Source organism: Cupressus sempervirens, chromosome 4 (genome assembly GCF_028749045.1).
Source record: "Cupressus sempervirens isolate cs-2001-9-10 chromosome 4, ASM2874904v1, whole genome shotgun sequence".
NCBI lineage: Eukaryota > Viridiplantae > Streptophyta > Pinopsida > Cupressales > Cupressaceae > Cupressus > Cupressus sempervirens.
The window spans coordinates 373,613,278-373,757,456 of NC_143121.1; the positions used below are offsets into that span (position 1 = coordinate 373,613,278).

At 33.8% G+C, this 144,179-nt stretch overlaps 1 protein-coding gene across 2 annotated transcripts; it reads left to right on the forward strand.

Annotated features, from left to right (window-relative positions):
- Window positions 1-2,345: 2,345 nt before the first annotated feature.
- Window positions 2,346-110,927, forward strand: LOC149561630 (glutamate--glyoxylate aminotransferase 2-like). 2 transcript variants are annotated; one of them, XM_089825212.1, is made up of 14 exons: window positions 2,346-2,672; window positions 5,666-5,847; window positions 16,144-16,209; window positions 17,841-17,958; window positions 18,614-18,695; window positions 64,022-64,109; window positions 96,420-96,578; window positions 97,259-97,432; window positions 97,540-97,671; window positions 99,997-100,062; window positions 100,308-100,372; window positions 110,189-110,280; window positions 110,377-110,533; window positions 110,653-110,927. In XM_089825212.1, the coding sequence occupies exons 2-14, from the start codon at window positions 5,731-5,733 to the stop codon at window positions 110,759-110,761; spliced, it is 1,425 nt and encodes a 474-aa protein (XP_089681338.1). In that variant the 5' UTR covers window positions 2,346-2,672; window positions 5,666-5,730; the 3' UTR covers window positions 110,762-110,927. The 2 variants fall into 2 exon arrangements, with proteins under 2 accessions (XP_089681338.1, XP_089681337.1); XM_089825211.1 differs by lacking the exon at window positions 2,346-2,672 and adding an exon at window positions 4,899-5,250.
- The last annotated feature ends 33,252 nt before the right edge of the window (window positions 110,928-144,179 follow it).

The window sequence follows — 144,179 nt, forward strand, 5'->3', positions numbered from 1 at the left end:
AAAATAGTAGTTTAAGTGTGAAAAGGAGCTTAAAACTAGAGAGGGGAGAATATAAGAGAGTAGATCATACCTCTACTCATGATTAGGAAAGAAAGAGAAATCAAGGAGGATGTCTTAGATCCTACCCTAAATTCACCTAGGAAAGAGATGGAAATTGAAATAATTGTGTGCAAAGTGAAACTTTACTATGCAAACACACTAAATAGGAGCTAAACAATCACTAAATTGAAGTGCTCCTAATTTAGAATGGTATGTGCTTCATTTTCATTTCCTCCAAAACCTTTTTTTGTTCTATATTAATATATGTTTGATTCCTTATCGATATGGACACTTTTAAATATAACTACCAAAAGAGATCAATTTTTAGGTTGGAGATTGCATTTGAAAATATCTCTAAACTATGGCAAGATTATTTTTCATTGTAAATCACATTTTACTTATAGCCACTTGAAAAACCCACTTTTTCTCAAAAATTAAGAGAAGGTCCTCTTTTTATTAGTGGCTAGAGGAAATGCATCATCATCAATTCATTTGGGTTGATCCTCATTCTTTAGTGTCCCTTAATCATAGTACACCTTCCGTTAAACTGTCACTTTGAATGATGCTTCAAGATCTCCTCCCATCTTTCCTTAAGGTGTGTACTTGACATTTTGTAAATTATTATGGCCCATTTTTCAATAATAGTTGGTTCTACCACTACATCTCTTCCTTGGCTCAAATTTGTACTTAATTCAACCTCATCACTAGGATATTATGCATTTGTTGCTTTCAGGGTTGTCTAACAAATATGGGTAATGGTTCATCTCCTTAGTTCTCATAACATGATTCATTGAAAATTTTAGATCATGTAGATAATAATAGGCTTGTAAGATAAAATTATGTTTCAAATAAAATAAAGTCATAAAAAAAAATATTATTTATATGATCCTATGATCCTATGACTTAAGACATTAATATAAACTTTAAAATATTTTTTTATCTAATAGTAATTTTTATACTATTATTTTTTAATAAAATTAATATCATTATACTAACTAAAATTATACATTAAATAAAAATCTTAATTAATATTTTTATAAATTAAAGCATACATGATAAATAAAATAAAATATACATAAATATATTTTCATTTCTTATAAATACTCTATACCTTAAAAACTCATACATGAATATTGTCCCCTAATTATACCATATCTTAAAAAACCTCCATCTTATTCCATGAACATGCTTGCTAAGAATATACCACATCTTACTATAATGAGTGGACTAGATACCATATTTTTTAAAATCTTCAACCTCTAGTGCTTATTAAAAATATACTTCAATATAATGAATTAAGTGAATATATTCTACAATCTCACTTTACCTATTTAAATCACTTTTTCTCATGTCTCCCAATCCCACTTACTTTACCTATTTAAATCACTTTTTCTCATGCTTCTCAATCCCACTTACAAAGAATATATCCATTTGTTAAAATTTCTCAAAATGTAGTTGAAAATAATATACCACTTCTTGATTTGTCTAGATTTAAAACATAGTTATATATTTATTAGTTTTTTAATTAATTAAATAAATATATTTTATTTTTTATTAAGGAGTTTTTTTTAAAGAATTATATAATAAATAGATCAATAGAATATTGAATTATTGTTATTTTATTATTATTATTAAAGTTATAAATCATATAGATTTGTTTCTTTAAAAAAGATTTAAATTTTTGTATATAGAACTACTTAAATTATGTTTGTTACAAACTACATATTATACAATTAGTAATATCTATTTAATTCTTGTTGAATCTATCCAATTTTATCTATTTTTTCAGATTGTTTGGGCACTCTCCTAGAATTAATTTAACTTGATGTTGAATTCCCTTATTTTCTTATCTATCTTTACTTAAATATGACAAAAGAAAACTTCTATTAAATTAATTTTATAATGACTAATTATAATTATGTGTCACCGTAACCATTAAGATTATGATAAAGCATTTTAATCTTTAAACTTCTCTCCTCCCATTTTCCTTTTGGTCTCTTCTAACTTACTCATATTATATTACAAAATAAAATAAAATTTATAAAATAATACGTCCTCTTTCTCTCTAAATTTTTTTTTTAAAATTAAGAACTGTACTAATACCAAAATATATATTTTAAAAAAATTGTGTAAAATAAACTGGCCACTTTGTGCTTTTCCGTGGGCCCTCTTTTCACCACTAGAATATTAAGGCTTATAATTGCGCAGATACGCCATGGAATAAAGATGGCATATATTCTGCAAGTCCCGAGAAACCCTGAAAATCAGCTCCATTATTAATAAGCTGACTAATTTTTACGTAAGGCACGCTTCAGGCAGCCCCCAAAACAGTTTATTCAGCGAAATGGAGGAGTCGCTGCTGGTTTCTTCTCAAAAACAATCTGCGAGAAGAAGAATCTAGAAGCTGACAACCTAGAACGACTTTGGAGATAAAATCCATTTGCTGTCTGCCATTTCCTGCAAAATAGAAGCCGGATTTTAAGCATTTTCTGTTTTATATTAGCAGGCTGAAGCTTTTTGCACTTTTTCTGCTACAAGGCTGCAGATCATTTCAAAACTGGAGCGTTTCCTGTTTTCTCCTACAAATCTGCGAAACATTTTCGAGACCGAAACTTTAAACTGTTGCAGTTCAGGCAAGGCTTTTTTTAAAACTATTTAGAAATATTTATAAATTTGCAAGCAACTTTTGGCTCAGTCAAGCTGTGTTCTTTGAAAAGGCTCGTCATAGAGAAATCATGGAAAAGTGAAAATTGATTCTTTTAAATGTTTTAAGGATTTTCTATCTGGCGAACCGTCTTCCTCACGGAGAAATATTTCTTCAGAATAGGGGATATACAGATTGAAAGATTTAGATTAAAATCAAATTTTTTTTCGAGTCAGAGCTAAAGCAATCAAATATCACTGAGATATATGCAATTACATTTAAAAGTTCCAATCTCTTATGAGACTAGGAATCCTAGTTAAGCCTGAGACATCCAAAAAGTTTAGATAGATAGAGGTAAATAGATAGTCCAAAGTTTCTATCATAATTAAATCCTTCAATAGGAAAATGAAACAAAACATCAAAGTAGATGATAATAACAAAAGTGTCAACCTTTTCTAAGTTTGTGTGGAAAAGGAGGAAATTGTGTTTTTATATAGAGGCAACATTGTCTTTGGTTCCATAAGACAAATGGAGGAGGATGATAAAAATATAAAAGAATAGAATCTATATATTTTGCATAGAACAATTTATATAAAAGCAGGCTTGGAATTTGACAGTAGCATAAATATTGATTGTCAATTTTTGTTGAATAATCTAATAATTCTTTTAAATTTTAATATTTAATTAATATAATATTATAAGTATAAATAGATAAATATATTTTCTAAATTTATATACTAATATTTTAAATAAATTAAATAAATTTATATAATACGTCTATAATGAATTTTAAAAGTTTATTAATAATTAAAGAAATAAAATAATAGTATTTGTTTATTTTATGCTATTAGAACAATTTACATTAAAAATACTTGAATTTGTTGGAATAAAGAATAAGACAAATAAATTTACTCAATTAAATGATTAATAAATGTGTATTCTGATATTAAACAAGGGGCACAAGCGCCAAAGTTCTTGCCTTCATGATTTTATGGTTGATTGAAGTAGGTTTTGGTTAAAATATAATGTATTTAGTTTAGTAAAATAACAAATAAATAGTAATGACAAATAGAATATTATAGTGGTAAGCTAAATTAAATTACAGAGTATAGTCAGTATATTATTAAATTATATAACTGCAATGATATATATTAATTAAAATAGTAAAAGAATATATAAATAAATATTATAGTATATGGTAAATTAAAATTAGATGACATCGTAAAGAACATTTATGATACCAAAGATATTTATGAACTAATTATATATAAGATATAGATAAAATTATATTATTTAAAAAAAAAAAAGTTAAATTGATTAATTTTAATGATGAAATTGTTTGATATATCTTGTTTAAGCGATAAATTCATCTAATTGAATAAGGTGGAAAATATTCTTAAGCTTAAATCTAATGCATAAAAATAAATAAACATAAATTAATTTAACAATAACATTTATGCTTTAAAAAAACCAAACACACTTATCATAAATAAAATTGATAATATACAAAGCTAAACAATTTGAACTTTATTAAAATTGATACAAAATTAGTATTATGTATTTTAAAGTATAAATTAAAAATATCAATATAATAAAAATTATATATAAAAATAAAAAATAAACAATAAATCTATTAAAAGCATTGGTTTAGATATGTCAAAATAAAAGAAACTAAATTCTAATTTAAACTTATATATAAATTAAAATAAAAATAAATATGAAATTAAACTATATAAAAAATAATTTTTGGAAATTGACAATTTAAAAGAGTTAAAATGTTTATATTTGACTAAAATACCTATACTTGATTAAAATATCTATATTTAATAGCATTCTACAAATTACAAAAATAAACATCAATTAAAAGTGATTGTCTTTTTAAAAAAAAGTTTGTCCACTAGTCACAAATGTGGAAAAGATAAAATTGAAATTAATGCATTCATGAGGTGTTAGGAAAATGATTTTTTTTTAATAAAATTTATCCACTTGTCACGAGAAAAAAAAAGATAAAGTTGCAATTAATGCTTGCATTAATAGAGTTGTTGGAAAAAATAGATGTATTTTTGTTGAAAAAATTAAATTTTTTTATTGCCTTTTTCCATGATGAACCAATAAAGTTTTCAAAAAATTGTATTTTTCAATTTCAAAAAATCATGCAAATTACAAAACCTTCTGCAAACATTACTATATGAATGAAACCTAAAATCTCATTGGTGCAGCTATTAATACAATGGAACTAATAATGACCTCTAGCTTGCGTGTAACCGTTTCAAATTTTATCTTAAACTTTTTAATAATTCGCAAAGCTGTATGTGTAGCTTGCGTGTAACCGTTTCAAATTTTATCTTAAACTTTTTAATAATTCGCAAAGCTGTATGAAAAGATAGGTAACGAAATTAACAACTGTTCATAGCTTGCTAGAATATCGTAGTTGACAACTTCCATTTGCTTACACGGAACTGGGTGAGATCATCTTGAAACTCTGCGATAAGGCATCAATACAGAACTGGCTCAGATTCCTAACGAAAAGATAGAAGACACACGTCACATTATTCGAGTCTACTCGGGTTTGTTAAGCTTGCGTCCATCTCATTTTCCAATTTCACTTCATGAATTCTTTTGTTTTTAATTGTTTAATATGGTTTAAAACATTGGATCATCCCCGCATTAAAAACTGGCATCAAATTCAATTGAATTAAGCATCCTAAATTTAGATGCTTATGACAAAACTATAATAATTTATAAATTGTCTGTAAGTTTCAATGGCGTTTGCTTCACAAATTCCAAGCTTGGATTTGCATGGCCACATCATGACATTGATCTCTTCCAAATCAGTCAATGAAAATTAGAATATGTTTCTCTAAGTGTATATTTAGGTCCCCTCATAAAAGGGAAGAAGCCCGTAAAAACTAACGTTCACTATTTGTGTGTTCAGCCCTCTTATTATGCTCCAGAGTGCTGACTTATATTTAATCTGAACAGACCTGCAGGACAGTACCGCAGATTGATTTCTTAAATAGTTATTTTGGTGCTCGCTAGTATAAAGCATGGCCCCAAAGCCCTTGGACTGTGAAAATATCAATGAGAATGTGAAGAACTGTGCATATGCTGTCAGAGGAGAGCTCTTTCTACGGGCTTCCCAGCTTGAGAGGGAAGGCAAAAAGGTATTTATATTTTTATTTCAAATTATGAACCTTAGAGAAGTGACATATAGCCATTACAAATCAAAATTTCTGGGAAATGACCACTGTACTATTTTTCCAAAGTAAAACTATGTTATGAGGTCCACCTATTCTTACCCTGGATACAGGTTTGATCCGTACAAGATCTAAATTATGGTTTAATGCAGTTTCCGGGCCTGGTGAGGCTGAAAATGTGACTGTGGGTGGGAACCTAAACAGAACCTAGGGTGCCAACATGGAACCCATGATGCTTTTCCTTCTAATTGAAATTTGCTTCTTTTTCCTTTTTTTTAGTAATCTCGAACACATATAGCAGATTGATGTTATTGTAGGTTTTCTCTGGATCCATTATTTACACATATGACGCATTATTAAGCTTATTTTGTTTGTATTGGTGGCCACACTATCTTGGATAAACAAAATTTGCTAGATTTGAGTAATGGTGGATTTTAACTAAACATTAGATGGGTACTTATGTGTCGCAGATTATACCAGCTGAAGTTGTTTTTTGTGTTCAATGATAGATTAAAAAAATGACATATTGAAGCATGCTTTGATTTGTCTAGAAATCTTCTTGCCTGCTTAGGATATTAGCCGAAACATATGTCAAAGCTTAAGCAGTTTAAACATTTGTATTTGAGGTGTGTTGGAACAGAAAATCCATAGAGAACAGAGTTTTCATAGTTTCTAGTTCCCATTTTGCTCGTGAGCGGTAGTAGAACTCATATTAATTGTCCAAATGTTTTCTTTTGTTTGCTTAGAAGATTAAGCAAGAGATCTTAAGGTAAAAGGGATCTTGATTCTTATTAAGAGATTGTTGATATATTGAAACAGCTAAATTCAAAAAGAACCAAGTTTCTTTGTTGTTAGCTTCCCGTGAGCTTACAAGCGATAATAAATTTTATGTTGATTGTCAGAAGTTTTATTGGTATTGTCAGTTTTCTTTTAATGCCTATAGTTTTATTAACTTTCTGGAAGTTGATCTGACTTATTACATTAAAAATATTGAGTATTAATCTTATGTTATCTGATTCTTATGTGCAACAGTGTTGTTTATCTTTTCAAGATATAGTAGTTTATGTCAAGAAGTAATAATCTGCAAAAAAAAGCCCTGATTATACCCGATTAATCCTGAATACTAGAGTAGTCCATTTTTTCTCTGAAAAATCAATTTTAATGACTTTTGCATTTTAAATGAATTTTAATCATATTAAAGTCCCTAAAAACTGACAGAAAACATAAAAAAGTCATTGCTGAAATCTATGGAACCCTACATAAAAACTCACGAAATTGATGAACATGGAAACAATTTGTTATTTTGTCCCATTAGTTTTCATTCCAACCTTTTGAAAACCCTAAACAGAGGATTAGGAGAAGCAATGGCTATTTTCAACCAAATTTAAAAGGGCCTAAATCATCCCAAATTCTGGTGAAAATGTGAAATAGTGCCAAAGCAGCTAATGAATTTGCTCTAAATTATGTTTTCAAAATGACTTGAGCTTTTCACAGGCCTCACCCGATGGATTATGATGCAATCAAATAGATAATTAATATTATACACTACTTTTTTTGAAATTTTAACTATTATCCATTATAAGCAATGAACCCTCATATTTTATAAATTAATAGTATAAAGTAGTTTCAGAATTTAAATTGCTATTGACTATTAATATATATGAATATTTATTTAATAAATTATAAATTAAAAGTAATATAAAATTTTAATGTTTATGTTTATTTTTAATAAATAATTATTATATTCAAATAAAAATATAATTTTAAAATTATAATTGTATATTTTATTTTATCATTGACATTTGTCTTCACCTAAAATAGTAGTTTTCAAAACCAGTGGCTTGTTGATCTTTTTTTTTTTTTTGGATCAATAAGAGGCCGAAGCCAAGATTCATTAGAGTTATGTGTTGTGCTTAGTTATTATTATTTATTAACCTTGAGTAGATTTGAACCCAAGACCTCCCAATTAAGAGGATCACAATTTACCAATGTGTTGTAGACTCTTGCCTAGTGGCTTGTTGATCTTTTACTTCAAGTAAACAAATGCCTTTTTTGTATTAGATATCAGGTAACAAAAAAATTACTGTCAAATCTATTCCAGATTACATCAAAACCAACATGATAAATCAATGTCACATTATATCTAATACAAAAGGGATGATGGAATAGTATAAATTTCCAAGATGTATTTGCAGCAGGAGAATATAATATGATAGAAAAACATAACATGTGTTTATAGGGATTATGGCCTCTAAAACTCCCTGTCCAGGTCTGCCGTTGCCTTTATCCTCCACCCAAGTTGTCCAACCCTTTACACCATCCATCCATCTAAGAACTCTATCCTCTTGAACAAACAGATCATAGGAATGTGTCACTCTGTCATCTACAGGTACAGGTTAATCAACTTCATCCTTAGGTGGTAGGATAACAAGTGGATCCACAATCTCAGTTGTCTCGATTGCACCTTCACCTCTTTGCCACTTTTGCACAAAATCAGTCATAGAATTGTGAAGAGCCACCTCGAATGGTGATCTATCAGCAGTAGTTCCCGTCTGAGTGTGATCATGGGATATCTCCTATCTGCCCAACTTAACTTTACCATTCTTCATCAGGTCCTTGAACTTCTTCTTCTCAAGTCTGATAGTAACAGATGCCTGTAAGTCAATATCATAAAGTATGAGCTTCCTCAGAAACTCGGTAAGGTTTCTAGCCCTGCCAGTAAATGTATGCCATTCCTAAGTTTCCATATAATCCATAGAATCTCAACAAAAATGCTAGAAAAAAAGATGTTACAACTTTTCCGAAGGTCCAAAATATTGCCAAAAACAACCTCAAGGATACTTATATTGCCATTGATAGAGAAGGCAATTTGGTTCTAGATTTTTTAGCGAACATATAGTCGAAGAAAAGATGCCTCAAAGTTTCAGGTATTCTGCAAATTGAGCATGGATTGAAGTCTCCATTAGGATGTTTAAGAAGAAGCTTGTGGAGAATCAATTTCCACAGGAAACATCTTTTCTTAGGCTCCACCAATCTGTACCAGATGTTATCAAATATCTTAGTCCAAGAGGCCGAGTTATATTGTTCAGCCCAACAAGAGTTAGTATGGCTGAAGATATCCTCATTATTGTGGAGGGAAGAGTACCATGTTTTAGCTTTTGTGTTTGGGAGCATGGAGCCATCAATCACTGAAAAGAAATGTATCTATTCTCCAGAGAGAGTTACAAGAGAGTTACAAGCCTCCCTTAAAATGAGATAGTCCTCCATTGAGCATGCATATTTCAGTTTGATATCTTCCCATCTTACTATTTATCCATCTTTTATTATATCCCCAATGTTTTGTGTGTTGAACAACCTTGCAAGAAAGCAAAGGGTTTGCCTTTATTGTCATGTGAAAAGTCTATTACCCGAATCAAATGTCTCACATATTTCCAATTTGAAACAACAGACCCAACCACTTTGATTGGGAAGTGACCAGGAATGAAGTCACACTAGATGCAACCCTTTCCACTAAGAACCCCTGCAAGTTACTGCTACTAATATTATTTCTGATTAGTATTTTCCAAGGTTCCAATCCTTGAAGTGCCTTAAAGATCCACTTGGCTGCAAGAGAGATTCCTTGCATTTTAAGGTCCTTCAGCCCTAGCCACCTCCCAACCATTTCCATTTGATTGAATGCCTCTTTCTACCCCTTTTACAATAGATTGCCTCTTATCTATTTCTGCATGTGGTTATATTGATATTGGCTTAACAATCAAGTAGAAGTGTAGTATATGTTATAGGAGGAAAGATCCTTTTGGAAAACTTGGAATCTCCTTAGCATTGAGAGATATTGTTTATCCCATTTTCCCAACTCGTCAATCTTAGTCATGATCCAAATCCACATCTTCTAAGTCTGGTTGAATGGTAGATGGAATCCCCAAGTAGCTTACTTGATGCTTTGGGCTCCTCCAGTTAAGGTAGGCCAAAATTGTTGAACTAACCAAGCATAATGGACTTGGAGAGGGAAATTTTTCTCACAGATGCTTGACAAAATAGATCTAGTTTGGTAACCAATTTTTACATATTATTCTAAGTTAGCTCCACAACTATAGTTGTATCATCAAAAAATTGCATACTGATCATTTTTGGTCCATTAGGAAGGGTAGGCCCCTTGACCTATGGGGAGAGAGAATCATTTCTCAAGAGATAAAATACAACATCTAATGCTATCACAAATAAAGCAGGGGCAAGGGAGCAGCTCTGCCTAATGGATCTAGACAATATAATGTCATCAGATTTTCATCCATTGAACTCCACTCCGGTGTTGGTATCATTTCTTAGTACCTTCACTATATTTTGAAATTCCATAGGGAAGTGCAAGCTATCTATCATATTAATGATAAATATCCATTCTATTGTAATTTCTATCATAGCCTTTTTCATAATCTATTAGCAACATGCTCACTTCTTGGATAGTATCATTAGCCAAGTTAATGGCTCCGAACATGTCAGGAGGCTCTGCAAGTATTTTTTGCCTTTGAAAAAGTTGGTTTAGGTAGGGTTAATGACTTTTTAGAAGGATTTCTTCTAATCCCTTAGCCAAGGAAGCCCAAGCTATCCATCATCTTAATGACAAGTTTTCATTCTATTCTATCATTGCCTTTTTCATAATCAATTAGCAAAATACTCACTTCTTGGATAGTATCATTAGCCTAGTTCATGGTTTTGAACATGTGAAGAGGCTCTCCAAAATGTATTTTCCTTTCAAAAAGTTGGTATAGGTATGGTTGATGACTTTTGGAAGGATATATTCCAATCTTTTAGCAAGGACTTTAGCCTGAATTTTATAAGAGACATTTCACAAAGTGATAGGTCCCCAATTCATAATCAGGGATCTATCCTAGCTTACCTTTGTGGGAATGATATTTCTAATCTTGTTCTGGACATCCTTTGTTATTGTAACAAAATCCTTAGATGTGAATAGATTGTTGTAAAGCTGCTTAAATTCCATTAAGACATCTTTTAGGTTTGTAAGATTAAGCTCATCCTCCTATAGGCTGTCAATTCCCTATCTAGTTTCCTTCCTCATAGAAGCTGAAAAAAGATTTTTGTGCCTTCGTCACCATCGTTAAGCTAATTCATTTTGGATCTAACTTTGGCTCCTTGGATTTTATTATTTGGATTCCTTCGTTGTTTTTTATTTGCAATGCCTCTTTAGCCTCTAGGTTATCTGAATCCTTCTAAATATAGTCTTCTACCTATTGGTACTGCACCAACATCCCTTGCAAAGTTTGCAACATGGTTTAACAATGTCTTGTGTCTTCTATAAGTCTAGTGGTTGTCTTGAGTATTAATAGGTAAATCTTTTGATGGAACAACTACTACTACTTTATGGTTACCACTTTATGTTAGCTAACCACTTTAGGCATGGTATAAGGATCAATTTCCCCTTTTATTTGAGGCTGTCATTGGGTTTCTCTATTTAGGTAATTCAAAATGATCGGAATGGGAAACATGTGTATCATGAGGGACTTATGGTTCTTATTATGAATCTATTAAAATCCAAAAAGGCTGAAAAACCTAGGGGCAGTCTGAAGGGGTGGAGTATGAAATGGAGGGCAACCTTTTGGAGAAAGGCTATGATAAGGATACTGAGGATGAAGCAGGGGGGAGAACTAGGAGTTTGAAAGGGGTTAGTGAGCGTAGCTCTCAGAAGAAGAAGAGGAAAGTTGAGGTGAGTGACTCTAATCGTGGTGGTGACTTTGTTGAGGAAAAGATGAGAGGCTCCCAGAAGAAGGGGAGTGGTGGAAAGGGATTGGATATTAAGGTTCACAAGGATGAAAGGGTTTTGACCCCATCAGATGATGAAATTCTTGCTCACAGAACTGAGAGGAAGAGAAATCGATGAGGTCTTAGGAGGAGGGGGTTGAGAATTATATGAAGAAGGTGGCACTGGAAAAAGAGGAATTTGGGAATCAAGAGAAAATCTCGGATTTTGACAAGGATGAGGGTGAGGCTGACATTACTAAAGGACCCTTAGGAAGCCCTGGGACCATTATGAACGAAGTTGGAGATTTGAAACAACAAATGCAGTTTATTGCTAAGGAAGTTGAGCAGGTAAGCAAATTGGCCAGAGGGGAGCACACTTTAGGTCAACATATTGACATGCTTTTAGAGGTTATTGGAAATGCTAAAGAGTTTAAAAACCTTATGAAAAAGATTCCACAGATTGAAGCCAAAAACAGGGTGTTGGAGAAGGCTAATAGTGATAATCTAAAGAAGGTGGCAAGCCTGGAGGCCAAGGTGAATAATATGGAAAAGATGATAAAGAAAATGATTGATAATAATAGTAATGCTTTAAAGATTAAGGCAGATAATGTGAGCAATCTCCTGAATAAGCATGAGCAAGATAAAGAACAGGATTCCCCTAGTGTTGCTGAGAACCAGGGACCTAGCAAACGCACTCGGGCTCATTCTAAGAAGAATGAGGAGAAGAACAAGATGGAAGAGGTGAAGGCCACTACGAAGAATATGCACATCTTCGCAGACCAGGCTGCTGACCTACTGAAGACTATGTAGCTGTTCGGGTGTTGGTTTTTTGTTGTTCCTTTGCTGTCTTTTCAGCCCAGTTTTTGGTAGGCCTCCTATTTTCCTGTTTTTCTCTGCTCTTTTTGGAGGCCTTTTATTTAGTGTACTATGCATTTAGACTTAGATGTTAGCTTTATGCTTTTTTCTCTAGACTTTTGGTTACTTTGTAGGTTTCGGGTCCTTTAAAACCTATTTTTACTTAATCAAAACAACTACTACTTGTCATAAGTGGTATTAGAGCTTGGTCACATCTTCAAATCCACACATACCATGATGAGTAGCGCTAGGAGGGGGATAGATGGTAGTGCACTAGCATCCCTTGTAGCATCTAGATCATTGTTTAAGAGTCTCTTGTGTCTTTTGTAAGTCTAGTGATTGTATCTAGTATTAATAGGTTGATCTTTTGGTGTAACGGCAACTTCTATTTGTAACATTGCCCTAAACATCTCGTTATGCAACTTACATGTTTGTTTTGTGGTGTCCTTTACCTTTTTCTTTCCAAATATTTGAAACATAAATCTCCAACTCCTCATGTTTTGTACTCATCTATCAACTATATTGGAGGGTGTACAACTTGAGAGTTGAAATGTCTGATAATGTTAATTGCATATAGCACATCCTATTCTTCTATCAACTTCACATTGAGGGAAAAGACATCATTTTTAGGGTCATGCCCAAGAGAAGATCCTAGTATAGAAATTTTTGCCACTATTGGGTGATGATTTGATAATGTGTAGGGGATAACTTTAATGTGATCACCTCCCTCATCCTTCTTGAAAGGGAAAGTGTTTTTGTTAACATATAACCTATCCAATCTGTAATAAATCCTCTTACTGCCGTGTTGAAAGTTGCATCAAGTGTACTAAATGCATGAGAAATCACGCTTCCTACCAACCAATAGGTCAAATAGATTAAGTTTTTCCATTATCTTATACTAGTAAAAAATTTCATCACCTTTCCACTTAAATTTGTTGTCTCCTTACTTGTATGGGGGTCTTTCCACCATGTTGGAATTACAATCCCACAATCTAGGGAATGTCCAACAAAACATCCACAAGTCTATTCTTTATCTATAATTGTTAGGGGAATAGAGTGAATAGATGCCTATATCCTAATACTTTCTCTTGAGGATCACCCATACTATACTACAAGGAGATAATCCTTGTCTATTTAAAATACCTTTTCATTTAGCCTTGTGAGGAGGACCCACACATGTGAATGGTCCCTCAACCATGCACTACAAGGCTTGCCTCATACCTCTACCAAGGTATTAAACCCCTTTCTTGTTTTATGGATGTATGGTTATGCTAAGTAGTCTGCTTTTCCTTTTTGTTGAGAGAGGTGTTGCTAGGGATCTTGTTTGGAAGTCTTTTTAAAAAGCTCTGATTGAGAAATGGTCTTTGGCTCTAGATGCCAAATTTGTTTGTGCTCTCTTGGTGCCACCAGAGCCGCCTGATCAAAACATAATTGGAGAAGATAAGGGTTCTTTGACCACTTCTTTTATTGTTAAGCCTAATTCTAGTATGTCTTTAGCAATTAATGGAGAGATTGTTAGAATTAAAGAATGTTCTTTTTTTGTGGCCCAAGATATTGCCAAGATCCCCTCTTGATCTTTCTTGAATGATTGATTTCCTAATGTGTGAAACAGTAAACTTTGGTTTTACTTCACTTTTTGCAGCATGCTTCAAAGAGGTTTATTTGTTACCTTTCACAAGAAAGAGAGATGGTTAATTGACAATTTTGGATTGTTGGATTTATGGTCTTCAGGGCCATTGCATAGTTCCTTAAGGCTAACTATGAAGAAATGCTTGCCCTATCCCCACATGCGTAACGATTAAAATTGTACTAGCATTCTTGTGGAACTTGCTATCAAAATATTTGGATTCTTTTGCCAGGTTTATTAGGGTGGAAGAAACAAGCTCTCTTTTACCACATATGGATGCCATAATGTTAGTGGCCCATAACCTTGAGATGGACATCCTAGAGACTCTCAAAATTGAGATGGATAATTGTTCTATCACTTTCCTAATTGATATTTTGGGGGGTTTGAATGCATGCTTCCTTGCACTAAGAAAGATGCAAGTTTTAACCTAAAGGAGTCTAACTCTAATAAGAATATGCATAATGATGCTAGAGAAGCAGAGACAACTCATAATGTCTTTGGCTTGAACAAATATTTTAATTAAAATAAACACTCATATGTACCCCACCCCAAATGATGATTATCATAGGGATGCTATAATTGCTAAACTCAACACTCAAAGAAAACAAATTTTTTTTTTTGTGACAATATTTCTAAGCCTATTGTTGTTGACCTAAATGCTCTGTTCGGCCCATGTTCTCATAGGATCCTTAATGCTCAATAGCTTGCTATTAACAAGATTAGGAGATTATTTGAAACCTGAAATAAATTGGAGAGATAATTAAAAATGGGAGAGATTGCAACTCCACCCTTAAAGAGTTAGACATTCTTGAGATTAGAGACCTTAACAAGACCACTCCATGTCCTTAGTGAATTGCATCCCTAATGAGAGGATGACACCTGTCAATGCCAGGAAGGTGGAGTTATCAGAAGGTGTTGGGACTTCGGGAGAGGTTGACTCTTTCATGAGGACTTGTTTTGCGTATGTTGTTTTGGATGAGGGGGAAGCCCTTAATGCTATCAAGGAAACTTGTGACTCAGATGATTGTCTCTCTAACTACTTGCTCATTGTAATCCCTGCTGCTGTTATCCTGCCTTTTAGACCTCCTTGACTCCATATTGGTGTCATTGACAGTGATCGACCTAAACACATGCCTTTTGTTGAATTCTACCCCATATAACAGACTCACCGATTGCCATTATTGAAATTGAAGCATTGCAATTGTGGATATATGGTTTGATAAGATTTCTTAAATACTGAACTACTGCTACAAAACTCCATGCCTCAATCATAATAAAAGTCTTAGATCATTTCAAAATGGTCTCAACTTTTGATAAATTCCTAGCAGTAGCTAAATTGCTGTCTGATATCGAAGATACTTCATGCACTTAGCTAATATTTGATTTCAGACTTAGACAACTATTTGGTACCTACCTTCTTTAAAAGGCCAATAAATTTTGATCTCAGTTAGTTAATAGACTTCACTAATATTTGATCTCAGATTTAGTTATATGGTGACAGCTGTCTTAAAATGTTAACTGAAGGTTTGCCTATGTAATCAGCAATATGAATATGAATGGAAAAATCTATTTTGGACAATTTATTTTGACCTCAGGTACTTAATAAGCTTGGCTAATATTTGATCTCACACTTGGCAACTATTTGGTGACTGCCCTCTCTAAAAGTTAACTGAATGATTAATGCATATACAATCCACAATATGAATGTAAATGACAATATCTATTTTCAACAATTCATGAGTTAAATTCTATTTTATTTGAAAATGCCCTTAAATTTTAAAATATATAGTTTTTCTCTTTTTCTACAAATTTTATTTTTATTGAAAATCCATTTTTTCTGATTTTTTCCGTTTTTCTTTTGTCAAAAAATCATATGCTTTTTGTTTTTTGATTAATTACCTAAACGATTTTTGCTCCTATGGTTTATTCTGTTAATTATTGGCAGTCATTGAGTGATTGAGGGCAAAAATTTAGATTTCTTGAATTCATTTGTTTTGGTGCTCAGAATTTTGGTCTGATGTTTTTAACAGATCATTTTCACAAATGTTGGCAATCCTCATCAAATGGGTCAAAAGCCATTGACATTCCCACGCCAGGTTCATTCCTCTCATCATTTCCGTTCATAGATGTATGAAGACTATAATTTCACAATGAATCAGTGATATGGTTTCCATTCAGATAGTGAGATTATATTTTATTTTATGATCTTAAATCTTGATTAGAATTTTTCATGGAGGAAATGGTGGACAAGTTTGGACATTTTATGATATATGTAAATTGTAAATCCATAAATTTCATTGAAATCCTCTGACCTCTTCAACTTGAGGTCTCTTCAAAATTTTGTGAATTGATGGGAATTTTGCTGTCCAATTTCTGCGTACATTTTTATCCTCTGAAGTTAGTTATTCTCTGATCATATGATTGGTGCTTGGCTGGCAGATGAATAGTTGAGAGTGATTGGAACCTGCACAAGACAAGATAGTGACTTTTTTCTTCTGATAATTAGTTACATATTTTTTGAAATTTGGTAATTGATAACTAGTAGATCAATGCTGCTTTCATCTTCCCAATGGACAATCTTCTAATATATTTTCCAACTTACCATACTCCATGCAACTGAGAGAGCCATTGATTTCCAGCCAGTTCAAAGAGGATTGATTTTGAACACCATCCCAACACTGACAGTAGCCACATCTAAAAAGAAATTAGTACTCAATAATGAGGAAGCATGCTATTTTCATTGTCAGTAGACTGTCTTTGAAAATATTTTCCAGCTTACCAACTGACAATGCAACTGAGCCACATGGTTAACCAGAGCAGCTCAAGAGAATTAATTTTCAACATTACACCAATATTGACACTATGAATGCTTTCCATCTACACACCAATGATCATAGGTAAGAGTTGATTTTGAACCTGGGAAGTCATTGGTTGGATTATGCACCACATAGCTAAATCTATTGATGCAATAAAAGAGTTGAGTGTCAAGAACCTAAATCTCAGTGTACTGTTAATATTGTTGATCTTCTCAAAACAAAGTTGTTACCATATATTATAAGCTTACATGATGTCTCAGAAACCATCAAGAAAATATTCTAAATTGAGAAACACATCGTAAAGGTTTGCAATGATGCCTATCTAATCCTTCTAATTTAGTTTTATGTTGTTTTCTGAAAATAATGACCCATAGATATGTTTGAGAGGGAATATCAAAAAATGAAGTGCAACAATTTTAGATGCTTTTGCATAGAAAGACATTACAAGAACCCTTCAATACATCAGAATAAAACATGGTGCCAATTCATAGAAAAAAATTGTTGGATACGTGACTTCTAAAGTCAAAGGGCGACAGGTGTGACTTAGAAACTCTGTTGCTCCATCCTGGATAAACAAAAAATTTGTAGCGAACATAAGAATCTCACAACAGTTCAAAACACCGGAGCCTTTCTGTTTGGTATGTCAAAGTGAAGCATGATGTTCTAAATCACAATAAGGAAAGACATTGTTGGATATCTGATTGCAAGAATTAAGTATAGACTAAGGAGAGGAATGGTAAAGAGTGACAATGACAAGAGTCCTATGAAGGACTTGGAGTATTTAACTTGCACTAACCTTAAATAATATAGATAAATGTCATAAAAAGTGCTAATGGAATAATCAGAGGAAATAGAAAAATCTTTGTGCTGAATTACATTTTTTCTGAAACAAAATAATACTTGACCTTCAGGTTTTGGCACTGTGTCAAGCTCCTTTTCTGATGGAGAATGCTCATGTTGGAATTTTGTTCCCAGATGATGCAATCGCAAGAGCCAAGCATTATCTTGCACTGACGTCAGGTGGTGTTGGTAAGTACATTTTTATCATTGTTTTGGTACTCAGTACAACAACTGTTTTTTGTTAGTCTTCTGTTCAATAGATCATCTTGACATGTTTTCAAGCAGGAAGTTTTTATTTAAGGGGCAAGAAATGATCAAAGAACTAAGGTGATAATGTATCAACTTAAGAATAACTTGAAAAATAACATGCCTCTATACTAGTGAACGGAATTGGACATTTAATGTAAATGGAAATGTGCCTATGGTGTGTTGTAGAACATTGAACAGGTTTAATATGTAAATGATCTGGGTCTATCAGTTCAGGAATTTATTTCACATTTTCTCCCTATGATGTGGCTACTACTTCTATTTCAAGTCGTACGTGAATAATGTTAGAATTGTTATGGATAGCTTGCTTTCAAATGCTTTTTTCCTATGCATGTCCCAATCCCATTGGTCAAATTTTTTAATATTGGAGAACAATATTTTTTCATACATTTTTTTGTTGAATTGATAACCACAATGTTGCAGTTCTTTTGAGAAAGATTCCATTTGATACTACGTTGATTTTATAGCTTTCCAAGATTTTCAATTTTAAAGATTCCTTTCAAATTGTGGCAATGAATTTGCGTGAAAATGAGATAGAAGTCTGAGAAGTATTATTATGCTTATTGTGACCAATCAGGTGCCTATACTGATTCAAGGGGTATACCAGGGATACGAAAGGAAGTTGCTCAATTTATTGAAAGCCGTGATGGATATCCAAGGTAAATTCTGAAAAATAAAGTTTTAACTGATAGTATTTCCATCAGGACAGCACATATACGTAGTCAGGATGTATGTAAGTTTATCTATTTTCCCATCCTATCTCCTTAAAGGAGGTGTTAGGGAACCTTAAAAATACTTATAAATAAAGAAATTGTACAAGGACAGTTCCTGAAAACACATATGTGCTGACAGATATGTCATTTTCTGTCCGAATTTAGTATTCAATGAAGTATCACAATGTAAGTGTATCAGTTTACAATAAACAAGTGAATTGTGTTATGCTTTATAACAAAATTGGGAAGAAATAGAAATTATTGCAATTATGATACCCTGTATACTCTCTTTAAATTGATGTGACCAGAGAGTGCACAAAGTTCAAGGTGATGACCACAGTGAGATGTAGAAAGCCCAACAATGTGACAACTACGTCCTTCAAATGATGTTAAGGATTTTTAATAACACTAATAGGTTTCCACTGACATACAAACTGTGAGGTATCTTCTACCTTACTGAATGGGTTCATCCAAAAACTTTAATCCATTGTAATCTATCTCCACCACATATCTCTACCATCAAATGGATATTTGAATTTCCTAAAAACATGAACAATGTAAAACATTTTCTCATCATACATAGAGGAACTTATTTTTGAATCTTCGAGCTTCATGCTCACAATGTTTATAGAGAGTCTCTTTTATGTTAATAGACACCCAAACTCACTGTTAAATTCCTTTACAAATAATTATGTTGCTCTAGAAACTCAATGATCAGAATGCTTTCCAAATTTAATATCATTTTCATAGCTCTATTAGCATTCATTTTTACTAGAGAGCCAACACAAAATAAAATAACTTCAAGATGCTTTCTTATAAGAATAAAGTCCCAAATAAGTTCTAAGGTATTGCAAATAACCAACTTCGACACAAACCTAGGTTTTCTCTTGATTTACTCATTAACAATTGATAATCCGAATTTATAAATGAAGACACTGCATTAAAGCTAGACTCTCAAACTTCTTTATATTGAATGGGTCTAAAAATGTTACAAGATGTTGCAATAACAACAAGAATGTCAATGGTGGTAGAGACTATTCGACACACAATGTTTGACCCCCATTAACAAACTGCAAATCATGTAGACAAGAGTTATGTTACAATAATAATGTGACAGTTCCTGCAGTGATTGCAATAACATTCCAAAACTAACTATTCAAATCTGCAACTACTTGTAGATGATACATACTAGGCATAGCTGCAAAACATGACTTGGAAGCTCATGCACGATCTCCCAGTGAGATCTTTTCTACTAGACCAAATGGATTTCATCCCTTAGCTCATAAATTAAAAGGGGTTTTGTCCTATAGTTTGCTTAAAATCCAATGGATTTCTAAACTTAAGTGCTTAGAGCTATGTTAACTACAATTTTCGTGTGTAGATGATTACATTATGATCTTTCAAATGGATTTCTTCACTCTTGGCAGGTCCTCAATCATTTTCCTTTGACATTATCAACGTCAATGGTTCTTTCATTTTGAGTGTGCAAGGTGGAGAATAGCCCAGAAAAACCATTAAAAAGACACCCAACCTTCAAACATCACAGTAGTGATATGGTCATCTTCATCCTCGAAGGCCTTGTGTACATGTGAATCTACATCCTTTAAGTTTAAAAAATATGTTTGGGCGACATCATTTCTGAAAAGTTGCATGATCAAATTTAGCATTAATTGCACTAACGTTTCATGTTGGGAGATAGGTGAGGTGAAAAATGTAAATAGGCAGGAATGTCATGGTTTAATGGTCGGAGATTCCAAATAACACATGTCATAGATTGTGGACTTGGTAGAAGACATTTTAGAAAGGAAAAGCTTAAACCTTTGATAAGGGGAAAGAGCAGGTTTTGGTGGAAAGGTATGTTATCTTAAACCTCAACAAAATGCTTCCAAAATTTGGAACACAACCTTTCCACTTAGAGTACATGAAACCTAAGAGGTTGGGTTCATCAAATCTAGCTCATCAAAAGAGAAGGGAATTGAGCTTCTACTTTACAAATTTGAATTTAATGGAAAAAAAACATTACAAGATTGATCCACTTTCCAAGCTTTACAAGGCATTTTGAGGTTGTCAGTCCTTTAGGCATTGTGAGTAGACCATATGAGGTTTTCCTCTTGGAGAGTTTTGTGCAAGAAGTCTGCCATTTTAAATATACCATGAATTTTGTTTGTTGAAGATGGCTAAGACAAGACCTTTCAGAAATGCATGAGCAATGGCAGCCATCTCCTCCATCAAGTCAACCAATTTAAAAGGTATTATGTTCCTTAGCAGTTATTAAAAATACCTGCAAATACATATATTACCCATTGCAGTCCTCTATATCAAAGAAAAATGAAGTAGAGGAGGAAATGTATAATGTCCTTTTGGATTCAGAGGCTTGGAACATGAACTCTACAAGAAAGATGCTTGTTTTAAAGAGCAATTGTACAAAAAATCTCAACTCACACAGGAACCTAACATAAATTAATGAGCCTCAGGACCAATTGATATTGACTGAAAAGGAAGGATTGTCACCCACAAAAGTATAAATCATTTTGGGAACATGTTAAAATTGGTACTATTGTCATTGATTCTTCAACAACGATGTGACTGAAAGCATTTTCCCAGGTATGAAACCTGTCTATTGTCTCTGGAGTTTGATCATGCATTAACCTTTATAATTGATTGATATGAATTAGTTATCTGTAATTGTGGCTTGTATAAATTAGTTTGTCAAACTTCTGATTAAGGATGGGGACTGATCACAAGTTAGAGTGAAACATAATGTCTCCTCCCTAATCAATAGTCTTGACTACTCTTTTCAAGGACTATATATATGGGATATAATTGCAAGAGAACAACAATAAGAAACATACAATCAGTCTATATCTGCATCAAATATCAGACACACAAAGGCCTTTAATCCAAAATAAACTCCTTAAATCTGAATTTTAAATTTATGTCTGTGATAGACTGAACTTGCAGAGAAGGACAAAAAAATCAGTATTCAGTAAGTAAGATAACTGCAGTTTTTTATTAAGTTTACCAGTACTTTTACATGGTATCAGAGCCTTGTTAAGAAGATCAGACATAAACTTAAGAAATCTGAATACCTACACTGATAGAAGTTCTGCCACACTTATTCCATTCAAAATGACAAATCCAATCAGGTTTCAACATTGCTTTGAGGGAGCCAACAACTTCATAGCATGGAAATTAAGAATCATGATGATATTGGATGAACACAAAGTAGATTCATATGTGAAAGATAAAAGGTCAGAACCTGCTGATGAGCCTAAAAAATCCCAACAGATTGAAAATAACAAGAAAGCTATGAAATTGATAGTGGATTTTGTAAGAGACCACATAGTGCCTATTTTGGCAAAAGAGACAACTGTGTACCTTATGTAAAAATCTCCAGAGAGCACCTTTAAAGGAGAATTTGTGACTGCGTACCTTATGAGAATGTAGAATTGAGGGATCAACTATCAAACATAGGGCATGAGATAGAAAGAAAAGAATTATCCCTTATAGATATAAGTGGGTTACCAAACTCATGGGAATCATTCAAGCAAGGCATAAGTGCAAGGTCCAAACTCCCAAAGTTAGACCACCTAAGATCTGACTGCTTACAAAAAGAAGCGAGGCAGTTATGAAAAGGAATCAAACAAAAATCCATAAATAAAGACCTTGATGTTCTAAATGCCAAATATCAAAAGAAAGGAAAGAAGAACTTCACGAGGAAGAAAAATTTTAATGGAAAGGGCAAGGAAAGGAGAAATGCTTCACATGGCCAATGTTTTAGATGTGATGAATATGGACATTATGCTTCCAAATGCCTTGACAAACTTGAGAAACAAATATCCTATGCTAAAGTTAGGAAATCAAATAGAAAAGAAGATCATGAGAAGTTTCTATTCTATTTTGCACTATCAAATTATGTATCAAACAAAGTCAATACATGGGTGATTGATAGTGGGTCTTCTAGACACATCACCGGATTCCGAGAACATCTAGATGATATAGTTGAGGAAGAGGTAACCATCAAAGATGACAATGCACATCTTGTAAAAGGAGTGGGGACCTGTAACACCAAATTAAATTCTGGCATAACTATCCAACTAGAAGATGTATTGTTTGTACCAAGAATTAAAAAAAACCTACTATCCATATTTGCCATAGAAGATAATGGATATAGGTGTAAGACATGGATACTTATACAAACTCTGCACTAAGTCAAAATCAACACTCATCCATGAAACCCATGACTCTAATGAAATCTGACATAGAAGATTAGGTCATATACATTTTTGAGCTCTAATATCTATGGAAAATTAGTAATAGGACTTCCCAAACTAAACACAATCTAGAATCAAACATGTAAGGGCTATGCATTAGGGAAGAACACTAAAGGATCTTTCCAAAATAGTCTAAGCAAAACTGAAAATGTATTGGAACTGGTCCATTCAGATTTATGTGGACCCATGTCAACTCCATCAATGGGAGGATCTCTATACTATGTAATTTTTGTGGATGACTTCTCCAGAAAGACCTGGATCTACTTCCTCAGATGCAAAGAGTCAAGAGACATCATTAAGAAGTTCAAAGATTTCAAGGCCCTAATAGAAAACTCATCTGGAGAAAGTTAAAACCCTGAGAACTAATAAAGGGAAAGAATTCACTTCCAAAACCTTAAAAAATTCTATATAAATGTCAGGATTAAGAGGGGGTTTACTATACCCTGTAATCCTCAACAAAATGGGGTAGTTGAGAGGAAAAACAGGACTATTGTGGAAGCAGTGAAACCAATGATGTATGAACAAAATCTTGACACTTTGTTTTGGGTAGAAGTGTCTAGAATATCTGTCTACATACAAAATAGATGTTCTCACTTACATCTTGACAATAAGACACCAGAAGAGGCCTTTACTAGGATAAAACCTGACATTAGACACCTTAGGATATTTGGATGTCTTGCATATATACATGTACCTAAAGAGAAAAGGACAAAATTAGAGCCTTCTAGTAGAAAAGGGATTTTTGTAGGTTACAGTGAAACTTCTAAAGGATGTAGAACTTACTTACTAGATCAAGGACAAGTAGAGCTATGTAGAGATGTCACTTTTGAGGAAGACATTGCATTCAAAAGGTCAAAGGGCTTAGATCAATTAGAAATTCAAGACTCTATTGAGAACATGGAGGAAGATCCTAACTCTGAGACTTAGAGGGAGAAATCAAAAGAAAACCCAAATGAAAACTATACATGGAGGAAGATCCTAACTTAGAGACTCGGAGGGAGCAATCAGAAGAAAACCCAAATGAAAACCATACTAAAATTGAGATTTAGAGGGAGTAAAATCGTAATAAGAGGAAACAACCACTTTGGGCTAGAAAAGTTGTTGAGGAAGCATAAAACTTTGTTTCACCAAAAGGCACTTTCAGAGAGAGTAAGAGGCCAAATATTTTATCAAACTATGTAGCACTAATGAATGAGATTTCAAATTTAGAACCTACTAGTGTAACTCAAGCTCTTAAACACGAAGAATGGAAAGATGCCTTTACAGAAGAGTATAAATCAATTCTAGAAAATGATGTGTAGGATATTTTACCTAGACCTAAAGGGACATCTATTGTTTCCTCTAAATGGCTTTTCAAAATTAAATGTGTTGTAGATGGCAGTATAGAGAAACATAAGGCACGTTTTGTTGCAAGAGGTTTCTCATAGAAGGAGGGAATTGATTATGAGGAGACATTTTGCACCAGTTGCCAGATATAAATTTGTTAGAACAGTTTTAGCCATTGTTGCAACAAAGGGTTTGAAGGTACACCAAATGGATGTAAAGACAACATTTTTGAATGGGACTGTCAAAGAGGAAGTCTATCTAGAACAACTCGATGAATTTGTGATTTATGATGCAACATCCCATGTATGCAAATTGAAGAAAGCCATGTATGGGCTTAAACAGACACCTAGAGCCTGATATAAGAGAACTGACAAATACCATATAGGAATAGGTTTCTGTAAAAATGAAACTGATGTAAAGACGACATTTTTGAATGGAACTATTGAAGAGGAAGTCTATCTAGAACAACCTGATGAATTTGTGATTTATGATGCAACATCCCATGTATGCAAATTGAAGAAAGTCCTGTATTGGCTTGAAGAGACTCCTAGAGACTGATATGAGAGAACTGACAAATACCTTATAGGAATAGGTTTCTATAAAATTGAAGCTGATCTAAATCTCTATTTCAAAGTTATTAAACGTGACATGTTGATATTAATTCTATACCATGATGGCCTGTTGATCACAGGAGAAGTTCACCTAATTGCTCAATGCAAGAAGGAGTTGGCCTCAGAATTTGATATGAAGGATCTAGGTTTACTATACTACTTTCTGAAATTGGAAGTCAAGAAGAAACCTGATGGTATCCTACTCATTCTAGGAAAATATACTGTTGACATTCTAAAAATGTTTAGAATGCCGAATTGTAGGCCTATGTCCACACTGATGGAAACAAACCTACATAAGTTGAAGGAAGCAGCAACTAAATCCAGATTTGCAAATCCTACTCTATATAGACAAATCATTGGATCCCTAATGTACTTGGTTAACACACGACCTGACATTTTCTATGCAGTGAATGTCTTGAGTCAATTTATGTGTGAACCATGTGAAATACACCTTGTTACTATTAAACACATTTTGAGGTACCTACAAGGTACTATTGGATATGGACTCAAATATAAGAATGTTGATCTAGAATTACATGGATAGTTAGATTTAGATTGGGCAGGAAGTGTGATTGATCGTAAGAGCATGTCTAGATGTTTTAGTTTGGGATCAACCATGATCTCTTGGATAAGCAAGAAGCATTCTTCTATAGCACACAAAGTTCTATTGATGTCGAATACATTGTAACCATCTTGGAAGCTAGAGAAACAATATGGCTTCAAAAATTGATCATAGGACTGTTTGGAAAGTCCTTGAAACCTACTACTATTCATTGTGACAATCAAAGTTGCATTAAGCTCTCACTCTTAATCCTATTTTCCAGGATCGATCCAAGCATATAGAAATCCCTTAGCACTACTTGAGGGATATGGTTGAAAGGAAAGCGATTCAGTTGGAATATATTTGTACAAATGATCAAACAACAGATATCCTCACCAAACCTCTTTCTAGAGTTAAGGCGGAGCACCTCAGAAAGAAATTTGGTATGATTGAAATGTAAATTTATTGAGACCTAATTTCAAAATACGTTCTTTTCTACTAATATATTTTTTAAAGACGTTTAATGTGTAAACTCTTTTGTCATATGTGTGACTTAATGATTTTATGGGTCTCACCTATGTATATTACGGAAAGGTGACAATCTTTCTAATAATGTACACTTGTATTTAATATTGTAAGGTGACAACTTGTATGTACAATGTCTATTATCATGCTGACTTGATAGTTAAATCTCTTAGACAAATTGATTGATATCATATTGACTTGATATCCATTGCAAATTAGTTTGTTCTTAATGAGAAAATCCTGGTGAACATTGACATATTGTCTGTGGACATGCCATGACATGCTATGGTAGACATCATGCGATGTGATGTCAATGCACATACCATAAACATGATATACAAGTATCATGCTGAATTGATATATTGTATACTCCTTGATATCACATGCCAGGTGATATCTAAATCCTTTCATACCTAATTTCCTTCCCTAGCTAAGAGGGAATGTTAAAATTGGTAGCATCGGTCAAGACGAGAGAATGTTAAATCTAATGACCTTACTATTGTGGATAATTATTGTGTAGCCGACAGGATGTATGTCATTGGTAAATACTATGTAGCTAATGGGCCCTTCGGGAAGGTTCTTGTTATGTAGCCAATGGCCCTTCGGGAAGAGGGAGTGTTAAAATTGGTAGCATCGGTCAAGACGAGAGAATGTTAAATCTAATGACCTTACTATTGTCGATAATTATTGTGTAGCCGACAGGATGTATGTCATTGGTAAATACTATGTAGCTAATGGGCCCTTCGGGAAGGTTCTTGTTATGTAGCCAACGGCCCTTCGGGAAGGTTCTTAAGAAAGTATATATGCATCATCAAGGATCATTGTAATCATCATCAAAAGCATAATGTAATGTCTTTGGGATATGCGAGTAATAAAAGGAGTATTGCTGTTCTTGTCTATTGTCTATGTGTATTAATATATTTAACCCATACAGTAAACACTTACTAGATTTACCATCATTGATCCTTCAACAACGATATGATTGAAAGCATTTTCCTAGGTATCAAACATGTCTATTATCTTTGGAGTTTGATCATGCATTAACCTTTATAATTGATCGATCTACATTAGTTGTCTCTAATCATGGCTTGTATAAAATAGTTTGTCAAAATTCTGATTAAGGATCAGGACTAATCACAGGTTAGAGTGAAACATCATGTCTCCTCCCTAATCAATACTCATGACTGCTCTTTTCAAGGGTTATATATGAGATACAATTGCAAGAGATAGACAATAGGAAACATACAATCGTTCTATATCTACATCAAATATCAGAGACAAAAAGGCCTTAAATCCAAAATAAACTCCTATAATCTGAATATCAAATTTATGACTGATCGATTGAACTTGCAGAGAAGGACGACAAAATCAGTATTTAGTAAGTAAGAAACTGCAATCTTTATTAGGTTTACCAGTATTTTTACAGAATAAATCAGCAAACTAGAGGAATAAGACTTTTTTGTAAAAATTGGTAAATAAATAATAAAATTTGGATCTGCAAAAAAATGAAAAAATGATAAAAAAAAATAGTCAAGAACCTTTCTTTAAACTAAAGGACATTTCCATATATAGATGATAAAGGACTTAGCATTCATTGCATCATCAATGTGATGCTGATAGAGGTGACACATTGGGGCTTTCTAGGAGGTCACTTCTCCTTTTACTACTCTAGTAGAAGCATGCTTAACCATGGAGTTTCCTCTAAGGTTAAGCCCACTTTCTTGCAACCCCATTTGCAAAACCTTCAGAAAATGTTGTTCTTTACGAACCATTCATTAGAAAGGCCCTTAAGCACATCAGTTAAGAAGTAGAAGATATTTTCCACAACAAGTTCAATTGTGATATTTCTATTAGGATTCATCTGTGTAGTTTTTGAGTGAAACTCATTGAGTCAAGTTTCATTAGTAGTGCAACTACATATTCCCAAGAGGTCACCCATCCTAGTATTACTCTAACTCACGCACACTTAACCAAAGAGTTTCCTCCAAGGTTAAGCCCACTTTTCTTCCAACCCAATTGACAAAACCTTCAGCAAGCATTGTGCCTATTCAACTATTCATCGATAAGGAGGAGATATTTTCCATAACAAGCCAAATTGTGATATTTATATAATTCTATTAGGATTCATCTATGTAGCTTTTGAGTCGAACTCGTTGACCCAAGTTTCATGAGTAGTGGTTCTGTTTGTAACTGCCTATCTCCCATAGTCCTTGTCAACTCTGCAATACTTTAGAAGTTTACAAAAATTTTAAGGCAACTTTCTGAGTTGTATCTTCAACATCACATGTTTATTTCATAGAGAATTAAATTAAAATATTGCAGGTGTTCCCATCAGTGTTTCTTTTAAAGTTTTTTCTAGTTTCTCTTAATTTTTTTTATTGATTAACCATTTCTTTTGGCTAATTAATGTCTTGATAAATCACAAAAGAGGATCAAAAGTTGTTGACCAAAAAATCTCAACTTTTTGGGGATTGAATCACTATTAATGTGCGCTCTTGACCAATCATGTACAATTGTGAAAATTTGTCATTTTTTGCTTCTATGTTATTAATATATATTAATAGTCAATAATAAAAAAAAATTGCAACTACATAATATTAGTTATAAACTTAGGGGTTCATTGCTTCCCCATTATAGGAAATCTATATTAGCACATATTGATTCTAATTTGTAAATTAGTGTATAATATCAATTATACAGTTGATCTCATCAAAATCCATGGGGAAGGGCATTCAAAGAGCTCAGGTTATATTGAAATCTTGATTTAAAAAAAAGTTATTAGTTGACACTGTCTCATACCCACAACCATAGTTCAAAATCTCATTCTCTGCCACTTATCAGTGAGACAAGAAATAAATTTCTCAACAAATATAGAAAGATAAATTGGCAACTTCTTGAGAAAATATTGGAAATTTCAAAAATGAGTTAAATTTAATTAGAAATGCATTTTTTTTTGCAACATTCAATAAGGATATGCATGAAATGAGTCAATAAATGAGTAAACAAACCAAGCAAGCCGATTTAGATATATATAAATGCAATATGTAACAAAATTGTATCATCATGTAAAAGTGTCAATTTGTGGCAGCCATATTTAGAGACTCTGAATATGAAAGAAAACTAGAAATAGCAAATTGTGTTTTTAAACAGATAAGCAAATACAAATGTTAAATACAATATGAAACTAAACTACATCTTCCTCTTCCCCTTCCCACTAAAAAGAAAAATAATTTAGAAAACTTATGAATTTGGAATTGCTTGAAAAATCTCTTTGAATCCACTTGTAACTGATCTACAAGGTTGCCAAAGACTACTCCAAAACCTTTTCGCTCTCCTCCAAACACTCAAAATTAAAAAATAAACAATGAATGGGCAAATTTTTGGGCATCTCAGTTTTACTATGTCACCCAAGAGAAGTCGCTGAGGTATTGTGAGAAGTTTAAGATTTATCATAGAGAAGTGGGCAACTTATTTGTAATGTCCTCATTTTTGTCGGCATCAGAATTTGAGAGATTAGCCTATTATTGAGATCCTCGTAGGCTAATTATTATGAATAGAGGGTCTTCTGTGGCAGTGGCTTGGCTTGGGAGGGTGTAACAACCCATTTTCCGAGGTCTTAATTAACAACTAACATATCAAAGAATTACAGATATTACTTCATTTTCATACGAAGACAGTTAAATTAGTTTCATTCATATGAAAGAGATTGACGGTTAAAATCAGTTAAACAAAATTTATTAAGAACTTAAAACACCATCAATGAATTTACTATAGAAATTAAAATCCACATACCATGGAATTTGAACCAAGAAATAATTGTAGGGATGCTTTTGCAACCAACTAGGTTAGTCCATAAATACCACTATAACAATATCAAATAACAACTACCATCCAATACCGCTATATCAAATTCACATGATGATTACCATTAAATACCACTGTATAAAATTAGGGCATCACATACTACTGAATCAATTACGGCATCGATTACCATTGGATCATTTAGGGCTTCAGATACCACTATATCACTTAGGGCTTCAGTTACCATTGGATCATTTAGGGCATCCGATACCACTGTATCAATTAGGGCTTCAGATACCACTGAATCAATTAGGGCTTCAGATACCACTATATCATATAGGGCTTCAAATACCACTAGATCAATTAGGGCTTCAGATACCACTGTATCATTCCTTTCCTTCTAATTTCTTAACTATGGCAATAACTTAAGATTAGAAGATATGCTCATATTCAATATTCATATAAATGAAAGACTAAAATAACAATCGATAAATCTATCTCTTGCAACTAAGTGTAAAATAACTGTAATGATGATATAACTCAATTAATCTTACCTTAGTTTGCATATACATCATAAAAGTAAAAATACTTGTTTCCGGCAACCAATCGAATGTATAACTTATCTTTGTCTGTTGTACGTCTGACAACTTGGGAAGAGGTGAAACATTGTTAGGGGTTTAACCACCCAACCTCAAACCTTAACTTATCCCCCACACAATCTCTAATGAGAAAGGCCCTCCCTACTCCGAATAGACAGGGATCATATTGTCATTTGCTGAGCATCCTAGTATTTAACCACACCACTTGACTTGACAACAGGAGATTACAATATCATGATCATGCATGAGCTATTAAATGATATTATTCTAGATTTAATGTATCATATCTAAGTTTCATTTAACTCATTGAAAACTCCATCTCACCTCTTCATCCTTTTCCATGGCTATACAGTTGGTGAATCTTAGATGCTTCAATCTCAGAGCAATCGGCTCTGTCTGTTGATCCTCAACTAAATTATAAAAACAAAATATTTTTCAGCGTATCACAATCTATGATTTGAAAAAGATATTCTTAAAGATTGCACAATTTATTATATAATTCTAATCTCCATTGGCATAATGATTTATGTATTCATTTTATGGTTTCTTGGTTTTCATTTGCCATGAACAAGTCTACTTAAAAGAGAATCAATTCTGTAGTATCAAACAAGATATCAACAAGTTATCATCATGATATATACTGTAGTTTACTGCTATGAAATTCGATGTTATTGTACCTTTTATACAAGGAAATCAAATTGGAAAATATTGTTTCTGGGGGTTTGGAACTTCTGAGGAATCTGCTCTATGCATAAATTCTAAAAGGATTCATTTATTAGTAAATCTTATCACAAACTGTGACTTGGAAGAATATATTCTTGAGATCAATAGAAAATATTATTGAATTCTGATTTCCAAACAGAATATTTCGTTCATGTTTTATTGCATTAGAAAGATCTCTCTTAAGAGGTTCTATTCGACTTTATCTATGATGATTCTGATTGTTATGAAAGTTAAAATAAATCAATAATGACTGTCATGGAACATCCAACAAGGTTTATAACTTAACGTGCGTGAAATCTGAAAAGGAAAGAAGTCTTCGAGCCTAGTCGGCTGCTATGGAAATCTATTTTAAAACATTAGAATAACACAATCTGGAATGATTAACATATGACCTGGTATAAATTTGGAACTATCTGAAGTTTGCAAGTCAATTGGTAATCAGCTCCTCTCCAGTTGCTTGTAGATGTCACCACAATGTAAAAAGACTTAAACCCTCAGCAAGAAGACCATTTATGGCTAAGAGAAATAGAATGGCACTGCTATGAATTGGGAAAAGGTTTTAATGTTCTTGCAGATATTTGGCAGACGTGTAGTAGAGTATTAATGGTAAATGGAGCCGCCATAAGTAAGGAAAGAATTGCGATTTAAAAAGAAACAGGAATGAGAGTTCTTGCGTCCTTTTTGTTCCCCAACTCAAGATATAAAAAGGTCTTAAAAGGACTCTTTGGCTTTTGTAACTTAAAGATTACTTGTCAATATAATACGCCAAGTGTTTAATCGATTATAAACAAGGGAAGGATAAAGATGGAAAAAGAGTTGGAAGGTTATAAATTGAATATTGTTATAATTCAAATGTTATTATATCTTGAATATTATTATAATCTTATATTTATATATGTACATGTAAATATATTAATGGGGTGACATCACTTTATTAAATTGTTATAATATAATGGTGCCATTTCATTTTTATATCTATATGTATGTATATAGATATATCAAATATAATAAGGTGAAAGATCATATTAAATCCTTTGATGTACGTTTTATATTTTATCCCAATTATTTATGTTTCTCAAATTATTTATTTAAATAGCTCATACGGGTCCCACAGATGTATCCTGTTTCAAGTGGCTAGATCCTCAATCCATCTGCCTAGTGATGGTGATGCTCTTGTGCCTAATTCTTTTCTGACAATGCTTCCACCCCTTCGACGTGTTTCCTACAAGGAAATTCTCCGTAATTAAATCAAGTTATAAATAATCATAACGGCTAGCTGCCTTTTCAATTCCTTGAATTTGTGATAAATAATCAACTAGCATGTTATCTTCACATGAAATTATAACGACTAACCATTTTATCATTTCACAGGATTATAACCAAATTTAACTGTGAACTGACTTCATGTGAACCTCAACAACTATATTTCAAATTAGGTCAAAAATTGGGATGTAACAGAGTGTCTTATCTTCTCGACAATTCAATAAGCTACTGGCTGGGCTTCGTTTGGGCTTCGTTTGGTGTACTTACTATTTGTGGTAACTGAGGTGTTGATTGAGATGGACCCTTTCTATTTTTGGAAAGTGCTTTTGATCACATGGAGAAATAATAGGTATGACTCCTATTTTAGACGACATATTTAAATGACGAATATTTTGGGAGTTATTATATTTTTAGTGGCCAAATTATTATTAATTATTAAACGGCTTATTATAAAGTTATAACTTAACTTTATAATTTCACTCAAGTTAAGAGTTATCATTAGAAAGTGTCATTTATTAATTAGTTAAGCCAAGTCAAGTGAAAGAATCTAGAAGAAGCTTCTAATTAATGTTGTGTGGTGAAGCTTCTTGAGTGAAGTTACATTTTGGCAACAAAAGGGAATTTGGAGGTTATAAATACAAGCCCATTTGTTGAGAAAAGCATGCTTGAATATTTATTTGCTTTTTTTGCTTTTGTGGCTTTTCTTGAGTTTTGATTTTTGTGACCTTACTGAAGTATAAGGGTCTGAATTCTGAGTTGTTTCATTGGATCTACAGCTGAAATATTGCAAACTTAAATATGAGATTTTGTTTTGAGTTAGCATTGGCAATTGTGCTAAGGTATACAATTGGCCATTTCTCCTATTGTTTTATTGTAGCTAAGGAGAGTTCTGTGTTGAAGAATTTCATTGGCACTGTGAAAAATCATTAAATTTGTACTTGCATTTTCTATTCGAAGGGATTGGCTGATTATTGAAGTCTACAGGCAGTGTTTGGTTAGATAACTTTCAGATTTGTAGAATTGGGAGGCTTTGATTCATTTGGCTATGCTAAGATTAGAATTTGAAGAGATTGTTATTCATCCTGGCATTACATTCCATACTGCGTTTGATGAGGAAGCTGCTTAGTTATTGTATATTCATTTCCATATTTATTCTGTCTACCTGGCATTACATTCCATGCTGCGTTTGATGAGGAAGTTGGTTAGTTATTGTATATTCATTTCCATATTTATTGTGTCTACCTGCAACACTATTGTGTCATGTCCAATGAATGAAATTGTGCTAAGGCATTTAATAAAGTGGGAAGTTGCTCATTAATTGTTTCCTAATATTCTGATATCAATTTCCTGTCAATTTTTGAATGTATCAAATTATTGAAAGAGTGGAGAATCAATTCTCATATTGGTATTATATATAGTTATGTGCATCTCCATCTCCAATTCATATGCTTGAGTTTCGAGTTCACTTGCCAAGTGTTTGACGAATTGTCAAACATTTGAATAATTGATTTATTTTGGAGTTATAACCAGCTAGGGTTATTACATTATTGGTGAGAATTTAAGGTCTTTTCGGCTTGAATGTCTTGCAAGAAAACCATAAGTTTTCTCATTTTGCAAATGTTTTTACGAGAAGCAGAGATATCTTCCACTTCTCAAAGAGATATTAATCTATGCCCCCAACAATTTTAGATGATTGAAGCCATTTCAAATTTTGTTGATGATCATCATCTCTTCTCTTGCTCCTCTAATTAGGGTTTTTCAGAGGTTTAAAAGAAAACTAAATGGGCAAAATGACAAAAAAATTTCGAAGCCAATTCCTCGTTGACTTCAGTTTTGTCCTGGAATCAACCCTTTCCTAAGTGATTTGTTAATTTCGTGATTTTTTTGTAGGTTTTTGAAATGATTTTTTACAATTTTTTTGCCACTATTTAAGGATTTTAATGTGCTTTAAATGTAAAAAAGGTCATTGGAAATCAGGACAACAAGTTCTAAATGAATTGGATTTTTTAGGGAAAAAATCAACAAGCTCTAGGATTTAGGATTAATTAGTTATAATCAGGGCTCTTTGCAGAATTTTGCTTCTACAATTGTAAACAAGTATAGAGCACAATATTTTAATATTATATAAAAATAAAGGGATAAAAATTACACAAGTTAAATCTCTCTATATAGAGAATGAAGAATGAAACTATGTGAAAGGATAAACATGACATGATTGCCTAACGCAAAAAAATTGTGAACTTAAAAAAAGAGGAAAAAAACTTGCCATCAAGGTGGCTTTATTACAAGTGTAAGCCTTAACTTCTAGTAATTAGTAAATATTATTGTAAATATTGACAATTATTAGAGTAAATGCCATTACTACCTACTATCACTTGGAATCTCAACATTTTGGATCATTCTTGTACTTCATCATTGCATGTGGGCCTTCAACTTCATCCATTGTAGCAACCAAAAATATCACAATTGGCCTAAAAAGTTTTTGCATAGAGGCACTAAATAACTCACAAAACCTTTGATAAAAAATTTTCCCATGGTTTTCAACCACTGGAAAAGTTGTCTAAAATCTTCACATAAAAAAAACTTGAGTAATTGGCTGCAATCTGACATTATAGAATCAGTAAGAAACAAATATACTGGACTATATCTATATTTCCCTTTTGAAATAGGATTTAATGATAAAAAATAATAATAAATCTTAAAATGAAAACAGTGAAGTCTAAAAAACGTTCCTAAAAAGCACCTGAAAGTGGAAAGATCAGAAAAGTGCGAAAAATGATCATGTTCAGAAACATTTCTACAAGGGCATGAAGAGACATGAAAAGGAACCCAAAATACAATAGGGTATAAAAATTCACTTAGTATGTGAAAATTCCTTGATCCCATCCCATCAAAGCCTAAAATGGAAAATCATGAAAAATAGGTAAGTGTTGGTCCAAGAAGGTGAAAGCAATGAGGAAATTGGCCAAGTATGGAAGAATTTCCTCTACATGCCTAACATATCCCCAAATGGGAAGGATATAAATCAAATGAGAAGATGTGAGAATTCTTGGAAAATCTTTGTTCCAGTACCAATTGATAATTTTTTTGGAAAATAGCCGTGGAAGAGAACACTAATGCAAGTGTACTAAGTATTGAAATTGGGTTAAGTCTGATTTTTTTTTAGGACCTTCTAAAGTCTAGAATCTCCATTATAATTCTTAGATATCTGAAATTACTCTCAAACATCTTGATAGTATTTATAAAAAGCATAAATTATAAGAAAATTCACTTAAATGATATATTTTATAAGCAAAGAAATTTGAAAAATAACTGTCATGAACAAAATCTTCCACAATTGTGCCCAAGTGACAAATACCTCCATAGTCATGGATTTCTGCCCATACAAAATCCTTCATCGTCAAGAAATTGCATCCTTATAGGAATCGTACCCAATTATCAAAATCCTCCATAGTTAGGGAAATCTGCTATTGCCAAGGAATCACACTCAAGTATTAAAGTCCTCCACTACCAAGGGATTGCACCCAAGTGACAAAGTGCAACCAATAATTCAAGTGGCATGAAAAATAATAAATTTGGCTGACTATGGAAAGGAATTTTTTTTTCAAAAGGAATGCTGAACTTACTATTTTTGAAAGTTTCTTTAAGTCTATTTTTAATAAATTTCACTACATCTAAGATTGGCCTTATTTTGACTTTCCAACTACTATTTTTAGTAGTAATTTTTTTAGAAAGTCTAATTTTGGTAATTTTTTTTGCATCCTAGATTGGCTTTATTTTTCCCTCGAAACAACTTTATATTTTTAGTTTGTCTATCTTTGGTAGGTCTACTTGGCAATGCGTGAGTTCTAGCTGATAAAGAGACAAAAGTGTTAAGTTTTGCCCCAAAAATAGGATAAACAGCAATAAGGAAAAGCAAAACAGGTACAAAAGAGAAGACATTATCTTGGGAAAACCCTTCCATTTGAAGGGGAAAACCCAGCCACACCATGAAAAAATCTCTTTTATTCATAATAAGATATTCAAGTACAAAGCTTCTACTTGATTGCATTACAACACACCAAGAAATCACATAAATTGTTTGAATTGAGACTCTTCATCTTACGCATGAAGGTCTCTTTAAATTTTCAAATACAAAACTCTTCATATTTCCAAATATTCAACACTTCATATTTCCATACACATGCCTCTTCTCATGGTGCATGCCACACATCTGTGTATAATATAATTTCAAATATTATTACAAAAAGTCTTCTTCAGCTGACGATGACCATAACAGTCATAACTAACATAAAAATTAGAGATAAAGATTTCTATTTTTGCTACAATCTTCAACACCTTCTTTTCGAAACAGAGAGATCTTTAGTGAGGTAGTCACACATAGCTACAACCAAAGATAATAAATTCACAAACACATGTTATCTCAACATAACATAATTAACCATAATTAATTCATAAGCACATAAAATTAAAGTCATGGAGTCACACACATGACGTTCACCATGCCTATTCGACGAGGGTGATCCACCATACCTACTCACAAATGGTGGAATGAGGAATTTCACCTCATACTTCTCCTAGAGGAGAATACATTTCCACAATGCCTACTTGCAGAGGGGGGTTGACCATACCTACTCGCAGAGGATGGAAAGAGGGCTTTCACCTCAAACATCTCCCAGAGAAGAATGTGTCTCCACCATGCCTTCTTGGAGAGGGTGGTCCACCATACCTACTCGTAGATGATGGAACAAGGGCTTTCACCTCAAACTTCTCCCAAAGAAGAATGCATTAATAACTAAGATTTACTCTTAATAGAGCCTTCCTCTCAGTAGGGACAACTTTACTTATGATAATAAGGGAATCGATTCCAATTTTTTTACTATGACATAATCTTGAAGAGGGTTAGACATCTCCCTCTATCACATAACCTCCCTATAAAGTTGAATATACTTCTTTTTAATTTTTTGAATTATCAGTTTAGTTTCATGACTTTTACATATAATCTCACTCTTCTTGATGCTTCCTGCAACCAAGAGAGATTAATAAAAAGTTATCAATCAAAATAGATATATAGAGATCAATGCAAAATGCATAAACTAACAATTATAGAATACTTATCTCTACACATATCATATGATGTAGTCATGTCAACCAAATCTCCAAGTTCCATTAACCATTTTTTTGGACATTCAAGGAGCCACAAGTATTAGCTATTGAAACTACTTTAGAGCTAATTTCCTCCAATCTTTGGACCTTATCAGATAACTGAGGAGAATGAAGCCTTTCAGGTTCTACACCAGTGCCTTGTTCATAGATAGTGCATTTGAAATTGGAACATTTGCAAGAGAAAATTTCCATTTACCTAGGCTTGACCTTCCAACAAAAAAATTTATTCAAATAGTCACAACATATATATACTAGAAGTCTTTTGCAAAGTTGAATATCCTTGATACGATATAAATTGAATAATGCTAGTTGAGCCTTTCTATATCCTGAGAAGAGGAAATCATCCAATGTTACTACACACCTCATTTGCCAATAGGAGAAACACTGGTCACAATAGATAAAATCGCATAACCTGAAACAAAATCAATATCTTTGAATGCATAAAGTGGAGATAGTTGCTTCATAGCAATAGACTTTTATCAGATGCTAAAATATAAGCAAATTTGATACTATTATCAAGAACATGCAAGAAAATGTACTTATAATAAACAACTATAACCCTGAAATAAAGGCATCTTAATCTCAAACCTTGCAAAATTATGTGTGAAAGAGATAAATTCCAAAATTTATATATCAATCTTTTTGAGATCCTTGTTGATAGAAGTCACTCAAATTAGTGAGGAGTCTATACTTAGACTATGGAAACATGTGCTGAAGCTAAATCCATGCGATATATTCCAGTTGTTGTGCGCAATATAGACTCAAGATGCCTAGAACAGAGACTCAGAAAGCTTTATACCAAGGTAGCAAATCTCGTGTCAAGGTACTGAAGAAAATAAGCATTATTTAATCTCATGCCTTCTCAATACTTCAGTCCCATATGTAACTATAATACTCAGGCCCTAAGATACCAATTCTTTTGGTATAGGCTAGGCTTTCGCGTCCAATGTGGACAGATTCTAGGTGTGTTCGAAAGCCATGTGGAAGCTGGCTACCAGATGCATCCAAACACATTCAGGAGCATCTATGGGCCTAACGGCCAAAAGGCCCAAAAAAACATCAAAAAACCAAAAAAGCACTTAAATTGCCCATTCAACACATGTTTTAATTGCATTTTTTTGTTTTTCTCTACTATGAAAACCTAAAACAACCCTAAAGGTGAATATTGAAACATCCAAAACTCATTTTGGAACTTTGTTTGCACCTACAACCACTTTTCGTTTGGTCTCTAATTTACATTGTCATTGTGAAGCCATGTTCAACATTTTTGAAGAGGACCGATCGAAGAGTGAGAGATAGCTTTCTCAAAGGAGTTTAAATCATTCAAGGTAAGTGATCAATTTCATTCTTGAGTATTTTGATGAATTTTTTAGAGTTTTTAATAAATTTTTTCAAGTTTTTTTCACTCTTTTTTTTTTGAAAGATATCTAGAAGCAAGTTTGGGTATCCATTTTAGTAATTTTTTCTCACTTCTTTCCACTTGTATGCATGATGCTCATAGTTGTAAGGATCTAATTAAAATTTATTTATTTTCTTATAGAATAGGTTGCAAAAAACTAGGTAAGAATGGATACTCATACCAGTGGTAGTGCTAGTCAAAGTTTAGTGAGGGGCCAAGGAGAGGAAGTGACTGATAATTTAAAAATTGATATAGGTTCTCCTTTGTGGAGACATACAACATGGATATCACAGATTGCAAGAGGTGGCTCATACTAGTGGAAATGCAATTATTGTCAAAGTAACAAAGGAAAACCTTTCAATAGCTCATATTGCCGAGTGAAACCTTATTTTATGGGCCCTGCTGGCAAAGGATTTGGAATGTCAAAGTGCAAAAATGGTACTAGGATGACTAGTGCAAAAATGCTTTCATTTGTAAGAGAACAAGAAGCTGCTGATGCATTGACCAATAGATTAAAAAAAGCTACTATCAAGGTCCATCCTCGAGGAGCAAGATGCATGCACCCACTAAACCAATTGCATCCTCTCAACACCCATTCTTGCAAGTACCTCTGCCAAGAGAGGATGAGGAAGAAGTGGGAATTTCAACCTGCAAAAGGCGCCCATTGTACACCACATTTAAAATGGAGGCAAGACACCGCATTGATGAAGCTATTGTACATTGCCTCTATGTGAATGGGCTTCCTTTCAACTTGGTGAGATCACCATATTGGAAGGAAATGGTAGCAGCAATCAAAGAATCACCTGCTAACTACACAAGCTCGGGTATGAAAAGGTGCATATGACTCTATTGTAACAAGAGAAGACACATATAGAGAAAGACCTTCAACCAATCAAAAGAATTCGGAAAACTTTGGGTCTAACTATTGTGTCAAATGGTTGGAAGGATACAAGAAACCAACCATTGATTAATGTTATTGCAATTTCCCCCAAAGGGGCAATGTTTTTGAAGGCTGTTGATTGTGAGGGGCAAGTAAAGGATTCTAAATTCATTTTTAGAATTCTCATCGAGGCCATCGAGATGGTGGGTAGTGAGAATGTGGTACAAGTGGTTAGAGACAATGCTGAAAATTGTAGGGGTGTGGGTGCTTTAGTTGAGAGTTGGTATGAGAATATTTTTTGGACCCCATGCACTTTTCACTCCCTTAACTTAATCATGCAGCGGATTGACACTCAAATAGATTGGGTGAAGAAAATATACCAAGAGGGGGAGGACATATTGATGTTTGTGACAAACCACCACATGTCACAATCCATTTTTAGAACATACTCCAAATTGGAGTTGCTGAAGGTAAATTGATTTTTTAAACTTACTAAGTTTCATGGATTAGTAATTTAGTTAAAAATTAAAAATTATAATTATATTGTCAATTCATATATTGTTAACTTGCTTAGGTTGCTGAGTCTCATTTTGCATCTCATACAATTGTTATGAGATGACTCCTCAAGGGAAAAGATGCATTGGGCCAAATGGTCATAGGTAATCAATGGGGCATATGGAAGATCTCAAATTCAGAAAGAGCACAAAGGATTAGGGATTTGATCTTGAATGAGAGTTGGTTCGCTTGTGTGGCATATGTATTGGATTTCACCAAGCCCATCATGACTATGCTTCGTTTTGCTGATACAAATACACCTTGCTTGGGGAATGTGTATGATGGCATTGACACCATGGTTGAGAAGGTAAAACATTCTATACAAGCACATGAGAGTGACCCCACACAAAGCGAAGCCTTATGCAAAAAAGTGCAAGCAATTATCCACCATTGCTGGAATAAGATGACTACCCCATTGCACCTCCTTGCATATGCCTTATCTCCTAGGTACTATAGTGAGGAGGTAGTTGGTATGCCGGGTAGAGTTGCACCATTTGTGGATGAAGAGGTTGCTGAGGGGTGCCACAAAGCTCTTACAAGACTCTTCCCATTCGAAGAAATGCATGAAAAAGTGAGGGAAGAATTTGGGCTGTTTGCTTCGGGGTTAAGGCATTCTCCATTTGCACTAAAGGACCAAAATAGAATGGGAGCTATCACATGGTGGTACATGTATGGTCAACCTTTCAAGCATTTTCAACCTCTTGCAATCAAGGTCCAATCACAAGTAAGTTTTTTATTTTGTTTTGTAAATTTGTTTGAAAACTTTATGTTCACACTTGCATTCTAGAATTTAGTGTTTCACACATTCTTTAAAATTAATTTGCTTTTCATTTGTATGTTATGTGACAACTATCTAGGTTGCTAGTTCTGCTGCTGCTGAAAGGAATTAGAGTACATACTCCTTTATCCATTTAGTGAAGTGCAACTGCTTGGGCTCCAAGAAAGCTAAGGACTTGGCCTTTCTCCACACCAACTTGCATCTTTTGTCACGTGAGAATGATCATTACAAGGAAGGGGCAACAAAGCTTTGGGATGTAGCCCCTAAGTGTGTAAATTTGGACACAAACTTTCATGATCTTATTACAGTCAGAGATGGTGATGATGATAGCATGGCACGTGGCACATCTAGCATAAGTAGAAACATGTATCATCAAAATAATCTTTCAGCAGTTGGAGGTGATGATGAGAATGTGGATTTTCTTGCGAATCCCTATGATTCAGAGTCAGACTCTGATGCAAGTTTATTGAATCTTTAATCATCAATTAAATTTGTATTTTGTTAAAATCTTGAACATGACCTATTTGAACTTATTTTCTAAGACTAAACTCTAATGTTGGACTAGCACATATTGATATATCATATGAATTTTGAAATGTCTTGAATTTTGATAAAGGGTTAAGTATCATAGTCATACTATCAAATGATTTTCCATGCATTTCTTTGCATATATATATATATATATATATATATATATATATATATATAGACACACACACACATTTCCTCCCACATTCACATCCAAAACAAAATCCCCGCATCTCGTATCTACTTCGAAATTCGCATCCATTGGTAACTTAGCGAGTCAGGCCCATTTATGTTTGAACCAGTAAATCATGAACCAAGACTAGGTCTCATAGTACTTCTAGTCTGTTTTCATCAACTAAAAAAAGCTCGCAATTTTGGATGAAATGAAGTTGGCAAAACACTTATGGAAGATTCTGATATATAAAACAAAATCTGATAATAAGTAATGCCTCATTCGCTTGTTTGCCAAATTAGACTTATTTTTGAATGAGTAAAAAATCTAAGCTTAATATTGACAATAAACTATAGCTTAATATTGCCGATAATGTGAAGCTTATATTGCCAATAATCTATAGCTTCTCATTGTCGATAAACATACACCTGTTTACTTTTTTAGAAGACTGAAATGAACTCTCCACATGAACAGAAAAATGCAAAGATAAAAGAATTTCCAAAAATAAACGCTATAGAAACCCAAGTGCTCTAAAAGAAATCGAACTTAATAAGCAGTTTTGATGACAAAGAAAAATAAAATGCCCAACTAAAGACTTGCCTTGCCGTTTTACAGTGCAACAATACATTAATAATATATATATATATATATATATATATATATATATATATATATATATATATATAAAATTCTTCCATGAATTTGATAGTTGAGAAGACTAAAATGACACCATCCAGCTAAGAAAAAGAATAAAATAAAAAACTATAGCCTTCAATTATGAAGAAAAACTTAAGATTCTACCATCAAGCCCTTTTCAGCACAGATCAGATTCTGCAACTGCTGATATAATGAAGCTCTCCATAATACATATATAAGTCAATCTTGAGTGATTCAAACAGAATTTGAGATACACAAAATAACTCAAAATAATTGACCAACCTAGATCATGATACAAATAAGTATTACGATAATAGATAGTTTCTATTTATCTCTGTTTAATATCTAATGGTTATCTATTGCAATCTCCTATAAATATTAAAATGTTTCTAATATTTAGTTTTTTGTTTCTAGAATAGAATGTTTCTAATCTTTACAATTGTTTCCTAAGGAAACATCATTCAGTCTCTTATATATATATTGATTTCTGTTAATATCAAACAAATATTTTTTCAATTACTTTGTAATATGGTATTAGAGCCAATACTTTAAAAATTTTCAAAAATAATTATAATTTCTTGGTTGAAACTATCCGTCTTTTATTTTTTAAATTATTTTCATGCATATTTGCTTCTAAAACCTCTGGTTTGACTAGGGTTCTCTACCAATATATTCACGCCATTTTGTTTGTAACTAATGCAATTTGTTTTGGTTTGCAAACTTGTGCCCTTTTATCTGCAACTAGCGCAATTGAATCCTTTGAAAATTGAGGGTTATTCTTTGTTGTTCACATGGAGGTTTGTTGGGCGCCATTTCTCTGCAACTCACACCCAAATTTTACTGCCACTTGCATCCAAACTTCTCTAAAAATTGCACATTTGTTTTGTGGCCGGTTTTTTTCTTTTAAAAAAAAAGTGGTCATTTTTTTGCCTATTTGGAGGCATCTAGGTTTTTCACAAATGTTTGTTGTTTATTTGTGCCAAGATTTTGCAGTTTTCTCTACAAGTCCATTTTTCTAAGTTTTTTTGCAGCTAGGGCCGTCTTTGTTTGAAACCCTAAATTTCTATACTAGATCAAAAAACTTTTTATGTTTTTTGAGAGCTCAACTAGGTCATGAAATTTTTATGTTTTTTGAGAGCTCAACTAGGTCATGAAATTTTTATGTGTGCCTTGATTTTTGTGCCTCAACTTTTGAGCCAATGGGACATATTCTCTCTAGGTTTTTTGTGCTCTCTATTGGGTACCCCTTTAGTTTTTCTAGGTCTTCCATTTCTTTGCCTCAAAGTATGTTCCTATATAGATTTTCATGCTTTTTCACTGAGAAACAAACATGTTATGGCATCTCTGACTAATATTTTGCTTGAGGGAAATTAGAAGTTCAACAACCGCAATTATGACATGTGGAAACAACAAATGTTAATCATCTCTGAAAATTGCGACAACTATCAAGCAGTTCTTGTTCATAGCAGCCTTCTTAGCGGAGGTACTCTTCTCCAACTTCAGAAGGCTCTAGCAAAACAGAACATTCAATGCAACTATTGACACAAGTATGGACACATGAAGGTTGAATGTCGGAAGTGCTTAGCTACCCTATCTAAGCAATCTAGTTTGCAGCTCACAGCAAACAATGCATAGCACACTGAGCAAACAAAATCTGCCTTTTACGTCTTTTGATAGCTTCATGCTCTTGATAGATTAACCTTTAATGGAGGGTATTACGATAATAGATAGTTTCTATTATCTCTGTTTAGTATCTAATGATTATGTATTGTAATCTCCTGTAAAAATTAGAATGTTTTTCATATTTAGTTTTCTGTTTCTAGAATAGAATGTTTCTATTCTTACGATTGTTTCCTAAGGAAACATCATTCAGTCTCTTGTATAAATTGATCTTTGTTAATATCAAGCAAATATTTCTCAATTACTTCATAATAATAAGTTTGATGAACAAAGCTGAATGAATAAAATAGATTGTGAATAATTGCACTAAAAAATGAACTAAACACACAAATTTTATTAATTGACCATCACATGAGGATAATACTTGATTATTAGGAACATTATAAGACAAAGCACCTTGATCATTGACATCTCTAGAAAATGATTTTCGAAAGGGAATAATGAAAAATGGTAACACTGGAAGCTGAATCTATAGAGGCCTAGAGATTAGAAAAACTGGCCAGAAATAAATAAGGCTTTTAGTAATAATGACTTATTCACTACAATGAGTCAATCAACGACATGAGACATGAAGGACTTTTGCCAATGGAAGAATATAACACGAAACTTGAAAAATACAGACATGCAATATAAGAGAACACACTATACAAATAACTTCAAGAATCAACAAACCAATTCATCATAAGTGAGTAAGAGATAAAAAATAGCAAATATTGCAGAGTGCTCAACAATTGAGAGAGATAACACATATTCAATCACTCATAAATATCAGAGTTTGAAATATCAGAGGCAACATGCAGTAGAAGGAAAATAGAGCTTAAATACACCCACAAAGCTTGGATCATAGACAAAGCTGATAACCACAACCCTCGTGACATATGAATGAGAAAGAAGCAGACTTAGAAAGAATGACAAGAGCCATAGAAGCCAGCATAATAAAATGAGTCAAAATTAAAAGATATGATCATGACCAAGATAGAACTGCAAACATAAGAGTAGATTGTTAAAATTTAGGATCTCTGATAGATGAACAATCACAAATAAATGCTATTTATTTCTGAATTAAATATGCAGAATCACTTGACTTATCTTTCTTTATGTTTGTAGCAGACTCTCTGATTTCTTTCTTCCTCAGCGCTGATTGCTTCCATTGGATGACTGTAAGATAGATATTGAGAATGATAAATGCAATAATGTTATATATCGAATTTTGTAGGTACTGGTATATTTTGTTATGTATGTTATATCTTCTCTGCAGATCGAAGTTCTCATATATATAAATATATGAACAGACATGACCCCGAAGAGTCATGCCTCTACATGGCCCATGGGCCACGTACGGACATGCCTCTTCGGAGGCATGTTTGACATACGATATGTTTACATTTGTTACTGCTAACAACAATCATAAAACACAATACGGATTTGAGACCCAATAAAGAATTAATCATCGACTCGGGTAATATCTTGACACCATCATAGTCGAGAACAATATGAAGTCTGTATTAATTCTCAGATTGCGGGTAACATAGAAACCCGACAATGATATCTGATATGTATAACATGGAAACCGACAACAAGGTCTGTTAAGTTGGTCGATCATAAAGCATTTGTATTCTGTCATAAGTAATAATAATACATAACAGAGGTGTATGTATAAGTACACGTATGCATACATTAATATGAATACGTGTACGTATAGATATACCTCTGTCATGTATATTAGACAGTAACGTATGTATATTTCTTATGAATGAAAGACAGATATCAAAGTCAAACTAATAATTGCTTATTTCTCTGAATTGATAACATCATAGAGAATTCAAAAATACTTCTCTAGATGCTAAAACATCAACACTCCCTCTTTAGCGAGGGAGAAAAAAAACATTAATCAGGGTCATCTAATAAGCAATACTGCAAGAACAGTAATTGATCTCTACTTGCACTTAAACAATGTCTAGAGATAATACACATATATCCTCTACTTGCACTTAAGCAATGGCTAGAGGTAACACATATATCCTCTACTTGCACTTAAGCAATGTCTAGAGGTAACGCACATATCCTCTACTTGCACTTAAGCAATGTCTAGAGGTAAGTCAAGAATAATCTCTATTTGCACTTAAGCAATGTCTAGAGAAGCTCAAAATAATAATCTCTACTTGCACTTAAGCAATGTCTAGAGAAGCCCAAAAATAATCTCTACTTGCACTTAAGCAATGTCTAGAGAAGCCCAAAAATAATCTATATGTATACAAGATTGTCACCTTGTAGATAAATCTAGATTATTAGATATGTACATGAATGATCATCATCTTTCATTACATACAAAATAGAAGGAACAAATAATCAATTCTTTTATTTCAAAATATTTCCATTACAAATAATCATTCCAAGTCTTTCCCTGAAATATTTCAATTTCACCTTAGCAAGAGGTTTGATAAAAACATCAGCTATTTGATCATTTGTACTAATATATTCCAATTGTATAACTCCACGATTAACCATATCTCTGATGTAATGGAATGAAATTTCAATATGTTTAGAGCGATTGTGAAACACTGGATTAGAAGAAAGCTTAATACAACTTTGATTATCGCAATGAATCACGGTGGACTTCAATGGTCTTTTGAAGAGATCAGAGAGCAACTTTCGGAGCCAAACTGCTTCTCTGGCGCATAGAGAGGAAGCAATATACTCAGCTTCAGTAGGACCTAAGGCTACAGAAGTTTATTTCTGACTAGTCCAAGAGATCATACCAGATACAAGACTGAAGCAGTATCCGGAAGTACTCTTGTGCTCAATAGAACTTCCAACCCAATCTGAATCAGAGTATCCAGATAGCTCAAGATTAACTTTGTCATATTTGATTCCCATTCCAATAGTACCTTTTAGATACCTCATTATGTATTTAGCTGCCTGCAAATGTATCTTCATAGGTGAGCACATGAACTGACTCAAAGTATGAGTTGCATAACAAATGTCAAGACGAGTATTAACCAGGTACATTAAGGATCCAATAATTTGCCTATAATAAGTAGGATCCACATCTTCAGATTCATTCATATCATCTTTTAGTTTGTGTAAGTTTATCTCCATAGGTGTAGCAGTTGGTTTGCAATTCATCATACCAAACTTGGTTAATATGTCAATTGTGTATTTTCCTTGATTTAGAATAATACAGTTGTCTTGCTGCTAGATTTCTAATCCCAAAAAATAGTGAAGTAACCCTATATCCTTCATTTCAAATTCAGTAGAGAGATCTTGTTTACATTTTTCTATCATGTGTTCATCACCTGTAATTAGTAAATCGTCAACATATAATACAAAGATAACCATATCATCTTCTTCTTTTTTGAAGTATAGATTAGGATCGGCTTCATTCTTGGCAAATCCCAATTTTAGTAAATAATTATCTATTCTTTCATACTAGGCTCTAGGAGCCTGTTTAAGACCGTACAGTGCCTTCTTCAATTTACAAACATGAGACTGACGATCAAAGACACTGAATCCTTCTGGCTGTTCAACATAAACTTCTTCTTCAATCTTTCCATTGAGAAATGCGGTTTTGACATCCATTTGATGTACTTTTCCATCCTTTAGATGCAGCAATAGCTAGAATAGTTCTGACTGAAGTATATCTGGCAATGGGTGCAAAAGTCTCATCATAATCGATGCTTTCCTTTTGAGAGAAGCCTCGGGCCACAAATCTTGCTTTGTATTTTTCAATACTTCCATCTGCAGCGTGTTTGATCTTGAACAACCATTTGGAGGAAACAACAGATTTGTTTTTAGGTCTTGGGACAATGTCCCAAACATCATTTTTCAATATTGAATTATATTCCTCAATCATGGCTTCCTTCCAAGATTGATGTGAGAGTGCATCCTTAACATTGTTAGGTTTTGATTTAATGAGTTCAGATAACAGAGCAACATAACAGGATTGATTTCTAGTTCTTTTGCTTTCCTGAATTACATCATCTGGTTCAACTTGATTTTCAGCTAACATCTTTCTGGCCCAAAGGGGTCTCTTTTTATTGTTAAGGTTGACATTATCAGATTCATTATTATTAGACATGGAAGAGATGTCAGAATTTTCCTCCCTCTCAATTTCTATTTCTTGATCTTCTTCTGAAATAGATTCATCATTATTAGAGGTCTCGAAGGCTGTGTCTTCTTCGAATATGACATCTCTACTCACCTCAATAGTTCTTTGTCCAGGAATGTAGATTTTGTATCCTTTTGAGGTTTCACTATAACCAATGAATATCCCTTTCTTTTCGAAAGGTTCTAATTTGGTTCTCTTTTCTTTTGGAATGTGAATGTAGACTGGACATCCGAAAATTCTTAAATGACTTAAATCTAGTTTAACTTTGGTAAATGCTTCTTCAGGAGTGATGTTTTTCAATATAGAGTGAGGGCAACGATTTTGAATATAGACAGCTGTATTGGAAGCTTCAGCCCAAAAGGAATAATGGAGGTTTTGGTCATGTAGCATGGCCCTGGCTGACTCAACAATGGATCTATTTTTTCTTTCAGCTATTCCATTCTGTTGAGGATTATAAGGTACGGAATACTCCCTCTTAATCCCAACAGAAATACAAAAGTTTTTGAAAATATCAGAAGTGAATTCACCCCCATTATGAGACCTAAGGGTTTTGATCTTTTGACCTGATTGATTTTCGACTAGGGCTTTAAACTCTTTGAACTTGGATAAGACTTCAGAAGACTCCTTATGTTTCAAAAAATAAATCCAGGTTCTTCTAGAGTAGTCATCAATGAAAATTACATAAAATAGACATCCATTTAGAGAGGGAATTGACATAGGACCACAAAGATCTGTATGAATCAACTCAAGTATGTTTTTAGTTTTATGAACACTATGTGGAAATGATTGTTTAGTGTTTTTCCCTAAGGCACAACCTTTACAAATACTTGAGTGATCAGAATTAAGATTTGGAAGACCTTTTACAATTTTACTTATAGATGCTAAAGCTCGAAAATTTAAATGTCCTAATCTTCTATGCCAAATTTCAATAGAGTTTAACTTATTTTTACTAAGAGTTAGGTTTAGTTCTGGGTTTTGAAAATTGCATAGTTTATAAAGACTCCCATCCCTAACCCCTAATGTTATAGATTTCTTGATAGATGAGTTCTTAGTCCAGGATAGAACTTTATTTCCTTGAAATGCAATGTGGTAACCTTGATCAACTAGTCCAGAGATGGAGACAAGATTTCTTTTGATTCCAGGTACATAAAGGACATTCTTTAGCTGCAGAGTAATATCAGAATTTAGTTGAATAGAACATGTGTCAATGCCTTTAATTGGATAAGAGGAGTTGTCTCCAATAGTAACTTCTTCTAATTCATGATTTGAGAGAGTCTCAAACTTGTCTCTAAATCCAGAGATATGATGAGAAGCTCCACTGTCTAGTATCCAGGTGCTGTGATTAGAGTTTAACTCACTTGAGAGAGCTACTATAAATGCATAATTTTCTTTGATTGTCTTTTCATTATTCTCTACTTTAACTTCTGCTAATGCTGCTTGAATTTTCTATTTTTCAGGACATGCATAGTAGGAATGACCAAGCTTATCACATTTAAAACATCTTACTTTGGACCAATCTCTATTTTTGTGAGATTTATTATTTTTATTGTTTCCCTTCTTATTGTGATTGAACTTTCTTTTCTTGTTGGACTTGGAGTACAAAGCTTGAATATCATTATCTTGATTTGAATTTAAACCTCTGGATGCTAATCTGGACTCCTCTTGAGTGCATTCATTCTTCAATTGATCAAATTTTGGAAGTTCAAGACGAGAGCTTAAACCTCTTATGAAAGTTTCCCATGATAGAGGAAGTCCTCTAAGGGTAATCATACTCAATTCTTCATCATCTATTTGATTTTGCATAGTAGCTTATTGATTCTTTAACTCAGTGATTCTAAGGAAGTAAGATGTAATGGATTCTCCATTTTTCATTTTTATGTAGAGAAGATCTTGTTTCAAAGTAAGCAATCTGCTTGTATTGTTAATTTCAAATGTACTTTGAATTGTAGAGAACATTTCAAATGTAGTTTTTAGATTTGCTATAGAGGGAAGAATATGATCTTTAACTGAATCTATGATAATTTTCATTGCCTTATTATTGTGCCTTTTCCATGTTGTTTTCTCGGATTCATTTTCAGGCATAGGTGAATTAGTTTCAATGTAGTTTTCTAATTCCATCTCCCTTAGAATTATTAAAACCCTAATTTTCCAAGATGAAAAGTTTGAAGCTCCATCTAATCTATCTTCAAGTCTTACATGATTCACCATCTTTTAATGCTATTGTTAAAGCTTTTTATTTTCCTTTTAAGTTAGACTCAAAACATAAATATTTGCAATAGTTTTCTTATCAGTACTGCTCTGATACCATGTTAAAATTTAAGATCTCTGATAGATGAACAATCACAAATAAATGCTATTTATTTTTGAATTAAATATGTAGAATCACTTATCTTTCTTTATGTTTGTAGCAGACTCTCTGATTTCTTTCTTCCTCAACGCTGATTGCTTCCACTGGATGACTGTAAGATAGATATTGAGAATCATAAATGCAATAATGTTATATATCGAATTCTGCAGGTACTGGTATATTTTGTTATGTATGTTATATCTTCTCTGCAGATCGAAGTTCTCATATATATAAATATATGAACAGACATGACCCCGAAGAGTCATCCCTCTATGTGGCCCATGGGCCACGTACGGACATGCCTCTTCGGAGGCATGTTTGACATACGATATGTTTACATTTGTTACCACTAACAACAATCATAAAACACAGTATGGGTTTGAGACCCGATAAAGAATTAATCCTCGACTGGGTTAATATCTCGACATCATCATAGTCGAGAACAATATGAAGTCTATATTAATTCTCAGATTGCGGGTAACATAGAAACCCGACAATGATATCTGATATGTATAAGATGGAAACCGATAGCAAGGTCTGTTAAGTTGGTCGATCATAAAGCATTTGTATTCTGTCATAAGTAATAATAATACATAACAGAGGTGTATGTATAAGTACACGTATGCATACATTAATATGAATATGTGTACGTATAGATAATACCTCTGTCATGTATATCAGACAGTAACATATGCATATTTCTTATGAATGAAAGACAGATATCAAAGTCAAACTAATAATTGCTTATTTCTCTGAATTGATAACATCATAGAGAATTCAGAAATACTTCTCCAGATGCTAAAACATCAACACAACCCTCGTGACATATGAATGAGAAAGAAGCAGACTCAGAAAGAATGACAAGAGCCATAGAAGCCAGCATAATAAAATGAGTCAAAATTAAAAGATATGATCATGACCAAGATAGAACCGCAAACATAAGAGTAGATTTCCTCACTCCTGATATCAAACTAGGCTTTGATACCATGTTAGGGAGAACAAAATAGGTTCAAAAGAAAAAAGAGATTATCCTAGGAAAACCTTTCCACTTGAAGGGAAAAACCCAACAACAATGTGAAATATCTCTTTTGCTGATAATAAAATGTTCAAGTACAAAGCTTTCACTTGATTGCATTACAATACACCAAGAAATCACATAAATAGATTGAAATAAGACTCTTCATCTTACACACAAAGGTGTCTTCTAATTTCAAATACAAGACCCTTCATATTTCCAACTATTCAACACTTAATATTTCCATACGCATGCCTCTTTGCATGGTGCATGACACATGTCTGTTTATATCATATAATTTCAAATATTATTACAGAATGTCTTCTAGATGAACATGACCATAATGGTCATAAAAAACATAAAAATCAGAGATAAAGACCTCTATTGCTGCTACAATCTTCAACAAAAAGAGAATCCAATTCTATATTAATAATGTGTAAATGAAGTAGGTCATTAGAAAATGGTTTAAGTCTAGAAGAATCCTTGAAAATCTTAAATGGAAAGGCATGAAAAACATCAAGAAAAGGGCTAATTTTGTAAAATGTTTTTGAAAACCATCCAAAAAGGAAAGGAGATAAAAGTTTACTAAGTGTGGATAATATCCACTGCTCTCAAAGTGTGCCCATAGGAAGGGCGAATTCTCATAGTTTATAGAATTTCTTCAAAATGGACAAATCCTACTCTACAATCCATTTGTGCCCAAGAAGTTTTTCCAGATTTCAGAGTCCTCCATGTCTCAAATGCACCCAAAAGAACAAGGAATGTTGAAAAAATGGCTTTAAGTGTTGGGAAATTCCTCCTACCTCATGTACACTCAAAGGAAGAAATTGCAAGGGATAGATGAAATTCTTCTAGGTATGGGAATTCCTTGGATCTCAAATTTGACCCTCTTCAATTGTGCACCCATGGGTTGAGAAATGTTGATGAAGATAAATGCCAAAAAGGTAATTCTTGGAAAATAAGGGAAAAAGCATGACAAAGTGAATTTAAAACATGAGAAGAGGAAGGTGTGATTTTTGAAGAGAGCTTTTGGAAAGAGAAGGCCTAAGTTTGGAAGGAGGAAGAATTCTAGTTCCAAGACACTCGAGAAAGACATACAAGTCCTAGAATTATAGCTCTAGTGTTGAAGATGTCGAAGTTTCAAGCAATCCAATTCAGGGGATTCAAGGTTCAAGACTTCAAAGATTAGAGTTCAAGTGTTAGATAAAGTGCTTTGATTTCAATGGAGAAATCTAATGGTGTCTAATGAATTTCTTGGTTCATACTTTTGGTAGTTTGTTGATTATAAGGTGTCATATAAAGTTAACCTGGGCCTCCTTTTTCTTGGATGCTTAAATTCTATTATTAAATGTTCATTGAGCATTATGAGATAAAAATTCTTTGGATAACCCTTAGAAGATTGCACCGGTTCTTGTGGAGTTGTAGTTGATCTTTGTGAAGCAAAACCTGATTATTGGGAGTTTGTCTACTAGAGCACTATCCATTGATATCATTTTCATTAGGAGTATATTTAGATCCTTTTACCTCATTCCCCTATAATTTTAGATTATTTCATTTCTATTTGTTTGAAGAAGCATCACGAGACTGCAATATCCAATTAAGAAGTTCTAGCCAGTAGAGGTAAAGAACAATTCAAACATAAGGCTCCTTAGATTACCACCATATCACAATGACCATTGAGCTTATCCATAAAGGAACCTTAATCACATTTATGATCTTTTGCAGTCTTGGCATATGCTGGATTTTGTTCTCTATTAGTGCAGTCATAAAACACCCATCAACAGGATCAAAATGTATGAAATAAAATGTTTTGTCTCCATTATACGTAATATATAAAAAGGGAGAAGAGAAATTCATTTGAAAGGGGGAGAAATGAAAGAAGAGAAAAGACAAAGTATAGTTCAAGCAAGTTAGTTGAAGAGAAATAGGAATAAAAAGAAAATAAGTAACTCTTCTAAAAGAAAAAGTTATGAAGGGTTGTGACTTTGTCAAAGGATAATAATAATGAAAGGTTGTAACTCTCTCAAAAGGGTAATAATCATGAAAGGTTATCACTCTTTCAAAAGGCTGCAATGATGAACATTTGTGGCTCTTTCAAAGTTTGGTAATTATGAAAGAGTGTGACTCGCACAAATAGCATAAATATGAAGGGCTTTGAATCCTTAACGGTGGTGATTATGAAAGGTTGTGGCTATTACAAAGGGTGGACATGATGAATAGGTTTGACTCTCCCCTACATTGGAAGATATAAAGGGGAGAAGGTTGCATTTGAGGAGGAAATTCAAGGGAGATCAGCATTGAGTAATAATATATTAGTCTCAAAGGAAAGAGTAAAAAGTAGTGACTCAATTCTGGTGAAACATGGTGACCCTTTCACCAATAAAATTAAAGGATATTTTATTACAAGCCTTGAAGGAGGATTTATCAATCATCATCCTTCTATCAATCATTAATACCTCAAGAAATCAAGCAAACAATCAATCAGCAAGATCATGAAAGAAATCATTAAATCCACATCAATCATCAGTGCATCTTGGGATCAAGAAAACATACAGTGCAGCATCAAGCCTCACTCTATCAAATCGACATTCATTTTAATCACTACCAATATTTTAAACTAGCAATTATTATAACGGCATTCTTCAATCATCTCATCATTGTAACTCACAGATACTCTGAAATCATTCAACCAATCAATCATTCAACAACAATCGAATAAATTAGCAACTGCATAACAATGAACTAGTTAGATCTATCTAGTCATTCCTAGGACAGTGATATCCCTGGGATGTGAAGATGTCATCCCCAAGTTTCCTTGGTGTCATTCTTTAGCTGTCCAATCATCGTCGAAATCCAATGATGTTCTAACATCCCAAACCATTGACCATTTTAGAAACAATTGGGTGTACCCTTGGGGTAGATGTTTTATGGGATGAGTTTTAATAAAAAAAATTACATATCTTTTAATTTTGTTTTGAACCCAAATGGGTTGTGGGACCCATCTAAGGCCTTCCATGCCTACAAAAGGCTCTTTAAGATTCATTCTTATTCACATTTAAGTTTCTAATGGTTTGCTACAATAAGAAGAGTGAAGAGATGACAAAAGAGTGATTGAAGGAGGGAAAGAAGAATGACAAGGAGTAAGAAGAAGAAGCAAAGGGAGATTCTTCAACTTGTTGAAGAGGTTTTTCAAGAACAAGGTAGGGGTTTTTAACTAATTTTAATTTTATCTTCTGATTTTCATTTGTAAATTCAAATTCAAATTGTCTTTGTTCGTAAGTCATCCTTTATGTTGAATCTTGGGGGAAAATGAAGAATTATTGTGATTCTCCATGTTGCCCTCAAGAGTCCACATTGAAAAATTAATTTAAAGTTTATTTTGCAATTTGAAATTTGTTAAAAATTTAAAATTTATAGTTGTAGTTTTATAATTTTAAAGTAGGTTGAAAGTAGGTGCTTATTGTTTTTTTTCCATTTTGTGAAATGTAGTGGCACAATGAGCTCCCATAGTCATGATTGCAATTCGATCATAATCTGAACATAATCTTGAGGATGAGGGGGATGAGCGTGGGTCAAATTTAGAAGATCAACCTACTTCCATGACTAGTGCGCTAGTTGCTACCGATTTGCTCCCATCTTTTGGAAAAGTTTTCTTGGGGTCTTATGATCTTAAATCTCCTTTCAGATGGTTTGCAACAAGAATAAAAAACACAATACCAGTAGGTGATGGCATGAGGAAATGGAAATGCAATATTATGGTACAAAGTGGTTTGGGAGCATCATTAGAGTTAATGCACTCTTCCTCTTTTGGCCAGGAAAGTGTGTAAGCATGTAGAATTTTGAAAAAGGCTACAAATATGTCTTGAAAATTTGAGTTCATTAAGCTTTTGGATGTTTTATAGGACATTGGAGTTGCCATGCCTACTATCTTGTCTTTTAGGTAAGAAAATGAGACTATTCAACAATTTTAGGGGCACCCACATATTTATACTCATACATTGCATTAGAGAGAAGTGACTATGTCAAAGTCATCTGCAAGATCTTTATCTAGTAGTAGTATTATGTTTGAATTGCAACAGAGAAAGGGGAAACACAAGATGCAAGGTAAACCTATAGCCAATTGTTCAATGTGCCATTTAGGGAATAGATAGATGATGCCATACATTAGCCAATCCACTCATCTACATCATAGTTATATGGTTTAGAGGGCCCATTCTTTCTCGGGGCATTGAAAAGATGTTGATTATAATTTGATGTCCTTTAAAATGATATTAAGGATGTTGGGCCATAATATGTTGTCTATGTAGTGACAAATGTAGCACATCTATGTAGAGCTACAAGGAAGTTTATTGAGGCAACATATACACATATTTGGTAGACTCCATGTTGTATGCATCCCATGAATAGTGCACTCAAGGACGTGGGAAAGATTGAATGGATTACAGTGGTTAGTGATGCAAGAGATGTGTAGATGTTTATTTGAAACCACCACACATGCAGTCTTCCAGGGCTTTGCGAAAGAGTGCTTGAATTCAGTTGATACTAGATATGCATCCTATATCATTCTCTTGAAGAGAATGCTCGAGTTGCAAAATACAATTAATAAGATAGTAAAGAGTAATACATTTTGAAATTGGTGGGATGATGCCTAAATAAAGAAGGGGAGGTTGAAGGAGATAGTGAAGAGTGATACATTTTGAAGTAATGAAAAATATATTCTCTCTCCTGGCTCTACTATTTTAGGTCATCAAATATGGGTATAGGGATGTACCTACCCTTAGAGAGGTGTATGAGTGTGTTGATTCAATGTTTGGCTAGATGAGGGCAGTTGTGTGAGAAGATGCCACTTTAGTATTCTACAATGGGCACATGCAACCCATTAGTCAACACAAATGGGATAGCCTAAACACTCCCTTGCATATGGTTTCTTATGCATTAAAACCAGTGTGGTACATGCCTAGGGCTTGTAGAGTTACACTAATTTAAGATAACGAGGCAAAGGAAAGGTCCTTTAGATGCATTGATAAGATGTATGATGCTGAAAGTTGGCAAGATTTGCATTGAGTGGATGGAATTTTCCACTCTTAGGGATTATAAAGTTGCGAAATAGGCGTATATTAAAACTATAACATAGGAGAACCTGCTTTTGTGGTGGAACTGTCATGGATAGAAGTCAATGACTACCGTGCTAGCCATTCCTCTACTATGTAAAGTTTCTAGTTCTTCAACTTCAAAGATAAATTGATCTACTTATTGCTTCATTTACTTTGTTAAGAGGAACAAACTTACTTCTAGGAAAAAAGAGAAGCTAGTGGTTGTTTACAAGACGTGTGTACAAGGAGATCTCAACCTCCAAAGGATGATTATAGGCCTTCCTTCCCTACATTTAGACATTTCGTAGTCGTGTTGATATCATGCTACTCATTGTAATCATTTTTATGATATTTTTTAATTTAATAGAAATCTTCCATTTGCCTATTTTAACTTTTATTTAGTATTGATCATTTTAGTTTCTAACTAGAAATTCAACATTCAAAACTTCAATGTCAATGTTCAAGTATTTAGTATATGCATTTTTTTTACTTTACTTCTTAATAATCTTATACATCTTTTCATAACTAGCATTTTAAGTACTGTACATATAGTATATGGTATATGAGCCCCCTCCCCCCACCTCATCATCACTTCTTCCTTGTCATGCCCAATCATGGGATAATTATGGCTATATAATAAGTAGCATAGTGGTCTTGTTTATGCTTTCTTGCTTATGAATAAGGGTTCTATTGATGATTTCTTACTTATAAATAATATATGAATATGATATTATTATGTGACTTTTTATCTGAAGAATACATGCAATAATGTGCAACTCTTATATGTTTTTTTGTAATTAATCAAGATAGGGATTGTTAGGATTAATCACCGATAGAAATAACAGTTACATGCAAATATAACCAATATCATAAAGTAATAAATCACACAGAAGAAAACACAAGACACAAAGACTTATTGTGGTTCACCCAATCCCTAAGCTATGTCCACCAACAAGTCCAATAATATTATTATCTAGTGATTACAATCCACAATCCCTTACAACTCAATACCACTGCAAGAAGCTACAATCTCATCATACATTATGAAATCCCTAACCCTAAGCCATTTTATACAAGCTTTTTGCCACTTACAAAATTAGGGCTAGAATAATTCGTCCAATGGAAAAATAGTAGCCAATGCCTTTTACAATCATAAATTCATTTGAGCCTTCGAGGGCACTACCCCCGGAAACCTCGACAAGGGCGTTGTCTCTTGACCCCACTTTTAGTGAGATAGAGAGCACACTTGGGGCGCTTCTCCTTGACCCCATCTTGGGGGTGCTGCCCGCAAACCCCCACAATGATACTCTAGGGGGAAACTGCGCCAAATAAAGGGGGAAAAATTAACCTCTAACTCTGATTAGGCTCCACAACACAACAGGGATAATAAGGAAATACAAGGAAGGAGAAACAACCACGAGGTCATCTTCTAAGAACACTACCTTATGATGGTAAAGGGACAGTCCCACAAGGCCACGAGGGTGCAAGGATGCCTCACCCTTGGGCTTACAAGGGAAGGACATTTTGAACACCCTATTGTAGTTTCCTAAAACCCTTACCCTAGTTATCCATTATGTTAAGGGAGCACTAGTCATACAAAGGAGGATAAGAGTGGTTTATAAAAGAGGGGAAGGGATATGGATTCCCCACTAAGTACACCCCTTCATATGGATTACAAAGGGCCACATGAGGCCAAGAAAGATGGCATCCTCTCTTGGGCCTAGGGTAGAAAATTAATCATCTATGAATTCCTCATTAGGTACACCAACTCATATGGATGCAAAGGGCCACATGTGGCTGTGGAGGATTGATTAAGGCATCCTAATATGCCCTCCTCCTAGCCCTCCTATGGTTGATCTCCATGAACATATAAAATATATCTTATGATAAATTTAATGATCGTAGCCCTAGTAGGAAAAATCTATGTTTTCTGTTCTTTATAGTAAGGAAGATCTATTTTGTGGATTATGCTGCAGGATCTCAACCATGTACATGATGTTACTAATTCTATTCTACTTCTTCTTAGAATCTATGATTTAGGGTAAAAACTAGGGCTTACGAAAGGGGACACTACATATCTATTGTAAGAACCAACTTGTCCTATTAAATACATAACACAAATAATCTAATAAGAACCATAATATAACAACTAAGAGTGCAAAGGTAATAGGCAAGAGCCTACAATGCATTGGTAAATTGGGGAGGTCTTGGGTTCAAATCTACTCGAGATTAACAAATTATAATAATTAATCTAACAACAATAATAAAATAAATAATAAATAATTGAGGCTTTGGCCACTTACCTATCAAAAAATAAAAAAAGTGTAAAGGTAATTTTTTTTTCATTTCTTCTCAAAGTTATTCATTGATTACTTAGGAAATATTGTCTATATGGGATAGTGTTATCACTTAGCTATCCAGATCCATCTTCTATCCATATGGGATAGAGGTTAATGTAACATCTTTTGCATCCATTTGGAATGGGTTTTGAAAAGGACAAGAATTAATTAATGATCTGATTAGAGACTTGCACTCTTTGGGACCATCGGGGTCCAAAGTGACTTGCCAAATGTTTCATAGTCTGCCCAACACTGTGCCAAGGATTCTTAAAGTAAACTCTACATCCTTCCTTGAGTTTCAGGCTTGCGGCTAGGTGGAGACTACCGAATTTCTAAGTCCTATACCCCTCCCTCAGCTTTCAAGCATCTGGCCAAATATAGTACCTCCTTAGAATCATTCATTTATTGTGTTAACTTATAATGTGATAATAATGATTAAATACTACCTAACGATGTCCAAGGTGCTTGCACACTAGAGGTATCTCTTTACCTATTGGGCTGCCTACATACACATATCCACAGGATCAAAACCCTTGAACTGCTCACTTTCAGTATGTAGTTCTGGTTTCTACTTGTTTTGATGTAATTGGTGTGGGAATAGAACCCTGTCGGGATTTTTTATTCATCCCTAACAGTTCTTCGCTGTCATACAGCTACTCGGGCGAATAAAATGGCATCCCTGAACATCTTCTATAACCATCTTTCGTGCTTGTTTCCATGTTTCTGTTTTAAATATGTGCAAGGTTTATCTATGTGCATATGTCCTATTTTCTCACTTTGACTGTTACTGTACCAGTTTCCTCTCAAGCTGTTAATAATTTCTCGAGCTTATAAACATATAGGTGCAACATACTGCCCATTTGAACTTGCACAATATAAGTACTAACTATAAGCTTTGAACATTGATATGAGGTTTGATTATTCAATTCTTTTGGCAGTAATCGTAGAGAGGATTTGTTCGGATATCAAAAGTTACAGTATAAAAAAAACATTTCCATTTTCAACTTTTGCTAACAGCTCAAGGAGGAAAGAAAAGACAGCTTGTTATCTAACTCCATTCTTTGATCTGTCCATATTATAGGAGAATATTCAACATGAATACAGCAATTAGGTGTTACTTGATTTACTAAATGAAGCAGCTCTGTAAAATGATAAAGATGTGGTGAACTGGCAAGCAAAATCAAACCCATATGATGTTTTTTTTGAGGAACACTGTATTTTTTTTCAATACCCCATTGGAACTTCAAGAGGATATTTTACATATATATATTTCAGAGTTATATGAGGTAGAACAACTCCATGTTTAGGATATGGTTCGATAGAGAATGGGCTGCATCAGAATACTGGGTAGAGGCAAGTAAGTTAAGAATGGACAATTTTATTTAAATAGAATATTGTAGGATGAGAACCATTTTCTGCGGTAAATCAGTAAGGAAGTAAAGAGCAAACTCTATGTTACTGCAGTTTCTCATATATAAACTCTGTGCTTTTAGTAAGGAAGCTTACAGCAGTACATGCTTTGGTACAGGCTGCATACATGGAAGTATGCTATTGACACTTCCCATTTCTTTAGAGCTTTGGTACCAAACTATTTTAAATCTAGACATATATCCTTTCCAGAAATTCATAAACACTGGAATAAAATAGATACAATCATTTATAGAATTTCTAGTGCTGATACAGAGCCTTCTCACAGTCATTTTTAATTCTTCTAAATTTACGTAAACATCACCTTTGTCAGACTTCATAGATACTAAATTTAAAAACTATATAAATACATCTTTTCCAGAATTTGTAGATACTGAATTTAAAAATCAAATACACAAATATTTTCCAGAATTTGTAGGTACTAAATTTAAAAATCAAATAACACATCCTTTTCAGAATTTTACCAGTTCTAATAGCAACTACCTTTTTCTTTATAGAGCTCATATTTATTTCCATTTTCTGTCAAAGACTAATACTACAGTTCAGAGAGAACAAAAGAGCACCGAAATAAAATATGAGGAACTGCGTACCTGGTCAGGAGTACAAAAGATTTTTAAAGAGATGAAAGAGTCCAAACTTGTGCGAAAACAAAGACAAAACTTCTTGCAAGGAGGAACAAGCACCAGCATCTACTTCCAGCCCCTTTCTATTCCTCTTCAGCCACAGATACCTCTGAAAATGATGGCTCACACCTATATATTTTTCCCAAGTCAGAGCTACATCAGGGTTCCTGTTTATGATGCCCTTTTGGATGGGCTCTGATCTGATTTGTTTTGCATATATCCTTCCTTCGTAGGTCATTGACACACAAATTTCTGTCTCATGTGAAAACACAAACAAAACTTCTTGCAAGAAGGAACCGGCACCAGCGTCTACTTCCATTCCCTTTCTCTCCCTGTCCGAATACAGATACCTCTGAAAATGATGGTTCACACCTATATATTTTCCCAAGTTGGTGCTACATTAGGGTTCCTGTTTACAATGCCCCTTTCGATGGGCTCCATGATGGCAAAATGTTCAGCACTCCCCTTAGGATTCATGACAAGTGATCAACTGCCTCCTATGTACTATAAGTTGAGTGTTTGTATCGGGCACTGACCGATCAACCTTTTGGTGCAACGGAAACCCCACTCTAACAAGTGGTATTAGAGCTTGGTCAAAGTTTTGAATGCTCAGACCCTCGGGTAACATTTGTAAACAATATTCGATCTGTTCTAGAGAGAAAGGCTCTGTTCAATAATGACTGTTCTTAGAGGTTCAGACCCTTATATATATACATTGGAGTATAATTGTGATTTCTGATATTTATTATGCTGTGTGCAAGGACTGTTAACAAGGTATGTGATCGAATGACTATGAATGAGATCTTGAATGCTGTTTTTATTGATTCAATTGATATCCAAACAGTCACCGATGCACTAATTATTTATATCAATATGGTAGTCACGAAGGCATGAGCAGGTGTGACTTTCCCATGGAAAATGCCACCGGAGTCACAGCCGCTCAATACTACAGTCATATATATGTTCACAATCATAATAGTGCAAATGCTTCAATCCAAAAGAAGCTATATACTTAACAATGTTGAGGGGGAGATTGTTGGCAAAATGTTCAACACTCCCCTTGGGATTCGAGACAAGGGCTTAACTGCCTCCTGTGCACTGGGGTACTAATAGATTGGTCTTTTAGTGCAACGAAATTCCCACTTTAATACTTCAATCTGATTTTTTTGCACATATTCTTCCCACATAGGTCATTGGCACATTTCCTCTATCCATTTCCAGCCACGTTTACAGTTTGCAACCTTTTTCCTCCATTCCAAATTGGACACATATGGTCTTGTGTGCGCTGAAGTCTTTTTTCCCAAGCTTCTTTTATAAATGATATATCAGATATGTTTATTGTGCATTGGGAGCCTTTTCAAGCATATATATGTATACATTTTGTTTTTAAAGTTTGCATTCTAGTCTAAAGTCTGTTTGGTTATAAAATTTTAGCCCATTTATATTATTTATAGATGGAAGATCACTTGTATATGTAGTGGGGTGTACAAATGTATTTGGTTAATATGTATACACATCTTTGTTTTAAATTAATTTTAATAAATTGATTTATATAAAGAGATTATTAAAGGTGCATAAATCTTATATTTGAGCATAAATTTTAAATTTTATCTATTTAATTATTAGATTACACATATTATTTAACATTCGGTTTGTGAATCTTACATTCAGTAATAGTTTTAAATTTCATTTATTTAATTATTTGATTAATTTCAATATTGTTGTCATTTAAACATTTGATTTTTTTTTTAAATTTTAATAATAATTATTAAGGTGTCTAATTAAAAATTAATAATTTGTGATGTTTGATAAATATGTTGTTATAGACTTAGATTGATAAACCAAGCTATTATTGCTATAACACGCAAAATGTTCCACATTGAAATAATTCAATAAATATCCCCAAAGGGCTCAAAAATAAAATTAATTCAAATAAAATACCCTAATAAAAGATCTCACATAAATGTACTTGCCAAGTTATACCTTAATGCACGGGAATGACAAATGTTAATCTAAAGAGGGTCGTGACATCTATGGAAATACAAACTGTGATACTTTTTATTTTATTTTTGTTAAGAGTGGAGGACTGATTGACTAATCCCAATATCTAACAAAAAATGAACAAGGACAAATATAAATATAACCTTGTAAAGAAGAAATCTTGGTTAAGATACATGGATGTATCCATGTATACATAAACATGTTACTTGTGATAATGAAACATTTGATTGTTTCTTCAGACCACAGCTTAGTTGTTAGTTGTATGTAACAAGGATTGTGATTCTGGTGTTTGATGATACTGCAAGTGAGTTTACATATCAGATGCTATTTTACTTTTTAAATCTTCTTGCATTACTTCTCAAGATAAAATTTCATGGTTATAAATTCTCCATAGAAAGCCATAAGTTGCATGTGAGTTCTATGAAAATGATACTATAGTTTATATTATTCCTTTTTGCAGTTTCTAAAGAAAAAAGTTAGTCCTAAGCATCAAATCTAATGCTTATATGTTTTTAGTTGTATTGAAGAAATAAGGATTTTGATTCTCGTGTTTCATGATACTGCAAGGGAGTTTACATACTGCAAGGGAGTTTACATAACAGATGTGATTTTCCTTTTTAAATTTTCTTCTGTACTTCTCAAGATAAAATTTCAAGGTTATGGATACCTGTTAGAAAGTCACAAGTTGAATGAGAGTTTATGAAAATGACAGTATAGTTTATACTAAATTACTTCTTTATGCAGTTTCTAAAGAAAATTATTTAGTCTTAAGAATTTACTCTAATGCTTATTCCTTATCCAAGACTTACTTTGAAAAAACAAAATAATTGTGCTGTGCAGCAACCCAGATCATATTTTTCTCACAGATGGTGCTACTAAAGGAATCATGCAGATTCTTGGTACTATCATCCGAAATAAAAATGATGGGGTACTTATTTATCTGCTATGATTATTTTACTTTAGACAATAAGTTCATGAAGAAGCCCCATGTTTATGCATATATAAGGGACTGTATGGTTATTGGTCTTTTATATTTTATTTTTCTTAGTTAAATTTCATCAAATGCTCTACGTAATTTTGTTTTGTCATATATTGGATATAAGTGTTTCAATAAATTATTGTTATAGGCATAAATAGATAATATCTTGATAATAATCTTTTCTTTCATTCTCCTAAACAGAGAATCCTTTTATCATAAATTATTAGCTCTCACTCTTGTGCATTTGGTGCATGGTGTAAAGGCTTCTATAAAACTAATATTTACTAAAGAGCATAAGAATCTGTTTAAAATTAAGAAGTTGACAAAATGCATTTTTCCTTTCTCGGTCATTTATTCTTCCTTTTTGTTGATGTACATGATTTCCTCATTATGTTGCAATGACATTACTGTTGTGAACCAAATTGTGAAAACAAAATCTACCAATGAAATTTCTGATATCTGAAAGAAAAAGGAAATTTTATCTTTCTGATATGAAAAGACAATAGAACTTTTTTTCAATACCACCAAAATATAAAGCGGCCAATGCTCTCAAGTGAGCCATGTTCAATGGTGAAGACAACCGATCTTCAATTTATGCAGCCCAATCAAAACATAAAAACTTGAATAATTCTTCTATTTCTAAACAACTAGTTAAAGACAATATTTATTTTAGTGATGCATGGAGGGTCAAACACTGTAATATTCCACTAGATATTTTTCACCAATTTCTTCTCACAATAATCTGCAGAATATGAACAGGTAATTTGTGCAAATAAAACCAACAATATCAACCAGAAAATGCTCATAAAAATACTTAGAATTCTTAATTTCATTATAATTCCAGCCATACAATAACATGAAGAACAACCAATCTTAAATATAGTGCTGCCAATCTGATTGGAAGAGCTAAAAATTTTACCTGTAACTCCAAATCTGAATTCACCACAGTTGATGTTTAACCATGTTTGAATCCAATTTATCACGAGATGCCTAGAGGGTTTTGTCCTCAGCTCCTAAACTTGAAAGCAACTAGCTTCCACTTTCTCAAACTGAAATCTGAAAATAGTATCGAAATCCAAGCACATCCCAAATGAAACCAGCTCCCCTTCTAATGCCCAATGCCATGACTCTTTGACTTCCCTACCTTGGCTTCTTGTCTTCTTGTCTTTTGGCCAGTTTTTCTCTTATCAACCCACTTCAATATTAAATTGACCCTTATTATAAATCTGCATTAAGCTTCCATAAGCCAATTTCAATATTTTATGAATTTGACTTAAGATTTCTAATCTCCCAAAAAGTGAACATTACAGTCCTCCCTTGAGATTACTTGTGCTCAACCAATCAATACAGGGATCCCATATCATTCTACAAGCTTCTCTACAATTCCTAATGATAACTGTGAAATAAGAATGCAACCGATCTATCGATAAGATCCTTCGATCCCATGTCAACTTGTAAAATCCAGGTGCATCGAACTGTTGCATTACTCTGACCTCATATGTACCAAGCCTCAAACTATGTAATAAATTTCTGTAATCCACAAAGCATAAAGCATTCCTCCTATAAACTCTTGGATCCCATACCATCCTATCAACGCAATTTTGGGAGTAGTAATAGTGATCCCCTCATCCACTATCCTCCTATATCATCCAATTGCACAAATATATTACTCTACCCATGCCAAAGACACCTCTGAGATGCGTGAAGATCAGCCCATTGTGACTCTAAATGTCTGTTCTATAGGATATACTATCACAAGGAATGACATTGAAGGTGTTATTGTTCCCGTGCATAGTGAAGAAATCCAACTCATGTGTAATATCTATTCTCAAATCATATCCATCCAACTCAATTTCTTCTGTAGTCCCAAACCAATCTAAAAATGTAATGATAGACAAAATAGGATAGCCACTAACATTTGAAGCATGGATGAAGAATGTAGCACCAACCAATAGACTACCGACTTCATTATTATACCAACTTGGTGTCAAAACTCTAGCTGGACTGTAGAAGCCTTCGATATGCATTGAAGACAACTCCATTTTTGATTCACCACAATTATTATCAATCAAATCTATAACTCCATTAATGAAATGATCACCATCACACATAGTTTCATAAGTAGTATCACCCATTTCATCTTTATCCGCATGATAATGTGAAGGTGTATAACTGATGATATAAAAAATAGGTTTCTTATAGTCGACTTCTTGCTGGTCCTTAAAGTCTTCTTTGGTGTAATGTGCCTCATATGGATAAGGTGAAGTGGAAATACTATTTTCACCCTCATTCTCACCAAGGGTATGAATCCCCTCTACCATTTGTATAATTCCCTTGGATTTAGACCCAATACCATCTTTCATGGTAGTAGCTATCATAGAAATCTGATTTTCAACTTGATATAAGGAGTAGTGGGTCATACTTAATTGAAGGCAAAGCTCATCTATCTCCTCTTTTTCTTTTACATGTTTGATAACCATATCTCTATCTTCAAGAAACTTCAAGTAATCTGATTTCATTCTTTCCAATGCCCTCTTAAGGGTGTGAAGGTAGGCATTATTAAGTTTACTCATTATCCCCTTCTCATTTTCCATACCTTGAACTTCCCACAAGGTTTTTTCAATGTTTGTATTGGTGATCAAAATTCACTAAGATTACAATGATCATATCATCTGATAGTTTCAGCTTGTCCTCCAAATTATATGCTCCAAAATCATCATCTTGACATTAAAAAAAATTATTGTTCCTTCAAATCAGACTCTGTAGTAACTTCATCTTTCTCTAGCTCTTGAATTCTAGAATGGTCATCTCCTTGGTTGGAAGAATTTTTATTTTCTCTCTTTAGAAATATCTTGTAGATAGACATTCTCACGGAAAAGCTTGTCAATAACCACTTCCAATTCACCAAATAAGATGCTAGTATAATCCTTACCATCATCCATTGCTGCTTCTCTCTCACAGGTTTCATTATGTTAAAATTCGATTATGGAGTTCTCAACTTCCTCGATGTTGATCTGCACTACTTGAATTGACTCTTCTTCCTTGTTCTTCTCACAAAAGTGACCAAGAGACCAAGCTTGCTTGTATTTAAAACAAAGATTCTCTTTCGTCATTTGATTCTCGCTCAAATTTGAAGATCTTACAACCTATATGTCTGCTGATCTTAGCTCATCTTCAGTAATAAATTACTTGAACATGTCAAACCTTGTTCAATCAATTCCTCCATAAGCTTGTAAACCATGGGAGATATTTGATACTCCTTTCTACAAATGGCCAACAAATCTGATTTTAATTGCTTACATATGTCATCATCCTCATCTAGGATTAAATTTTTTTTTATATTTTAATTGCTTGGGTATGTCATCATCCTCATCATTCTCATCTAGGATTAATGACATTATAGATTTGATGCAACATCTCACAATGTTAGGATGATGTTCTCTAAGCTCTTTAAAAATATTGTAACAATTTTTGAATCATCTTATCATAGCTGAGATCCAACATGATAATAAAAAATATGGCTTTTTCCATGAGTTCTAAGTTCTTCACCTTCTTACCAAAAGTAGGGCCCTTGGCGTCATGTAACCCACATAGGTTGTCCTATTAGCTGTAAGAACCTTTTTAGTAAGTTGTCATTGTAAGGTGTGGCCAGTGTTGTTATACTGATAACTTCGCTAAGGCAAGAGGTGACTGTTAGTCTGACATCTTCTCTTCCGTGTTCAATAACCTGTGCTGTGCTAAGGCAACCATTGAAGGCTGCATGGCCCAATTTAAGACCTTCCAATTAGACTAGTCTATTTTGAATAAGTATGAATCCACCTCTTTCAATTTAGAAAGAAGAATATCAAGTGAATTCAGAGATTCCAATTGCAATCCATTGATATACAGCTCATTCCCTATTTCTTTTTCTTTCTGCATGTTCCTTGATTGTTCACCATTAAAGGTATCATTACGTTCTTTTGAGAATACTTTACATTTCAAATATTCCATTGTACTTATTATGACACTGGAAAAACCCCTGTTCTGAAACTAAATTTACCTTGTAATTTGGTCAAATTGTTTTTACTGCTTTAAATCCATTATAACATTTACATGAATCTTGCCTACTCTGAGACTTCTATGGAAAAACTCCACAATGGAATAGTATTTAGAAATTTCATTGAATAGTTTACATATAATCATCAGGAAGACATTCTTACAGACTTATAGTTGGAATTTGCTTCTTTATTCAGTTGGTTGTGAACTTCTTTTAAAAAACTTATTCTGTTTCACAGATGTGAGATTAATTGCAGAGATATATTTTAACAAATTTAGAAGGTAATGGAGTTGATAAACTGTACCTCTAAAGCACTGATGAGTTATAAAACACCACTCCTATGAATCAAAACATCCTCAAGACTCAAAAATTTCTGTCATGATCCTCTGCAAGTCAAGTCTGCCCACAAGTTTCGAACAATTTTCTGCTAATGGTTATAACTCTTCTCAGAATCAGCAAAGGGTTGTTTATGCAATAGACTTTGAGTTCTGAACCAAACACCATGGTCCCTACTATTCTCACCAATAGTAAATCTAGTATTTGTCTATGTGAACATAGTTAGTCCAGATGTTTGTATTTTGGACTCCCTTAACATAGTGGATTATGCAATTCACATTGTTACTTCCAGTAAAGGGCATACCCACACTAGAATGAATACAGCAGGTTGGAACTGCCTGTAGATTCTCAATAATTCAATATCTTAAGCTTGTCCTGTAGGTACCATCTGCAGATATAACCTGGCAACAGAAAATACCTAAGTTGCCGATTCAGGTTCGGGGATGGATTCGGGTTTGGGGTTCGGGCAAAAAAAAATTTCCCATTTGGGTTCATGTGTGGGTACTTGTGTGTGTGTGTGTGTGTGTGTGTGTGTGTATGCAAAAAAAAAAGAGAAACATGCATAGTTGTAAAACTAACTTATGAAGTCATTTCATAGTATGAATATATCAATGTTAACTAATCATTGATCAATGCCAAATGTCAAAGATAAGTATTAAATACTCGCTCATTAATTAATGTTAATATTGTAAAGAGAATCATACATTGAAAATATTAAAAAAATGATATTTTAATGTAATTTGAAACACTTTTATGGCCCACAGTCCCAATTAGGGACCTTGCTAGGACCCGGATCCAGACCCAAGCATGGATCCAAACCTAGAGGAATCCAGATCCGGACATGAGCTCCAGGGTCCGAACCTGGTAACTAAGAAAAATACATTTATGAAAGTAGTAAAACTTGGTCATTCAATGCTAGATCTGTGGATTCTTTGGACAAAATGGAGAGACTTCTTGCAACTAAGATATGCATTGGATATTGGTAACATCATGCAAATGGTCAAAACACCCCATGCAACTTCTCATAATACTTGGAAAACATCTCACAATGCCATTTTTCTACAGATAATCCACAGTGATGTTCTCTATTAAGCCTAGAATATGAAAACAATATTTTGCAGGCTTATTAGCACCAATAGGAGGCCACATTTCCCAAATATTATGCTCCAACTATAACCAACTTTCTGGAGAATATCTCATGAAATATTTGATTGCAATTTTGTGGGCAAATGATATTGGACTTAATATTTCTATTAATTCACACAATAAAGTTGACCATATAAAATTTCAATGTTTATAATGTTATTTGGACATAAAGGTTGCATTTAAAATATTTCCATGATGAATAGCATATAAGTAGCCCTTGAAATATATTGTTAATGGAACCTCTTTAAAACATCTCTTCAACTATCAAATACTCTTACCTTATGCCATAGCTTGAACATTCACCAATTACGTCTATTGAGCTATATCACTTAGTTTTCTTCTGAGAATCGCCCAATCTACTTGGCAGCCCCCACACAAGATTCAAAATATAAACGCCAAACCTTAATCAACTTCCACATAAAATTTATAAATATATTCTTGGAGTTCAAATGAATCACGAAATCCACCTAGGGGGAAATATTTCTAATGTCTCTCTAAAGTTTTGCTATAATATACAAGCCAAACCTTTAGTCGATACACAACAAACATTATTAATGCCTCCACTTCATAATTACATCACCAATTTTCTAGTTATGATTCTAATAGTTGATAGAAATTCATGAAATATTTTCTTTCTTAGAAACAGTAAAATCAATAATTTCTATTTGCATTCCTAGCAAATATCTTAGTCAAGAATTTTGGAGCTGTTCATTCTAAAACTTCACAAAATTAAATTCTTCCTTTGATGCATGCACCTTAGGAATATGAACTGAATAACCATCTGTTCAAAATGTCTTCGCCAACAATAGGGAAATCTTAACGATTTATATTTTTCGTTTATCTACAAATTATTTTGGGCCCACAAGGAAAATTTCAAGTTTTCACTTTCAATAGTTCGGCAATGAAATTTTTGTTTTCTTGATTATAATATTTCCCAACTCATACACCTCTGTGATGACTCTTGGTGTATAGCAATTTGATTAATGTTATGTATTTTGTGGTTGTAATGGAGTCGACATGTAGGTCAATGTCTTGAATGTGTGTGATTAATAATCTAGTCATGTGTTGGCATTTTGTGTTTGATAGTTTGATTGAGACTTTTGTTTTAATTATTGCTCTTTTCAACCTTTGACTTTTTATTTTTTCCGTAATTGATGGTATATATGAGTTTCTCCCAAATTCATAGAACCAAATAATCTGATGTGCTCATGAAATATATAAGACGAGAAATCAGCCACGATAATATTTTCGGCACTGTTCAATTTTTTTGGTAATTTTGTTTCTAACTGCACAAGATGGCAAGATTTTTAGCTCTGATACCATTGGAATATCCCATTGGATATATTTTCTTGATTTCTTCTCACGATAATTTTCAGAATATAAACAAACAATTTATGCAAATAGAACCAACAATATTAACTAGCAAATGCTCATTAAAATACCTATAACTCATTCTTGCATTATAATTCCAGCAATACAATAACATGAAGAAACAACCAATCTTAAATATTGAGCTAACGACTAGATTGGAAGAGTTGTAAAATGCACCTGTACCTCTAGAGAAAATGTAAATTTCAATGTGAAGTCACCAAAGCTGATGTTGAATTGGGTCTGTGTCCGATTCACCATGAGAAGCTTAAAGGGTTTTGTCCTCAGGTCTTGAAAATGAAAGCAACTACCTTCCACTTCCTCAAAGAGAAATCTGAAAATAGTTCCAAATCCAAGAACATCCCAAATGAAACCAGCTCTTCTCCTTTTAATATCCAATGCCTTGACTCTTTGACTTCCCCCAACCCATCTTCTTGTATTTTTGCTAGTTTTTCTCTTATTAAGTTTTAACCCACTTTATAATATTAAATTGACCCTTTTTATAAATCTGCATTAAGCTCCTATAATCCGATTTTAATATTTTATGAATTTGCCTTCAGATTTCCTGATGTCTTAGAAAGGGGACATGGCACTCACAAGATTAGTGCCTTGTATTGGGTTACAAGTCACAATAAAAGAAATAACCAAAGAAATATGGTATCTATCAAATTCAACATGCTTAGTAATTCCTCTTCTAAACTTTCAAAAATCTATATGCAATATTGAAAAGACCATATAAAATAACTTCTATATTGCATTTAAGTGTTCTAACAGTTCCAAATCAATATTATATTCACATCAACAAATATGGCGAGTGTCAACTCTAAGCTAAGAGGAAACCATCACATTTTGATATTTGGAAGTCTTCTTGAATATCCACAACTGGCTATAGAGACATTCAATTAAAGATATCTACAATGGGGTAGTTACCTCTTCAAGGTTTGCAAAATGAGCTTCTCTAATAGTGATTAGACATGAGGGATTAAAACCCTTGATCTTATTCAACATTTTAGTCATATGCAAGTGGAGAAATGGTCGACCTTTGTTTTGAAAAATGAACTAACATATATGACATTTGGTTGGTTGTTCTACCACTTTGGGAATCAAGGAAAAAGCTGCAAATCAAGAATGTGGTACACAAGGAAAGCATGGATCTTGCAAAAGTCCACTAAGAATGGTGGTTTGGGGCTAGCATGGAAATGATTCACATAAGAAAATCAAGCATTACATTAACGAAGGCATGGTCATTTTTAACTTCCACCACCTAAAAATTACATACCATTCCGTTCCCTTGAGATGGACAATTATTTTTGGTTACAAAAACCCTTTGGAGTAGTTGTGGCATCAAATCTAGTCATTAATGGTGACCTAGGTTGTGAAGGGAGGTACGTGGGAGTGAAGAGTACAAAATAAAAGAGCTGTAGAGTTTCAAGAATAGGGGGTCAAGGATATTTCATAACCCATACCACTTGTAGGGGAATAAGGATCAGATGTATGCCATACCATACAAGCAAAGTTGCAATAAAGATGTCTCTGCATTTTTAACTCTAAAATAACACTTTAATTGAAATAGCATCAAGGAGGAGGTACCAAGGAATTCATGCCATAATGGATATGGGTAAAGTAATGATGGAAATATTTGACTTTGAAAAATAATATAGTCAAAGAATTTGTAATTAGGCAGTCAAAAGACTAATCTTATGTTAACACACCAATAATATGTTTGGTAAGGATCAATTAGTCAAGTGATGTGATTTAAGTAATAATTGTGGATAGACATGAGCCACAAAATGTCTAATCATTCCAATGATAATATATAAGAGAGCATTCAATATCAATTCAATTATAGGACTTGGGCTCGCCTCTAACTTGGAAAGTCAAAATCTGACTTGGACTCAGACTCGGCAAATTGAAAAACCCATGAAATTCAAAGATTTTTAAGGATTTTAAGATTTTCTCATGTATCTTTTAGTCAATTAACATCAAATACACAATAATTGAGATAAATAGAAGCTACTTTATACACACAATTTTACATAGATCACATAAGTATAAAAGCGAATTTCTGAAGGAAAAAAACTGAATAACACAAATGACAATATAAACTTAAAGTAATAAACATAGTGTCACTGTAGTGTTAAATGTCTACAATATTCATGGATTACAAAATCCATGGTATCAAAAGTTCAAAACATATATGAAAATAAGAACCAGACTATAGAATAGTAGAAGACTAAGGCTCATAGTAGCCTATGTCCTCCTACGAGTACGCCTAAGACAAATTTATTGCCAAGTACAAATTTATTGCAATTTGTAGGCAAATAATACATTTATAATCATGGAATGTGCAAGGGAGAAAAATCAAAAAATACAAGTGTGGTGTGTGCAAATGAATTTAAATAAAAAATATATAGTACTCTACTGAGATAAACCCAGTCGCCCCATTACGGAGGTCATACCATATTCGTACTCCTTGAGATGGTTGTACACTCATAGTAGTATGTTGCCAAGTTTTAGTCTTCTCTTCCTTTTGGTTGAAGTCTTTGGTTGAAGTCTTCTCGTACTACATATTGATGGAAATGAAGCCGTTTATTTCTGTTTCTGAAGTTGCATGAACTTAAGACAAATTTGTGCCCCAATGATTAAATGGCATGTGCACAATACTAGATGAACTATATAAAGACTCACAATTGTTAAGACATGATTGAGAACTAGCATTGAGTCCATCAGAAAGAAGTAAAAGGTTAAATGCTGTCCACTGAGTTTCAATCCAGGAAATGTGGTCGAGAGAGGGGTTTTCCATCTCAAGTTAATGAAGGAGGCCATTTTTCCGAAGACTATGAAAAATGAAAAGTAAAGATACTCTAAAATACAAATATTCCTCAGAGTTGCTTGACAGATACTTCCGAAAAAGTCAGTAATAAGAGTGCGAGCCCAATACAAAGGAAATACAGTATTGAAAAGCCTTGAGCAAAAGAGGAAGAATGCAGTGTGCAAGCTACCAAAAGATTACTACTCGTGCTACGATTCTGGATAAAGGGAGAATGGTTTGCGTAAAAGCTAAGTGTGTTTCTCTCCCCCACATATGTTAAATACATTAACTATTTGTGCATTCCAGATTTTGAAGAAAAGAAGGGCACTTCCCGCAAAGATAAAATACTCATGCAAGTTAAGTAATGCTTAGCCATATTACTTTAGTAAAGTAATAATGCTTTCGGGAATTTTATATTTTATGTGCAAATGAACGAAAAGTTGAAATAGTCATTACTCATGGAATTAAATGCAAATCTTGCCATTATGAACATTGGCCAAACTTAATTTCGTTCGTGTGGCACCAATGTTTGAATTCATACTCCTATTTCGCTAGGATTGCTGGTAATTCATTTCTTCAAGTATATTTAAAACAACTATTTATCAAAATCTGCATCCTATGTAATCATTTAGCAAATGGAAATCAAAGCTGCTCATTACGAGAAGCTAATTGGCCTAGAGAGTGAGCTAAAAGAGCTGTCAAGTACATCCTTCAAATTCTATGATTTGGGTGATCTTCACAGAAGGCTTAATTCTCAACCCCTTCGCCCAATCACCCAAAAGCTCAAAGAAAGTGAACCGGTTGAAGCAACTGGCTTTCCTATGGTTGTGCATGCACCTGAGCTTGTTTGAGAGTGTATAGAAAGATACAACCCGAAAACAAAATAGATCTTGTTTCCCGACCAGTCTATTCTCCTATCTATCAACAAGGCACTGATGCAGTCTACATTGGCATCCCTATCAAGGAGTAGTATTGTGACATAGACTTCATGTCTTCTGCATCCATGTTCAATGAAAAAAAGACTCTCAGGCGAGAAGACATGCAAAAAACCTGGTTCTAGACCGCCTACTCAAAGAAGAGCAAGATGCCAAAGACTCTGTTTGGCACAAATCTAAAGCAAGAGATTGTAGATATCCTCACACTTCTCCCCAAGTTAAAGGCAAAGGAAGAGATTTTGGAGTTCGTCGAGCATCATTTCTTTTTGGTGCAAGCAACTTGTGAAGAAAATATGCACATTGATTGGGCACAGATCATTTGCCATGAACTCTCGTTATGGTTAAATTCAGCCAAAGGGTTCAAGCAATTCAACATGTCTTCTTATTTGATTTATACCCTAGAAACTCACCATAGGTGGCTTGGCCTCCCTAGCATTCAGGATTACAACGAAAGCACCAAAGTCTATGAGCTTTACCCACATCTGCAACTATAGAGAAGCTACAAGGAATAAGTGGCAATTAATGATGCTTTTACAATTGAGGCTATTCCGTGAATTGCAAGGATGCCTAGAGAGGAGATTCTCGCCTAAGGAAATTTTGGCAATAAGTTAATTTGGATGCTCATTCATCCAGTTTTCGAGTTTCTCCTATTTACGAATAGGGGCTTATGATGGATTTCTTGAGAAATTGCCAAGATATCCGAAGGACAAGGTGGTTCTAGTCGAGCTATTTGGACAAATCCTGAAAGTAAATACTCTCTGTTCTAATGTGAAGAAGATAGTCAGGATTTCATTCCCTATAGTGGTTGGCCCATATTCTTGTGCCTCTAGATCAAATGCCCACAATTTGGTAAAGAGCTTTGAAGGCAAGATTAAGTTGCTAGATTATGAGGTGCTTGCTTGTTATCAAAACCGTTGATTAGAATCCTACGAGCCTTGTCTACTCGATGCTGGAATATCTAATCGATTGAGGCCAACTTGATAGGATTGATCGATGATCCAAATCCCCTGCACTTCCGACTCTGCAAAATTGAGGTGGGTGTACCTGATCCTGGACAACAACCTTATATCCAAGATGCTTAAAGCAGATCAGTTAAAACACAAATACAATGAAAGTTTTCCTAATGGCAAGAGATATAGAAAACTTCAAATTTGTGAATTACGAATTAAGAATAATAAAAGAATATATGAGAGTTTTTAAATAAAAGTGATTATTATAGATGATTGCAACAAATGAATATATTATTTTCTCAATGTCAAGAAATGAAACAGTTGCCAGCATATGGATTATGAATCAAGAATAAAAGACTAGTGCTTAATTAAATGGGCAGTCAGAGTCAATATTATAAGTTGACACATACAACTTTATAAAATCTAATATATTTAAATTATAAATATTTTTAACAATTCGACGCGACAGATCAATTATATAAATGCAATTTTAAACTAGTCTAGGATGCACTTTAACTCTTGCAGAGACAAACTAGACATAAATAGAGAAACAATTAAATATTTCACAATATCTATGTTTATCAAATTTAAAATGCAATAATCACCCAGTCCACTTATCTGAATATTAAAATATTTATAAAGGACACAACTTAATAATAATTTAAAACTCCAAAATTTAAAATAAATAATTATGCCCAAAATAAAATCACAATAAAGACATATTTTACAGATGATCCACTTATTGCGAATTTATCTGGATTGCACAAAATTCACCCAATAATTCAATCCATGGGCTCTGTTCAAAACTTCATTTCTCCACCAATAAAAGAATATAATCTATTATAAGTGCATAAAATATGTATAAATTTATAGGAAGATGAATAATAATTGTCTCTATTGTATTGTACATCATATATTTATAAGGCAAAAGGGGTATTGGTTTCCTTCTAAAAATCGCACCCCTTCATAACAATTAACTAACCTATGACTTCATAATGTCATTTTAATTTAATATAATCGACAACTTTGTAACCTTGCTAGCGTGAACCATGGATTTTGACGGCATTCGAGAATTGCCAAATTTGAATCATACATAAGCGGGAATGATTTTATGCCATGTCATTCCTCCAAGCATGTATTCTTGAGACATGTCTGGGCTGATTACTATGCGGATAGATCTTGGATTTTTTGACGCCTTCAATAATAATATCTTTCAGTGTGGTTTGTTCAGTAATTTGTATAACGTCTTCTCCTAGATTGTGAACTCTTGACGGTAAAATTCTTTGACCACTCGCTATGTCACAAGGTTCGGCAAATATCAAGCTTGATATTCGGATATTGCCGAATGTGAAACTTGCCCAAAAAAATTGTTAAAATCTGTTGTTGATTCGGCTGCTTCAAATGGACTTTCTAATCACAGTCGAATGCATTTAGAAATCGCCGTTTGCAAGGTTTGTAGGGTTTTGGCGTGCAGAAAGAACTATAAAACGCCATTCTAACCTCAAACAAAACACGCTGCAATTGAATTGTTCTGAGCCGTGAATGAAATAAAACACCCTCTCTCGGCAGTCGACCCTTTGTCGTGCGCAAGCGGAAACGCGTTCTTTGTTCTCCACAGTCGGCAGTCGGCAACGCCTGTGCCCTTTCACGTGCTTGGCAGTCAGCAACGCTATGTGAAAGCTGTGCACGCGATTTTTTTTGCCATTTGTATAGTTTAAAACTTTTAGTTTCAACTTTATATTACATGTTATAAAATGTAAACTGCGATTTCATTTTGTAATTCTTTTTTTCCATTTGGAAAGTTTATAACTCCCAATTTTATATTACATATTATAAAGGTTAAACTGCGATTCATTTTATAATAAACTTTTGACACAATTCAGTTTTTTTTGCCATTCATTTTGTAATATGTAAAAACTTTTAAACTAGTTTTGTAATATGTAAAAACCTTTAAACTAGTTTGTATTTTAATATGTATAGAGTTTTAACTTTTTAATATGTATTAATTTTATATTTAGTTTTGTTTTTTAATGTAATTTTTACATATAATTTGTATATAGTTTTTTACATGATATAATTTGTATAAAAAATTTATTTCAATTTATATAGTTTTACTTTTTGTAATCAATTTAATTTTTTAATAATTCTTTGTAATCTATTTTCTAATAGTTGATCTAATATTTGATTTATTTTTTTTAATTGATTTAAAATAGTGATATATTAATTTTTAATTAACATAGTTCGAAAAACTATTAATGTAGTTTTATTTTTTGTAATCAATTTAATTTTTTAATAATTCTTTGTAATCTATTTTATAATAGTTAATTTAATAGTTGATTTATTTTTTAAAATTGATTTAAAATAGTGATATATTAATTTTTAAGTAACATAGTTCGGAAAACTTTTAATATAGTTTTATTTTTTGTAATCAATTTAATTTTTTAATAACTCTTTGTAATCTATTTTATAACAGTTAATTTAATAGTTGATTTATTTTTTAAAACTAATTTAAAATAGTGATATATTAATTTTTAATTCACATAGTTCGGAAAACTTTTAAAACTTATATTAATAGTGATATATTAATTTTTAATCAACATAGTTCGGAAACCTTTAACATGTTTAATTTTAAATTAACATTTTTAAATTATTTTGTTTTAAAGTTTGAAATAATAAAATATTATTTTGTTTTTAATTCTACATATTCTAATATGGCTCCCAACAAATCAACTTCGGAGGCGTGGAAACATGTGACTAAAAATGGTCCTAATAAAGCTTAGTGTAACTTGTGTCCAAAAGTTATTACTGGAAGTTCAACAAGGGTCATGGATCACCTTCTTGGTATTACGGCAGGTAAAGGTGGAGGTGTTATTGCATGTCCAAGTGTGACCCAAGAGCTTAGAGCAATTTTAGAGAAAGAGCATTCATGTTCTATTGCTCAAAAGATGAAGAATGCACAAAAGAAACAAAGAATTGAAGACGTCCCTAGATTCACATCCACTATACCTTCATCTTCATGTCTACCTCAAGTTGTAAAGCCAACAAAAGAGAGCGGAACTCTAAATAGCTTTTGGAAACCATGTGAGAAACAAGTAGTTGATGATTTACTAGCTGATTTATTCTATACTAGTGCAATTCCATTCCATGTAGCTAGAAATCAACTTTATCGTGTTGTATTTCAAAAGGCTAGAGAGTTTGGCAAAGGGTACATACCTCCTTCTGAGGCTTTGAGAAAAACTCTCTTAGAGAGGTCAAAAGATAGAGTGACTGATAAATTAGCTGTGGTCAAAGCCTCTTGGAAGGCAACAGGGTGCACTATATTGAGTGCTGGATGGTCAAATATCTGTCAAAGACCATTGATTAATGTTTTAGTGGTGGCTTGTCCTAAAGGTGTTGTATTCTTAAAGGTTATTGACACTATGAATCATAAAAAAAACTTCTGAATATATATTTCAGATATTAGAGGAAGCAATTCTTGAAGTAGGGGTTGCAAATGTGGTTCAAGTGGTTACTGATAGTGCAGCAAATTGTGTGGGAGCTGGCAAGCTGATTGTAGAGAAGTACCCAGAAATTTATTGGAGTCCATGTGCAGCTCATTGTTTGGATTTGTTGCTACATGATTTGGCAAAATTCCCTTGGATACATGAAGTAATTCATAGAGGAAGAGAAGTTGAGAATTTCATACGAAATCATCGTCTCACATTGAGCCTTTACAGGCAACATGCATCTAGAGAGTTGTTGAGGCCTTGCAATACAAGATTTGCTTCATTTTATATCACTTTGAGAAGAGTGGTTGAAGAGAAAGCAGCTTTAAGATCTATAATTTGTTCCAATGAGTGGGAAAATTCAACTCTCTCAAAAAGTGGTAAGGGGAAGATCATAGAGCAAATTGTTTTAAATAGTAGCTTTTGGGAAAGTGGGGCAAAGGTTTTAAATATATGCGGTCCAATTGTCGACGTGCTCTGCATGGTTGATGGTGACACTCCTTGCCTTGGAATGCTTTATGAAAACATGGACCGTTGCAAGGAAGCAATTCAGAGAGCACTAAATAATGTGGAAGCAGAGTACATAGAGATATGGGAGACTGTTGATTCAAGATGGAAAATGATGCACACTCCTTCACATGCAGCAACTTGCTATTTGGAGCCTAAACTATTTCACATTGATAGACAAGGTGATGTTGAAATTATGGCAGGGTTTTATGAAGCCATAAGTAGATTTGAACCAGATCCAACAATTGCATCTCTAATTAGAGAACAATGTTGGAAATACAGAAAAGCAGAAGGGATGTTTGGAATAGGAGCAGCCAAAGATGATATGACACGAGATGAGGTACCTGGTTATAGATGGTGGATGAGCTATGGGGCAGAAACTCCTGAACTTCAGTGATTTGCCATTCGAATTTTGAGTCAAGGAGCAAGTTCATCAGCTTGTGAGAGAAATTGGAGTTGCTTTGAACACATCCATTCCAAAAAGAGGAACAAGTTGTTGTCTGGAAAGTTGGGAGATCTTGTCTATGTTCACAGCAATTTAAAATTGCTTATGAACAAATCAACAAATGAGTCATCTTCACAACAACAGACTTTAGAAGACATAGCAGTACCAGACGTAGATGAGCCTGACTTTTTTGAGGAAGAATTGGGTAGTGATACTGATGATGCTACTACACCATCTGAGCCAAGTGCTCTTGATGACTTCGAGCTTTCTTGAAGCTATGAAGTCTTGACTTTTGATTGTACCTTTGCAACAAAATAATATCTTTGCTATTGTGATTTCACACGTTTCTTATGTTTTGTACTTAATAAATGTCTCATCAAGCTTATGAAGTTGTGAGATCTATTTAGCAATTTTTACTATTTTGATAATTGATAAGATATATTACATACATCTAGAAAATAATTAAAATTGTATAAGGCAAATTTAATTCGAATTTTTCCCTGAATTTTTACTCTTTCCCGAACTTCATTCAAATTTTATAGTTGCCGAACTCGAATTCGAATTCGAACCTTGTGACTTAGACCACTCATATGGCTTCTGGGCTCATTTGGACCTATCCATCAATACGTAATTTCTTTTAGTGTTTTGTATGCATCTTCTCGAACCGCGAAAGCCACTTCCAGCCATGTCATATTGGGGCAAAGATTAATTTTCTGAAAATTGCTATCACCCTCGAGTATAATATCTTTAATGTCATAGATCATTTCCTGTCTAGCCATGGATGCTTCTATATTTCTCCTTATACCTGCATGGAAAACAAAAAATCAATTAGAAATAAATTTACTAGAGAATGGTTGAAGTCATAAATATATTGTTTATGCTCAGATGGATCTATGAGATGTGGAAATCTAGAACTCCATCATTCCAGTGTTTATTCTCCTGATTATATTGCATCTCTCCATGTTTTATGTGGCCTGATGCTTACTTGGTCTTTTCCTTCCAATTCATATTGTCTTGATATAGCTTGCATGACATATTCTTGCAAATGAGCACTTTCTACTTCTTGGAGTATATCAAAGAGAGCCATTAATGGAGTGTATAAATTGTTCCAGATTTATTCCAAGCATGGTTAAACACCTTCAATAAGAGGACTTCACTCTATTCTGCTCCAGCCTTAGATGCAGTGGGATAAAGCCCAATAACATTCCTTTTCTGAGATTACCAGCAATGTCATTGAAACCAAAGAAGCTGATGAAGACACCAGTAATCTGCTGCTCCAAAATCGAGAACTTCAACAGGAGTGAAAGATGTCATAGCTGTTTTGTTTATGATTCTAGATTGTGTATGTGTTTAACATTATTTTGCTTGTCATTACTGAGATTTTTTATATATTCTCATTCTAGGCAAATATGATTCAGTGCTATTTCTTTCTCGTAGTTGATGCTTCATCCTTTATATATCTGCACAAGCCAAAACATCATACTTTCCTACAGACACAGGAAAGAATATTCTAATAAATTCCCTTGTAATTTGGTTAACTTTGTGGGATCATTAAGTAGGGCAAATCATCATCTTCAAAGTCTACACATTCTATTCGATAAAATAGCGAGGACTTTGTTTCAAATGACCAGAAGTTGCTACTTGAAGATCTAGTCAACCTCATCTGTAGAATAACATACAATCTGAGTAATGTAATTGTAGAAAGTTGATACCATTACATTTAACTTATACAAAATAGTGCTATGAAGTCATGGAAATGAGACTTGAGGACAAAGGAAAAGATTATCATAATTAATCAAATATGAAGATTAGTCCTAGTGGCAACATGTTAATGATCCAAAAGGCAATGCCGATAAAGAACATAGATAAATAATGGAGGTCTTAATTTTGTAAAAAGTTTGAGCTCCATCAGTGGCTCTTGCTGAGGACATATGTCCCTTGTGGACATAATGAGATTCTAGCTATCTCTGGAAGAGCAAACCAAGCACCCATGCTTAACATGATGCACAGTGAAATTGGGTATCCCCATGTCCCCCAAAAATGAACATCATTTCTTTCCTCTATCATGCACCTTATTCTGATCATTCAACATTTTAGATTTCCTGAATATGATATTATATCATCCATTAGTAAAATCTGATCCGTTAATACATATAAAACAATCATCACACAACATGTGCATCTCCTGCTCAAGATTAGAACTTACATTTGCTTTATCAATAGGATGAATTTGATTATTTAATTCAAGCATGTGATTTTTTACTTCATTGATTTGATTAGTATACATAAAAGAAAAATCTTCAAAAGAAAGATGATAAAAACTTAAAAACATCTCCCTAAGCATATTGTTAACAAATATTACCATAGGGTCCTCGAGGATATTTACCTTGGTATGCTGCTCATACTTCATACCTGCATCAAATGTATCATCCTGATGAGAAATACTTACTACCTCTTCTCCATGAATGCAATCCTTGATATCTGACTTTTGTTTTGCTGTTGAGAAGTCATTAAGTGTGTTGTGATCTTTGCTGACTAGAAGATTCGTATATATGTAATGAGTCATACTTGCATCAGAATGAGTCATCACTGTCTGATTTTCCTTTTGCACACAATCTGCCCCACATTCCGAATGATTCTCCACACAAGAAAATTTTGAATATAACCCACATTCAAGCATTATTACTTCCATTTTGTCAAGAATTTTATCAATTGATATATTTGAAAAAAATTTAGGACTAACTTCCAACATGTCCTCCTTATTATGTACATTCGATTCCATCTCATCTTTACATTTCAAATGCAAATATTGATCATAAAATGCATTGAAAAATGGGTCGTCCTTTGAATATATATCTCCACTTATGCTATGGTTTTCACTATTTTCAGAATCATCCTTAAGCATGTTATCATAGTGCTAGTATATTTGATTTAAAAAATCTTCTTCAAACAATGAACTCGAGGATATAGAATGTTCAGGAATTTTTCCATGAGATCCTTCATCCAACATTTTCTCATGCTGTTCTACCTCACTTTCACAAGATATTATGTCTAGATTCTCTATTTTTTCATTGCATAAAAGATTTGAAATGATTTGGAAGTCCTCCTTGGATGCATTTTCTTTTCTTCATGTACATTCACATTGTCTTCAAAATTTAGAAATATATAAGGGTTATTTCTTCATTCTCTTCTACTAGTCCATCGTATATGGGATCTGAAAACTCTTTGAAATTGTATCCAAATAGATCTCTTTCTATACTTAGACCACAATGCACATCTTCAACCAAAATGTCATCCTTCTGAGAAATGCATGCCCCTTTTGGTTCATTGTTCTCCTCCTCATGAAATTGATATGCTTTTGATAAGATGACTGAATTTCCTTGTTCATTGAATGTTTCATATGACACATATATTGTCTCATTAATCTGATTTTCTTTGTGTACGGGAAGAAAAATTTGGCCACTCTTTTTAGCATACTTTTGATATTCCATGTCTAACAAGGTTGAAATCTCATCCACATTGAGAGAATCCTCTTCATCATTTCCATTTTCTTCATAGTCTAATTCTTTACTAGTCTCATCATGATCAGATTCTTCTTCGATTTCTTCTACATTTGAATCTGAAACATCATTATGTTCTTGCTTTACTTTGGCATCTTTTGCTTCATCTTTAATAGCTTGATCCCATATCTGAAAAAGAAGCTTTACATCAGGATCCCTTGGCAAGATTCTCAACTCAAGAATTTTGTTTAGAAGTTCCTTGTAAGGAGGTTTGAGGTTCGACAGAATCTCATGATAAGTGTTCATCAACCTCAAAAACAAATGTGCTGAAGTCTCACCCTCATATCTTTCCAAATTGAAAAAGGAATCAAGTGGAGACATGTCAGGATCCTCTTCCATGTTGCAATTATGATCTTCATATTGTTCATAACACATGTCATCTTCCTTGCTTGCATCATGAAATTCAAATAGGAACCATCCTTCAAATTCTTTCCAAGATGAGATGCGTTGTGTGGGTAATGATTCATACACTTGTCTTGCATTGTCCTTCAAAGTCCTGGAAAATAATTTAATTACTTGATCTTCCGCACAAATCTCATAATCTTCTATAAATGTGTAGAATGCATCCAAATGTCGAATTTTTGACTCATCCCATTCTCCATGGAACTTTGGTACTAGGTGTGAAAGCTTTGGAGATAACTTGCTAGGTTCATAATCAAACGTGCTGAAATCAAATGGCTTGATGCCATCTAGAATAAAAGGCTTTCTTTGAAATGATCGATGCATTTGAAAAAATTGAATAGCACTTCCTTTTGAGTCTTCTCCCTCAGTAGAGTCACTAATGATTCAGGCACTTCCTTTTGTTAAAGTACCAATCAAAATAGAAATAGAGTTGCCATGTCCAAATGGAGGAAATGAATAATCTTCAAGAATCTGAGTTCTTCCTTCCAGCAGAGTATACTTTACCAAAGATTGAATCTGCAGAAAAAGCTTAAAGAAAAACATAAAATGCTTCTACAAGATCAAATCTTCAGAAAGCAATTTAAGATTTATAAAATAATTCCAAAAGTTTGAAATCTTCAAGGAAATTAAAATGCACTATAAAAAACTTATCAATTTAGAATTTTAAATATATCAAAATATTTCAACAAATTAAAAAGAACCTAACTCTTACTGATCTCGAAATCAAAAACTCTTAGGGTTTCTGTTGCAACTCTCCCCAGTAGAGTCACTAATCTATTGGTTATCAAAACCATTGATTAGAATCCCACGAGCCTTCCCTGCTCGATGCTAGGATATCTAATTGATAGAGGCCAACTTGACGAGATTGATCGATGCGATCCAAATCCTCTGTGCTTCCGGTTGTGAAAAACCGAGGTGGGTGTACATGATCTTGGACAAAAACCTTATATCCAAGATGCTTAAAGCAGATCGTTTAAAACACGAATACAATGAAATTTTTCCTAATGGCAAGAGATATAGAAAACTTCAAATTTGTGAATTACGAATTAAGAATAATAAAAGAATATATGAGAGTTTTTTAAATAAAAGTGATTATTATAGATGATTGCAACAAATGAATATATTATTTTCTCAATGGAAAAAAATGAAACAATTGCCAAGATATGGATTAAGAATCAAGAATAAAAGACTAGTGCTTAATTAAATGGGCAATCAAAGTCAATATTATAAGTTGACACATACAACTTTATAAAATCTAATATATTTAAACTATAAATAATTTTAACAATTCAGACACGATGGATCAATTATATAAATGCAATTTTAAACTAGTCCAGGATACACTTTAACTCCTGCGAAGACAAACTAGACATAAATAGGGAAAAAATTAAATATTTCACAATATCTATGTTTATGAAACTTAAAATGCAATAATGTCCCAATCCACTTATCCGAATATTAAAATATTTATATAAAATAAATTAAAATATTTATAAAGGTAAACATCTGGAAGTCTACCAATGAGAAAATAAAAGATAAGCTAGAAGAGCTTAGAGAAGAGAAAGAATTCTTGAAGGCCTCAAACAAGTAGCTGGTGGAGTGCATCAAGTCTACGCTTGGAAGCACGTCTTTAGGACAATTTGACCTGAATGCAAAAGAAAATAAAAATTGATAAAGTTGCAACATGAAAGGCAGTTCGGGTAGGTTGGAAGGGCATGGATAGATCAGCTGAAGACTCAAGGTATCCTTCTGGTTGAGAGTTTGGGAAGCCTAGTGTTGGATGCACACAAGCTCAAAGAGGCAACCTCAAACCATAGGACAACTATATAGATGGAAGCTAATGAACTGATAGAGCAATTGGCCCTTCTACAAGAGGTAACTGACATGAAGACAAATGTGACAATTAGTCATGGGATCCTCAAGACGGGCACAAAGCCATTGTTTCATTGGAGACAATCCTTGGAATTTGTCATAGAGAGCTCCATGAGGTCTGGAAATGAGCTTGGAGATGTGTATGACCTGGTGCAAAAAGTTATTGACAAGTGTTTTCAGCACTTAATGATATTGCACACAGAGTCTTTTGTGTCCACCAATGGCAAGCTTGTGCATATTGAGAGAATGAAATCAAAGTTCTTGGCATTTGTCGATGAGGCCGTTGACCCTCTCAATTTCCAAGTGTCTAAAATTCAGAAGCTCTTAACAGTAGATGCGGTCATAATCAGGGAAATGGAGAAGTACAAATCAAGAATGACCAAAATGGATGAACTAACAAACATGCATGACTACTGGATGGTCTAGACTGACAACATCATCATTCCAAATGCCAAAGAGTTGAACAATGTAATTAATGCTGTGAAATCCTACAAAGCTAAATTGGTTACCCCAAAGAAGACATAATTGCCTTTGACATCTGTCATTCTTCTTTCTTCTCTTTCTTTTTGTAGTCATTCTTGGCATTTTGTCAATCTCTATAATGGACAATTATTTAAGCTTGTCCCATTTTTAGTCTTTCTGTTCAAAGATGCTCTATAAAGTAGTCATCCAATTTAACCGACCATTTTGAGGAGGCCTATATATGTAAACTTTCAAGAAGCTAATAAGATCGGCAAAATTTACTTGGGGCAAACCCCTGTAGCTATGACTACTATGTGAGACTAAGTTCATTTTTTTTGATGAATAGTTATTTTCTATTAATAAATAATATACTAAGATTACAATTCACAAAAAAGGATCAGGTTATACAAGATCACCCTGCAAAAGTTCACACTGCCACAATAGGAATCAAACACTATTCATAAAAAAAAGACATAAATAGCAACCTCAAGCGGCCAAAGTAGTGCCTACTGAGGGATGATTATGGGGCAGGCTAGGGACAGTCCAACCATCATTAGCAGCAATAGCGATAGGATCAATGGTAGCCTTTGCATCTTTTATCTTTGGCCGTAGAGGAGAAATCACTAGATCCAGGCAAGGCCATTTCCCAGAAAGTGCCCACCGAGCACCAGGAGGAGCCGAGGACTAGCTGGAGCCACCACGGGGCAGGGAACTTGAGTCATGCCTTCATCCACCATCGCCACCGTTGGGAAAGCGGTGGCGGGAAGCCTAGGAGCATGGGGTGTGCGAGTGACGACCTAAGGAATGGCATTGTGAACGGTGGCCTCAAGGCATTGAGGTATCAGTAGAAGCATCTAGAGGAACTCTGGCAACAGTGCAAGGGGCATTGCCCTAGTGGTTCAGTAGCTCTTGCAGGTGAGCCACCTCCAAGGCCACTTTGTTAGCTTGAACTTGAATCTGCATAGTTACATTATTACAAATGCACGCCTTAGTGTACATAGCAATATTAATTTGAAGAAAACTATGAGTGAAAAGAACAACATTATTATCTTTCCACAGAGTGAACAAAGTTTCCATCCTGAAGGTATGCCAAATTTGGGTGAATTTCTGAGAGATTCTGGGGGAATCACCCAATATAACCATGTGCCAAGAAAAGGGTTTAGGCCTGAATGTCTTGAAGAAGCAATAAATCCAGTGCCAATAATTTTGAGCATGCCTACAAAACCAAAAAATATGCATAAAAGACTTTGGATGCCCACAAAAAGGGCATCTAGGATCTAGACCCCTAATATGCTTGAGCCGAGGCCCAAGGGGAAGACCTTGAAAGACTAGACACCAAACAAAATGGGCAATCTTGGGCTCTGTAATAGCACTCCAAATAGTGTCAAAGTGTTTTCTCAATTGAGAAAGAGAAGATTGCAAATGCCATCTCTGATTGAGCGTATCCACCATCGGCAGATGGGGAGAAAGCCATCTATAACCCATACTTGGCTTGTAATTTGAAAAAGGAGTGGCAAGATACCACTACCAATCATGCCACCAAGGTCTAACAGACTGAATACCCACTTTATGAATTAAGTGAACTGGAATTGAAGAGAGCAATAAGTCAAAAGTTGGCCGATCTGAACAGATAAGACAGTACTAGACTTGCATATCTTCCCAGGATCTGAAACTCATGGAAACTCTAGAGAAAAGATCTTTGGGAGTTCTAATGCCTTGTTTGAAAAAACACAGAGCACTAGCACCTTGAGTCTTGGCAAGGGGAGTATCTTGAATGGAAAACAAGGGAGATCACCAAATGTTCCACTGATTCAAGGAGAGGCCATTGCAGAACTCATCACCAGACCAGCGAAGCCAAGGCTTGATTGCTTCCCAAGCCTTCCATATGCTCTTGATAACAAAAGAGCCCTATATGATCATTGGCTCGCACATGATGAGAAGCGTGTGGAAACCAATCCCTTTCCAAGCAGGCCTATTGATGGGAAAGCTAGAAGAGATGCAATGCCAAACCAAAATCTTCCAAGCTTCATCTCCAATGATGGCATGAATAATCCATTTGGCACAAAGAGAAAGGCCTTGTTTTTGTATGGAAAGAAGGCCAAGGCCACCAGATTCTTGTGGGAGACAACAAAAATCCAAAGCAATCTGTGAAAGTCATGATGATCGAAGCCAGAAGCCCAGAGAAAATTCCTGAGCAGTCATTCCAATTTTTGGTAGGAGGCTTTAGAGGGAGCCCAACAAGAAGAATAATAGACATGAGTGGCTGCAAGAACTTTCGAACAAATCTGGAATTTGCACGCAAGGGAGAGCGGTTTCATAAGCCAATAATCAATCTTCTTGGTGATCTTGGCAAGCACAGCATTCCATAGTTCAACAGGTAAAGCCTAAAAAGTGAAACGAATGCCAAGAAAGCCGAAAATCTCCCCATGAGTGATCCATTTCCATTCAAATTGGCTAAGCCAAGGTGGAGCTGGCAAGAATGATTGTTGATAGCAGAGCATTTTATGCCATTGAATAGCAGATCTAGAGGCTTGACAAAAAGTGTCCAAGCAAATTAAGGCATTTTTGATGTTTTCTTCATTCTCCAAAAGAGTGAGGAAGGAATCATCAACGAAATGACCATTGACCAATTAGGAAGATGATTCTGGCAAGGAAATGCCATGAACCAGTCCAGAGGACATAGAGTGAGCTAGCAAATAGCCAAATCCTTTAGCAACAAGGACATAAAGAGCTGGTGCCAGAGGGCAATCTTGCCTGATGGAACAAAAAAGACCAAAAGCCTCAGATTGAGAATTATTGATGGTAATGCAAGCATTAGCATCGTCAAAGAGCATTTCCACAGACTATAGGAAATTGGGACCAAAACCAAGAGCCTGGAGCATAGCCAAGATAAAAGGCCATTCAATGTGATCATAGGCTTTAGCAAAATCAATCTTCAAAAAAATAGCCATCTGATTGGACTTGCAAGCCCACTCCATTCCCTCCTAGACAACAATAATGTTGTCAAAAATATATCTGGACTTAATAAAGCTAGTTTGCTCATGGCGCACAATTAAAGGCAATAGGTGCCAGATTTTGAGAGAAATTGCCTTGGCAATAATCTTATAAGACACATTCAAAAGGGTAATGGGCCTCCACTCAGGATCTTCGACTTTAGGTATGAATTTAATATTTCCTTTATTTATAATGGCTCCTAAGCTTTTAGTATGAGTTCATTTTAAGTTTTGTTATTCATTTAGTTTAAGTGGATTTTTTGGAATGAATGTGTTAATGCTGAAAGTTGAATGAATGTGAATGAACTTGGTTTTGTTTCCTTTTGTTCAATAGATTGTATGCTTTACTCTATTCAGCATAAGCATGTCTTCCGTTATTTCTACTGTTCTATGTATCTAGCTAGTTCATTGCATTAGTAAGTCGGAAATTGATCTGTGGAGTAGCTGAGGAATAGATAATTTGGGTATTATCAAAACATCAGCTAATTAAGTAATTCAGGAATTAATTGTTTCGTAGTCTTTTCCTCTCTTCCTATCGTTGTAGTCAGTCCTACATGTTTCTATTTCTCTGCCTTGATAGTTTGAGTAGATTGCATATAGTGAGATATTCCCCCTTCTTTGCCTAGGTTGTTTAAAGCTTTGAGCAACTTGGTTTTGCCTCTTTTGCTGTCTGGTTAAGAGCATACCCCCAAAACCCGAAAAACAAATTCATTGCATATCCTGCACTTATAAGGGACTTGTACCTTTCAATTCAAGGGTCTTTGAATATATACTATATTGACCCATTCTGTTGTTAACTTTATGTTTTCCATAAGCTTTAGGGTAAGTAAAGAGTTAAGGTATAAACCAATATATTAAGGAAGACAAATTGTTAGCCAATATAGTACAAGGAAGGATGACAGATTTGTGAGACTTTGTAGGAATTGCCAAAGCTCCTAAAGGATCAAAGAAATGTCAGTGTTGAAGATTGAAAACGAGCCACTACTTTATTTCAAGCAGTCCTACAAGTCTTGGGAGGGTTATTCAATCTGTGTGGTCTTCCACACATTCTTTTGGGAAGAATTTGGAGATTATGAAGTTGTTTCTGAGGGCTGCAAAGGCTTTCAAAAAGGGTCAGCAAGTAAGTGTATTATAAATTTCTGGGAGATCAAGTAAGATGTAATAATTTCAGTATTTACTAATTCAGTACGAAAGTTCATATATCTATGAATCCTTATTTTATGTAGACAAAATTTCAGTATTTTGCAAGGAAAATAAATGTAATCAACATTGGCATTTTGAAAAATCTGTAATGTCCCCATCTTTTTAGCATCTCAATAGAGTTCTTAGCCTTTACATTCTCCAAAGGCTAAGTGGAGAAATAAGGAGAAATTGATTTAATTAATTTCTTACAAAGTCATTGAATAAATAAAAATTAAAAGGTGACTTTTTATTTAATTAATTTAATTAAAAGTGACTAAAGTTAAATAAATAAATAAAAAGAATCTTCTAGAAGGAGTAATTTAATATTATTCTATTTCTTCTGGAAGGAGGTCCATCTACTGGAGGAAAAGAATAAATAGGGAGGGCAGCCTCATTGTTGAGCATTGAATGTGTTGCCATCTACTCTTCCAGATAACTTGTGAAGCCAAGGGTTTCCGTAGTTGCTACATTGATCGTTGGGAACGAACACTCCCATTGATTTGCATAACTAAGGTGGTGAAATATCTTTCGAAGGGTTACTCTTGTTGGAGAAGACAAATCAGTCTTTTCATTGTGCCAAATTTGTGGCTTAGGGCCAAATTTGTGGAGTAAGGAATAAGTTAGATATTGCTATAGTAACTTTGCTTCAGTATCGCTGCTACAGTATCGTCGCTACAGTGATTCGCTACCAAAAAATTCAGATTTTTTGGAGCAATTCCAGGATTCTATCTATTACATTTTGCATTGTTTGAAAGTAAATATTTAGGGCATTGGTAGGGTTTGTAAAATCTATTGTAATCTAATTTACATCAGAGTTTTATACCAGAATTTGTTGCCCTGATGTCTTATTGATGTAGATGCATACTTTCCTATTTGTAATCAGTTTTATACAAAAACATTTGCATCTTCATTGTTAGATGTTTTGGAGTTCTTTGCAAGCATATTTATTAAAGTTTGGCATTTAGAAAGCAATCAGAATTTAGATATACAATATATCTCTTGCTTGCAAAGTGTTTGACAAAATGTCAAACAAGTGAATTAGAGAAGAATTTGTTTTTGACAAAGTTATAACCGGTTGGGGTTATTACAAAATCAGTCCTCTAATGAAGGTTTATGGAATTATTTTACAACCACATAGCATGTCAAATATTCACAAAATGCCTACAATTGATAACCTATGAAAATTGCAAATATTTGGTTTAAAATTTTGGTCCAGCATATTACAACCTAGGAGAAAATTATATTTTTCTAAGAAAATCAATGGAAATAGGTACCATGGAATATTACACCAACAAATAAAATACCATAGAATATTACAGCAATAATGTGAACCTTTAAACATGTAGTAGGAAAGTCTAATGGATGAGCCTCCTTGACTTTATTAACTTGAAAGTTGAGCTTTTGAAACTTCACAATATTCTCCTCTCTTTAAACTTGAATGATTGACGTTTTGAAATGTCACAATATTGTCAATGCTCTTTAGAGCATTTTTGAGATGGCTTGTTGAAAAATATGATTTATCCTCCTACTTTTGTTGGGCAAGCTAAATCCTTGTTGAATACATGCCAAAAATAAATGTCCCTTGATTTCTCTTTACTTACCATTTGAATGGAGAACTTTCTATCTACTAGAAACTTTGTAGAATTCTCTAGGATGATGCAATTGCTTAAGTGCAAAATATCTGTCCATTTGACAAATTCAAGATTTATGCCTACTAACAATATTAATCATAGGTCCAGGACTCTATTGAACTAGTTCTCTCTATTTTGGGGAGCCCAATACTCAGACACTACTAAGTATGTTTGAGTTTGGACAAACACACTAAGTCTACCAAATTTAACAATCTCAATATTCTTGACTCTAGACTCTACCACAACCAACAAATAGAAAATGCAAAAAAAAAAAAAAAAATTTGAGTTCTATACTTTCCACTCTATTTTCCACTGTTGACAAGATCAAATCTAGCTCATTCTATCTTGGTGGATTCATTCTTGTTTATTATCACTATTTAGGTTTTCTTGATCTTCTTAGTTCTTGATTGGAGATTAATGTATTGGTGTACCTTTCTAGATATAAGATGGATAACCTTGGATTTGGATGAAATTTCTAAAGTTATGTATTTGGTCATTTAGGATCTTTTATATGAATCCATGGTACATATGAGGATGGATGAAATAATGTCATCAAGGGGGAGGCAGTAGCATAATACCTAAAGCATGCTTTTTTATTTTCATCTTTCTTAGGAGGGCAAGTAAATTGAGAAAATGAAGGTTACAAAAGAAAAGCTAAAAATCAAGATGAGAAAAAGTAGCTGCACAAAATATGGAAAAAAAGATGTGTGAAAAATTAGCAAACAAAGAGTAGGCCACATAAAAGTAGTGCACACAAATGAAGAAAAAGAAGTAGTTGTTGCCAAAGTTTAACATGTAATGCCCCCAAATTAGGAGAATCCAAATTTTGTGCAGTTTACTAATACAAGTAAGGTTATAGGGTTACCTTTTCACTATGATTGAGACCATACAAGTAAGTAAGAAAATGTTATGAGATCATAATTCATAATCAGACATTCTTGAGTTAGAAGTAAACACATATCAGATTAATATATTGCTTGAATTAGATTTAAGATATCTAAACCATAGAAGTAATGAGGCGGGGTCATTTGATGAGGTTTGTTAGAGACCTCCTACCCTAGACCCAAGAGAGCATATGCTATCCCTCGTGGCCTTTTTCATACATATATGACATACCTAATGTGGTATTCTATCACCATTTTTCTCAATCTTGCCACTTCTATCTTATTTCGAATGATTGAACATCCTTATGGTTTCATTTTCCCTGATAGAGGTCACAAGGAGTATTCAAGTCCATCTATCCTAAGCCTGATGCCAATCCCCTTTGTCCCCCTTTTCCCCCATGGGACTCTTCAGTCATATACCATGATGTGAAATGGTTAGAATGTGACACCATGACTGTTCCCTACTTATAAACCCTCATTTCCCAACATTTACAATAAAATTCTCCATCAACATATGCCACCTAATAATATATGACCTAGAAGATGACTCCATCAAAATTCCCTCACTATGGCTAGCCTTAAGTATCAATCAGTACATAAAGAATTCAATATTATGCATGTATTATGTATATGTGATAATCAGTTATCAACAACATATCCTAATCAATAATGAGTAGATATAGACAATATCTATCATGCTCTACTAAGAAGTCATAACAACAATGCATCATCAGTCAGAGTTGTCCAATTATAAGTGATACTTATCAAGCCATGTATAAGGAACTCATTCCAAAGACCACAGTATCTGGTTAAATCTGCAGTGTATTATATATCAGTAATACCAAATCTGTTTACTTCCCTTGTGATTCGATATTCTTCTTGCTTTTAAACCATTGATATACTTCATAGTGGCCCTAGATTTGATCTGTTACAAGTCTGATCAAGTTTGTATGTACTGCTCACAGTGATCTTCCCTTGGTCCGTACTAATGTGTTTATATTATTTGCTGCAGATACTTAAATCTGTCTTCTTTCATTGAATTCCTTATCTCCTCTTTGATACCCTTCATCAGTGAAGTTCTTTGGTTTTATGTCAACTTTGAGTATAGGGAGTGACACCCTTTCATTTGTTAGATGCCCTTATGAAATGATCATACCCTTTGGTTATGAAAAGATACATATGTTGGACAACAACTGCTACTCCTTTTTATTTAATCTTCACCTATCTTTCGCTTCTCAAATCTTTCTTTACTGCTTTTTAAATCAACAATCTTATTTTCTTCTTTCCTTCTCAATTCTCATTTCAGATACCCCCTTCTCATTTGGATCTGCTCTAGATATCCTCTACTCCCCCTCCTCTATTCCATTTGATTATTTCCCCTTTATATCATTTGTGAGTAATTTTCACACCTCTTCACCATGTGTGCCCATTGCAATGGTCACACCCTTTCACAATTACCACCCTTCAAAAGGGTCACAACCCTTCACATATTGAAAGTCACTTCATTATTTTCTTCCCTCTCACTTCTTCCCTTGATCCTTTCTTAATTCTTGTGCCCCACTCTTTCTCCTTCCCCCCATTTTTTCTCATTTGTAGATTTGCAAATGTATGTCTGATATAAAATCTTACTCCCCTCAAATTCACTCTACAATTTCTTAATATATTTTCTCAAGTGTGGTGTCTCTTCAGTGTTTTAATTGCTCCTTAACTAATCTTGATTGCTTCTCTTTATTTGTAATTCATATTTATTTCTGAATTCCTATTCCAGTCCGATTATTCTGTATTTCATTTTTCAATCTTCCTTGCTCCATTCATGTCCCTTTTCAATTGAAATCTTCTCCCTTTTATATCTCTGGTTGAGGGCGTCATAACTCTTCACTACATGCCCCTTGACCTTTCATTAAACTTAACTAACTTGTAATTAAATTTTATTATTAAATAATATTATAGTTAAAAATTGTTAATTATTGTTTGTTATTATTTTCTATTTCAGAAAGGGGACATTACATAACATTCAACTTGTTTTAATTATTTTCATTTGTTGGATTTAGTCTTATCCTTTTTCTGATTTCTGCCTCTATTTCACAAACTTTTTGCCTGGACTATCACTTTGATACAATCCTTAGGATACTAGGCTAATTAATACAAACATTTGTAGAAATAAAGTAAGGACATTGCACAAAATAATACAGAGACATGTAAAATTCTAGAAGCAGTTGCAATAGCCACAATCTTAAATGCTTGAGCCAAATTGAGATCACACAAATGATGAGGTCCAACAAAACATTTATATCTCCCTTACAATCAGGTTGAAGAACCATATAACCCCTAATTAATCCACCTATTTAAATTTAGAAACTTATACAGGACCAAGGCAGAGGGTTCGTTATGCATAAGTTACACAACTTCCTCCATTCCTAGCCTAACATATGTTATAAAATATAAACAACTAAGAGTGCAAGTTGCAACAAACAGAAGTAACTGATAGGAAATTGAGTTCAGCTTGTAACTTGGATGAAAATATCTTTACTGCAGAACATATCCAAAAGATAGTAACTGGCTCATCTCCCCCACAAATTATGACAAATTTAAAATGCCAATTTTGTACAAGCATGATTTGATTTCTCATCATGGAAGAAACAATAGCCATCCAAAGACTGGGTTTGAAAGACCATTGGTTTTTAGATAGTTTGGCTATACCTTTGCCATCACATGGAAATTGATAATTTAATAGACCGTTTCTCTTTCTTCTCATGTTTATCATTTTTCCATCTAAACTATATTTTTTATTAAGGATAAAAGTTGAAAAGTGGCATGGTACTTGATTCATTCCAATTCTTTGTTCTTTAGCAGAGCAACACAGAAATGCCTTTAACAACAAAGAGCTTGTTATTTAATTGAAATGATGAATTACCTGGCTAGATCTTACAATATATTTTAAGTTGTAAAAATATCTCCATTTTGCCACATTCCATGGATGTCAGTTACTTCAAAAAGAGATTGTTCCCTTTTGCAAACCACTTGTAATTCTTAGGAGTAACTTAATGTCATTGGGCTTTAACCCACATCATTTTTCATTTTATCCTTCCCAGTCTTATGTTATATGGAAAGTATGTATTATTCATTTGTAATAAAATTGAACTCATTTTGTAAGTAAAACATGATGTATAAATTTAATGCGATGTTTGATGCATCAGATTCTTAGCTGTGTATTTTATTCAATTTTTGTAATCATCTTAAAACAAATGTGCAGATTGTAGTTCCAGTTCCCCAGTATCCACTTTATTCAGCAACAATCTCACTATCTGGTGGTACCTTTATTCCATATTACCTGGAAGAGTCTGCAAACTGGGGTCTTGACATTGGTCATATTAGACAGTCGATTTTGGACGCTCGTCAAAAAGGAATAACTGTAAGTTTTTACTACATCAACAATATGTGGCCAAGTTGTGATGTGTATCGCTATCTTGTGGAGAAATATTTCAAATTGTTTTTCCAACATGGCATTAACCGAGGTTTCCAAGGTAGACAGGAAAACAAGAGTAAAAACAAGAACCTTGTTTTTCTCAATTGGACAATGAGATGATGTGTACCCATAGCACAAAAGTATAGACACAAGAATAAGGCCTCCAATCCATCATTGGATGTAGTTCTGTTACATATCTACTCAGGATGAAGATCCTCACTTGAAATGCTTTCCAGAAATGCATTCTCCACATCTGGCCTGGTCTTTTCGTTCACTTCAAATGTATCTTTAGAGCAGTCAATCCTCTGTGGAAGCATCCAACGCACTTCTGACCAGTCCCATTAACTGCTGCATATAATTATATTTAGTTTGAGCATCCTTCTATTTTCTACCCTTTATTTTTTCTTGGGAGTAATTTAATGCCTTAAAAAAGAGGTGGAGTTCCCACTGCAAGAAGACAGAAATCTAATAAGCAACTGTTTCACTGCTTAAGAAATATCCACTTACGATTTTAAATATCAATACACATTTATTGTCACCCTATTGAGTACTCTTCATGGGCATAGTAAAATTAAGTTTGAACATTTTTTTATCATTTTAAATATGCTAAACTATGGTAATTCCAGGTTCGAGCCATGGTGATAATAAATCCAGGAAATCCAACTGGTCAGTGTCTAAGCTATGCCAATATTAAGGAACTGTTAGAATTTTGTTACCTAGAGAATCTGGTGGTATTAGCAGATGAAGTCTATCAACAGAATATTTATCAGGATGAGCGGCCATTCATAAGTGCAAAGAAGGTATGACTTATATTCTCATTTTGCAGGTTGGATTATCAAAACCGTTGTAAGCACAGTATTACTCATTTTTTCTTATGATTTTACAATTTTACACTTTTTGTTTGCAGGTATTAATGGGTATGGGCTTACCATTCAGCAAAGATGTCCAAATTTTTTCATTTCATACTGTGTCAAAAGGATACTGGGGTGAGTGTGGGCAACGTGCAGGCTATTTTGAAATGACAAATATTCCTCCGAAGGTGTGACTAAAATTACCCAACATTTATTCATGCATAAAAAGCCCAATTTACTATCTATTTTAGAATTTCTAGCATTGTTAGTGTCGTGATTATCTAAAAATCAAGTAGACATCAAAACAAAGATTTAAAATCATCTCTAACATTCAACAAAGTCCAAACGTTTTTCATAGAATGCTAGTTTCAATATTCAATAAGTATAGTTGTCAAGGAAACAAAGCATCAGAAATATGAATGGTTTTATAAAAACAAATAAAATTCTTAACAATCAAATTAGTTGGGAGGTGCAACCTTAGCTGAAGATGCTGAAAAATTGATAATATCTGAATTTGGATTTAAGTCATTAAAACCAATGTTGATGGGAGTGTCACCTTTCCTGTTGCATGTGTTATTCTGGACTTCTCAGTATACATTAGCTGCTTCTAGTAATGGCGGATCCATTTAGATTGCAGGCTGGCACTTTAGAAATTAAACACATGGACATAAAATGGAGAAGAAATGGAAGATGAGATAGTAGGCATATGAAGAAACAATCAACTAAAACAAAAGTTTGAGGCAGAACTTTCTTTTTTTAACAAATTTAATCTCATAGAAGCAAGTAAGGATCAAGTTAAAGGTGAGGAAGAAAGTGGAAAAATAGAAATCTGCTCTGACAGAAAACAGTAGGCAAGCTCAAGGTTTAGATGTTTTCGGATAGGATTCTTGCTCTTGCTTGTCTAAATCTACAAAGAAGAGAAGAGAAGAACACAGTGATCAATGGTAATGTTCTGACTTCTGAGATATCAATTCTTTTGAGGAAGAGCTGACATACCATCTTTTACATTATAAAATTTGTCAGAAACAATGTAATCTAATGTGCATGAAGAGATTACATACAAAAACTAGTCACATTGAGAAGGAACAATATCACATATTCCACTATAAATTGAAAAACTCAAACCAAATGAGATGCCATCATTAGGAATTGTACATGAGGAGGCCTACTAATGGTTTTTGAAAATTTAAGGAATTTAATGGAAAAGCTTTTAAAAAATTAACTGATTTATGAATCACAGAGATTAAAACAGATTTAATCAAAAAAATCAACATTACTTCTTTCAATGTTTCCATAGCTAGCCTTCTATCTTCCTCTTACTATGAAGTATAGTATTAACTTTAAAGGCAAAATATTTGAGTATCATATCTAGTGTGTTCTATGTTCTGATCTTGTTAGGTAATGGGGGTACATAAAGTTTGGATGATATGAAGTTGGGGAACTATGGCAGCATTTTCTTTAAAAATGGTCAAACAATTGGTGTAATATGTTCTCTATTTGTCAAAAATTATGGTCATTTCTCTCGAAAATTCAACAATAGTTGTCTTACATATCCATTCCTGCTCCACCAATTTCTCCACACCCCACTACCCCGATTCTTGCATCCTATACCCACCCTTATTGTTGTACACAGGGACACAGAGAGATGTTCTCAAGCTTTACCCTTTCCCCTGTATTGCATAATTTGAGAGATGAATCTGTAAAATGCGTCCAAACTAGCTCCAATGTCCTAATGGCATTTGTTCATCACAGCTACAAGTATATATGGCATTCCTAATACGTTTTTTTCAAAGAAAACAAATAATAAAGACTTACATTAATTATCAGATCTGGTCTTGAGCTCCTTCCGTGGCTAACCGAGGAAGCAATGATCTCCTCCATTTGTTCAAATCTGCTGCCACTTGCTGAACACCTATCGAAGGACAGATTTAGTATGCTTCTACAAAAGTGTGCACAAAAGGTTGTGGTCAAATGAAATTTTCCAGATAGTTGAATGATGCATTCACCCCATATGATCCACTTTACCTTGGAAGCAGCAGAATGAAGACGGGAAGTTCTAAATACCTTTGTGACATATGTTTGTCTCCATTTGAGATTTATTTGTACACATTACACTTTTTAGCAATTGTGTTTTCTTTTCTAGAGAACATGCTTAGATAATAATGTCAACGTTTGGAGATCAAGAAAGATCACTTTAAGACACTGATAATTGACTAAATGTAAACATCATTTGGCCAAGAAAAATGAGTTATAAGGCATATATCACATATAATATTCAAAACTGGACATGTAAATGAAAATTGGTAGCTTCACATCTGTTAGTCCAGGGTGATATTGAAAATGTATTAATTGTATTTTTGTATTCTAGAATGAAGAAGTCCAGAGGTTTTATTTAATGGCTTCAGTCGTTTGCCAATCAAAAACAAAAATGTCCAACTTTTTATTTGTTATGGAAGTTCTTATTTAAGCATTATTGTGATATTTATGACTTTCATTGGGTATTTTTTGAACAGGTAGTTGATGAGATATACAAAGTGGCATCAATATCATTAAGCCCTAATGTACCGGGGCAAGTATTGGTGAGCTTAAAACTTTAGTAATTTATATGATAAATTTGTTACTGCATTTATGCATTGTCTTACTCAAAATGGTTTGTCAATATTAGTATCATGTTGATAATTTGGGAAATTCTAATTTACTAAGATATATAAAATAATACCTGAGTTGTGAAGATTATTAATTAAGCAAAGGGTGTTTTTTTATGGTTTCGGCCTCTTTTAGAGATTCCTTCTGACTTCATTTTGAATGTCCCTGATACTTTCAGCTAGCATTGATGGTTAACCCACCAAAGCCTAGTGATACCTCGTATGCAAAATTCATTTCAGAAAGGTATGATTTAGCACTTTTGTTTGTCTTGCATTCACATTTTCTTGAATAATTGTTTCAGATGGTGAATGTTTTAGTACTTTCACAGGTTTTTAAAATATTTTCATTATAGCAAAATATCTAGAACAATCTAATCATCTTTATTTTCATTTGTCTGGCCCGTTACTTAGGGAGGTTATGATTGGGACTGCAATACACAATAGAAGTTTGTAGGTAGATTTGTTTTCACAAAGGAATGTGCTTATATTCTGGTTGTTCATAGTTCTCATTAGAATTTAAGAAAATGTTGATAAGTGAAACAGAATCCAGCAATCATATCATTTTAGAGATGTAATGTGCAGTAAAGCAACGTCTAAGAAGTGACACCTCTGATTCTATGGGACCTTAAGCAAAGATATTTCATTGTGAAGAATCCTCAAGTACTTCAACAAAGTAGAGGGCTTATAAATCATGACCAATAAACTCTCCTATTGAAACAGTAATATCTTCCCAATATACTTTCATAATTAATAGGGCTTTGCGTACATTGACTTATTTCATAATCTCTCATAGCACAAGGGAAACACTATTCTACAAGGGGATTTAAGAATATAAGTTGATCTTGCTAAGTTGGTAGCAATGACTGACTTGTACAAGAGAAGGTTAAGTATAATAGATATGATTCACAAATGGTTAGAGACATCTGATGTGCTAAATCAAAGCTTATTATTTCCATTTTAGATTGATTGACAAACATAGCATAAATCTTAATTTCTAGAGTACAGATATAAATATAGATACAAGATGTGAAAATTTCAGCACCCCTTCTAGAACCGTATTGTATAGGGAAAATAACCCATCAACACCTACAAACCAAAATTGAAATACTGAAACTGAGAAATTCTGATTTAGGAAAAACAACCCACAAATGCAATGCTTTAAATTTTTGTTCTGATAAAAATCAGGGTGGCTCATCCATTTGAGTAAACTTTTCTAATTGCAATCATCAGGAGATGAGGCTACTTGGAGACAACTACCAATACCATGGCTAAGGTTTGAAATAGGAGATGGGGCTAGATGGAGGTGCCATTTTTTAATAAAACTTAACAGATTCCCAGAATCATGGCATAGAACTTTAAAAACAAGAATAGTAAATCTGTCACACAAGAACAGTAAATAGTAAAGGAAAATCCTCTTTAAACCATTACAATTACAGAAAAACAGTCATAAAACTATTTGTGTCTGTAGATGGCAGTGTTGCTACACCTGGAAAAAAACATAGTAGTTAGTAAATAATTAATTGGCTGTGTAATGGTAATTACTTCCAAGTGGTTGTGTGTGTTTGTCAATGGTTGGTACTCAACCAACCATCTAATTCTATATTTTTAATATTTTACCTTGAGAGAGAGCATTGTCATATTGTATACATTACACTTGAGAAATAAAACAGACGATCTTTTTGCTATGTCATTGTGATTGTACTTTCTTCTGATATTGCTTATCGTAGTTTCCTTGTGCAATATTTTCTCTGCGTAATCAAGTTAGTCCCAACGGCTAAGTCACCGATGCATCCGGGTAAGTGCTCGAAGCAAAAGCAGAAGGGGGCGGATGTCGGATGCATTTGGATGCCCTGTGGAGGCTTCTCGTAAGCCTATGGCTGGTTTCTGGAAAGTCTCCATAGGGCATCCGGACGCACCCACGGGCCTAGTGCCCATAAAACATTACAAATTTTCCAAACAACTTAAGTGATATTATTTGAATGTTCTCTAATTTGTTTTTTTAGGTCTTCCTTTGTAAGGAAACCCTGGAATGACTCTAAAGGTGAATGTTGAAGCATTCACAAGTCATTTTGTAACTTTGTTTGCAGCTTCTTCTCATTTGGTCTCCATTTTGCATTGTGTGTAATGATCCCATGTTTTAGCCTTCACGTTCTCCAAAGTCTAAGTGGAGGATAAGAAAATTAAAGTCATTAAATTAAAATTAAAAGGTGACTTTGTATTAATAGTTTCTAGGGTATGTATTAATTATTGGAAGGACGCAAGCCTCTCGTGATTTAATTAATTATTGCTAGGGAGGGATTTCTAGAGAATGCATTAATTATTGGAAGGAGGAAGCTTCTAGCTCTTGCAATTAATTAATGTTTTAGTTCCTTCCAGAAGGATGAAGAAAAGGATAAATAGGGCTGAAAGTCTCATTGTTAATCATCGAATTATTGTATCGGATGATTATGACTTGCATTTGATAAGAGCTTGGATGTGTGAATCACACTCTTTTTTGGCAATAGGGGACGTTCATTCTCTGTTGTAACATTCTAGACGTCATTCCCTTAGGGTTTGGCCTTTGGAATACATCTCTTTGTACTTGATTGCAGCATTTTTTAGAATTAATATAATTTCAGCAGTTGATTCAGCTTTTGGGTGTTCCTGGGTGTCCATTACAGTGGTATCAGAGCTATAAGTCCATTACAGTAGTATCAGAGATATAAGTCCATTACAGTGGTATTAGAGCTATAAGTCCATTACAGTGGTATCAGAGCTATAAGTCCATTACAGTGGTATCACAGTTGTTTCTAGGGTATCCATTACAGTGGTATCAGAGCTATTAGTTCTGCCATCCTGTGGAGTTCTTATAGGGAATTTGGAACAGCGAGATAAAAGGAAAAGAGTTTGACAAAATGTATACCAGTCCAGATCAAGAAAATGCAATGCTTAGGTTACTTAGTTCATTAGAGGAGGGGCAGCAGATGCAACAGGAGCATAATAGGCGAATGGATATGATGTTGCAACTTATGGCTAGACAGATGGGCATCAATATTGAAGATTTGTATATTGCTCCAGTGCAAAAAGAAGTTGTTTCATCAGGTGGGATCGAGACACATATAGAGCCACCTAGCTATGATAATGGTGATATGGAGTCCATCGATGTGGGATTAGAAGAATGCAAGGATACTATCATATCAGCAGCCACTTCTATGTCAATTGAACCATCCAACGAGGAGTTTGGCAGTATGCATGCAGTTGTAGATGCGTACTCTGATGATAGTACACTTGTTATTGCTAATGAGGTGAGCAATATAGTGACAGAGTCATATTATACTATCGATCAACAAAGTGTTAATGTTCACTCTTGGGATAGTACTATGTTCAACATGGATACAACATTGTCTTATGACAATCTAATGTTTGAGGCTGATGTTGATCATTCACCTGAGTGGAGTTGGGCTCAGTTTTCACCATCTACAAAGATTCAGTTTTGTGTTGTAGCAGTTGGGAGGAAGAGGTTTCATAGCTCTTCTATGGAGCCGCCTTCTGGTGACATTGAGACTTATACTTCATTAGCACAAGTTTTGGGAGCTAACTTGCAGGACATGTGGTTGGTCGTAATGATATTCATTTGTAGTTTGTTTAATATGGATATCACATATTACTTCAATTGGGATCTAGGTGGAGGTTGGAGTTCATTATGTTACTTAATTGCTTGAGGACAAGCAATTTCAAGGAGGGTGGATTTGTAATGATCCCATGTTTTAGCCTTCACGTTCTCCAAAGTCTAAGTGGAGGATAAGAAAATTAAAGTCATTCAATTAAAATTAAAAGGTGACTTTGTATTAATAGTTTCTAGGGTATGTATTAATTATTGGAAGGACGGAAGCCTCTCGTGATTTAATTAATTATTGCTAGGGAGGGATTTCTAGAGAATGCATTAATTATTGGAAAGAGGAAGCTTCTAGCTCTTGCAATTAATTAATGTTTTAGTTCCTTCTAGAAGGATGAAGAAAAGGATAAATAGGGTTGAAAGTCTCATTGCTAATCATCGAATTATTGTATCGGATGATTATGACTTGCATTTGATAAGAGCTTGGATGTGTGAATCACACTCTTTTTTGGCAATAGGGGACGTTCATTCTCTATTGTAACATTCTAGACGTCATTCCCTTAGAGTTTGGCCTTTGGAATACATCTCTTTGTACTTGATTGTAGCATTTTTTAGAATTAATATAATTTCAGCAGTTGATTCAGCTTTTGGGCATTCCTGGGTGTCCATTACATTGTGAAGGCAAGTTAAGCATTTAAGGTAAGTGTTTGATCCCATTCTTGGTTATTTTGATGATTTATTTTGAGTTTTTGATGATTTTTTTCAAAATTTTGAAGTTTTTTTTCAATTTTTGTTTAGAGAAATAACGAAGCAAGTTTGGGTATCTATTTTAGTAACTTTTTTCATTTCTTTACTCTTTTTCGTTTGATGTTCATTGTTGTTTTCCTAATTAAAATTTATTTATTTTCTTATTATAGGTTGCAAAAACCTAGATTTTAGTTTGCAAGAATGTCCGCTAGTGGTAGCCAACAAAGTTTAGTGGGAGGGCGAGGAGAGAAACAGACTGATAAGTTCAAAGTTGATATAGGATCTCCTTTGTGGAGACATACAACAAGGATATCACAGGTTTCAGAAGATGGCTTATACTATTGGAAGTACAATTATTGTAAAAGTAACAAAGGAGAACCTTTCAATAGCTCAGATTCTCAGGTGAAGATTGATGTTATGATCCCTACTAGCAAAGGATGTGGAATGTGCAAAGGAAAAAATGGTACTGGAATGACCAATGCAAAAATTGTTTCATTTGTAAGACAACTAGAAGTAGTTGATGCATTGGTTAAAAGATACAAAAAATCTACTATCAACCTCCATCCTCAAATAGCAAGATGCATTCATCCACTAAACCAATTGTATCCTCCCAACACCCATTCTTGCAAGTACCTGTACTAGGAGAGGTTGAGGAAGTGGGAATCTAAACCTGAAAAAGAAGCTCATTGCACACCACATTTAAAATGGAGTCAAGAGACTATGTTGATGAAGCTATTGCACATTGCCTCTATGTGAATGGGTTTCCTTTCAACTTGGTGAGATCACCATTTTGGAAGGAAATGGTGGCAGTAGTCAAAGAAGCACCAACTGATTACGCAAGCGTGGGGTATGAAAAGGTGTGTATGACTCTATTGCAACAAGAGAAGACACATATAGAGAGACCTTTAACCAATCAAAAAATCTTGGAAACTTCAGGTCTAACTATCGTGTCAGATAGATGGAAGGAGACAAGAAACTGACCACTAATTAATGTGATTGCAGTGTCCCCCGAAGGGGCAATGTTTTTGAAGGCTATTCATTGTCAGTGAGAACTAAAGGATTCCCAATTGATTTCTAGAATTCTCATTGAGGCCATCAAGATGGTGGGTAGTGAGAAAGTAGTATAGGTGGTCAAAGACAATGCCAAAAATTGCAAGGGTGCGGGTTCTTTGGTTGAGAGTCAGTATGACCATAATTTATGGACCCCATGCGCTATGCACCATACACTCCCTTAACTTAGTCATGCAGAAGATTGGCACCCAATATATCAAGTGAAGAAAATATACCAAGAAGGGGAGGAGATACAAATGTTTGTGACAAACCAACACATGTTACAATCCATTTTTAGAGCATACTCCAAATTGGAGTTTCTGAAGGTAAATTAATTTTTTGAAATTACTAAATTTCATGGATTTGTAATTTAGTTAAAATTTATAATTTTATTGTCAATTGACATATTGTTAACTTGCTTACCTTGTTGAAAACTATTTTGCATCTCATACAATTTTTATTAGATGACTCAAGGTAAAAGATGCATTGAGTCAATTGGTCACCTCTAATCAATGGGGCATATGGAAGGCCTCAAATTCAAAAAGAGCCCAAAGGGTTAGGGATTTGGTATTGGATGATAGTTGGTGAGCTCGTGTCGTATATGTATTGGATTTCACTGAGCCCATCATGACTATACTCTTCTTTTCTAATACAGATACACCTTGCTAGGGGAATGTGAATGATGGCATGGACACCATGGTTGAGAATGTAAAACATTCTATACAAGCACATTAGAGTGACCCCACACAAAGCGAAGCCTTATGCAATCAAGTGGAAGCAACCATCCACCATCGCTGGGAGAAGATGACTACCCCATCACACCTCCTTGCATATGCCTTATCTCCTAGGTACTATAGTGAGGAGGTATCTGGTATGCCAGGTAGAGTTGTACCAGTTGCACCATTTGCATATGAGGAGGTTGTTGAGGGGTTCCACAAAGATCTTACAAGACTCTTCCCCACTAGAAGAAATGCATGAAAAAGTGAGGCTAGAATTGGGGTTGTTTGCATCAAGATCAAAGAATTCTCCATTTGCAGTAAATGACCAAAATGGAATAGGAGTTATCACACGGTGGTACATGTATGGTCAACCTTTCAAGAATCAACCTCTTGCAATCAAGGTCCTATCACAAGCACATTTTTAATTATTTTTTGTTTTGAACTTTTATGTTTACCACTTGCATTCTAGAATTTAGTGTTTCACACATTCTTTAAAATTAATTTGCTTCTCATTTGTACATTTTGTGACCACCATTTAGGTTGCTAGTTCTTCTGTTGCCTAAAGGAATTGGAGCAAATACTCCTTTATTCATTAGTAAAGCACAACCGATTGGGCTCCAAGAAAGATAAGGACTTGGTCTTTGTGCACACCAACTTGCGTATTTTGTAATGTAAAAATGATCATTACAAGGGACAAAAAAGCTTTGGGATGTAGCCCCGAGTGTGCAGATTTGGATGCAACACTTCATGATCTTAATACACTCGGAGATGGTGTTGATGATGATAGCATGACAAGCGGTGCATCTAGCATAAGTGGAACAATTTTTGGTTCAAATAATCTTTTAGCAGTTGGAAATGATGATAAGGTGGATTTTCTTGCGAATCCTTATGATTTAGACTCTGATGCATATTAGTTGATTGAATCTTCAATCATGAACTAAGTTTTTATTTTGTTGGAATCTTGAATGTGACCAATTAGAACTTATTAACTTATTGTCTAAACTCTAATGTTGAAAAAGTGCATACAATATGAATTTTGATAAAGGATGAAGTATCATAGTCATACTATCCAATGATTTCTTTTGTATATTTCTTGCATTTCTTTGCATATTATATATCTATATCTATATCTATATATGCTTCCTTCTACATCCACATCAAAAAAAAAATTCCCCACATCCCATGTCCCCACTTTGCAAATCCACATCCGAATTGTTAACTTAGCCCAATGGTAGTAAACAGTATCCCTTTCAAAAAGTCTACACTATCAGTAGACCCAATCACTAAAATTTCATTTGGAATTTAGTTGCTCACAGTTCACCCTAACACCTGAGTACCAAAATAAAAGGCATTTGCAGTGCACCAAGACCACATTCTAGATGACAACAACAAATTGATCAACTATGGTAATAAAAGGGTGTTTTGGATGAGTCTAGTGTTGTTCTAACACAATGCACAAAAAGCATGATAGACTTGGTTTGGATTACTCTTCCAAATGGTTGGTTGTCCTTTAGATTTATTTGAGAGAACAACAAGCTTTAACAACAAGCTTTAACAATAGATACAAGAGCCCACTAATGAAGACAATATCATAGCATGATTTTCATAATGTGGTATTCTAATTCTCATTGTGCCATGCCCCCAGTTACTACAGAAGTAGAGGTTAATCCTCAAGGCCAAAGGCCACTGAATAATCTAAATAATAATGAAATGATTATTGAGCCAACTCCCTGGAACAATTATTATTATAAATAACTACCTTGGTTGAATTTAAATAAATTGTAATGTCCCCTTTTTGGGGACATTAGAAAATTACAAGTCTGACTTTTAAAATAATTAAAAGTGACTTTGGAGTTATATTAAAATTGTTCAAAAAGTCTCTTTTAATTATAAAGGGGAAAAGGTGACAAAAGGGAGATAAGACAAAAGACATAATGAGAATCTGAGGAGTCACTCTTGAGCATTTGAAGAGGAAGTCTCATTCGTTTTGAGGGGGCTTGGTTTGTCATCTTGGAATTAGATTTTGAGTTTCTCTTGGAAAAATATTGGGAGAGCTTTCAGCTTTCTATTCGGAACCTGAGGATAAAAACCTCCAGGTTGAGCTCCTGAGATTGGACACCAACTCAGTTCAGCATTAGAGGTGGATTCACATCAGAGTCCACTTTCTGGTTACAAGTTCCTTTCTATATGTCTCCAATCTGACTATTGTTACAGTTTGTAAGATTGGACACTCTATGCACGTTGTTGTATTGCTGATTAATAATACAATAAAAAATCTGAAGTTGGTTTACAAGGCAATAACAAACTCTGAGATATTTTGCATGAGTATTATACTGTTTTTTTGCTGGTTATGTTGCATTATATATCTGTTTGTAATCTGAAAATTTCTGTGAAAGGAAATTGCGGAAAAATATCCTTTTGGATATTACATAAATGAATAAAATAAACCAGATTTGGCCAACTGCCCTTGCATTCCAGACAAAGCCATATAAATGGAATTGTCCAAGTATATGAAAAGAGATAGCATTTAAAAAGGCAAAAGTAGTGATCGAATAAGGAATATTAAGACAATGAACATAAGCTGTTATTATAAATAATTTGATTTAAGGTAGCTATCTGACATAAGTAAAACAACAATTAAAATAAACAAAGGTGTGTGGAAGAAACACCACTCTTGAGGAACTGCCTAAGGGACAGAACCCTTCAGCACGTTAAGGAGATATTTAAGTTAGAGAAATAATCATTACAAGAGGCCATCGAAGCATTCAGACATCAATTTATTCTGACAGAAATCATTTGACAGAAGACAGAATGACATTCAAGCAAGGAGATAACTTCCAGATCAAGCACAGAATGACAAAAGACATCTAATCAATTCAGGACAGCTATTAACAGCATTATTTATTTAGTACAATTTCCAATTGTATTTGTTCTCTTCCTTGGGGTGTCATAACAACATGTTATTAGCAATATTTCTTAGGCGGTGATAATCTCAATCTTTAGGCGGACATAACCTTATTCCAGCAGTAATCTCAATTTTCAGGCAGTGATAGCTTTATTAATTCTTTTTCCCTTTTTGCTCAGAAACACTTCCTACCATAAGAATTGTGTGTTGTTTCCAGGTTGTTGGACAAGGACATCTTTTTTGAGCAATGGGGTTCTTATATCAAATCATTCTACATCTTTTTTGAGTGATGGGGTTATTACATCATATCATTCTAAGTGACTTTTACTTCAAAGCAATTTAAGTTGGTGCTCAATACCAATGGTGTCTATATGACACGTTCATTATGTTAGAACTACGCAACACATTAAACATGCTTCCAAGGATCACTTCACATCAGCTTACCTGTCCAAGAGACAAACTGTCACACCCACAGGAAGGTCAAACAACATCAATTACTAAAAACAATCCAATGTTGTAGGGAAGAATTTTGTTTGATTAGGATTTTGAAATAGCTATTTTTTATAATTTATTAAGAATCCAGTATGGATCCCATTTAGGAAGTACACGAACTCAAATTTTTGTAGAATATTGAGAGTTTATTGGTCCACATTTTGTCATTCTTTGTTCCTTGTACCTTTTCTGCTTCATGGACATTGCTTGAATGCATACTATCTTCCAAAAGGTAAACATTCCGTGGGACCATTATTTCAAATTTTATTGTTTCTTTTAGGACTTTTCAATTATTGCAGACTCAAATCACTAGAATTAAATAAGTTCTTGATACAAGTCTGATTCAGTAACTTGTACTTCGCATGCACCCAGACGTTTTCCAAACACAGTGATGTAAAAGAAAAAGGTCCATATCTTAGAAGGGACTTCATTGTTTCTTCCACCTCTGAAGTAATTAAGCTTACATTGACTTGTCACACCCTACTTTCACATGTATTTTCAGCAGTTATTGATCGATGATAATTTAACAATGGCTTTATTTAATGCATACAGCCAAGGAATCCTAGAGTCAATGAGGAGAAGAGCCCACATAATGACTGATGGATTTAATAGTTGTCGGAATGTGCAGTGCAATTTCACTGAAGGTTAGTATGTAACTATCAGTTGGGAAACTATAACAGCTGCTGAAGAATTTAGAACATGTGTTGTTACTAATATTACATTACGGATATTTGATCTAGGGGCTATGTATTCATTCCCAAAATTGAAGCTACCACCCAAAGCCATAGAAGCTGCAAAAGAAGCTGGAAAAGATCCAGATGTATTTTACTGTCTCAATTTACTAGATGCCACAGGAATTTCTACTGTGCCTGGATCAGGATTTGGTCAAAAGGAAGGGTAATATATCTTAATTTTAAACCTTATCTGCCAGCATTGTACAATTATTTTTACTTTGTGTGTCTTCAAAATCCCATCATGGCTTAAAGGTTAGCCTGCATTATTCGGTGTTTGTACAGGGTTTTCCACTTAAGAACAACAATTTTACCAGCTGAAGAAGATATTCTTGAAGTAATGGCCAGTTTTAAGAAATTTAATGATGACTTCATGACCAAATATGAAGCCTAGAGTTATTGTAACATGCTATCTTTGAATTCTACAATTTCTTCTCTTAATTTATTACTGTTGGTATGGCCTTCTGATAAATTGTCTGAGAAATGTTAATAAGTTGACCCATAATTGTTATTTGATTGTTTACATATTGAAGAGTATTCTTAATCTTTATCCATTATAATTTACTCAGCCTCATTGGATTTTTCTGAAAACGCACATTATTTCTGTAAAGGCTACATTACATCATTTTGAAAATTTGGAGGATAAATTGCGTAAATGAATTGTATGTGAGCTACACCAATCTTTTTAATGTTTTGATCAGCGATCAGCAACGTCAGATGTAAATTCTAACTAGTTAACTTCATGAATTCATCTAAGACATTTATTTGGGAGATCAAATGGACAAATTACATGCTTGTTAAATTAGTAATTCTGCATATTTTGATGAATTGTGATGATATTTTTATAGTTTTCTGTTGGATAAATCCTATGAGACAATAGTGTGTGTGTATATATATATATATATACTTTAACACACACACATATATAGTATAATATAATATAAATATTATGTAATGCTGAAGAAATTAAATATGTATGTATGTATATAATTATATATATACAATCATAAATAATTGTCATTATATTAATGACATAATTATGAATAGACATGTCCCATGAAGGGATGTGTCTTTCCTTGGCTTGTCGTCAATATAAATGCAAGAGAGATCATACTTTAATATGGTTTCAGGGCCAGGCTGCAAATGTAAGAAAGGAGAGAATAAGACTTGAAGGGATGCAGTCAGCAACAAATGATACTCCAGGCAGTAATAGAAAATCATAAAAGTGACACATTTACTGAAGAGAATAACAGAGATGCATATTGATTGTAGAAGATAATAGAGTTATTGCTGCATATGTATATCGAAGAGGATAGTGCATAGATCGTAGACCACAAAATTTTTGTAGAGAATAACATACGCATATTGCAGAAGAAATTGATACTCATTGAAGACAATATACCAATCACAGAGGATAGTATTTAAATTGCAGAAGATAATAAACATATTGCAGAACATATACTAAGAAATACATATTCAGTATATATAATTTTGATGTCTATCATATAGGTTGATAGCAAGGAAGATATAATAGCTGTGGAAAATTGATATTACTTACTAATCTGATCATAAAACAAGATACATTTGTATTAAGGGATAGCAGATAATGAATAGCAGATAAGAAACAGAGATTGTATAAGGACAATTCTGCAGAATAGAGCATACTATAGAAGCCTTGACACAGACATAAGAGAGAGAAGATAAAAATGCAGCACGTATATTTTTTGGGCGAGGACACATAAGAACAGAACAGCGAATGAACAATGCTTCCATTATACATTTATATTCCGAAAGTTGTGAATAGAAATTCTTGTCTGCATTGCGGATAGAAGCAACACCATCTAATTGTCACTCATTCATCTGCACATGCTGAATCTATATCAAAGACAAGACTGCACATTTGGGTGGTGTTGTACACTTTTGCAAGAATAATACAAGAATAAACTTTAACCATCAACCAAATTACTCCAGCCAGATAATACTCATCCAAGAGTTTAGATTATCATTGGCTGCCATGACCTCCCAACTTTGTATACAACTTGCATCTATGCCTATGGTGTTACAAAGATCTATATAATTTCATTTCTTTGTGGTTGTGAATTATCATCAGCATTTTGGAGGCTGCAATCACCATAATCTCTAGCAGCGAAAAACATAAATGTTTTGCATCCTCAGCAGCAGTCTCACTGCTGAAGGTTGTGATTTGTAACAGTTTGATTTTACATTGTTGTGGCAGTGCATAGGATTGAAGTGGTAGTACAAATTCGCAGATAGATTCTCCCCTTTGGTCTTGCTGGATCTATGTCAGATATTTGTGTGTGTGTTGTGCAAGGATTTGACTTATCGTCCACCTCCAGAAATCGAAAGTCTGCAGGCTTGTATTGTTGAATGATCACATATCGATCTCCGAATGAATGCAAAGTTTGAATATTCAAGTTGCCAATGATATATATATATATATATATATATATATATGATCTCTCAGTATATGAAGTGGATGTATGACTCAGACCGAATGAAGACTGACATGATAGCATATTGATTAATGCCATTTGTGAGTATTGATATCATTGTAAATGCTTTCATTGTACTGCGTGTGATAATGGATATCGTTGACATGATGAGTGAAACACAAAGATTGCATTGGTATGATCTCCAACAGCTGTGAAGTTGTATGATGTCACTTGATATGCGAATACAATATATCATATATGTTAAGTTTGCTAGCCTTCAATCTGAATTTTACATTTATTTTCACTGTGAAGAAATGCCATAACGGTTGCTTATATACTGGCCATTGTTTGACAAACGCTTATATGTAGCCATTTTCCGATTTGATGCATATGGACCTTCATTGGAGCAACTTGTATCAAGGATGTTGATGTGTAGATAAGTATTTATTATTCTTAAGTATTACATTTATCTATCATCTTCAGTGATGTTCTTACAAGAAAAGAAGAATGACACATCAGGCAAGCTTCCAAATATTGTGCGGGACTCAATCTTATGATAGTAGCCCCAAAGAAGTCATATGATGTTCATGCGAGATAAAGTGAGGCTATTGGAATAAGATATCTTCTATGATCAGAATTATGAGTATCCTTCTATAACAAGAGGGAGTCTGGCACATCCATTAGAGGTAAACTTGGAAATCAAGAGGTTGGTGAATGAACTTGGAGCTTCAAAAGGGAGCCACTTTAGCATGGATGTTTGATGTAACCAAACTTGGGGGTAAACCCACAGTTTAGTACATTCACTCATGTTACTATGAATCAAGGTATGCTTTCATAACAGAAGGCGCAGATAGAGGATATGTTTTAGTTGACTTCTGAGGATCTTGATCATATTTATTCAGATGGAGTAGACCATTCGAGATAGATTCTCCAATGGTCAAGAAATTGTAGCTATCAAAGGACTATGATTCATGAAGTGATGTTCCATATGCGCAGATTAAAAGGCCTTTATGTGGATACCTAAATTGTAGATGGATACTTGAAACACTATTCATTTAGAGTACATTACCACTAAAGATTTGACAACTGATAGTTTCTCCAAGACTTTTGCTAAAGTGAACTTTGTACGTTATCAATTATTACTTGAGATGTACTTTAATGCATCCTTCTCTGTGAGAGAGAAGTTTGAGGTGAAAGCCTTTGTTCAACCCTCTAGAAATGTTCATAGTGGATGTCATGTGAGTTACTACACAACTTTGTGGAAACATCATGGAGGCGATGATCTTTCATTGATGTTTGTTTGTGGTTACTACAGTAATGTGATAATCTTACAATAGTCTAACCTTCTAGTCGTATGATTGATGTCTAAGCAGATCATGATAGATTATATCATGTAAATCAATATCAACAGAGAGATAGATATCTATGTCTTTTATTGTATAGATATATATATATATTAGGGTTGATTAACATTCGTAAACAAATCATGATTATAATGTTCCTATAATAAGTATCATAGAGTGATACATGTGTAGATACCTTATAAACATTTTGAGTATTTAGTGAATATCATACAACTTGATATTTAGGATGTTGAAATTGATGAAAGATCAACCCCATAGCTCCCAAGAATCACGTGCATGCAAACAACTTTCATAGAAAGAGAAGCAAAAAACTATGGAGGCTGAAATTCACAAATTCAGAGTTGAGACATTCTTGATGAGCAAAAAGAGAAATTGCTATTATCAAAAGTGAATGAATAAATTACAAAAAGAACAATCCTTATAAAAGGAGATCAAAGTCCTAACAGGGTAAAACTTAGGTTGCATGATAATAATTAATAAAAGAATTAGTTATTAGATGCCTAAAGTTTAGCTTAAGTAAACTAGAGATAGTAAGCGACTTAATAATTAAATCAATATGATTTAATTAATAAGAAAATACATTATTACTCTAACACCCCCCCTTAAGATAAACTTAGGGAGTAGCTAAAAACCTATAAATTACTATTGGAAGAAAATTTGGGTATTGGCAACAAGGCTTGATGAGATACCCAATCACAATCAAATCTCTAAAAAGATGAGAATTAGAGAAAACCACGTGGGAAAAACCTACTCCAAAAAGAGATGGAAATAATGCTGAAAGAACTAGTGAAGGATTGAAGAAGCCTCCGAACTAAGGAATGTTTTGGAAGATAGGAACAAAAGGTGATCATGAAGAAAATAACTGAATCATGAAACTGCAAACACTGCCAAACTGTTGATCTAAAGAACATCCACTATATAGAACATGACCAGGTAGAGAAGACTAAGTCTAAAGAGCTGATCAATTGAAGATGGAAGGTATCTTCATGACCTCCAAAAATAGGAATGAAAGAATGTCTATATGGTAAATGATCCATCTCACCGAAATGTATAGGTATCTAGTCACTGGAATTGTCTAGTACATAGGATCAAATACTAAATACATAGCTCACTCCATTGAACCAAGAAAGCAATAGAACCAACATAACCCCCTATAATGCTAAGAGGTAAGACATGAACAACAACCATGATGGAACTTATTAGATGGAGTCTAAACCCTGGAGGAAGAAACCAATGACACTCTGGAAACTCCTACAGATGGGCCACCTCTAGAGAAACCTCATTCGCTTGTACTTGGATCTCTATTATCACATTATTGATAATACATGATTTAGTGTACACATAGAAACATTTATATGAGGAAAGTTTTAAGTGAATAAAACAACATTTCTATCTTTCCATAGAGTCATTCTAAAAACATGCAATCTACAAAAATTTGAAGAGAAGCCTAGGAGAATTACCCAGTAGGGCCATGTTGCAAGAAAATGGCTTTCATGTAAAAGGTTTAAAAAATCATGTATACATTGTTAATATTGTCAAGCTCTTCTAAAAAACCAGCAGATGTGGAGAAAAGTTTTAGGTTGCACACAAAAAGGCCACCTAGGGCCAGGAATCCCCAAATGTGTGAGTATGGAACCCATAGGTGACCCCTAGAAAAGTATACACTAGGAAAAGTGTGTGATATTGGGATTCGTGGTGGTGGACTGAATTGTAAGAAATCAAAGTCTCCTAGCTTTCTAAGATGACCATAGATGCCAGTGGTGGTTAAGAATGGTGACCATTGACAAATGGGTAAACAACCAATGATAGCCCATCTTGATCTTGTAATAGGAAAGAGGAGTCCATGGATACCACTTCCAATCCTTCCACTAGGGATCGACAAAAGAAAAGTTCAAGGATACCACTTCCAATCCTTCCAATACAATTGATCTCTTTTGCAAAACCAAAAGATGTCGAGAAAAGTTTTAGGTTTTCCAAAAAAATGGCACCTAGGGTTAGAAGCCCCAAAATGTTTGAGTTTGGAGCCCAAATGTACACTAGGCAAAGTGTGTAATCTTAGTATCCATGGTCGTTAACCAAACTGTAAGAAATTGAAGTCTCTGGGATTTTTAAGACAATCACAAATGTTAGCACTAGTTAAGATTGGTGACCATTGGCGAAATTGGCAAATGGGGAACTAGCTAGTGACAACCTATCTTAGACTTATAATTAGAAATATGATTCCAAGGACACCACTTTTAATCCTTCTACAAGGGCTTGATAGACTAAATGCCAAGCTTATTTAACATATATGAAGGAAACACTAAGACCAATAGGTCATAAGTCTATTTGATATTGGTGAGATAGATGAAATTGGATATTAAGGTCATCCCATGACTGAAGGTTTAGAGTATTCTTGGAGAAACTATCTTTAGGCATTTGAATGCCAAATATATGAAAACCTAGAGCACAAATACCCTAGATCTTGGCAAGAGGAAGCCCTTGTGAATGAAATGACAAACACCCAATATTAGGTTGGTTCATGGACAACCCGTCATGAAACCCATCTCATACACAACTAAGCTTGGTTTAATGACTTCATAGGCTCTCCATGTGCTTTTGGAAACAAAATTACCATGGATTAGAATTGGGTCTTTCATGATAAGAAGGGTTTGAAAACCAATCCCCTTCCATGTAAGTCTATGGGTCAAAAAACTTGTCATAATACAATGCCTAAAAAGAATCTTCCTAGCCTCATAATCGACAAGGGCACAAATGACCCATTTGGCACAAAGAGATAAACATTGCTTCTAAGTAAAAAAAGAGGCGTAAACCTCCAGACTCCCTAGGAAGGAAACAATACTCCCAAGTGACTGTGAAACCCATGAGAGTCAACACCAGAAGCCTAGAGAAAGTCTTGCAAAAGATTTTCTAGCTTCATATATGTGACCTTAGAAGGAGTTTATCAAGAAGAGTAATACACATCAGTGGCTACCAACTCCTTAGAGAAAATCTAGAATTTTCCAGCCATGAAAAGTGGCTTGGTGATCCAGTATGCTAACGTTTTCTCAATTTGAGCTAGGACCACATTCCATGGGTCCATTAGTGAAGCTTGGGAGGTAAAAGGAATGCAAAAAAATCAGAAGGTTTCTCCATGTTTTGTCCACTTCCAATTGTATTGGAGAATTCAAGGTGGCATTAACATAAAGGAATCCCTATAGGACTGATTTTTATGTCTTTGTATAATAGACCTAGAGGCCAAGAAAAAGTGCCAAGGCACTAGAGAGTCGACTTGACATTTTCTTACCCCTCAATAAGAGTAAGGAAAGAATTATTGACAAAGTGGCCATTTATAAGTTCAGAAGGTGATTTAGTCAAAAAAATTCCTCTAATAAGGCCAGTAGAGATTGCAACTGCAAGCAAGTACCCAAAACCTTTATTAGTAAGCACATAAAGGGAAGGAGCTCTATAATAGCCCTTGTGCATAGATATGAACAAATTGAAGGCATTAAATCAGCAACAATTAATGTTGATACAAGAAGACGGATCGCCAAAAAGCATCTAGATAGAGTGAATGAGCTTCGGTCCAAACCCCAAGGCTTTTGCCATGGCAAGAATGAAAGGTCACTCAATGTGATCATAACATCTAACAAAGTCAATATTGAGAAATATTATCCCCTGCTTGGAGCATTTGTCCCACTCCATTTCTTCCTAGACAACAAATGATATTGTATACCATGAACCTAGGCTTAGTGAATCTTGTCTTCTCTAGTATAACAAAAAGAGACAAGATATGATAATTTTGATAGCCAGGGCTTTCTGAATGATCTTGTAAGACACATTGAGAAAAGTAATGGGTCACCAATTGTAGATGTCCTCTAGATCTCTTGTTTTGGGAATGAAATTTATATTTCCCTTGTTAATGATTTCTCTCGAAGACTATGAATGAAAGGTTTCTAGATATACCTTATGAAGGTCAAGGCCTATATAAGACTAGAAGGGCTTATAAAATTCTCAAGGAAAGCTGTCACACCCATGGGATTTGTGATTTTCCATGGAAAAGACAACTTCCTTGGTGTCTTCAATAGTAAGCATTTAATCACAAAAGTCTCTTGGACCTCAAAAGCCTATTGGGCACAACCTCCACACAATCCTTCAAATCTTGATCTTTAGTAAAAGAGCTTCTCGACACTATGAACACCTCATAATGTCAAACAAAAGCTTGAAGAATGTCAAGAAGTTAAGTGAGAACTCACTAATCTTCCTTAATTTTGTTAATCCATAGGAGCTATGACAAGCTCTTATATTTAGAAATTTCTTTTTTGAAGCTTTGTCACTCACCTTAAGCCATTGAAGCTTGGTTGGCTTTAATTTGAGCTCCTTTGGCAAAACGATGGTTCGCAATTTGTTTATGGTGTTTGAGTTGAGTCACACAAACTTGCAAGATCGTGCTAAAGGGATTCTAGTCTAGAGATTTTGTGGTAGGAAAAGGTCCTTGGTGTTAGTGTCATACAAATGTTTGTAGTACATGACAAGTTGCATACCATAGATGCAGAGAAATCTTGTAGTGTGAGTGATGGCCTCATTTTACTGTAATTCAACAAATGGGTTGATGTGGTGTGGTCTCTAGGTTCCAAATACTTTGAGGGTAGGCCATAATAGCCCTATGATGTAGTAGTGGCATGTTGAGGTAGAATTATGTTGTAGAAGGACACATTCAAGTTGTTCATTCAATGTGAAACTTAATGGGGTGATGATTGGACAACATCACATCAACAAGTGAAAAGAGAAGTAATTTTGTATTTTTGGATAACATTTTTTTTTGAATTGTGGTCATGACATGATTAAGCCTTTTAAAAAATCATGTCATAGCTAGCTTGAAAATTACACCAATTGTGTCAAAGCCCACTAGGGTGGCAATAATTGATATTGGGATAAAAAATATCCAATATATTGTGCATATAGAACTAGGTAGAACTAGTCCTCTCCCTCTCTCTCTAGTGGTAGAGCATTCACTACCCAATGTTGTAGATGTGATCTTTCCAAAAAATCATTAGGTGCATTAATGTTGATGATCCCAAAGAAATAATTGTCAATTGATAGAAAAACCCATACAACTCTTTGCACGGAGTAATGACCATGATCAATAACAAAAGAATGTTAGTGAGGGTAAATAAGAGTAGTGACACCGCCTTGATGAGGTTTGTGTTGAGAAGAAAAATTGAGGCTATTTGACCAAATAATATGTCATGCAACAACAAGCATGAACCCAACAATCTTAACTTTGATGCAAAGTAACTTGCCATATTCTCACTACTAGCCTTCACTAGCCAATTTGGTCTCAAAACCATTAAATGCTCAAAAATATAAGGGGTCTTCGAAATGAAACCCTAAGGACATGTCTTGCTCCCCAAGAATCCCTAAGTAAATCCTTAAAATAGTGAATATAACACAACTAGAACTAACTTAACAAGTGGTCCTTCCCAAAGACAATCACCACAAGTCCTCTACCAACTGGGACTCTATAGTTATAAGACTCTTCATGACATTCAAATAATTATATTTTAGTCCCTTCAACCAATGGAATAATGAAAATGTCCAATTGGCTAAGTTTCTCATGAGACCTAATTAGACCTAATTGAATTAGCCTAGCATGTCAAATTTTTGGCACTTAACTATTCATTTCAATAACCGCAAGAACTAATAGTAATTCTAGACACTCATCTGAGAGCTTCATACAATATCAAAAAATTGGATGTGGGTTTTTCTTACAAATGGTCTAACCTTGACTAAGAAACTTTTAGGCTAAAGGACAACTTCTAGACCATGTTTTTAACAATGCCTTGCAATTACCTATGATTCAAACACCTCTATGAACCAATACTTGCCCAAGGTTTGTATAGATCTAGAGAACCTAAATCCACATTTAAACTTAAATCATTTAATACAATACATGTTGCTAGCAACCTTTCTTGTTTGCTTCCTGGCTCACCACTACCTAGTGATCAGCCTAGGGCATCACTATAAAAATAGGAAAAATACCTTGGAAAGTCCAACATTGGTACAAGTAGAAACTATGCAAACATGCCTATCATCCCACAAAGCTATATCCATTTCTAACTATGAAATGTTTGGCAAAAGCCATTTGACCAATAAAACCCTATGTTATGGGGGTTTAACAATTGTTTAAGTTTAAAACATGACTCTCTTAGCACAGGGTACTTCAAGACTTGAGACCAAGTGTAGTAGAAATCAAATTCAAAGGGCTACAAACTACAATCATCGACTTTGCAATATGTTACAATGTACTTTGAGTTGTAGATGGAAAAATATTAAAATAACAAGAAAATGAGAACACGGTTTGCATACCAGAACTCCCTAACTGACTTGATTAATCTAAATCGATTGAAAACAAATTTCTAAGGCTTAAGTATGTACTTGGATTAGTACGGCCTATTCTACAACTAATTCTTGGGCTTATTTTAGATGCTTGCATATTTTGCACAAAAGTTACAAAAGTTTGAAATTTTGCAACTTTTTGAACAACTTTGAAACTTTGCTCAATTTTGATCCCAACATTCTTTCAAATGTTCCTAATCATCAAATTAGCTTCCTAAACACCTAGCCACCTAGGATTGACCCTTACTACATCAAATTTCAACTTGATCACCATTAGTGGCTCTGAACCTTGTAATTGCTAATATGCAACATTTAGGGTTCAGAATCTAAAATGGACTCAATTTGACAATATTTGTTTCCTTTGAGTCTTATTACATCCATTACATATAATTCACACAAAAATAGATAGGTCCTCCTGCACCAAACTTCCTAGAGGCAAATAATATCCATGCCAAAAACATGATGATGAACATCTCTAATACTCTTTGGAGAGGTCTTTCAAACATTTATAATTCATTAACTAAAATATTTCATGTCTTCCTTGTTCCCGAGAGAGGAGACACTATTATGCAAAAAATATGAATTGGTTTTGAAGCTAGAAAGAGCATCACCTTCAAGGATGAGTCTTTTGTTCTCTAGGCCACTAGTACATTCTCAACATGTCTAGAAGGGTTGTGAGAATAACGTAATGTTGGCTAAGCTAAAAACACCAATGTAGCCTAAGGAATGTGGACCTAAGGAGGTCAAGAATTACTCTCAATTGCACAATTCCCCTATTGGCCAAGGTTTGAAGTAGGAATGACCAAAATAGAAACCACTTATGTAGGCAAAACCTTGGAGAAAACCTTCGTCAACATATGAGAAGGTTAACTGGAAGGTTATTTTTGGGAAGAAGTTGAAGATTTCTTTCCTTTTTGGGCCTCATTATTCCATCATTTTTCCTTCTTAGCTCTCTCTAGAGGTTGTGAAATAGAATCCTTGGGATTTCTTTCTAGGTGCATCAAAAGCACAATCCTTTATCTTATGCTTAATCAACTAACACCAAAAGAAAGTGTTACTCAAATTCAAGCAAAGAACCTTCTAGATGAAGGTATTTCCACCCACTTGAATGTCAATGGTTTCAATAAGGTCACAAATCAAGTCAACCTTAACATGAACCCTCGTTTGAGAATGAGCATTAAAAAATGGTTCAGTTCCCCAAAAACCACCTTGCTAATAGATTGGGCATCAATCTTCATAAACATTCAACATTGTAAAGGGAGACTAGGGAACCCAACCAAGATTGTGACCCTTAACTTTTTCCATTTGAGTTAGTGAATTATTGAGAATGTCATTGAAAAACCAAAAAATATGACCAAATTGTCCAAGGCTCATGATAGAGTTTAGCCTCAACATAGGAAGGGTTTGAGAAATAAAGTGAAAAAAGCACTTGGTAAAGATTTGAATTCCTTCAAGCCAGATAACATGAGGAGTTTGGGATTTGGATAGTCCTTCTCATAGCATGCCTTTAGAAGGAACCCTAGTCCCAAAACATCCTATCAAAGTGCATCTCTCTAGCCAATCACAAGCGCTATCAAAGTCTCAAATGGGAAGCACAATAGTTAGAAGAGGACATACCTTGAGAAAAACCTTTGGTACAAACTTACAAGGGCATTTGTTAAGAGGCGCCATGAGATTCAGTCACCAAAAATCCAACACGAACATCAATTGATGGGCCTAAGTTAGATGGAGTTGTAATGAACCCTATGAATCTTGCAATAAATGTAGTATGAAAACAAATCATGTGAATTTTTTAGGAAGTAATAATGAACCCAAAACCTTAGTAGAGCTCAAAGCATGCATCTATATAGTTCCTTTTCAATCTACATCCTATTGAGAACATAATTTTGATTTTATATAAAATATATCTTTTATTTAAAAAAATCAAATTCTAGTTTTCAAATATCCACAAACAAACTTGCTTTATTGTGGATCCTCTTTGTTATGAAGTTGTTGACTCTATTTTGCAACACTGTGAGATTGCACATGGTTCCGAGGTTAATACAATTTTCTTGCTTGTGATTGTCGCTAGTCTTCCTTCTTCTTTTGTGCTATATTATTTTCGAACACTACATGTTCTTCATTTTTTCTTTCTTTTTTATTCTCTCATCTTTTCAATTTTTTATCGACAATCAATAAATTTCCCTTAAAAAAAAGCTATTTATCCCAAATCTAGATGTAAAAATTGTTAGCCTTCAAGAATTTGAGATTCACAAGATCTTGGTTTGCACAACTGTACCTAACAAAATTAATTCTATGACTTGAAATTAATACAATTTCAACATTTTATTCTTGATTTTTGTTTTGACAGCAAATTATGTTTACATAGCAAATTGATATTGATCGTGGATATCCTAACAGTTCAAAAAATGTCAATGATGACACATTTGAATAAATAAATTAAAAATTTGAAATTAAGTCAAGAGACATATACAATGGTAGCAACAATTCCCAGCATGAGAACATTCTTAAGAATAATTCATGTATGGAAAAAAGATTGGACAGTTAAAAAGGAAATTAAAAATTATTATTCAAATGAAATTATTAAATGCCATTTGAAATTCCAATTATAATTTGTCAACACTAAAAATATTTAAATGAAATGTCTTATATCAATCACAAACACATCCAAAAATATTTTAATGAAATGTCTTATATCAATCACAAACACATGACGCCAAGAGGGGATATCAAATGATTGTTGGTTACAATGCATGTGCGAGCAAGGGGAATATCAAACACATGACATGCCAACAAGGGGAATATGAAACCAATCAAATGAAAAGTGAAAGTGCAAGTTATTGATAAATAACTATTTGAGAGTTGTGTATGCATTTGGAGATGTTTCAATTCAAAGAATGCAATTAAAGTTACAAAAAAAGACAAAAGTATAATTGACAAAAGAAATATGTTTTTAATTTTTGAGATGTTTTGGTTTGCAAGCTTAATTGAGGTTGCTTTGAATGACAAGACAAAACTATACCAATGATTTGGTACACTAAGGAATTAAATGTGATAGTAATCCTTCATGAGGGATTTTCTCATTTGTGAGTTCAATTACCCAGTGGAGATGTACAAGGGTGAATCCCAAGTATTACCATAATAGGACACATCTTGGGGAGTGTCCTAATGACACTTAGTTCTTATGACGTGGTCAAGATAGGGTTAAATTGTCTGCAAGATTCATTGGTAATTTATGTAATAGTCTTCTCCTTTGCAAGCCCTAGGGTGTGGAATGATGCCTTTAGGGATCATTGTGAGAAGTTGGGGCTTAAGTTTTTGTAGATCATTAATGTCCATGATGGCATTCCTAAGGTCCCTAGAGTGATTTTCAATAAGAAGTTTTAGATCACAAATGACTGGATAGATAGGCTTCCATGGAGTTATTGTCATGCCAATATAGAATTCACTTTGGATCATAGTAATTTTCCCTTTTTGAAGCCTACAAATGATGTTTCCTATCTTCATAACTTGGAAGCACATCTGCATTTGCTAGATAGATACCATGGCCCTAGCTCTCAATTTTCCCTCAATTCTAGCTATAACCTAGCTCTCATGAACAAGGCCTATGATTTCTTCAAATATCATTGTATGGTGCCTCCATTTTGCAGGAAAGATGGGTATAAAGGCCTGATAAAGAACAAGGAGGGCCACTAGGTGCACCCTGATAAAATTAGGAATGTGGAAGATCCAATTCCTAATGTTCTTCTAGCTAGAACCCTAAAAGATATTTTTAATGGCTTTCCTCATTCCAAGTTCCCGTAGCCTATAATTTGTTGTTAGATTTCTCATCTATGCTTGGACTATAAAAAAATTAGATGCTCATGTAAATATCAATGAAATAGATAGATTGTGATATATTTATTTTGACTTAATAGTGAAATAGTTGTAGATGTTTATTGGGAGGCCAGTCCATAGCTAGGTGCTTAATGTTACATCTGTTGAATGCTTTGTAAGGGAAGATTTAAACATAACTTTTGCTTCAAATCTCTTTTGCTTTAAATCTAAATATTTAATGATCGTGCTTCTTCTACTGGGCTTGATAGAGGGCCACTCTGATACCACTTGATAAAGGGCCACACCACCCTTACCCACTCACAATCAAGAATGCAACAATATAGAGACCAAGAAAAAAAATGCTTCACAAATAATTTTATTATTCTTGAAAAATCCTTACAACACCCACAAGATGATATCAAGCTTCTCTTTGAGCTTCCACTCCTCAAGCTTCCCCCTTGAGCTTCTCCTTCCACAACTTCTACTTCTCAAGTTTCTACTCCTCGAGCTTGATTAGAAATGCTCATATGCCTTGCTTAAATAGGCACTTACCACCCTATGCATGACTTATCCACAACCTTCTAGAATTCTTCCTACACAATATCCACAACCTTCTAAAACTTCCATAACCTTCTAGAATTACAACTAAGCACCACCATGTGGCCCAATTAGAAAATTACATTTCCTTTATGGATCACAACAAATATTAAATGCAAGATTTAAGAAACTTTCCACAAGCTTCTAAGATGCCACCTACACACCTCGATTAATGTAATGACAACTTTTTTTTTTTTTTTTTTTTCTATTTATGCCACCTATGCACCTCGAAAATAAAAATCCTCTTTTCCTTTCTTTTCTCCTTTTTATTTTTTTATTATTTCTCCTCTAATTTTCCTCACTTTCTCTCTCCTCCAAAAAAAAAAAAAAAATTTTTTTTTTTTTTTTCCATGCAAGATGCTCCTGCATCAGGGCTCCATTCATGTTTATAAAATTCTATTATATACAATTATTTTTCAATTATAATTATGTTATATTTTTCAAATTAATGTTTCAAATAACAATATTACCCTAATTAAATTGAATCTTTCCCAATAAAATTGAGACTTAGCTATAATACTAAATTAAATTTAATCATCATTTATCTAATTTATTAGATAGTATAATTCACATTTAATTAACTTTGAGAGTGAAAAAGAGAAGGTACAATCATTGAGATGTGGGAGGGGAGAGAATGAGAGAGAGTAATTAGGGGGCATATATAGATAGATAGATTTGTGTGCGTGCAAGAGAGAGAGAGAGAGAGAGAGAGAGAGAGAGAGAGAGAGAGAGGCATATCTAGAGAGAGACAAGGGATCCTATTATGTTTTTAATAAAGAGAAATTAGAGATAGGGGTAAAGAGAGGGATATGATGGTGAGATGAGGGAGTTATTGATGGATACATACATACATACATACATACATACATACATACATACATACATACATACATATATATATATATATATATATATATATAGAGAGAGAGAGAGAGAGAGAGAGAGAAGGGGTATACATAGAGAGAGAGGTAATTGATAGTGAACCGAGGGACATATGGGGGAAGAGATAAAAGAGAGAGCGGGGGATAGGTAGAGAGAGATTAGGGGGAATATATATTATATATAAACACAAATAGACACACACACACACACACACACACACGGGCAACAGATCATATTATGTTTTAAATAGAGAGAAAACCTAGAGATAGGGGTAGATAGAGGGATATGATAGTGAAATAAGAGAGAGAGAGAGGGTGATTAGGGGGCATATGTAGAGAGAGAGGAAAAAAATAGGGAAGGGAGGGGGAGATTGAGAGAGAGTGGAGAAGGATTAAGAGAGAGGGAGAGAAAGTGAGATAAATATTAGGCAAAATATTTGGAGAGAGAGAGAGAGAGAGAGAGAGAGAGAGAGAGAAGTAATCCTTCTCGAGGAGCCTATTTTCATCAAATATTAAAACTTTTTTGGTGTAGGTTAGGGGTAAATAGAAATAGGCACAATGAAAAAGATTCCTAAGTCTAACTCTAACCCTAATTCTAGCCAAGCACCCTTTTGCTAAACCTAAGTATAACTATAACCCTAACCATAAATATAATGCTAAGACTAACTCTAACCTTAATTCTAACCATGCACCCTTTTGCTAAACCTAAGTCTAGCTATAACCCTAACCATTTTCCTAATGCTAAGTCTACTTGTAACCCTAATTCTAACTAAGAACTCTTTCACTAGACCTAAGTCTAATTGTACCCCTAACTATATTCCTAATGCTAAAACTAACTATAACCCTACTTCTAACTAGGAACCCTTTCTCTAAGTCTATTTGTGTCCTTATCCATAACTCAGTTACTAAATTGAAGAAAATCAATCACGCGTTCAAATTATGCAAGTCAAGCACTCCATATACAATATTTTTTAAATATCTAAAAGAATAATTTGATACTAACCTTACAAAATAGAACTAATTATTGCAATATAAAAACTAAGCTTGACTAAAACCATACTATATCTATAATAGAGTTACAAAAAATAGAACTAAAAAAATTAAAAGAAATTTTAAAAAATAAAAAAGTGTCTTTCATGGTGTGCGGCAAGTGGTACTAGCTTATATATACTTATATATATAATATGCCAAGAGTAATCCTTCTTGAGGTACCTATTTTCATCAAATCCTAAGTTTCTTTTGGTCTAGGTTAGGATTTAAATTATTATAGGTGACTCGAGAAGGATTACTCTTGGCATATTATATATATAAGTGTATATAAGCTAGTATTATCATTTTAAAAACAATAGAGATGTCTAGAAGAAATATGAATGGTGAGGTAAAGTTAAAAATAGTCGATGTCAAACTATAAAAATGAGTTTATGATCTCTATGCATATTTAATTTTTTTCATAAGTAGCCTTGCACAATCTTGAGCTAAATTAATAGCCTTCGACATTGGATACAAGTGATTTTGAATTTCCACCATGTAAATTATTAGGGTAATATTATTGAAATGCATCAAAATCAAGAAATTTGAGAGTCCTCTTTCTTTAACCCTTTTCATAAGAAGAAATCTTAGGAAAAATACTCAAGTTTGGAATGTACAGTAGAAGCCATGCCCTCATATGCCATTGTCTAAACCTCTATGGTTTAGAATCTCCCATTACAAAGCAAGATAGAGGGTGTTAGAATTGAATTATTCCTATTCCTATTCTATGCTTCTTGCCTAAATAATGGTCATCAAAATTTAACAATGGGAATATTGTATAATATAATAAATATTCTTGATGTTTACATTGTGAAATAGTTTAAGAGCATAGGGTCTAGCGAGTGCCAATTTCATCCACTGCAATATTTTAAAAATGCTACTAGGCACATGGTTTATGGTCTCTACAATAATGCTTGTCATTTTTTTTTCAATATTTTATAATGGTGTCTTGCTCTCCAAAATTTAAATTAGGAAAATTGAATGAATGAAGACATTTTTAAGATGTCCACATTTGAGTGATCTAAGGAAGACAAAAATAATTAATTTGTATGTTAAATCTTCTCCATGTTGACCTTTCTATTGTAGTTATAAAGTAAGAGAGGTGTCATTTTTTGTAATCTTACATCTTAAAAAATTTCATTCATATTGTATACCTTTAAGTTGTCTTTGTAATGATTACAAATATCTTCATATGTTGCACACTCTTTGATAAAATGTCATTCTATTTTCACTACCCCTTTGTTGCAAAACTTATAGGTTCTTTACTCTTTTGTCTTTATGGGTATTGTCCATATATTAGTAATACATCTTAAGTGGTGAGAGTTGGTCCTAAATTGATCAATTAAATTTTGGTCTTTCATTTTATTGTATTTTTAAAATATTCTTTGTCATTGTGCTCCCACATGAGATTAAATTCTGAAATTAAAAAGCTTTTTCCTTCTTGAGTGTTTTGTCCAAATGGCAGTCTTGAATTATTCTAATACCCACATTTTTATCTTTATATTAGCATTTACAAACTTATGGAGATTTTTGTTCTATTTTTTCAATGATTTGTTGATTTGTTTCTTCCATCTTCTTTTCCCTGCATTCTAACTCTTCTTCAACAACCATCTTAGGCCAAAAATGCTTATATGTATTTTCAACTATTTTTAAAGCAGAAAACATACTCGCCTCGACCAAAAAACATACTTACCTCTACTAAAAGGATCCTGTACAAAAAGATTTATTTGACCTTAAGGTTACTAGTGATAATATGTTTTTAAATTCTTTGTATTTGTCATTATTTGTGAGTTGAAATGTTACTCCCATAGACCTTATAGCTACAAAGAATAACAAAATCCATCAATAGACCAAAGAGAATCTTCTTAGTCTTCAAATCCCTCAGCACAACTTTCTTACACCTATTCTAGAGAATAAGGGGCTTTACATCCCCCTTCGACCCTTTTTAATCTATATGCCTCCCAACTTAGTCTATAGTGGAAACTAATTTTGAGATATTTGTACACATCCACAATCTCTAAAGAACTACTATCAAATATAGAAGTACTCCACTTTTGTTTTTCAAAAAGATCATGACTTTTTTCTTAGTGGTATTAACTTGCATCCACACTTCTAGAATATGATTAGTACCTAGACCGATGGTATCTCTACTAGAAGAAAAATTCACACATGTAGAGTATGGAATCTAAAACATCAGGAAGGTCCATAATATTAAGAAAAAGACTTAGATGTGGCTTCCTATTCAAAGGAGTTTGACAAGCAAAGTATAAAGGCAAAAAGCCATGAAGATGACATATAATGTTTTTCATACTACATGAATAGAATTATATTTTCCATCTAGGATGGGATATGTTTGGTCATTCCCAAAATAGTATAGGGGTGTTTTCAAGTGGCCTTAAGGGTTGAGGAGAAACTTACAAGGAAAGTAGACCAGAATAGTAGAGGAAGAGGGATAAATAACTTTAGGGGAAGGGGAAGCTTTGGAGGAAGAAGTTATCTCAACAAAAGAAATGAATCTAACCACTAAGAATAGGTTGGGGATTCAAGATCTAGAGGAGGAGGCTTTAGAGGTAGGAGAACCAATAGAAGGGGTAGGTTTGGTGGTCTAGGTATAGGTCCTAGTGTCTTTAAGGATATTTTATAATTGCAACAAAGTAGGGAACACCATGATTAAGTGTCCTAAGAAGTCCTCAAGATCTCATGGAGGAGATAGATGGAACACGTTGATGATTGAAGAAGATTTTTAAAGTGTCAATTCCCCCATCAGAAATTAAGGACCCACTCACGATGGAGAAATTAATGATAAGGACCTTGTTGAAGGTTCCTCAAAGGAAAGAACCCCCTTAAAGGAAATATCTCTTCAAAAATACTTTCAAGGCCTATAAAGAGATATGTAAGGTTATAGTACATTATGGTTCAACAAAGAATATTATTTCAATAGAATGGTAGATAAATTGAAGTTGAATAGACTGCTACATCCTATCTTATATAAATTTTATTGGTTGAATAAAGGGAAAAATACTTTGGTTGATGAAAAAGTGTGGGTATAATTAAAATAGGAGAATGAAAATAATCTTATGTGATTTAATGCCCATGGATATGTGGCAATTATTGTTGAGGTATCAATGGAAATATGATGTGGAAGGCCAATGTAATGGAAATAAGAATTCCTTCTTTATGACTAAGAATGAGAAATTTTTCAAGACATACCCATTACCAAAAGAGAGAGAAAAGAAACAAGTAGAATCAACTTTCATGCTAGTAAATGGAAAGGATTTTATACACATCATAAAGAGAAGGATAACTAGGGGTATGTTGTGATTTCAAAACCAAAGGGAGATTCTAACTTACAAGAAAATGTAGAGAAAAATTATCACAAGGAAGTATAATTATTCTTGGAAAGATATAAGGGCACAATAGTAGTAGAGATTCCCAACACCCTACCACCATTCATGGAGATCAGTCATCAAATTGATATCATACCTTTTATCCACTTGTTTTTCTTCAGTAAAATTAAAATGTTTTGAGCCTTTGAGTATATATTCAAATCATTGAACCTTTATTTTGAGCCTCTTGTACTTCAAAGTTCAAGTTCAAATTTTGATAAAAAGACTAAATAAAGTTGCATCATTCTCCACTTGTTGGTCATAAATTTTCTTAGAGTACCCATTATTGAACTTGAATCTTTAATTGCAAGATTCAAGGTTCAAGGTTCAAAGTTCATAATGCTTAGTCAAGTTGTTTGTACATAATGCTCAAGCTCCCATGGTCTCTTTTGGAAATTTTTATGCATTCAATGAACTTGAGCTTGTGAACCTCTTTTACCAAAGTTAAAAGTTTAAGGTTCATCAAAAACAAGGTTGAAGATGGGTTTGTTGAAGAATGATGCTCGATAATAAAGTTTTATGAAAGATAACATAACTAGTATTTAATGATTCTAAAAACTAGTTTAGTGAAGGTAATAATTGAGTGGCTATGTCTATATGCTGAAATGAATCGCATTTAAGAAGTTTTAATATTTAATCAAATCAACAATACTCAACATGATAAAATTAGTTTTGTCGAGAGTGTGAAATCCCAAACAAAATCTTTCCCTCCCCTTTTCATAAATACATAAAATCATACTTATTAATAATGTCACTAGTGTCTTCAAGCAATGGAAGATTATGAGGTAATTTAGATTTATCTTTCAAAAATTTGCAAGTGTTGGGTGAATCTATCATATGAACCCTAAAGCTTTCTCTATGCAAATTTCCTTCTTTTAGTTAGTTGTATTTTAAAATAGGAATTTTGTTTATTTGTTTCTATACTATTTTGTGTTGTTCTAGAATTATTTTGTAAAAAGTTTTGTAGCGATACTTAAGCTTCCCAAATTAGAAAAGGCCGCTTGTCTAGTAAGTTCTCTCACAAAACTTGGGGATACAACATTGTCAAATTTAGACATAGATGGAATGGTGGGAAGGATTAGAAGTGAAAAAGGAGTTTCATTGACTAGTAAGGTAGCTGGTAATGGTCTAATTGAATATTTTGGGTTCCCAATAGTGAGGGCATCCCCTAAATTTCTACAAGAATGCATGAATAGGTATGATGTTGAAGAAAGATGTAAATTTGTACCTTCACTGGTGATAGGTTGGTTAGAGTAAGATGAGATACTATAATGGAGGCCATAAGGATTTCTCAGATAAAAAATTATGAGGATTGGACTATAGGAGATGCCTATAACCATTTTTTTTAGAAATAAAAGACATAATAGTATAATTGTACAAAATTAGTTGTTGAAAGATGAAAAGGGTGAGTCCCATTTGCCAAATCCTTTAACCAAAGAACACCTAATTAAGATGTTATAGATATGGTGTTATTATTGATTAGGGTAAAATGAAATCAATACTATTTTCTATAGGAAGACTAGATATATTTATTCATCAAGGTTATAGTGGATAAGAATAGATTCATAGAATGAGAGGAATTCATCACAGACAAGTTATATGAAGAGATAATGTATGTTGTTGGTATGGCCAAATTTTCTATGACCTCCTATATATTTTATATTCTAGATTGTTGCAGAGAATGGAAGGGCCTTTTTCATTAAACTTGGAGAGATGACATGAAAATCTATAAATATCATATACACTAGTAATAGAAAAAGAACCTAAAGAATTTCAAATGGTTGAATAATGTGTTTTCAACATGCATGGTTTTTGAGTTACAGGGGAAGGAAAACTAAAAGACTTTATGAAGAATCTATGTGATTAATCATCATGTATGGAATTTATTTGATCCAGTTCTTGAATTTTACCTATCTTAAGGTAGGAGGGTTTTATTGAGAGCCATTGAAACCACCAAAGTACTGCCTCGGTAGGTATGTGTCAATTGAAGACAGTAGATAATGAGCTTATATGGGCAACAATTTTAAAGGGAAGAAATGTTCAAGAGTTATTTTTCTAGTAGATTTAGGACATTATCTCTACAAGTTAGAGCTACATGAATTAAATCCTAAGTTAGAATTAAAGGAATTAAATTTGAATCCCTATCAAGATAAGTCCAAGTTTGACATCAAAGGCTTTATGAGAGCCCATTTAATTGTACCACTAGAGTTCATACACAAGCCTCAATTAGAATAATTCTAGGAAGATTGCATTGATGAATTTGAGGTGAGGAAAAGACTCTAGTATGGGTTCATATTAAGGAAAATTGTCTCTCTTAAACTACAAATAAACATTGAAGATGTGGATGAAGAAGATGAGGAGGATGTGTTGGACACTCAGTACTGTAATTGAATCCAAGGACTCCCAATCCCTAAATCGATTTGAATAAAAAGGACGATGATAATGTATAGTTAATAACTTTTAGTGCTATAAGAAGGATCCAAAAATGGTTGAGGAAACACAATAAAGGAAAATTAGCTATCACAGGGGAAAATTCTAAGAAAAATTCAACACCCTCCCTAATTTATACTAATAAGACTATTGGATTTCCTTTTGCACCTGAAATTGAACTTGAAGTAGATCTTCATGTAAAGTAATGAATTCAAGTTCAATCATCGCCCCGCATCTAGGTTATTCACTTTAGAAGTAAGAAGAAAGAGAATCCTACTAGAATAAAGGTATTAGTAGACCTAAACTCTATAGAAGAAATTTGCAAGCCAACGAAAATTAAGAAAACCAAGGGGTATTTCAAAGTTTTAATGTAAGTTTATAAGAAAACATGAGTAAACATTAGTTCCCTTAACTCATTGGCTCTAAAAAATTCTATTGACACCTAAACTCCCAAAAACAAAGGCACATTAAGGATACCAAAATGGCCCAAGCTCTTAGTTAGCAAGAAATTGAGCATTATTCTTGTATCTATCTCCATGGAAGATATGGCATGGAAATGTTTAAGGAAAACCCCTAAAGGAAAAAGACCCAAAGTTGATTCCATTCTCAATATGGACGAAGGAACAAGACATTGGATGAAAGAGATACTCAAAAATATAATAGATAAAGAATATCATGAAGTCTCTCTACAAGACTTTAAAATTCAGAAAGTTGACTTTGGTCTAGCGACAAGATCAGTCAATGTAAACCATTTTGAATCCCCCAACAAAAGGATGACCACATGAATCTAGAAGGACTAGAAAGATAAGAAGGAAAAAAACAAGCACTAAGATAAATGATAGAGTATATCTATGCCATACAACATGTTGACCCTCTACCCTGATCTGAAATCCCAACACTCTTGATGTGAAGTAACTAGTTAATTAAAAAATCATGGACCATATCTAGAGAAATAAAAAATAATAGCTAGTGTTTTGTGAATGGTTAGATTCTATCACTCAAGAGGAAATGAGTTATATCAATATCCTTCGAGAGACCCACTAGGGAGACCTTGTTTCTATCAAAGATCTTGAAGAAGAGTTAGCTTCAAGGGAGAAGGATAAAATAGTATGGTTAGAAGAAGTAACTAGGATGGAGGAAGTCCAAAATTATAGAGTTATTGGAAGAAAATCTCATGCCAAGGTTGGAGGATAATATGTAATATGTGTTGAGACCCTAAATTTTTGAAAAATTTAGAGTTCCAAACACTATTTCAAAGAGGGAAATCTCATGCACAACCAAGAGCCACCCTCATTCTCCCTAGAAATTGGCTTTGATGTATGCTATAGGAGGTAAATTTATGGGTAGGTATTCATGGGATTAGCTCAGGTATGCACTTTCTCACCATAACTTCTAATACATTTTCATTCTATTCCCATAGAAATATTAAATAAGAATGATCATTTATACATTTTCTCTAATGTACTTCTTGTATCAAAATGAGATCTTCACGATATATATCCTATTTTGCAAAATGATAATACTATTCATAACAGGTATGTATTCTCAAAATTTTCTCATAAGATTTATAAAAGTTACATTATTTTGATAATTTAAATAACATATTATTTGATGCATTTGTGATTCAAATTAAATTCTTCCTTAAATAATGCATTGGATGATATTCTTAAAATGATATATTTCTGATTTAGATTCTCGTTATATCTCAAACTATTTATGGGATGTGCAAATATAATTTCTAAATACATTGGAATTGATTTTAATTCTTTGAAACTTTATTGATTCTTAATATATATAGAAATATTTATTAATTTCTAATAAGGAATAATATTCATATGCTTTCTAAAATTAGTTCATAAAGTGGGGATTCAGTCTGTTTGTCCTTGGTGGCATGATTGGAAGTGGTATCCTTCCACTCCATTTACCAATTATAAGCCCAATATGGGGTACAGATGGCTTTTGCCCCACCATCCAATGGTGGATACGCTTAATCAATGGTGGCATTTGCAATCTTCGCTTTCTCAATGGAGAAAATGTTTCGACACCATTTAGAGTGCCATTACAGAACCTAAGATTGTCCACTTTGCTTGGTGCCTTGCCTTCCAAGGTCTTCCCCTGGGGCCTCGGCTCAAGCACATTGGAGTTCCTGATCCCACATGTCCCTTCTATGGTCAACCTAAGTCCTTTTTTCATATTTTCTGGTTTTACAATCATGCTCAGAATTATTGGCACTGGATTCATGATTTTTTCAAGCCTTTCAGGCCCGAACCTTTTTCCTGGCACATGATCCTGCTGGGTGATTCCCCCAGAATTCCTCGAAAGTTCTCCTAGATTTGGCATACCTTCAGGATGGAAATTTTGTTTTCTCTGTGGAAAGATAGGAATGCAGTTTTATTCACTCACAATTTTTTGGATGTTAACATTGCAATATACACTAAGGCATGCATTTGTAACAATGTCATTATGCAGATATAGGTGCAAGCTAATAAAGTTCCCCTGGAAGTTGTGCACTTACAAGAATTGTTAAATCATTGGGGCAATGCTCCATGCACCATTGCCAGAGTGCATTCGGATGCCTCAACTGATGCCTCTTCGTCTCACAGTCGCTGTTCTCAACGCAAGTCCTCTGGCCACCATTCACACACGCCGTGCTCCTAGGGTCATCGCCACCGCTCTCCCAGCAGTGGACATGGTGGTTGGAGGCACCGCTTTGCTTCCCCACCACATGGTGGTTTTGGTTGGTCCCTGGCTCCTCCCCCTGGACGGGTGCACTCTGGCAAGTTTCCTTGGCTAGCCTTGGCAATTTCTCCTTCGCGGCCAGACAAGAAGGATGCAGAGATTGCGACTACCCCAGATCCTACTGATGCTGCTGACGGCTAGACTATTCCCAGTCCGCCCCACAATCCCACTAATGCATGGGGATTTCCTAATAAAGACGATCCTCCCTCTGCTGGTACTGCCTTGGCAACCTGAGGTTGTTAAATTTTTTTTTTTTTAATGAATAGTGAATAGTTTCTGGTTGAGGCCATGTTGTTAATTTCAGCTTCGACCGTGTGAACTCATTCGCGGGGTGATCTTGTATCCCCCGACCCCTTTTTTGTGAATTGTAAACTTAGTAAAATTTATTTATTGAAAAGTACTATTCATAAAAAAAAAAATAGTTTGAAGATTGCAATCATCTTTTTAAGACATGTAATTTCTCAAATGATATTACAAATTATCATGGAGTGAAATCAATAAATAAATTGTACTATTGATATTTAAATGTTTCATTAAAAAACTAAATGCAAGGAGAATTAGATGCTTGAGAAAAATAAAATATGTAGAAGTGGGAATGTAGATAGTTTTGCAATCTGATTCCAATTCATTTCTATTTGAAAACCCTTTAGAGCTTCCTAATTTTTTTGTCATGAGGAAGATAATATAAATTGTTGTTGGAGATCTTATTCACATTTTTAATGTCGAAGCATAATTTTGAAGCCATTTTTGAGTAGTATATGATTGTTGATATATATAAAATAATTCCTAGACCTTTTCTCATTATTTTGTAGCAATTTTGTAGCATTTTCATCCATTTTGTGAAGTTGGTAGCCTAAAAAATGTCCCAACATCTCCAAAAATGACCCAGATTTTAATGTCTACAAGTGCAGGTTCAATATTTCAATGGAAGGCATAATTAGAATAAATTGAAAAGTGTATTTGTAAGAAGAGTGTGATTGAGGAATGATCCATGAGTCACAAGGTATTTAGATGTGCGTGATAAACATCCAACATGCCTATCAAGTTTTCATGCAAAATTGATCACAACTTTTAGAAATGTTCTTGAAATGCAATGAGATCAACCTAGTTTTTAGTCTAGATTCAAGATCAAACTAGGAACCAATGTTCCTCAAATCTATGCATTTCGCATCACTAGAGCATTAACAATTGAGGGAAAAAAACAAGAGTGGGAAGCAATGCATGTCTAGTTTACTGCTACAAAAGGATTAAATTTTATAAATTTGTGATCCCAAAACCTAATTTTGCATTTCCTGAGTAGCTACTTTGTGGAGGCTCCAAAAATGCAAAATATCTCTATTTTCAAGGGTAAAAGACTTGACGAACTCGATAATGTGAAAGGATAGAGTTAAGCATTTATTCATAAAATTGCAAAGTTTCTCTAATCTCCCAAAAATGTGAAATTTATCATTTTGAGGTAAGAAGAAGACTGAGTATTATTTTATCTTTAATCATTTTTTCTTGGATGCAATAAATATTTTAATTCTTTAGTAATATATATTTGGGAAATCGTAAGATTGTATTCATTCATTTATTTTCCCAAAATATCTAAGGTACTTTTATAGGGAATAGAAAATAAAATATTTATTTTTAAAATGAAATTTGAAATATTTGTATTTCCTTAGAGTCTAAGAAATATTATTTTTATCAAAATATCATATCATATTTCTATACTTATTAGTAAAGCTTTATATCATTCTTTTATTTTTCTTAAACATACAAATTATCTTTGGATAAATCCTAAATATTAAAAGACTTAATGATATTTTGGATCATGATGCATTAAATATATGATATGAACTCCTTATGGTGAAATATCTAAAACAAATTATATGCTTACCTTAGATTTATAAGAAATATCATAAATAGGGTATGTTTTTAATGTCATACTCAATTAAATATTTTCATCAACTATGAAATGATTTAAAAAGGTTTTTGTGTAGGAAATAATACAAGTCACTCAAAATATAGAAGGTAAGGTATTGATTTATTTACATTTAAGAAGTTCCTTATTAAATTATTTTCTGTAGAGGGATTATTTATGAGATGATTATCCATCTAGAACATTGGAGCATTTTGTCAATTAGAAAGGACATTATGTAAGCTTGGTTATCAAAGATTTCATTTCGAAACAAAGAATGTGACCTACTTGCCAACTCTATGCTAAAGATTTTATATGATAGAGTTGTGCAAAAATGGCACTATTGTCTAAACTTGGAGAGACAAATTAGAGAAATTTCTCTAGCACAAGTGATACCTGAACTAAGTAAGGCATAGATTGCTAAGTCTATAAAGAAATATGTAGTTAGGTTTGTACCTAAATATAGAGCCTTTAGCATTTTACAAAATTAATGTTGAAGATGTAGTTAAGAAGACCACTTAGATGTGGAAACTTACATATGGGTTTACTATAGTGAAGGAAGGTGAGGAAGAGTCCATAGAGGTCAAGGATAATGAAGAAGATGATCAAGAAAACATAGTTGAAGGAGGAATAGAAATGCAAATAGATGACAAAGCAACAACTTAGCCAGAGCAACATGAAGAAAAAAGTGTGCAAGACACACAATTGCTAAGTGTTAATCCTCAATGTATAACAAGTATAGATACTAAAACAGTAACTATTAAGGATTTTTTTGATGTCACGGCTCAAAACATCAATTCCTTTACTAAGGAAGATCTCAAGAAGCTCATAAACTAGTCCACACTATAGGAAAAACTTTGTGATAATCTTGTACTGGTCAGTGTGGATGAACTACAAAAGATAGTGACTGATATTGAAAGGGAAAAGGTGAATCCACAAGAACCACCTTCTATCATCCCTCCAGTCACTAATGTACAACCTTTGGTCCAAATACCAAAAGATACATCCAATAATGTTGATACAATTGCTAAGGTTGATACCATGGAGAAGAGTACAGTGGAAGCACAAACCACTACTATAGAATAGCAAGAAATAGGTCAGACAGAGTCATCTACACCTATAGCACAAGATCAAGGTGCAAGCCAAGTCATTGTGGCAGAATAGGGCAAGCCCAAAGTGGTAGAACTAGCACCTAAGGTGAAGGAGCAATTTTCCATCCAAGCCCTAGTAACCTTACCAACATCTAGCACTCCTCAAACTCTTCAAAAGTTGAGCATAGATGCAACTCCATTATAGATCTTAGTGTTGAGCTCGAGTTCATCAAAGGCTAAAGAAGTAATTCAATATAGAGATGTGAGCCTTGATGAAGAGATCATTCTACCAAAGTATGACTATGATACAATGATCATAGAGCATATGGGTATACTCTAACAATCCCTGGCAAGGAAGAAGCATCAAGAAATACTTAGAAGGGAGCACAGGTAGACGCGGACACTACAAGATATTAAAGGCATCTTTTTAGATGCATTTAGTCTGCCAACTTCTAATGAGACCAAGCCACTAATGGAACAACTGACAGACATAGTGGAGAAGGTCAGTAATGAAGACCTAGATACAAATGCAAAATTATTAGAATGGCTAGAAAAGAATTTTCAAAGCAAATTAATGAAAAGATATCAAGTGATATAGCACTAACACAAGTTGCATTGGCAACTAAGGTTGAGGATGTGAAGAAGGTACTTGAGAACATATTATCATTTTATACTAAATTGTGCAATCCCTCACTCTTCACCCAAGAGACTAGAAGTCATGTTTTGAACCTAGAGAGCCACATCAATGCATTAGGTACATAGTTTCCTACGAACCCAGGTCAAGGTGAGAAGCACTTCAGAGCATTGCTTTAGACCCAGAGTTGGATAGTTGCATTGTTAGTAGATGAGGCCAACATAAGGGCCAAACTAATTAGCATCCAGACCACCCTCACCCGCCATATAGAAATTTTGCACAACGAACTAAGCTATGTTGAAACCCTAATGAAGAAAGACCCAAATCTTTCTACACTAGATGGTCTAGTCCACCTTGTTGTCGAGTTAGCTATACAAATCAAGTCATTGGATGTAGCATGTGAGAACTAGGATGCAACTCTTAAGATAATATTGGATGTCCATAAATATTTTCTAGAAAAACACACTATAGGTGTATAGCCCATTGACATAAGTGTCAAAAAGGGGGAGAAAAAATATTTTGGGGGAGAATAATAAGACTTTTGGAGAGATATAAGGAGAGTGAGAAATGGGGGAGAGTAAGCAAAGTAAGAAAAGGGACAAAGAAAGTCATATCAAGCTAAGGGGGACCAAACACAAAATAGAATATAAAGTCAAAGAGTATCAATTGAGGCATATTTACTTAGTAGGAGTACAAAAATTTTGGATATAGAACAAACATATCAGCTCAAGGGGAGTTATCAAATTTTGAGGTATACAAGTTATTTCAAATTTTGAAATTTTGAAATTTTGTATATAAGCCAAGTTAGAGATATGTTATGCTCATGAGATTAAGGATATTACTATATAATCAAGTGTTTTTGACAGTCATGTCAAAGGGGGAGATTGTTGATCTTAGATTGGTTTTGACAAGTGAGTGTCAACACACTTAAGTTATTTACTTAGTTCATGCTGAACAAGTAGTACATGCCAAGCACAATATGTATATAATACACCATACCAAGTCTACAGTGAGTGTTGAGCCACTCAAGTGCCAAGTCATTCAAGTACCAAGCAGATAGTGTATGCCGAGTCATTCAAGAGCTGAGTGAATAGTGGATGTTGAGTAATATAGATGTTGAGTCATAGCAGAAAGATTAGTATATGTTGAGCATCAGAGACTTCAGATGCCAAATTAGACAGTTTTGACATATGTTTTTGTAAAGGCACAAACAACTATGTAATTTGAAGGAGCAAAGAGGACAAACCCTAAACTTTCTATGAATGTTGCAGGAGCAAAGAGAGAAGTTTTGTATATGAAAATAGAGCATTCATGGTGGCTAAGGAGTTATGAAGTGAGACTACATTACATAATCAATTAGAGCAAAATAGAGGAAAAAGAAGATAGCATACAAAAAAGAGACATTTGATCAAGAAGGATCAAGAAGATAGTTGTTTAGAGGTGATTTGTTATCAAGCAATCAAGTGCTAATCATAGGATCAAAGCTTAGATATTTTAACAGGCAATTTTAGTCAAAATCTCTTAACAAAGTAGTCCTAATAGGCTATATTAAAATCCTTTAACAGGATGCTTACTTTGTTGTAAGTTAAAGTCCTTTAGCAAGGCACACTTCTAATAGGGTGTTGAAATCCTCTAACAAGGTGAGACCTAAGAATCTTTGTAAGCCTTTAACAGGGCAAACCTTTCATAGCATAGATCATGTCTCATGATCAAAACATTGTAACCTTCATTGGATACACTTTATTACTGTAGTAGTGAAGATTTGTGGGTGTCATCCCCACCCTAGTTTTACCTTCTCACTTGGAGTGTTTCTAGGTAATCATATCTGGTGTTATGTGTGTGTGAATGTTTACTTGCTTACATGCTTTATATGTTATTTCAGTTTGGACATTGAATGTATGAATTGGATGTGTGGTGAAAGTTTTATGGGTCCAAGTTTAAATTGTTGATTCACCACCCCCACCCCCCCCAAGAAGTTTACCTTTCCTATTGTAATTCCAACACTTTTAAAGGGATGAAGACACCAAATTTATGGATTTATTATTCTTTGATAAAATTTATATTGTAATAAATAAGTGTTTAGTTGCATTTAGTTTTAGTTAGGAAGTGTTTTGATGATCTAAAGCTTGTACGCTTCGCAATAGATATAACAAACATTGTGAATATAAAAATCACAATAAAGATACATATTATGAAGTAAGACAATTTTATATGTAATTACATGCTAGCATATGTAAGTGAACTCCTCTTATGTATTTCCCTATTAATGAAATATTCAATACAATGATGCTTTTCTTTTCTCTATTTTGATGTATGGTTTTCAAAGTGCTCATGTTCTTCATTGTTCTCTTCGATCCAAAATACTTTTTTGATGGACTAAATACAAACCCTTTGATTATCATATATTCTCATACTGCACTATGGTATCTATATGATTGGTCTCCTTTAGTTGGGGTTAATTTCATTTATACTAAGGATTGTATTTTAATTTTTCTATCTAGTAGTTAATGGTGCAGCCAATTGTTTCTAAGAGTTTGATGATAAGATTACATGGGGATTGACTCCAATTGGATTAAGGAATAGTCTTATGTATTTCTTGTAAGTTGATATATAGATTTGTAGGCTGCTAAAGTTCTATGCCTAAGTTTTGCATATTAAATATTCATATTCAAAGATTTTATTTTAGCACTATTTAAACATTTTTATTTATTCATATATCTGATTTCTCCTCTAGAACACACTTTCTAACTCAAGAGTATCAGCCATGAAGTATGCAATAGCAAGCCTCAATCCATTTCATGAGTTGAGATAAAGGTGCACACACCAAGATTGTGTTGAGATTCTTAGCATCGAGTAGTCAAAGTTCATAGGAATTCAACAAACAATTTTGAGAACCAACAATATGTTTCTAAGGTTAACATTGAGTGACATAATATAGTGATTGAACAAGGGATTGAGGAATTAATAAACCTCTTAGAGGAGTTTTATTGCATTAAAGAAATCATGCATAATGACATGAAATGTATTGAGGTCTAGTCAGTGGGGAATGATGAATAATATGTTATAACTACAAAGAAGATTGTCAAATCCTTTCATGAAAAGATGTAGATCACCAATAAATTAAAAACCATCTATGTAGGTGATTTCTCCAAGGTCAATTCCATGTTAATTATATACCAGGATCACTTGGAGATGCAAGGTACAAAAACCCTAAAAATAGAAACTAATAAATTGGATGAGAAAAGGTATACTAGGGGTGATAGATATAGAGGCCTAGTTGATGAATATTTTGAGGCTCTCAAGAAAAAAACATTTTCCCTTGAAATCTATATGAGAAAGAAATAAGGTAAAATCAAGCAATAGTTCCTCTTCACCTCCTAAAGTAATTTTGTTCCCTGTAGCTTTTTAATCCTTGATATTATGTGGGACTATAGTACCTTCCAATATTGATGTGTAGCATCTAAATATCACATTACCTACAATGTCTCAAAATTAACTATGGGGTACTTACGTACGTCCCCTTAACTTAGGAGAAAACCTAAATGCCCTATCAAAGGGGGATCATGAAAGTTTTCCTAAATTCAATGGATATGGAAAGATATCCATAGATGATCACTAAAATGAATTCAATAGAGCTTGCATGATGATTGCTAATGATGTGAAAATTAGATTATTTGTCGAAACTCTCATAGATTGGTTCCATCACCTTCCCAATTCTTCTATCATCAACTAGAATGATATGAGAACGTATTTTGAATCTTTCTTCAAGGCTATAGATGATGAAAATTAACTCTTTTTCTAATTAAGCCAACTGAAAAAGGAAATTCATGAGCCCATGGGTAAGTTTTTTGCCATGTTCAATAAGATCTTTCTCAAAATCCCTATTTCTTAGAGGCCTAATGTGAACAATAGAAAAGGATTATTTTTGAATGACATGCCTCTAGATATAAGATTTCATCTCAGAAGGGGAAGGTAAGTGAATTTGGATGTGGCACAAATATTGATCATTGAGTTGGAGGATGATTTAACAACAAGTACAAGAATGAAGTTTAGGTCATGAATGCTCAAACATCTACCTCTTCTTGCTCATCCTATGATTAAGAGGTTAGTGAATGAATATGATTTCCATCATGAGGAAATTTCAAAAAATGACTACTCCTTATTAAGATATCCCTTCACAATTCTCAAGTCAAGGCACATGAGCTTTTGGAAAATAACTAGGTTTTCCTCCTACATAGCAAAGGCTGTCAATCAAACCTTCTCAAAGCAACAAGAGTAACATATGTATCTACCATTTAATGGATGACCATGATGGTAGCATGTGTCTATAGATGGTATGGCATGTGAAAGTCAAAAGAGACAATAGAAGAAAAACCTAGAAATGAAGAGGCCTCTAGAGAACCTAGAGACTCCATAACTTATTACCTTGAGTATGAGTTTGATTTAGACCAAAGTGGTGATATTTTAATTACTCTAGATCAGGAACCTTCCAATTAATTCCTTACTAGGATCTAGTGTTCCAAGAAAGTTGTTGGTTGCACACCCTCTTTAAAATTGGTCAACAAAGGAAAAGAACCACTAAATTGAGCTAGTGGGAGTTCAAAAGTTCTAACTTTAGTGACATCATAAATTCAAATTTTAAAGAGGTTCAAGCCTGAAGCAAGTTTTGATATTGTTGAATTTTGAAAATTATTTAAAATATAGATATCTCCTATTGAGTACCTTAATTTAAATTTGAAGAAGTTAGATAAAATAGTTGAATATTCTAGGGGTTCTTCTTCTAAGTTAGAGTCTAGTCAAATAGCTAATACTTTATCTATTGAATTTCCATGGCCCTTAGAGTTGGACCAACCCATTAATGTTGAACCAATCTTGCAACTAGAAAAATTAGAGGTTCTACACAACTCCCAAGATAAACCCAATCCATTTTATGTGTCCCTAGTCATTCATGGCCATATAAGAAATAATTGCATCATAGACTCAAGAGCCTTTGATAACATAATAAAACCTTCAGAAAGCCAAAGCCTTGGATTTACCATTGAATAAAACCTTTAGAAAGTGTTATTCTATAGATTCAAAATAAGTACCTTAATTGGTTGAATTAAGAATGCCTA

Coding starts and splice junctions, on each gene's coding strand:
- LOC149561630 (XM_089825212.1), top strand. CDS start 5,731: ATGGCCCCAAAGCCCTTGGACTGTGAAAATATCAATGAGAATGTGAAG. Junction 17,959..18,613: donor ACTGACGTCAGGTGGTGTTG/GTAAGTACATTT, acceptor GTGACCAATCAG/GTGCCTATACTGATTCAAGG. Junction 97,433..97,539: donor CATTCATAAGTGCAAAGAAG/GTATGACTTATA, acceptor TTTTGTTTGCAG/GTATTAATGGGTATGGGCTT.